This window comes from Protopterus annectens, chromosome 7.part0 (assembly GCF_019279795.1).
Source record: "Protopterus annectens isolate FY-2018-M chromosome 7.part0, PAN1.0, whole genome shotgun sequence".
Taxonomy (NCBI): domain Eukaryota; kingdom Metazoa; phylum Chordata; order Ceratodontiformes; family Protopteridae; genus Protopterus; species Protopterus annectens.
This window is the reverse complement of record NC_056739.1, coordinates 910,853,248-910,997,426: the sequence shown is the minus strand read 5'-3', so window position 1 is coordinate 910,997,426 and position 144,179 is coordinate 910,853,248.

Below are 144,179 nucleotides of genomic sequence, written 5' to 3'. Positions count from 1 at the left end.
CTTCACAAAATCCAAATCCTTTTCTAGTTGTTCTGGGGAATTTGCTTGAATGAATGAGAGAGTCATCCAGGTAAAGATAAATTTGAATGTTTCTCTGTCTGCAAAAAGCAATGGCTGGAGCCAGGCACTTTGGCTTATCTACTGCTCCCAGAGATTTTACTAAGGGCAATGCAGAGAATTGAAAAAGTTGCTCCCCAGCCCTGAAGCGAAGGAACTGCCTGCAACTCTCCCATATTGGGATGTGCAGATAAGCCTCCTTGAGATCCAAAGTTACCAGCCATGAATCCTTGCCCAGCATTGGTAGTAATTGTTGAAGGGTGAGCATCTTGAATTTGGGAGTGACCAGAAAAGTGTTTAGAATGGACAGATCCAGAATAGGGTGCCAGGTGCCCCCTTTCTTGGGTACCAGAAAAAGCCTTGAATAAAAACCTAGGCCTGCCTGATTTGCAGGAACTGGCTCTATAGCTGCCACAGTCAGTAGTGAAGAAATCTGAGCTCCTACCTCCGCCCTGTGAGTTCTGGGTATGTTGGAGTACCCTTGTAAAAGAGGGAAGGTGTGAAAGTAAAACTTGTAACCTTGGTTTACTATACTGAGCACCCATTTGTTGTCTGTGATGGTAGACCATACCTCTGCGAACCTGGCTAAACTTCCCCCCAAAGGAAACCCAGGGTCCGCAGAGGTAGGCACAAGAAGGCCGGAGTCATTGAGAATGTTTGCTCTGGGAAGCTGGCTTAGAACTCCCTGATTTAGCAGAAGAATGTTACTGTTTAGCCCTTTGAGGAGCAGAAGTCTGCCCTCTGAGAGGCCTGAAACCCCTAGGCCTAGAGCGACCCTGCTTACCAGGATCAGGGAAACACCAATTCTTGGAAGGATAATTTCTACTGAACAGAGGATGCTGAACCTGAAGGAAATCTTTTACAGCTTGCATAGATTTTTTCTTAACCTCCAACTTCTTCAGTATCCTCAGCCTCATTACCAAAAAGATTGTCCTTGTGAAAAGGAACATCCAGCAATTTAGATTTAACTGGTTCCGATAGAGGCTGCTCCCTGAGCCAAGCATGCCTTCTAATTACAGAACCAGTGGCTGCTGCTCTGCAGGAAGCTTCCAAAGTGTCAAAACCACAATGAGGTAAAAGCTTATTAACTAAAGTGGCAGAATTCAGTAAGTCTTGTAAATCTTTGTTCTCTGTCATGGAAGGAATATCTCCAAGTTTAGCCTTAATAGCCTCCAAAGTATGTTGCTGATACTTAAGCATGTAAAAAAGATAATTCATGGATCTAATGGCAAGAGTTGCAGAGGTATAGAATATTTTTACTACTCCTGTCCAAGGCCCTAGATTCCTTATCAGAAGGCACAGGGTTTTTAGCAATAGTAGCCTTAACACCCTTGGGGCCTTGAGAAATAATTTCTGGATCAGCGGTAGGGTTTTAAAAAGGAATTGATGAGAATCAGGAATCCTGTAGTACCTATCCAGTTTTCTGGGGGCAGGAGGAACAGAATTAGGAGTTAAAGAATTTTCCATGAAAACATCATCCACAACTTCCAAAACTGGAGGTATAGCTAGAGGCTTATGCTGCAGCAAATCTAAAAATTCCCCGATTCTTTTCTTAGACTGTGGAAAATCCTGACATTCCCATTTAAAATGCTCCCTAAGAGTATTCAAAGTATCCCCAAAAGAAAAATGTTCTGGAGGGGAGGCAGAAGGGATAAAGTCCTCAGCATCAGAATCCTCAAAGCCAGAAAAAAGTTGAGAATTTCCTTCTTCACCAGCAGACATACTGGAAATTTCAGAATGTAAGACGGACAAAACATCAGGAGATAATTCCCTAGCCCTCTATGAAGGGGGGGGGGTAAGAGCCCCTAATCAGGGAAAGAAGGTCACCAGCCATCTTTACCAACTGGGACGGAGTTACAGGAGGGGAGGCCGACGCCTGCTTGTGAGTAGGTTTGCGGTTGGAAGGTTTATTAGCAATCCGGAGAGACTCGGGAGGCCTAGCAACTGCAGAAGTCTGAACTAAGGTAGTCACAGTCTGGTTCTGGTCTCGTGTCATAAATAAGAGGCGTCAGAAGCCGGTGCCTGCAAAGCGGCTCCGGACCCATCTGAGGCGGTGACAGGCGGAGGGTCTGAAGACTAAATAACAGCCTGCGGCATGGAGGACTCCGTAAAGGTCTCAGCAAAGGCCTGCAGCTGAAAATCTGCGGACTGCAGGGGCTGCAAAAGTGCCTCACTGACTACCGCTGTGCTGACGACCAATTTCACCAGTGCGTCAACAGAAGATTTAACCCTAGGCCTGTCGCGGTCCTTGCCTTTGCGTTTCCTACGTATATCCGAAGTTGGGAGACCAGAAGACACCATACCAACGAACTCATGCCAGACTCTGTAATACTTATACATAATCTTAGCTCTACGGCATATGGTACGCGGGTTAAAGGAAGCACAGAGATCTCAGTTAGGGACGTCATGTTCAAGGCCCAAACAAGTTATACAATAGGAATGGAAATTAGGGTGCGGCATCTATTTTCCACAGGCAAGACAGTTATTAATTTTATATCTGACATTCATTAAAGCAAGAAAAGAGGAACCCCAACGGGGTACTTATCTGAAGGCGTCTTCAACTTGGCAAGTCGGAAAGCGAAACGAAGGTAAACGGCCGACCAGCACTAGTGCAAATTGCATCTGCTTCAGGCTCAGTGGCAAGAAAGACTGAGGAAATGGCACCGCTTGCCACCCTTTATACCTAACGTACTGACATCAGTTTTACAGCCGGCGGCAGCGGACGTCATATACCAAGGACTCTGGTATTCAGGCCGAGAGGGCTACCGAGAGCCGGATAACCCATATGTGAGGACTGCAACAGAGAAACAAGAAGAAAGTACAGTTTTGTACCTACCATAAATGTAGATGTCCGAACTGGATAGCATCTGCAGTCATAACAAACGGGTTGTCCTGTCGTCAGGCAGCCCTTCGGTCGGCCGGATTCCAAAGTCTGGGTCCGGCTTCGGCTGATGTCGCACTTCACCCGACGTCATCTCTGCTGGTCTTCGGGTATAAAGGCATCAGCCGACGCCATTTTCCTCAGTGTTTCTTGCCCCAGATGCCAGATGCCCTCTTGGAAGGCTAAATTTTGGATAAATGCCAATGTTTCCAAAAGGATAGAAGGCAAACACAAAAAATAAGCATGTATGTACATATATACAAACAAATACACCATAAGAGACTCCCAGCTAGCTATTAGGAGGGTAAATACCTAGGAGTACCACAGAGGGAAGGAGGGAGGGTAATCCTGACTGCAGATGCTATCCAGTTCGGACATCTACATTTATGGTAGGTACAAAACTGTACTATGTCCTTCATGGATGCATCTGCAGTCATAACAAATGGGTAGAATACCATAGCCAACTAGGGAGGAGGAAGAAAAAATTATGGTGTGGTTAGGATCCCTTGCAGTACAGCAGTGGCAAACCCTGCTCGGGATCTAGAATACAGAGGTAAATTATAATGCTTGGCAAATGTATGCACGGAGGTCCAAGTAGCCGCCTCAATAATGTCCTTGGTTGCCACTCCTCGTAAGAAAGCTGTGGTAGTGGCTGTAGCCCTTGTAGAATGAGGCCTTATGTTCTGTGGAATTGGTTTTCCATGGTAGGAGTAACAGAATCGTATGCAATTTCCTATCCATTTGGAGATTGTCTGTTTGGAAATTGCTTTTCCTTCCCTTCCTGTTGCATAGGCTACAAAAAGCTGGTCAGTTTTCTGTTACTTTTGGTTCTGTCCAGGTAGTAGCGTAGCTGTCTATGTACATCCAAGGTATGCAGCATTCTTTCCCTCTGTTTTGTGGATTGGGAAGAAGGTAGGTAGGTGGATTGCCTGGTTTAAAGACACTCTGGATACCACCTTAGGCATAAATGTAGGATTAGTTCTCATGGACACCCTATCTTGATGGAAGATTAGAAAGGGTTGTACTGCCATTAAGGCCTGAAGTTCAGAAACCCTCCTTGCTGAGGTAATTGCCAGTAGGAAAGCAGTTTTCCATGACAGGTGCTGTAGATCTGCTGTTGCTGCTGGTTCAAACGGAGGTAGTGTCAACTTTTCTAGCACAAAGTTCAAGTCCCATGCTGGTAATGGTGGTTTCCTAGGAGGTTTTACATTCTTGATCCCTCTGAGGAACTGCCTGAGTAGAGGATGTGAAAAGACAGGTGGATCAAAGCTGTATTCTGCCGAAATAGCTGATGCATGTATCTTGATGGAGGAATAGGACAGGCCTGCATGTAGAAGCTCTGCCAAATACTCCAGAATGTTAGCAATATCTATACTCGACACATCTTTTCCTCTTTCAGCACTCCAAATGACAAACCTTTTCCATTTTCCTGCATAGTTCCTTCTTGTTGAAGGTCTGCGGGCTTCAAGGATAATGTCTTTAACCCTTTGGGAAAGATCTGGATTAGTTGCAGCTATGTGATGTTCCAGGCAGTCAGTTGCAAAGTTTTTAGGTTTGGATGCATGATGCTGTAGTTGTTCTGAGTTAACATCAAAGGCATCAGGGGTATTGTCCACATTTTCTCCCGAGACATGCTCCTCAGCAATGGGTACCAGTGTTGTCTTGGCCAGTTCGGAGCTATCAGGATTATCCTTGGACGTTCCTCCTTGATTTTTAGTAATACTCTGTGTATCAAGGGAAGAGGTGGAAATGCATATGCTGTCAGACCTTTCCAGCTGAAGGAGAGCGAATCCACCTTCCATGCAAGTGGGTGGAATTGTCCTTGTGCAGAATTTTTTGAGCTGGTGATCGAGAGGGGAAGCGAATAGATCTATTTGTGGCATTCCCCATTTCTTTATGATGGTCTTGAAGATGTCCGGGTGTAGCATCCATTCGTGAGCATCCGAGGTGGTTCTGCTTAACATGTCTGCTAGAGTGTTCTCCTTTCCCGGTACAAATATTGCCTGTAGCTGGATGTTGTAGCTGAGTGCCAGATTCCAAAGGTCCAAAGTCATTCTGCATAGGGGGTATGAATGAGCGCCTCCCTGCTTGTTGATGTACCACATGACTGTGGTGTTGTCTGTCCTTATCATCAAATGTCCTTCTTTGAGGAATGGTCTGAATTTTTGGATTGCCAGTTTTACTGCCAGCATTTCTTTTTGGTTTATGTGCAGGTGCAGCTGGTCCTGAGTCCACAATCCTTGTACGCATTTGTCCAGCATGTGCGCCCCCCATCCTAAGTCTGAGGCGTCTGTTGTGATGGTTTGGCTTGTTCGAAAGTTGTGGAAGGGTAGGCCTGAGTTTGACTGGCATGCTTGAGCCCACCATAGGAACTCCTGTTTTAGGCATGGGATTAGTGGTATTTCTGCTTCTAGACTGTGCCTGTGTTGGGACCATAAATTCTTTAGGTACCACTGTAGTTTTCTCATATGCAGTCTGGCATGCGGGACCAAGATTATGCATGATGCCATGAAGCCCAAGGCCTGCAGAACTTTTCTTGCTGTTAGTTTGTTCTGTTTTGTTAATGCCAAGAAGTAAAGAGGAGTTCTTTTGTTTTCTGCAGTTAGGAATGCCATTTGTTTTACTGTGTCCAATTCCGCGCCCAAGAATGTTCTTGTTTGGGATGGTATCAGCCTTGACTTTTGTAAATTGACTGTGTATCCCAGGGCTTGTAGCAAGTAAATGACCCTTTGTAAATCTGTTGTCAGCTTGCTTTTGTTGTCCGCTTGTAGCAGGCAGTCGTCCAGGTATGGATAAATTTGGATTCCCTGTAGTCTGCAGTGGGCGATTACTGATGCCAGGCATTTTGTGAATACTCTGGGCGCAGTAGATAAGCCAAAGGGCAATGCTGAGAATTGATAATGCTCTGATCCTGCAAGAAATCTGAGGTATCTTCTGCAATTTGGTCGAATGGGGACGTGCAGGTATGCCTCCTTGAGATCTAGAGTTACCAGCCAACACTCCTTGCCCAGCATGGGAAGAAGTTGCTGTAGGATCAGCATTTTGAATTTTGGGACAATGATGTATGTGTTTAAGATGGACAGATCGAGAATAGGTCTCCAGCTTTTTTCTTTTCTTGGTACTAGGAAGAGTCTGGAGTAGAATCCTTTGCCCTGTTCTGTTATTGGTACTCTTTCCACAGCTCTCATCTTTGTTAATTGCCTTATCTGTTGTAGAGCTTCTATTTTTTGATTTGGAGGCAGGTTTGGCATTCCTCTTTTGACTGGTAAGGTGTGGAAGTGGAACCGGTAGCCTTGGTCTATGGTTTGCAAAATCCACTTGTCTTTTGTGATATAGTGCCAATTTCTCGAAAATAAGGCTAACTTTCCGCCTAATGGTGCTGCTATTTGCTCCCTGGTAGGCGGAGTTAGAGCCAAGTCACTGTGATTGTCCTGTTGCAGTGGCAGTGGTCGTGTCTGTGCCTCTGTTATTACCTTGCCACTGTCGTCCTCTGTAGGCACCTCCTCTGGATTGATTTCTGCCTCTGAAGCGTCTATTCCTGCCCCTTTGGGATCTTGTGGAGTCAGGAAAGGACCAATTTTTGGCAGGCCAGTTCCTGCTAAACCTTGGGGGCTGAACCTGTAAGAAATCTTTAACTGTTTGTACAGATTTTGCCTTTTCTTCCATTTTCTTCATTACCTCCTGGGCAGGTGTACCAAATAAACTGGCCTTATCCATAGGAGCATCTAATAGCTTAGCTTTAACATGATCCGGTAAGACCTGCTCTTTCAACCATGCATGTCTTCTTATCACTGTGCCAGTCATGGCTGATCTAAATGAAGCCTCCAGTGCATCATAGCCACATTTTAAGGAATGGTTACTAACCTGTTGTATGTTATTCACCATTTCTAATACATATTTCTTATCTATAGATTCATCAGAGGTTAGTTTTTAGTTAACTGATCAAGCATAAACTCTTGGTATTGGATCATGTGAAACTGACAGTTTAAAGCTCTAGCTGAGAGAGTAGCAGAAGTGTAAACTTTTTTACCCCATCTGTCTAAAGACCTGGCTTCCCTTTATGAAGGAATAGGGTTTTTTGCTGTGGTCGAGGCTACTGCCTTAGGCCCCTGGGAAATAGTTTCGGGGTCTGCCAGTGGGGCCTTGTATAGGTGGTGATGAGTGTCTGGTACCCTGTAAAATCTATCAGGTTTGGCAGGGGCTGGAGGTAAAGAATCAGGAGCAGTGCAGACATCATTAAATGCATCATCCACAACAGGCAAAACAGGAGGAATAGCTAAGGGCCTATGTTGTGGTAAGTGCAGAAAAGTCCTAAGCCTTTTTCTTGAATCTGAGAAATCTTGTCCCTGCCATTGGAATTGCTCTCTCATGGCATGTAAGGTTTCCCCAAAGGAAAATTCCTCTGGTGGAGAGGCAGCTGGAATGGATTCTTCCGCATCAGAGTCTTCATAAGTAGAGAAAGGATCCTCTGGCTGTTCTGTAATGTCGGAGTCATCCGCAGAATCATCAGAGGACACTGGCTCGGGGGGCTCTGTTCTAGGTCTCTTTTCTGGGGGCTGAGAGGCCCTGTCTGGGTGAGATTGGGATCCCCTAATTAAGGATATTAAATCTTCTGCCAGAGTAAGCATTTGTGAACTGGAAGTGGGCCTGTGTGAGGGAGGTTTAACAGGCACTGACTTAGCAGATTTGGCTGCTTTAGCCCTGGCAAAGGCCTTGATAGACATGGCTGCAGGGGGTCTAGCAGCACCACGTGCTGGGGTAGAGACATCCAAAGGGATGGTGTCTGATAACTCACTAGAAGCCACAGTTGAAGGCAAAATTTCTGAGGCCGATTCAGGTAAAGTAGCGGGAGCCTCAGTAGTAGTCATGGATTCGGCTGAAGATTGACCAGTTTTCTTGGTTTCGGCCGAAACCGAGACACTCGCGGCTTGCTTAACCGTGGTTTCGGCCGAAACCACGGACCGCGAGTGTCGGTCTTTTTCCTTGCGTTTTTTAACAATTTGGGTAGTCGGAGGATCCGACGGCATAATGTACGCAAAGTCTGGGCCGAAAAACTGTTCAGCAAACTCCGACCGACGCCTAAGCGTTCGTCGGTTGAAGGAAGCACAGGCCGAACAGGCTGCTACGTCGTGGTCTGGGCCTAAGCAAGGCAAACAGTAAGAGTGGAAATCTTTATGAGGTATTTGTTTCCCACAAGTTAAACAGTTATTGACTTTTTCTGACATCGGCTGAGGCAAGAAAGAGTCCCCAACGGGGTACTTAGCTTTTAGAAGTCTTGAAGTAGTATTCGGTAGTAGTAATCTCTGGATCTGACCGACCGGCACTTGCGAACAGCTTCTGCTTCGGGCGCCACGCGGCAAGAAAGACGGAGGAAAATGGCGTCGGCTGATGCCTTTATACCCGAAGACCAGCAGAGATGACGTCGGGTGAAGCGCGACATCAGCCGAAGCCGGACCCAGACTTTGGAATCCGGCCGACCGAAGGGCTGCCTGACGACAGGACAACCCGTTTGTTATGACTGCAGATGCATCCATGAAGGACATCATCCAAGACCAGTATACCTGTGAATAAATGTTAAATACTGCAAAGCAAAAACTATCAATCATAGAAATATTAATGACAGAGAATATTATATTAGAAGCAGAAATGTAGTCATGCAAGCTCTCCTTAATATTTTATCAGAAGACTACAAAGGTTAATCCATCTGTCCCCATAAAATAACAAGAGCATGCATAACATTCTTATAAAGAGAAAAGAAGGGGGAAACAGTTTCAGACGATTAAAAAACATTAAAGTACACATGAATCTAAACAGATGCCAGAAGTACGACATGTACATTAACCAAAGGAAAAATTAAATTGCAACAGTACAGTTTAGAGGAAAAAAATGTTCTAAAACAATTCTTTAAGAACTTCATGTGACAGTTAAAAATGAAAACAATGACACAGCATCTTAAACATCAATAAGCACAAAAAGTTACAAAAAAGAACACAAAATCCACCAAGAAAAGCACTGGAGAAAAAAACTTTTTTTTTGTACTGTGGACACCTTGGCCTGCTTGTGTGCTGCTTTTCTTGTTTTAAAAGCACAAAAAGTTAATTTTCTGTTACATATGTTTATGTCCCCCACTCAACTTGCTATGTATTTGTATTGAATTCCAAGACCGTACTATCATAAATCAAGGGGAACAGCTTCAAAGCTCTGTAGAAAACATTGACAGCTATATAGGGAAATGTTCCCCTCTGTCCCAAACAGTGCTCAAGGAAATGGATTTGATATAGTGAGAGGTACTCAATAAGGAGTCAACATGTACTGCAATAAAAAGACAGACCATACCCAATATTAACCATTACAATTAAGTTACATTATTAAGAGCTATGCTATGTAATGCTGCAAATGTAATGCATACAGCCTCTAGTTCAAGTCATTCTACCTTTTATATGGGTAACACTGAAAAAAAATTCACAATGAGAAATATACAGCATGGAAATTTTTAAAAAAGGAATAAATAATGCATTACATAGCACACGTTCTTTAAGATTCCAAACATTATAAACTGTGTGCTGATGACATATGAGATAACAACAGCAGAATAAAACATTTGGAGTGCCACTGTCAAACTATTACATGGTTTGTTAAATGAGTCTTACTTGTGTTAAAACAGCCTTTTAACACAATGATTCGTCACTTATGTTTAACTGACGGTGACTTACATTATGCTTCAATATGCATCAGAATTTTACTTGTATGTTGCATTTTTGCAACAACTTTGCCCTTTGGATTCAAGAGACTGGCATTTGAAAACAAAGAGTTACGTCTTAAGAGGAAGGGAGTAAGAAAAAAAGAATAAATAGCAATCCAATCTGGGCTGTGACAGCACAAACAAAATGCATCTTTAACAGCTTTGGAAATAAAAAAAAATAAGGATATACGACAAAAGTTTAGCAATTACTCTCAAAACCAAAATTATACATAAAGTAGATAATGCTTTAAGGTTACAAGCAATTAGAAGGGCAAAAGGACTAGGAAAGCTGTAGAAAACAGACCATTCTCTTCATATCAGGAAGAGGAACTTTAGGGGCTAATGCCACACACTGCAAGATTCCATTCTGCAAATTACAGAACCAAAAAGAGAGAGGAAGGTCCAACAGCTTTGGTTCTGGCCACTGCAGATGGCAATGGTGAAAACAATACCCACGGGTAAGGAGTTAAGAGTATCCATTATAAAGTGTTTATTATGAAAATAAATTACTAGTCTGAGCTGCAGTACAGTTGCAGATCTGAATAAAATAAGATACAAGGTGAGAGAGTGGTGATTGGAGCAGATTTCAATGGGCATGTTAGTGAAGGGAACAGTGGGGATGAAGAAGTGATGGGTAGGTATGGTGTTAAACAAAGGAATGCAGAAGGTCAGATGGTAGTGGATTTTCCGAAAAGGATGGACATGGCTGTGGTGAATACGTATTTTAACAAGAGGGAGGAGCATAAGGTGACATACAAGAGTGGAGGAAGATGCACACAGGTGGATTATATCTTATGTAGGAGGGCCAGTATGAAGGAGATTGGAGACTGTAAAGTGGTGACCGGGGAAAGTGTAGTTAGGCAGCATAGGATGGTGGTTTGTAGGATGACGTTGGTGATCAAGAAGAGGAGGAGGAGTGTGAAGGCAGCGCCAAGGATCAAATGGTGGAAATTGAAAAAGGGTAATTGTGAGGTGGAGTTCAGGGATGAGTTAAGACAGGCACTGTGTGGCAGTGAAGAGTTACCAAATAGCTAGGTAACTACAGCAGAGCTAGTAAGGGAGATGGCTAAAAAGGTGCTTGGTATGACATCTGGACAGAGGAAGGACGACAAGGAGACATGATGGTGGAATGAGGAAGTACAGGAGAGTATACAGAGAAAGAGGTTGGCAAAGAAGAAGTGGGATTGTCAGAGAGATGAAGAAAGTAGACAGGAGTATAAGGAAATGAGGTGCATGGCAAAGAGAGAGGTGGCAAAGGATAAGGCATATGAAGAGTTGTATGAAAGGTTGGACACTAAGGAGGGAGAAAAGGACCTGTACAGATTGGCTAGACAGAGGGACCGAGCTAGGAAAGATGTGCAGCAGGTAAAGGTGATAAAGCATAATGAGGGAAACATACTCACAAGCGAGGAGAGTGTGTTGAGGAGATGGAAAGAGTACTTTGAGGGGTTGATGAATGAAGAGAATGAGAGGGAGAGAAGGTTGGATGATGTAGGGATAGTGAATCATGAAGTACAATGGATTAGCAAGGAGGAAGTAAGGATAGCTATGAAGAGGATGAAGAATGGAAAGGCTGTTGGCCCAGATGACATACCTGTGGAAGCATGGAGGTGTTTAGGTGAAATGGCAGTGGAGTTTTTAACCAGGTTGCTTAATGAAATCTTGGAAAGTGAGTGGATGCCTGAGGAACGGAGAAAAAGTGTTTTGGTACCGATTTTTAAGAATAGGGGTGATGTGTAGAGCTGAGGGATTAAATTGATCAGTCACAGCATGAAGTTATGGGAAAGAGTAGTGGAAGCTAGGTTAAGAAGGGACGTGATTATTAGTGATCAGCAGTATGGTTTCATGCCGGGAAAGAGCACTACAGATGCGATGTTTGCTCTGAGAGTGTTGATGGAGAAGTACAGAGAATGTCAGGAGGAGTTGCATTGTGTTTTTGTAGACTTAAAGAAAGCATATGACAGGGTGCCTAGAGAGGAGTTGTGGGATTGTATGAGGAAGTCAGGAGTGTCAGGGAAGTATGTAAGAGTGGTACAGGATATGTACCAAGGTAGTATGACAGCGGTGAAGTCTGCTGTGGGAGTGACAGATGCGTTTAAGGTGGAGGTGGGGTTACATCAAGGATCAGCTCTGAGCCCTTTCTTATTTGCAATGGTGATGGACAGGTTGACAAACGAGATCAGACAGGAGTCCATGTGGACTATGATATTTGCAAATGACATTGCGATCTATAGTGAGAGTAGGGAACAGGTGGAGGAGACCCTGGAGAGATGGAAATATGCTCTAGAGAGAAGAGGAATGAAGGTCAGCAGGACTAAGACAGAATATATGTGTGTGAATGAGAGGGAGGATAGAGGAATGGTGAGGATGCAAGGAGTAGAGGTGGCGAAGGTGGATGAGTTTAAATACTTGAGGTCAGTAGTTCAGAGTAACAGTGAGTGTGGAAGAGAGGTGAAGAAGAGAGTACAGGCAGGATGGAGTGGGTGGAGAAGAGGGTCAGGAGTGATTTGTGACAGACGAGTACCTGTAAGAGTGAAAGGGAAGGTCTACAAGAGGGTAGTGAGACCAGCTATGTTATATGGGTTGGAGACAGTGGCATTGACAAAAAGGCAGGAGTTTTAGCTGGATGTGGCAGAGTTAAAGATGTTAAGATTTGCACTGGGTGTGATGAGGGTGGACAGGATTAGGAATAAGTATATTAGAGGGTCAGCCCAGGTTGGAAGGTTTGGAGACAAAGCCAGAGAGGCAAGATTACGTTGGTTTGGACATGTGCTGAGAAAGGATGCCGAGTATATTGGGAGAAAGATGCTAAGGATGAAGCTACCAGGTAACAGGAAAAGAGGAAGGCCTAAGATAAGGTCTATGGATGTGGTGAGAGAGGACATGCAGGTGGTTAGTGTGACAGAGCAAGATGCAGAGGACAGGAAGAAATGGAAACAGGTGATCCACTGTGGCGACCCCTAACGGGAACAGCCGAAAGATGATGATGATGATGATGATGACAGAAACAGTTAAAATCCTTGATCTGCATTTTGAAACTTTGTTACAGCACTAAAATTCTCTTGTTGTATGATGCATCTAAATATGACGGAATTCTTCTACATTGTAATTGAACTGATGCTTTTAAACTGATTGGAATTGAAGCATGTAAACAAAACAAGAGAAGGAAAAAATAAAATATTTGAAAAAAAAAAACAAGTAAATGCATTCTAAGTCCACACTGCTCTCATTAGTGAAAGCTACAACATTATTTAGGGTTCCTAGCCTGACTGAGCTTTTCTCAACACTTTCTGAAAAGTGGTAATAATGTGATGCCCTTTTAAACAGAAATGTAACGACATAACTTTCATGGCATATGAAAAAATGCATAGTTTTATACTGCTGCATTCTGCCCTTCCACTAGACTTGAAGGACTATTTCAACATGTACGATTTTTTAAAGTTTTCTTTACATGTACTGTTTTGACATCCTGAACAATAAAATACATAGGCATTTTTAACAGAATTCATTAGCAAAGTGAGTATACAGACTATGCTATTTGAAAGACCATTTTAGTTCAGAAATTCACAAGTTGTGTGTCATGTGCTTTTATTCACAAAAAATAACAAAGTAAACAAAATACTCCAACAGAAAGCAGGACTCTTCTCAAACATACCAAAGTTTGTACTCTAATTCTCCATAATAATAATCTGTACATGCTCACCTTAGATACCAATGATTCTTTGGTAGGCACTTGTAAGTAGTCCTTTGGTGGCCCTTCCCAAAATGTCTTTCCTGGCATCTACTTCAAGTTCACATAAAATGCCTTAACTCACACTACTGCTGCTGGAGAGAGAGAAGAGAGAGAATATCCAATTAGAAAAAAAAGTGTCTTCCATTTAGAAAGGTATACAACAATAGTAACCCAGTAATGATCAAAAAACATACAAAGGAAGACAAACACCTGTGTGGGCTCTGTGTGACTGACAGTACATCTACTCATTAACTTCACAATCAGACAGCTTGCAGAAATGCAGACAGACACACACAGCAACAGACACAAATCCTATCCAAGATATACATATAGCAAAGCTACACAAACAGAAATGGTAAACAGTATCAATGAATGTCAAACAGCCACACAACTGCTAGTCATTCTAGTTTCAAAAGAACTACGGTTTACAAAAAAATGAATAAAGATGGGAACAAGTCTATCAAATATTTATGGATGCTGCTTCCAAATGTATGAAGTAATGTCTGATAGCATCAACCAGAAACCCCCTAAGAATTTTCAAAATAATGACTAAGAAAGCCTGCTTTTAAGAACTCCAGTTAAGTGCACTTACAATGCATCTTCTATGGCGAGTGTAAGCAGTCTTGCATACTTTTGCAAGACTACCCCAATTCATAGACAGACCCCACCACTGCCTACAAAGCACAGCTGCGCACTTCCTGGCTGCAAAGATCACTGTGTTGCATGCAAATGTGGTGGCCCATGGATGGTCAGTCTAAATGGGCTTCCCAAAGTACTACCCTGGTAGGAAACTAGTGCACTACAGAATTCACATACATCTATGGTATGCAAGATCTGCGCAACATAGAGCTCCAAATGCACAAGAGTTCATGCCAATCTTATTGTGCACACCTAAGAATTTCTACTATAGGAATCTGCACAGAGTAAAGCAGAGCTACTTCACCCTGCTCAGACAGCAGATGTAAAGTAATGGTGTGTGTGACTGGGACTGAATACATGTGTGTCACTTGTGTCCATGAATACTGGAACACTGTGTGACTACATCAGTGGATGTCACTGCATGAATGCCTACTGTGTGTGTGTGCCTGTCTCTCTCTCTCTCTCTGCAGGGGAATGACACTGCTTGTGTATAGTCATTATTAGACAAAGTGTGCCACTCTGCAGCTGTTTCATCTGCTAACTGGGGCAATTCACAGTTATGCAAATTCCTGGGTAAGGAGATGCTGCCCTTGTGGGACCGAATACGACTATGAATCACACCAGCACAACAGAGCACACTGGTACAAGGTAAATTGCACAGTTGCATTGTTCTCTATAAATACAATCCTACAGCTTCTGATTCAAAAACTGAAATGTCTGTTTCAGTGTAATGAGGTAGACAGTGCCATAACTTTTTAGAAGTACAGCTCTGCGCTGTACAAAATCATGCTTACACAAATAAGAAGCTCGATGAAAATATGATAAAAGATTGCAAAGCACAGTATTCCCCATGTTGTTCGGATGAGCTTAGAAGAGTAAAATAAAAAATGATGTAGATACATTTCTTTTAATACTCTGACACGAATACATTGTATGCTAAAAAGTACCACAACTAAAATGTTTATAGAGTACAGTTGGGTAAATTGCAGAATATAACAGAGATCTTTGAGGAAAGGTTATCTTAACAATAAGGCAACCTGGATTTGCCCATTTTCTGTTTCAATGCACCAGATGGACTTCTTAAGCTGTCTATTTTTCCTGTGAGACAAGTGCTAGCCTTGTGCTAGTGGAGGTGCTGATGCAAGCCTCACAAGACTCCCATATAACCAGCGTTGTCCTGTGAATTCTCAGTTCTGAAAGTTCTGCAGGGAAAAGTTCTTATGGTTGATAAATTTCTGGTGCTAAACCAAACAATGAGTATAAAAAAACATTTAATGAACACAAATACCTTTTCTGAACAGAGTAACAAAACAGTAACCATGCATAAATACTATAATGTGGGAAGGAAGGATGTAAGCTTTACTATTAAACTGACCCCTCCTCAAAGATTTCCTATTACAATAAGTACTTTACACAACTGTGCTATCTTCAGGTTATGGTCATTCTAACAGTCAATCATGACATTTGGAAAGAATCTACTTCCAGCTTGCAATATTCGATGAAGGTACTCTACCTGGCAGCTTCTAGTATAATCTTTGCCCTGAAACATTTTTTTTTAAATAAGCAGCTGAATTTGCTGCTGCTCTAGTAAAACATGTCCCAACCGTGACCCTCCCTGCATGCAAAGAGTTTACTAAAAAAAAAAAAAACATAGAAAAGGGTAATTTGGTAAGATCAGCCACTTTAATAAGGTTTGTTTAGTTATAAGCAGCTCTTTCCCTTTCTTCACCAACAAAAAACTTGAATTTCATTGAAGATGTGGGCTCTCTCTTGTAGTTCTTCAACTGCCTACACACATGCAGCATCCATAGGAAACACTAGTCTTCATTTTAGCAGTTTTGACTGCAAAATGGGAATTGAATGGTCTGACTTAGAGACAATGATGAAACTGCATTAGAAAGCTATCAAATCTTCAGATGCACCCTTTCATTATGGAAGACTATTGTTGTTTGTCTTTCGGCTTTTCCCAGTAAGGGGTCGCCACAGCAGAACTTCGGCCCGCTAATGATTGGCAGTAGATTTTTATGAAACGCCGATGTGCCAGCTTGACGCCCAACCTTCAACGAAGGCACGCCCATTTACGCACTCTGTGTAAGGCAGTTTTGCACATGCTTGTAACTCAAATTCTTCTCCCTGAGGTTGCAGCAATTAGGAAACCATGTATTTTCCAAAATACACATTTAACACCCACATTGTCAGCTGGTTCACAATTTGGTAAAATTAACTTCTCCAAGTACAAAATTCAAATTCCACTAGGAGAGTAGCAACATTGACCAGTCTCCTCGAGCAATGCAAATTTGTTGCTAATGTGACATAAAAATCTTACCATTGTGTACCAGAAAATCAGCTACAGTGGCTAGAACTGCCTCACTTCCTTACTGTTACCTCTACTGCTAACCATACATTAACTTCATTCACAAACCTGAAAAATTCCCTAGCCTTACTCACAGCCTTCAATACTACTCACTAAGCAGGCCAGTAGATAAAAAAATTCTAACAACTAAACCAAACTAGTCTGCCTGTGTCTATTCTTCCTACATCTCTAAAATCAGGACCTTCATCTCCCTTGCCCTTAAACAAATACCTCAGGTAAAATCTTTCAAGTATCAATTACAACAAAACCTAATGAGTACATGGCTGTGTTCTTGCTCACTCCCTGGCTAGACTAAAACAAAATACTATTCAGCCAGTGTATTCTAACCTATGCTATCTCCAACCTTACCTAAGGACACAATACAGATTTCTACAAGTCTGTTTCTGTCATCCACTCACTCTCTAAACCACTTACTTTCCTCTTCCCTTTCCTTACGACTTCCTACACTTCTAACCCCCCCCCCCTTTTTTTACTACACCCTCCTATTCTCCAACATCTCTTGGCTCACTACCTTGATTTTTCGTTCCCCTCCTTTTTCATCGCATCCCTTACGTATGTCCCTCTCCCTAGGCACAAACTATACACATGCATCTTTTACAGCCTTTCTTCCCTACAACAATCCATCTTCTTACTCCACCTCCCCCAACTTTCCTGTCACTCAAAGACTAGTCATCTACTTCAACCTGTGCTACATCCAGTGCATGACCCATCCCACTTTCTGGGCTGGCACCTCTATTTCCTGGTGTTACCTCTCAGACTTACTACCGTGTAACTATTGCTTCCACCTCCTTTGTTTTGAATGACTGCTGTAATCATGTATTAGATTTTATTCATGACTTAGAAAAAAATGTTATCTATTGATATGTACTGCTGTCTTTTGTAAAACTCTTGTTAACTAAGTGCTTTATTTACATTTATTTTATTAAATTGCTTAAAGTCATTGCACTTTTTCTTATTTGCTTTTTGTACCTTTTTACATATATTTACACTATTAGCCTTTCACCCTGGGCATCCACTAAAAAGGGGCAACTTGCACCCACACCGATAATCCCAGTAAATACATTTCTGGGAGAAAGTTCTGAATGCAGGGCACTTTTCAGAAAGGCCTTAGCAGATGGGTTTACTATTACCTGCGAAATGACAGCATACAAGAAGAAACTGCAGGCACCCATACCTTGAGGTAGAATAAGACAGGCATAAAGTACAGTTTTGTATCTACCATAAATGTAGATGTCCGAGAGGAATGCATCTGCAGTCTTTACAAATGGGTTGCCCTGTCGTCAGGCAGCCCTTCGGTCGGCCGGATTCCAAAGTCTGGGTCTGGCTTCGGCTGGTGTCGCACTTCACCCGACGTCAATGCGGCAGTTATTCGGGTATAAAGGCATCAGCCGACGCCATTTTCCTCAGTGTTTCTTGCCCCAGATGCCAGGTGCCCTCTTGGATGGCTAAATTTGGATAAATGCCAAAGTTTCCAAATAGTAGAGAGCAAACACAAAAATAAGCATGTATGTACATATATACAAACAAATACACCATAATAGATCCCCCCAAGCTAGCTGAAGATTGGCAAATACCCTAGGAGTACCTCAGAGGGAAGGAGGGTGGGTAATCCTGACTGCAGATGCATTCCTCTCGGACATCTACATTTATGGTAGGTACAAAACTGTACTATGTCCTTCAAGGATGCATCTGCAGTCTTTACAAATGGGTAGAATACCATAGCTAAACTAGGGGAGGAGGAAATGAGAAGAGATTATAGTGTAGTTAGGATCCCTTGCAAAACAGCAGTGGCAAAACCAGCACGGGATCTAGAGTATAGAGGTAAGTTATAATGCTTGGCAAATGTATGCACGGAGGTCCAAGTAGCAGCCTCTATAATGTCCTTGGTAGCCACTCCTCATAAGAAAGCTGTGGTAGTGGCTGTAGCCCTTGTGGAGTGAGGCCTGATGTTCTCTGGAGTTTTCTTTCCATGGTAGGAGTAACAAAATCTAATGCAATTTCCTATCCATTTGGAGATTGTCCGTTTAGAAATTGGTTTTCCTTCCTTTCCTGCTGCATATGCTACCAGAAGCTGGTCAGTTTTTCTATTGTTTTTTGTCCTGTCCAGGTAGTAGCGTAATTGTCTGTGTACATCCAAGGTATGTAAGAGCCTTTCTCCCCTGTTCTGTGGGTTGGGGAAGAATGTAGGAAGGTGGATAGCCTGATTTAAAGATACTCTGGATACCACCTTAGGCATAAATGTAGGATTTGTTCTCATGGACACTATCTTGATGGAAGATTAGGAAGGGTTGCACTGCCATTAATGCCTGTAGCTCAGAGACCCTTCTTGCTGAAGTTATTGCCAGCAGGAAAGCAGTCTTCCAGGATAAGTAATGCAAATCTGCTGTTGCTGCTGGTTCGAAAGGAGGAAGAGTCAGTTTTTCTAGCACAAAGTTCAAGTCCCATGCTGGCAATGGAGGTTTCCTGGGAGGTTTTACATTTTTTTATTCCTCTCAGAAACTGTCTGAGCAGAGGATGCGAGAAGACAGGAGGATCCAAGCTGTACTCTGCTGAAATAGCTGATGCATGTATCTTGATGGAGGAATAGGACAGGCCTGTATGGAAGAGCTCAGCCAAGTACTCCAGGATGTTGGCTATGTTCACCAGTGTCACATCTTGCCCCTTTGCAGTACTCCAGATGAGATATCTTTTCCATTTTGTTGCATAATTCTTTCTTGTTGAAGGTCTGCGAGCCTCCAGGATTATGTCTTTAACCCTTTGGGATAAATTTGGGTTAATTGCTGTTATGTAATGTTCCAGGCAGTTAGCTGCAGAGTTTTTAGGTTTGGATGCAGAATGTTGTAGTTGTTCTGTGTCAGCAGTAATGGGATCAGGGGCAGTGTCCATATTTGTTCCCGGACATGCTCCTCAGCAGTGGATACCAATGTTGTCTTGGCCAGTCTGGGGCTATCAGAATGATCCTCGGACGTTCCTCTTTGATCTTGAGAAGCACCTTGTGCATCAAAGGTAGTGGTGGGAATCATTATGCTGACAGGCTTTTCCAACTGAAGGATAGGGAGTCCACCTTCCAAGCAAGTGGGTGGTAAGTCCTTGTGCAGAATTTCTTCAACTGGTGATTGGAAGGGGATGCAAACAAGTCTATTTGTGGTAATCCCCATTCTCTTGTGATGGTTTTGAAGATGTCCGGATGCAGCATCCATTCGTGGGCATCTGCTGTAGTTCTGCTTAATATGTCTGCTAGAATGTTTTCCTTCCCTGGTACATAAATTGCCTGTAACTGAATGTTGTAGCTCAGAGCCACATCCCATAGGTCCAGTGCCAACCGGCATAGAGGGTAATGAGTGTGTGCCTCCCTGTTTGTTGATGTACCACATAACGGTGGTGTTGTCTGTCCTTATCATCAACTGGCCTTCTTGGAGAAAAGTTCTGAATGCCTGGATTGCCAATTTTACTGCCATCATTTCTTTTAGATTTATGTGAAGATGCAGCTGGTCTTGAGTCCATAGGCCTTGAAAGCACTTGCCCATCATGTGTGCCCCCCAACCGAGGTCTGAGGCATCTGTCGTGATGGTTTGTCTTGGTTGACTTTTGCAGAAGGGCAGTCCTGTGTTTGATTGACAGGCCTGAGCCCACCACAAGAACTCTTGCTTCAGGCATGGGATCATTGGAATTTTGGTTTCTAGGCTGTGCTTGTGCTGAGACCACAAATTCTTTAGGTACCACTGTAGCTTTCTCATATGCAGCCTGGCATGAGGTACCAGTATTATGCAGGATGCCATGAAGCCTAGAGCTTGTAGCACTTTTCTTGCAGTTAGATGGCTCTGCTTTGCTAATGCCAAGAAGTAGAGAGGAAGTTGCTCTTTCTTTTCTGCAGTTAGGAATGCCATTTGTTTTGATGTGTCCAGTTCTGCACCCAGAAAGGTTATTCTTTGGGATGGAATCAGCCTTGACTTTTTTGTATTGACTGTATATCCCAGGGCTTGCAGCAGGTAGATGACTCTTTGTAAGTCTTCTGTGAGTCTGTTTTTGTTGTCCGCTTGTATCAGGCAGTCGTCCAGGTAGGGATAGATTTGAATTCCCTGAAGTCTGCAATGAGCGATTACTGATGCCAGGCATTTCGTGAACACTCTGGGCGCAGTAGATAAGCCAAAGGGCAATGCAGAGAATTGATAATGCTCTGATCCTGCAAGAAATCTGAGGTCTCTTCTGCAAATTGGTCTTATGGGGACGTGCAGGTATGCCTCCTTGAGATCTAGAGTTACCAGCCAAGACTCCTTGCCCAGCATGGGAAGAAGCTGCTGTAGGGTCAGCATTTTGAATTTTGGGACAATGAGGAATGTGTTTAAAGCGGACAGGTCTAGAATAGGTCTCCATTTGTTTTCTTTTCTTGGTACCAGGAAGAGCCTGGAGTAAAATCCTTCCTTGCTCCATAAATGGTACCTTTTCCACAGCTCTCATTCTTAATAATTGAGATATTTGTTTTAGAGCTTCTGTCCTTTGAGAAGGTGGTAGGTTTGGCATTCCTCTCTTTCCTGGTAGTGTATGGAAATGGAACCTGCAACCTTTGTCTATAGTCTGCAAAATCCATTTTTCTCTTGTAATGCAGTGCCAGTTTCTTGAAAATAATGTTAGCTTTCCGCCTAAGGGTGCTTCTAGATGTTCCCTGGTAGGCGGTGCCACCGCCAAGTCACTGTGATTGAGTTGTTGTAGTGGTGGTGGCTGTATCCGTGCCTCGTTGGTTGTTGCCCTGCCACTGGCGACCCCTGCAGGCACCCCTGGATTGGTTTCTGCCTCTAGAGCGCCTATTCCTGCCTCTTTGTGCCTTAGAGGAGTCCGGAAAGGACCAATTCTTGGAGGGCCAGTTCCTGCTAAACCTTGGAGGTTGAACTTGTAAGAAATCTTTCACTGTTTGCACAGATTTTGCTTTCTCTTCCATCTTTTTTAGTACCTGCTGTGCGGGTGTACCAAATAAATTGACCTTGTCCATAGGTGCATCCAAAAGCTTAGATTTGACATGGTCTGGTAATGCCTGTTCTTTTCAACCATGCATGCCTCCTGATAACTGTGCCAGTCATGGCTGATCTAAAGGAAGCCTCCAGTGCATCATAGCCACATTTTAAAGAATGGTTACTAACCTGCTGTAGGTTATGTAACATTTCTTGAACATACTTTTTATCTATAGATTCTTCTGAGGACAGCTTTTTAGTCAACTGGTCAAGCATAAACTCTTGATATTGAATCATATGAAATTGGCAGTTCAAAGCTCTAGCTGACAAAGTAGCAGAGGTGTAAACTTTTTTACCCCATCTCTCTAAGGATCTTGATTCCCTTTCAGAGGGGAGGGGGTTTTTAGAAGAAGTAGCTGCTACAGCTTTAGGGCCCTGGGAGATAGTCTCTGGATCTGCAAAAGGAGCCTTATATAAGTGGTGATGAGTGTCCGGGACCCTGTAGTACCTATCGGGCTTAGCAGGAGCCGGAGGTAAAGTATCAGGAGCAGTGCAAGCATCATTAAATGCATCATCAACAACAGATAAAACTGGAGGTATAGCTAAAGGCCTATGCTGTGGCAAGTGTAGAAAGGTCCTAAGCCTTTTTCTAGAGTCTGAGAAATCTTGGCCCTGCCACTGAAATTGTTCCCTCATAGCATGCAAGGTTTCCCCAAAGGAAAATTCCTCAGGAGGAGAGGCTGAAGGGATGGATTCCTCAGCATCCGAGTCTTCGTAAGGAGAATAAGAAGCCTCAGGAGGGTCTGTATGATCTGAGTCATCAGAGGAATCATCTGTGGCTACTGGCTCAGGGGGCTCTGCTCTAGGCCTCTTTTCTGGAGGAGGGAGAGGCCCTGTCTGGATGAGGCTGGGCTCCACGAATTAAAGAGATGAGATCCTCTGCCAAAGAAAGCATATGGGAGCTGGTGCTGGGCCTGTGAGAGGGGGGCTTGGAAGGCACAGGTTTTGATGCTTTGGCTGCTTTAGCCCTGGCAAAGGCCTTAATAGACATAGCTGGAGGAGGCCTAGCAGCTCCACGTGCAGGGGTAGTGATATCTAGGGGAATGGTGTCTGATAAATCCTGTGAAATCGCAACAGAAGGTTGGATTTCAGAAGCCGTTTCTACCAGGTTAGAAGAGGCCTCGGTAGAAGGCAAGTTATCGGCTGAAGAAAGAACCGCTAGCTCGGTTTCGGCCGAAACAGAGACACTCATGGTATGCTTAACTGCGGTTTCGGCCGAAACCGCGGACCGCGAGTGTCGGTCCTTTTCTTTGCGTTTTTGGGTTATTTGCGTAGTCGGAGGATCCGACGGCATAATGTAGGCAAAATCGGAGCCAAAAATCTGTTCAGCAAAGTCCGAGCGACGTCTAAGCGTCCGTTGGTTAAAAGAAGCACAGGCTAGACAAGCTGCTACGTCATAGTCTGGGCCTAAACAATGAATGCAATAGGAGTGGAAATCTTTATGAGGTATTTGTTTCCCACAAGATAAACAGTTATTAACTTTCTCTGACATCGGCTGAGGCAAGAAAGAGTCCCCAACGGGGTACTTAGCTTTATAGAAGTCTTCGAAGTAGTATTCGGTAGTAGTAATCTCTGGATCTGACCGACCGGCACTTGCGAACAGCTTCTGCTTCGGGCGCCACGCGGCAAGAAAGACTGAGGAAAATGGCATCGGCTGATGCCTTTATACCCGAATAACTGCCGCAATGACGTCGGGTGAAGTGCGACACCAGCCGAAGCCAGACCCAGACTTTGGAATCCGGCCGACCGAAGGGCTGCCTGACGACAGGACAACCCATTTGTAAAGACTGCAGATGCATCCTTGAAGGACATCACAGTGATATAACTGAGGTAACAACATTCCTGAAAAGAGAGAGTTCAGTGGGTGGGTGTAAGCCCTTCAAGGCAGTCAGAAAAACATTTGTATGGTAAGACTTTCATACACTTTGTTTTCTGGCTTCTTTTAGGATGTCTGGCACCTGGCTGGAGAAGAAACCGCTCTTTGGACTTCACATTCTATTCACTAACCTTACAGAGTCAAAGTTTTGAGATCAGGATGACAAACTCTGTAGTGTTGGAGAAGTTAGTAATGACCTCTGTAGAGGCAAGGGAGATGGAGGAAGAGTGCAAAACAACATCAAGAGAAACATCCTTAGCTGCCTGTGCCAAAAAGGTGCTGTATGAATAAAGTTGGCTCTAACTTTGCAATCTGTATTACTTTCGAAACTGGAGGAAATGGAAGGAAAGTACAGTTTTGTACCTACCATAAATGTAGATGTCCGATAGGAATGCATCTGCAGTCTTCACAAATGGGTTGTCCTGTCATCAGGCAGCCCTTCGGTCGGCCGGATTCCAAAGTCTGGGTCTGGCTTCAGCTGGTGTCGCACTTCACCCGACGTCATTGCGGCAGTTCTTCGGGAATAAAGGCATCAGCCGACGCCATTTTCCTCAGTGTTTCTTGCCCCAGATGCCAGGTGCCCTCTTGGATGGCTAAATTTGGATAAATGCCAAAGTTTCCAAATAGTAGAGAGCAAACACACAAAATAAGCATGTATGTACATATATACAAACAAATACACCATAATAGATCCCCCCCAAGCTAGCTGAAGGTTGGCAAATACCCTAGGAGTACCTCAGAGGGGAAGGAGGGAGGGTAATCCTGACTGCAGATGCATTCCTATCGGACATCTACATTTATGGTAGGTACAAAACTGTACTATGTCCTTCAAGGATGCATCTGCAGTCTTCTAAATGGGTAGAATACCATAGCTAAACTAGGGAGGAGGAATGAGTAGAGATTATGGTGTAGTTAGGATCCCTTGCAAAACAGCAGTGGCAAAACCAGCTCGGGATCTAGAGTATAAAGGTAAATTATAATGCTTGGCAAATGTATGCATGGAGGTCCAAGTAGCAGCCTCTATAATGTCCTTGGTAGCCACTCCTCGTAAGAAAGCTGTGGTAGTGGCTGTAGCCCTTGTGGAGTGAGGCCTGATGTTCTCTGGAGTTTTCTTTCCATGATAGGAGTAACAAAATCTAATGTAATTTCCTATCCATTTGGAGATTGTCTGTTTTGAAATTGGTTTTCCTTCCTTCCCTGTTGCATATGCTACCAGAAGCTGGTCAGTTTTTCTATTGTTTTTTGTCCTGTCCAGGTAGTAGCGTAATTGTCTATGCACATCCAAGGTATGTAGTAGCCTTTCTCCCCTGTTCTGTGGGTTGGGGAAGAATGTAGGAAGGTGGATAGCCTGATTTAAAGAGACTCTGGATACCACCTTAGGCATAAATGTAGGATTTGTTCTCATGGACACTATCTTGATGGAAGATCAGGAAGGGTTGCACTGCCATTAATGCCTGTAGTTCAGAGACCCTTCTTGCTGAAGTTATTGCCAGCAGGAATGCAGTCTTCCAGGATAAGAATTGTAATTCTGCTGTTGCTGCTGGTTCGAAAGGGGGAAGTGTCAATTTTTCTAGTACAAAGTTCAAGTCCCATGCTGGTAATGGAGGTTTCCGGAGGTTTCACATTTTTAATTCCTCTCAGAAACTGTCTGAGCAGAGGATGCGAGAAGACAGGAGGATCCAAGCTGTATTTTGCTGAAATAGCTGAGGCATGTATCTTGATGGAAGAGTAGGACAGGCCTGTATGGAAGAGCTCTGCCAAGTACTCCAGGATGTTGGCTATGTTCACCAGTGTCACTTCTTGCCCCTTTGCAGTACTCCAAGTGAGATATCTTTTCCATTTTGCTGCATAATTCTTTCTTGTTGAAGGTCTTCGAGCCTCCAGGATTATGTCCTTAACCCTTTGGGATAAATGTGGGTTAATTGTTGTCATGTAATGTTCCAGGCAGTTAGCTGCAGAGTTTCCAGGTTTGGATGCAGGATGTTGAAGTTGTTCTGTGTTAACAGTAATGGGATCAGGGGCAGTGTCCATATTTGTTCCCGGGACATGCTCCTCAGCAATGGATACCAATGTTGTCTTGGCCAGTCTGGAGCTATCAGAATGATCCTCGGATGTTCCTCTTTGATCTTCAGAAGCACCTTGTGCATCAAAGGAAGTGGTGGGAAAGAGTATGCTATCAGGTTTTTCCAACTGAAAGATAGGGAGTCCACCTTCCAAGCAAGTGGGTGGTACGTCCTTGTGCAGAATTTCTTTAGCTGGTGATTGAGTGGGGATGCAAACAAGTCTATTTGTGGTAATCCCCATTCTCTTGTGATGGCTTTGAAGATGTCCGGATGCAGCATCCATTCGTGGGCATCTGTGGTAGTTCTGCTTAATATGTCTGCTAGAATGTTTTCCTTCCCTGGTACATAAATTGCTTGTAACTGAATGTTGTAGCTCAGAGCCACATCCCATAGGTCCAGTGCCAGCCGGCATAGAGGATATGAGTGTGTGCCTCCCTGTTTGTTGATGTACCACATAACTGTGGTGTTGTCTGTCCTTATCATCAGCTGACCTTCTTGGAGAAAAGGTTTGAAGGCCTGGATTGCGAATTTTACTGCCATCATTTCCTTTAGATTTATGTGCAGGTGCAGCTGGTCTTGAGTCCATAGGCCTTGAATGCACCTGTCCAGAATGTGTGCCCCCCAACCGAGGTCTGAGGCATCTGTCGTGATGGTTTGTTTTGGTTGGCTTTTGCAGAAGGGCAATCCTGAGTTTGATTGGCAGGCCTGAGCCCACCATAGGAACTCTTTCTTCAGGCAGGGAATCATTGGAATTTTGGTTTCTAGGCTGTGCTTGTGTTGAGACCACAAATTCTTTAGGTACCATTGTAGCTTTCTCATATGCAGCCTGGCATGAGGGACCAGTATTATGCAGGATGCCATGAAGCCTAGAGCTTGCAGCACTTTTCTTGCAGTTAGATGGTTCTGCTTTGTTAATGCCAAGAAGTAGAGAGGAAGCTGCTCTTTCTTTTCTGCAGTTAGGGATGCCATTTGATTTGATGTGTCCAGTTCTGCACCCAGAAAGGTTATTCTTTGGGATGGAATCAGCCTTGACTTTTTATATTGACTGTATATCCCAGGGCTTGCAGCAGGTAAATGACTCTTTGTAGGTCTTCTGTTAGTTTTATTTTGTTGTCCGCTTGTATCAGGCAGTCGTCCAGGTAGGGATAGATTTGAAACCGCTGAAGTCTGCAATGAGCGATTACTGATGCCAGGCATTTAAGTGAACACTCTGGGCGCAGTAGATAAGCCAAAGGGCAATGCTGAGAATTGATAATGCTCTGATCCTGCAAGAAATCTGAGGTATCTTCTGCAAATTGGTCTTATGGGGACGTGCAGGTATGCCTCCTTGAGATCTAGAGTTACCAGCCAAGACTCCTTGCCCAGCATGGGAAGAAGCTGCTGTAGGGTCAGCATTTTGAATTTTGGAACAATGAGGAATGTGTTTAAAGCGGACAGGTCCAGAATAGGCCTCCATTGGTTTTCTTTTCTTGGTACCAGGAAGAGTCTGGAGTAAAATCCCTTTCCTTGCCCAAAGGTGGTACCTTTTCCACAGCTCTCATTCTTAGTAATTGAGATATTTGCTTTAGAGCTTCTGTCCTTTAAGTAGGTGGCAGGTTTGGCATTCCTCTTTTGCTTGGTAGAGTATGGAAATGGAACCTGTAACCTTGGTCTATAGTTTGCAAAATCCATTTTTCTCTTGTGATGCAATGCCAGTTCTTTGAAAATAAGGTTAGCTTTCCGCCTAAGGGTGCTTCTAGTTGTTCCCTGGTAGGCGGTGCCACCGCCAAGTCACTGTGAATGAGTTGCTGTAGTGGTGGTGGTTGCATCCGTGCCTCGCTGGTTGTTAACTTGCCACTGGCGTCCCCTGTAGGCACCCCTGGTTTGGTTTCTGCCTCTCGATCGCCTATTCCTGCCTCTTTGTGCCCTAGAGGAGTCTGGAAAGGACCAATTCTTGGAGGGCCAGTTCCTGCTAAACCTTGGAGGTTGAACTTGTAAGAAATCTTTCACTGTTTGTACAGATTTTGCTTTCTCTTCCATCTTTTTTAGTACCTGTTGCGCAGGGGAACCAAATAAACTGACCTTGTCCATAGGTGCATCCAAAAGCTTTGATTTGACATGGTCTGGTAATGCCTGTTCTTTCAGCCATGCATGCCTCCTGATAACTGTGTCAGTCATGGCTGATCTAAAGGAAGCCTCCAGTGCATCATAGCCACATTTTAAAGAATGGTTACTAACCTGCTGTATGTTATGTACCATTTCTTGAACATATTTCTTATCTAAAGATTCTTCAGAGGACAGCTTTTAGTCAACTGGTCAAGCATAAACTCTTGGTATTGAATCATATGAAATTGGCAGTTCAAAGCTCTAGCTGACAAAGTAGCAGAGGTGTAAACTTTTTTACCCCATCTCTCTAAGGACCTGGATTCCCTTTCAGAGGGGAGGGGGTTTTTAGTGGAAGTAGCTGCTACGGCTTTAGGACCCTGGGAGATAGTCTCTGGATCTGCAAAAGGAGCCTTATATAAATGGTGATGAGTGTCCGGGACCCTGTAGAACCTATCGGGCTTAGCAGGAGCCGGAGGTAATGAATCAGGAGCAGTGCAAGCATCATTAAATGCATCATCAACAACAGAAAGTACTGGAGGTATAGCTAAAGGCCTACGCTGTGGCAAATGTAGAAAGGTCCTAAGCCTTTTTCTGGAGTCTGAGAAATCTTGGCCCTGCCACTGAAATTGTTCCCTCATAGCATGCAAGGTTTCCCCAAAGGAAAATTCCTCAGAAGGAGAGGCTGAAGGGATGGACTCCTCAGCATCAGAGTCTTTGTAAGGAGAATAAGCAGCCTCAGGAGGGTCTGTATGTTCTGAGTCATCAGAGGAATCATCTGTGGATACTGGCTCAGGGGGCTCTGCTCTAGGCTTTTTTTTCTGGAGGAGGGAGAGAGGCCCTGTCTGGATGAGGCTGGGCTCCACGAATTAAAGAGATGAGATCCTCAGCGAAAGTAAGCATATGGGAGCTGGTGCTGGGCCTGAGAGAGGGGGGCTTGGCAGGCACCGTTTTTGATGCTTTGGCTGCTTTAGCCCTGGCAAAGGCCTTAATAGACATTGCTGCAGGAGGCCTAGCAGCTCCACGTGCAGGGGTAGAAATATCCAGGGGAATGGTATCTGATAAATCCTGTGAAACCGCAACAGAAGGTTGGATTTCAGAAGCCATTTCTACCAGGTTAGAAGAGGCCTCGGTTGAAGGCAAGATTTCGGCTGAAGAAAGAACCGCTTGCTCGGTTTCGGCCGAAACCGAGACACTCGTGGTTTGCTTAACCGCGGTTTCGGCCGAAACCGCGGACCGCGAGTGTCGGTCCTTTTCTTTGCGTTTTTTGGTACTTTGCGTAGTCGGAGGATCCGACGGCATAATATATGCAAAATCAGAGCCGAAAATCTGTTCAGCAAACTCCGACCGACGTCTAAGCGTCCGTCGGTTAAAAGAAGCACAGGCTAGACAAGCTGCTACGTCGTGGTCTGGGCCTAAACAATGTATGCAATAGGAGTGGAAATCTTTATGAGGTATTTGTTTCCCACAAGATAAACAGTTATTCACTTTCTCTGACATCGGCTGAGGCAAGAAAGAGTCCCCAAAGGGGTACTTAGCTTTTTAGAAGTCTTCGAAGTAATATTCGGTAGTAGTAATCTCTGGATCTGACCGACCGGCACTTGCGAACAGCTTCTGCTTCGGGCGCCACGCGGCAAGAAAGACTGAGGAAAATGGCGGCGGCTGACGCCTTTATACCCGAAGAACTGCCGCAATGACGTCGGGTGAAGTGCGACACCAGCCGAAGCCAGACCCAGACTTTGGAATCCGGCCGACCGAAGGGCTGCCTGACGACAGGACAATCCATTTGTGAAGACTGCAGATGCATCCTTGAAGGACATCAGCATAAAATAAGGTCCAAGTCCATCTGAGTGAAACAACTATCCTCCCAGTTGGTTGATGAGGAAACGATGAGCAGAAGTTTTACAGTTCATTGTTAGATGTGTGACAAACAGGTCCCCTTCTGGCATGACAAAATCTGCATTTGAATCAGAGGTGCTTGTGAAAGAAACTGCCTAGTTGATTCTACAGGCATGCTAGACAGGCTGATTAGAGCAGTAAATTGTGCTAAGTAGTCCACAACCATATCAAAGGTGCCTGATGTAAAGATCCGCTTCTCTTCTTGCTGATGTTTAATTATCTGTCCAGTAACTATGTTAGTGATCTAGAACATCTTTTTTAACCACGACTTAGTCTAACAATACAATAAAAATAAAGGTGACATACAGACATTGCGTACGTGCAGTGATATGAATACTAGCTGAGAAAATATCCATATATGTTAGTAGTAAATTGCGGTTTACAATGAATGCAGAGCATTTTACTGAAGTCTGATGCTTGTCTGAACTCATTTGCATGTGACCAAGAAAGAAGTTACCCTGAAAAGCCGTCAAGGCTATAAGCATTTCACCTCTGTCAGCCTAGCATGGAGAGAACTTTTTTGCTGACACCAGGTGCCCTGGTTTCAAGGGATTGCTGTCCTGAAGTGGGCATTCAAAGCACAAAATAGGAAGCAAGGGCATCCCTATGAATATGAAGAGATCCAGCCACCTAAATTGCCTTTTTTTTTTTTTGGGGGGGGGGGGTAAATAGTTTCTTTTTGACTGGTTTGATATCTTTTCGAAAGTCCACTGAGCATTTTTGTGCAGCCTTGCATAAGGAAAGTACAGTTTTGTACCTACCATAAATGTAGATGTCCGATAGACATGCAACTGCAGTCATAATGTACAGTTTTGTACCTACCATAAATGTAGATGTCCGATAGGTATGCATCTGCAGTCCTAACATATGGGTTGTCCTGCCTCAGGCAGCCCTTCGGTCGGCCGGATTCCAAAGTCTGGGTCTGGCTTCGGCTGATGTCGCACTTCACCCGACGTCATAGCTGCTGTTTATTGGGTATAAAGGCATCAGCCGACGCCATTTTCCTCAGTGTTTCTTGCCCCAGATGCCAGGTGCCCTCTAGTAAGGCTAAATTTGGATAAATGCAAATAATTCCAAACAGTAGAGAGCAAACAATATAAAAAAAATATATATATATATATATATATATATATATATATATATATATATATATATATATATATATATATATACAAACAAATACACCATAATAGATTCCCCCAGCTAGCTAAAAGAGGGGTAAATACCCTAGGAATACCACAGAGGGGAAGGAGGGTGGGTAATCCTGACTGCAGATGCATACCTATCGGACATCTACATTTATGGTAGGTACAAAACTGTACTATGTCCTTCAAGGATGCATCTGCAGTCCTAACATATGGGTAGAATACCATAGCCAAACTGGGGGAGGAGGCACTAAGATAAAGATGGTGTAGTTAAGATCCCTTGCAAAACAGCAGTTGCAAAACCTGCTCGGGATCTAGAGTATAAGGAAGATTGTAATGCTTGGCAAATGTATGCACGGAGCTCCAAGTAGCAGCTTCTAAAATGTCTTTGGTAGCCACTCCTCGAGGAAAGCTGTAGTGGTGGCTGTAGCTCTTGTGGAATGAGGTCTGATATTATCAGGAGTTGTCTTTCCATGAAAAGAGTAGCAAAATCGAATGCAATTTCCTATCCATTTTGAGATGGTCTGTTTTGAAATTGCTTTTCCTTGCATTCCTGTTGCATATGCTACCAGAAGCTGGTCAGTTTTTCTGCTGGTCTTAGTTCTGTCCAGATAGTAGCGTAATTGTCTGTGCACATCCAAGGTATGTAGCAGTCTTTCCCCCCTGTTCTGTGGGTTGGGGAAGTATGTAGGTAAATGAATCGCTTGGTTCAATGATACTCTGGAGACCACTTTTGGCATAAAGGTAGGGTTAGTTCTCAGAGAGACTCTGTCCTGATGGAAGATAAGGAAGGGTTGTACTGCCATTAATGCCTGTAACTCAGATACCCTTCTTGCTGAAGTAATTGCTAGCAGGAAAGCAGTTTTCCAAGACAAGAATTGTAATTCTGCTGTTGCTGCTGGTTCAAAAGGGGGTAGTGTTAACTTTTCCAGCACAAAGTTGAGATCCCATGTAGGTAAAGGTGGTTTCCTTGGAGGCTTTAGATTTTTGATTCCTCTCAAGAACTGCCTGAGTAGAGGATGAGAGAAGACAGGAGGATCCATGTTGTATTCTGCTGAAATTGCTGATGCATGAATCTTAATGGAGGACTAAGACAGGCCATTGTGGAACAGCTCTGCTAAATATTCCAGGATGTGTGCTATGTTTGCCAATGAGACATTTTCTCCCTTTGCTGCACTCCAAATGAGGTATCTTTTCCACTTGGCTGAATAAGTCTTCCTTGTGGAGGGTCTGCGTGCCTCCAGGATAATGTCCTTAACCCTCTGAGATAAACCTGGGTTATTTTGTTTTATGCAATATTTCAAGCAGCTAGCTGCAGTGTTTTCAAGTTTGGATGTAGGATCTTGTAGTTGTCCTGTGTTAGTAGTAAGGGACATAGAGGTAGATGCCATGCGTGTGTCCGAGACATGCTTCTCAGTAGCGGGTACCAATGTTGCCTCGGCCAGTCTGGAGCTATCAGAATTACCCTTGGCTGATCCTCTCTGATCTTCAGTAGAACTTTGTACATCAAGGGAAGAGGTGGAAATGCATATGCTGTCAGGTTTTTCCAGCTGAAGGAAAGAGAGTCCACCCTCCAAGCAAGTGGGTGGTATGCTCTTGTGCAGAATTTCTTCAATTGGTGATTGTGTGGGGAGGCAAACAGGTCTATCTGTGGTAGTCCCCATTTCTTTGTTATGGCTTTGAAGATATCTGGATGCAGCATCCATTCGTGAGCATCCGTGGTAGTTCTGCTTAAGGTGTCTGCTAGAGAATTTTCTTTTCCTGGTACAAATCTGGCCTGAAGTTGAATGGTGAGGTTCAGGGCCACATTCCACAGGTCCATTGCCATCCGGCATAGAGAATATGAATGTGTACCTCCCTGTTTGTTGATGTACCACATGACTGTGGTATTGTCCGTCCTTATCAGCAGATGACCCTGTTGAAGGAGTGGTCTGAATGCCTGGATCGCATGTTTCACTGCCAGCATCTCCTTTAGATTTATGTGTAGATTCAGCTGGTCTTGGGTCCATAGGCCTTGTATACACTTGTCCACCATGTGTGCCCCCATCCTAGGTCTGAGGCGTCCGTGGTGATGGTCTGGCTTGGCTGTGGTTTGTGGAAAGGCAAGCCTCTGTTCAACTGACAGGCCTGAGCCCACCACAGAAATTCTTGCTTCAGGCATGGAATTATTGGAATCTGGGCTTCTAGACTGTGCTTGTGTTGAGACCATACATTCCTTAGATACCATTGTAGCTTTCTCATATGCAGCCTGGCATGCGGAACCAATATTATGCAGGATGCCATGTAACCCAGGGCTTGCAGGACTTTCCTTGCAGTAAGCTGAGTTTGTGTTGTTAATGTCATGAAGTAGACTGGTAGTTGCTTTTGTTTTTCTTCTGTGAGAAAAGCCATCTGAGTTGATGTGTCTAATTCTGCACCCAAGAATGTTATCCTTTGGGATGGTACATATCTTGACTTTTGCATGTTGACTGTGTATCCCAAGGCTTGCAACAGTTGTATGACATTTTCCAAATCTTTTGTTAACTTTGCCTTGTTGTCCGCTTGTATTAGGCAGTCGTCCAGGTATGGGTAAATCTGAATTCCCTGAAGTCTGCAATGAGCAATTACTGATGCCAGGCATTTCGTGAATACTCTGGGTGCAGTAGATAAGCCAAAAGGCAATGCTGAGAATTGATAATGCTCTGATCCTGCAAGAAATCTGAGGTGTCTTCTGCAATCTGGTCGTATAGGGACGTGCAGGTATGCCTCCTTGAGATCTAGAGTCACCAGCGTCCTTGCCCAGCATGAGAAGAAGTTGCTGGAGGGTCAGCATTTTGAAATTTGGAACAATGAGGTATGTGTTCAGTGCGGACAAATCTAGAATAGGTCTCCATTGATTTTCTTTTCTTGGTACAAGGAAAAGCCTGGAGTAAAATCCTTGGCCTTGTTCCATAGGTCGCACCTCTTCTATAGCTCTCATCCTTAGTAAGTTGTTGATTTGTCTTAGAGCGTCTGTTTTTTGGCTTGGTGGTAGGTTTGGCATTCCTCTCTTTTTTGGTAGAGTATGGAAGTGAAACCTGTAGCCCTTGTCTATTGTTTGTAAAGTCCATTTGTCTCCTGTAATGTAATGCCAGTTGTCGGAGAATAAGGCTAGTTTTCCGCCCAAGGGTGCTTCCAGTTGTTCCCTGGTAGGCGGAACTAGAGCCAAGTCATTGTGTCTGCCCTGTAGAAGTGGTTGTAGTTGATTCTGTGGCAGTACTTCTCTGGTTGGCAGGTTGCCACCGACATCCCCTGTAGGCACCCCTAGATTGACCTCTGCCTCTTGGGCGTCTATTTCTGCCTCTCTGCGCTCTGGAGTTGTCTGGAAAGGACCAATTCTTCGAAGGCCAATTTCTGCTAAACCTTGGAGGTTGGACCTGTAAGAAATCCTTGACTGTTTGGACAGATTTTGCTTTTTCTTCCACCTTTTTTAGAATCTCCTGAGCAGGGGAGCCAAACAAACTTTGTTTCTCCATGGGAGCATCTAGGAGTTTTGACTTAACATGGTCTGGTAAAGATTGTTCTTTTAACCAGGCATGCCTTCGAATCACTGTTCCAGTTACCGCTGATCTAAAGGAAGCCTCCAGTGCATCATAGCCACATTTTAAGAAATGGTTACTGACCTGCTGAGAATTATGTACTAAATCCTGAAGGGACTTGTGGTCTAAAGGTTCAGGAGAAAACAGTTTTTTATTTAGCTGGTCTAACAAAAATTCCTGGTACTGAATCATATGGAATTGACAGTTCAAGGCCCTGGCCGAAAGAGTAGCAGAAGTATAAACCTTTTTACCCCATCTCTCTAATGCTCTAGATTCCCTTTCAGAGGGAAGAGGGTTTTTGGCAGAGGCAGCTGCCACACCTTTAGGGCCCTGTGAAATGGTTTCAGGGTCTGCAACAGGAGCATTATACAAATGGTAATGTGTGTCCGGGACCCTGTAATATCTGTCTGGCTTGGCAGGGGCCGGAGGAAGAGAATCAGGAGCAGTACAGGCATCATTATATGCATCATCAACAACTGTTAGTACTGGCGGAATGGCTAAAGGCCTATGCTGTGGTAAGTGTAAAAAAGTCCTTAGCCTTTTCCTTGAATCTGAAAAATCCTGGCCCTGCCATTGGAAGTGTTCCCTCATAGCATGCAAGGTTTCCCCAAAGGAAAATTCTTCAGGATGAGAAGTAGAAGGAATGGAGTCTTCTGCATCAGAATCCTCATAAGGAGAATATGGGCCTTCATGAGGGTCTGAAAGGTCTGAGTCATCCGAGGAATAATCTGTAGACACAGGTTCCGGGGGTTCAGTCCTAGGCCTCTTGTCTGGAGGGGGCTGAGAGGCCCTGTCTGGGTGAGGTTGGGATCCTCTGATCAAAGAAATGAGATCCTCAGCCAGGCTGAGCAATTGGGAACTAGAGGTAGGCCTATGTGAAGGTGTTTTGGCAGGCAAGGCCTTAGAAGATTTAGCTGCCTTAGCCCTGGCAAAAGCCTTGATAGACATGGAAGCAGGGGGTCTAGCAGCCCCACGTGCAGGGGTAGTTATGTCTAAAGGAATATTGTCTGATAAATCCTGGGTGGCTGCTTCTGTAGCAGTAAATTCAGTAGCAGATTCAGCCATGCTCTGTGAGGCCTCGGCTATCGGAAGCATGCTTTTGGCCGAAGGAAGAACCGGGGGCTCGGTTTCAGCCAAAACCGAGACATTCGCGGTTGGCCTAACCGTGGTTTCAGCTGAAACCGCGGGCCGCGAATGTCGGTCCTTTTCCTTGCGCTTTTTAGCTAATTGAGTAGTCGGGAGTCTCCGACGGCATTTTGTATGCAAAAGTGGGACCAAAAAACTCCTCTGCAAACTCCGACTGACGTCTAAGTGTCCGTCGGTTGTAGGAAGCACAGGCTAGACAAGCTGATACGTCGTGGTCTGGGCCTAAGCAAGGAAGGCAGTAAGAGTGGAAATCCTTATGAGGTATTTGTTTCCCACAAGTTAAACAATTATTTACTTTGTCTGACATCGGCTGAGGCAAGAAAGAGTCCCCAACGGGGTACTTAGCTTTTTAGAAGTCTTCGGTAGTAGAAATCTCTGGATCTGACCGACCGGCACTTGCAAACAGCTTCTGCTTCGGGCACCGCGCGGCAAGAAAGACTGAGGAAAATCGCGTCGGCTGATGCCTTTATACCCAATAAACAGCAGCTATGACGTCGGGTGAAGTGCGACATCAGCCGAGGCCAGACCCAGACTTTGGAATCCGGCCGACCGAAGGGCTGCCTGAGGCAGGACAACCCATATGTTAGGACTGCAGATGCATCCTTGAAGGACATCATGTGGGTTGTCCTGCCTCAGGCAGCCCTCGGTCGGCCGGATTCCAAAGTCTGGGTCCGACGTCGGCTGATGTCGCATTTCTCTCTGACGTCAGAGCGGCTGGAGTATATAAGCATCAGCCGACGCCATTTTCTTCAGTGTTTCTTGCCCCAGATGCCAGGTGCCCTCCAAGGAAGGCTGTAATCAAATTGGAAGACAAAAACAGGATTCCAAACAAATACATGAGCAATGAAACAAATACACCATAACAGATATCCCCAGCTAAGAGTAATAGGGATAGGAGTGGACCCTAGGCATAGAGGGGTATGGAGGGAGGGAAAACCCGACTGCAGTTGCATGTCTATCGGACATCTACATTTATGGTAGGTACAAAACTGTACTATGTCCTTCAAGAATGCAACTGCAGTCATAACATGTGGGTAGAATACCATAGCTTAGCTGGGGGAGGAGGTATGCTCTAGGAAAGAGATGGTGTGGCAATCAAACCCTGCAGGACTGCCGAAGCAAAGCCTGCTCTGGGATCTGGAATATAGGGGGAGATTGTAGTGTTTGGAGAATGTATGCACGGAGCTCCATGTAGCAGCTTCTAGAATGTCCTTTGTAGGCACCCCTCTTAAAAAAAGCTGTAGAGGTGGCTGTAGCTCTGGTGGAATGTGGTCTGACATGGGCTGGAACAGTCTTCCCATGAAAGGAATATCAGAATCTGATGCAATGTCCAATCAATTTAGAAATAGTCTGTTTTGAAATTGCTTTTCCTTGGACTGCAGGGGCGTAAGCTACCAAAAGCTGTTCAGACTTCCTACTGGCCTTGGTTCTGTCCAGGTAGTATCAAAGTCGTCTATGAATGTCCAAGGTATGCAAAAGTCTTTCCCCCTTATTCTCAGGATTGGGGAAGAAAGCAGGCAGATGAATGGCTTGATTTAGAGAAACCCTAGATACCACCTTTGGCATAAAAGTAGGGTTGGTCCTTAATGAAACCCTGTCTCTGTGGAAAATAATAAAGGGTGGTATTGCCATCAGGGCCTGTAGCTCGGAAACCCTTCTTGCTGAGGTAATTGCCAACAGGAAAGCTGTTTTCCATGAGAGAAATTGCAAGTCAACTGAAGCTGCTGGCTCAAAAGGAGGTAGAGTCAGTGTTTCTAAGACAAAATTGAGGTCCCAGGCTGGCACTGGGGCCTTTCTTGGTGGCTTAATGTTCTCGATTCCCCTGAGGAATTGTCTTAGCAAGGGGTGAGAGAAAACAGGAGGATCAGTGTTGTATCTAGCTGAAATAGCAGATGCATGTATCTTTATTGAAGAATATGAGAGGCCGCTCTGTAACATATCTGCCAAATATTCCAAGATGAGTGGGATGTTCAGTAATGATGCATCATGTCCCTTGCTGGTATTCCAATTGCTGAATCTTTTCCACTTTGCTAAGTAAACCTTTCTGGTGGATGGTCTTCGAGCCTCTGTTAGTATCCGCTGAACTTCCTTGGAGAGAGATAAGCTGAAGTTATTTATGGGATCTCCCAGGCTGTTAGCTGCAGTGTCTGAAGGTTTGGATGCAGTGTTTCGAAATTGTGTTGAGTCAAAAGTAGAGGCCACTGAGGGAGGGCCCACCTCCTGGTGTGACATATGCTCCGTAGTAGTGGGTACCAGTGTTGTCTTGGCCAATCCGGAGCTATTATGACTCCCTTGGGCTTCTCTGCTTTGATCTTTAGTAATACTGAGGTCATCAGTGGCAGAGGTGGGAATGCATAGATTGCTAGGGAGTTCCAGTTGAATGAAAGGGCATCTATTTTCCAAGCCTTTGGATGGTATGTCCTTGTGCAAAATGTTGGTAGTTTTGGTAGAAGATGATTGAGGTGAGAGGCAAATAGGTCCACTTCTGGCTTGCCCCATGTCGAAGTGAGTTGTCTGAAAGCCTTCGGATGTAACCTCCACTCGTGTGGATCTGTGAAATTCCTGCTTAGGCTGTCCGCCAACACATTGTCTTTTCCTGGAACAAACTGGGATTGTAACTGGATGTTTAGACTCAGTGATTTCTCCCAAAGCTGTATTGTCAGTCTGCAAAGGGGGTAAGAGTGGGTGTCCCCCTGCTTGTTTATGTACCACATCACAGTGGTGTTGTCTGTCCGTATCATTAAATGGCCTTGCTGGAGTTGGTGTTGAAAAGCCTCGATAGCATGCATTACTGCCAGCATTTCCTTTTGGTTTATATGCAGATGTGTTTCCTTTGGAGACCATTGTCCTTGTATACACCTGCCTTCCATGTGCGCCCCCCATCCAAGGTCTGAGGCGTCTGTAGTCATGGTCTGTGTTATCTGTGGCTTTTTGAATGACATACCTGTGTTTTCCTGGCTCACCGAGGCCCACCATAGGAATTCCTTTTGTAGGCATGGAATGAGTGGTATGATTGTCTCCAAGTTGTTGCTGTGTTGAGACCAAATGCTTTTTAGGTACCATTGAAGCTTTCTCATGTGTAGTTTTTCTAATGGAACCAGTAGAATGCAGGATGCCATGTAACCCAGGGCCTGTAGGAATCTCCTTGCAGTCATCTGGGTGAGTTTTGCTAAACCTTTGAAGTATTGAGTTAACTTCTCTTGCTTGTCTTCTGTCAGGTAATCCATCTGAGAGGCTGTGTCTAGTTTGGCTCCCAAGAAGATTATTTGCTGGGATGGCTGCAGTCTTGACTTTTGGAAGTTGACTGTGTATCCCAGAGCTTGAAGTAATCGTATGACATAATCCAGGTTTTTTGTCATCAATTTGTCGTCCGCTTGTATGAGGCAGTCGTCCAGGTACGGGTAAATTTGTATACCCTGGAGCCTGCAATGAGCAATTACTGAAGCCAGGCATTTTGTAACTACTCTGGGCGCAGTAGATAAGCCAAATGGCAATGCTGAGAATTGATAATGCTCTGGCCCTGCAAGAAATCTGAGATATCTTCTGCAGCTGTGTCTGATAGGGACATGCAGGTATGCCTCCTTGAGGTCCAGAGTAATCAGCCATGACTCCTTGCCCAGCATGGGAAGGAGTTGCTGTAGAGTCAGCATTTTGAACTTTGGTACTATGAGAAAGGTGTTTAATACGGACAAGTCCAGTATTGGTCTCCATTGAGATTCTTTTCTTGGAACAAGGAACAGTCTTGAGTAAAACCCCTGTTCTTGTTGTGGAACTCTTTCTATTGCTTTCATTCGAGTCAGCAGAGTGATTTGCTTGATAGCCTCTGCCCTTTGATGTTGTGGTAGATTTGGCATGCCTTGTTTTCTTGGTAAGGTATGAAAATTAAACCTGTACCCTCGGTCTATAATGTCCAAAATCCATTTGTCCTTTGTCAGTCTGTGCCAGTTTTCTACAAACAGAGATAATTTCCCGCCCGAGGGAGCTTCTAGTTGTTCCCTGGTAGGCGGTAGTAGAGGAAAGTCATTGAGTTTGTGGTTGTTGGGCAGGTGAAACCCCTGCGTCACTTCTTTGGTTTCCTGGCTGCCATTGTCGTCCCCTGTAAGGGCCTCTGTATTGGCTTCTTCCTCGGCCACATCTGTTCTTACCCCTTTGAAACTTTTCTGGATTAGGAAAGGACCAGTTTTTTGAAGGCCAATTCCTACTGAATCTGGGGGGTTGAACCTGGAGGAAATCTTTCACAGTCTGAACTGATTTTGCTTTTTCTTCGATGGTCTTTAACACATCCTTAGCATTTGCACCAAAAAGCTTGTTCTTTTCCAAAGGTACATCCAGAAGTTTTGCTTTTACATGATCTGGTAGAGGTTGATCTTTTAACCAAGCATGTCTACGCATCACTGCCCCTGTCACAGCTGCCCTACATGAAGCTTCCAGTGCATCATATCCACACTGCAGGAAGTGATTTCTTACTTGCTGAGTGTTATGTACAGCTTCCTGCAAAGTCTTCCTGTCTAAAGGATCAGGAGAAGCTAATGTTTTTTGTAAATCTTCTAAGAGATAATCCTGATATTGGAACATATGAAAAAGGCAGTTTAAAGCTCTCATAGATAAGGTAGTGGATGTGTAAACCTTTTTACCCCATCTCTCTAATGACCTTGCTTCCCTGTTGGAGGGCAAAGGATTTTTTGAGGTGGAGGCTGAAACTCCTTTAGGCCCCTGTGAAATAGTTTCCAAATCAGCAGTATGGGCCCTGAATAAATGGGAATGAGTTTCTGGGACCCTGTAATACCTGTCTGGCTTGGCTGGAGCAGGAGGAAGAGAATCAGGGGTAGCACTAGAATCAGAATACAAATCATCCAGAACATCAAGTACAGGAGGAATAGCTAAGGGCCTGTGCTGAGGCTTCTTAAGGAAAGTCCTAAGGCGTTTCCTAGAATCAGAGTATTCCTGACCCTGCCACTTGAAATGCTCCCTCATGGTGTGCAGAACTTCCCCAAAAGAAATATCCTCAGGAGGGGAGGCCGAAGGTATGGAATCTTCTGCATCCGAGTCCTCATAGGTCTGGAAGAGCTCTTCCTGGCTATCAGAGTGGACAGAGCCCTCAGAGTCTTCATCTGAAGGAGAAGGGTCAGAGGGTTCAACCCGGGGCCTTTTATCAGGAGGAGGCTGGGATGCTCTCTCAGGATGGGCCTGTGAACCTCTGATCATGGAAATTAAATCAGCAGCCATGGACATAATTTGCGTCTCCGGAGTCGGCTGAGGTAAGGATTTGGAAGCAATATGCTTTGTTTTGCTGGCTGCCTTAGCCCTAGTGTAGGCCTTAATAGACATGGCCATAGGAGGCCTGGCAGCTCCACGTGCAGGAGTGACCTTTTCTACAGCAATGGTCTCGGGCATTTCCTCAGTTTCGGTATCCGGAGGAAAGTCTATAACTGGCGTCAGAGTAATATCTGGAATCGGAGTCGTCGGTAATGCGGTGTCTTCGGTTCAGAGCGGTGGAGAGACCGTCTCAGAGGGAACCGGAGCACTCGCGCTAAGTTTTGGTGTGGAGTCGGTGGTAGACGCGGGCCGAGGATGTCGGTCCAGGTCTTTTCGCTTTTTGGGAGTTTGCGATGTCGGAAGATCCGACAGCATGGTGTAAGCAAATTTATCGCCGAAAAAATCTTAAGCGAACTCCGCCCGGTGCATGAGAGTGCGCTTGGTGAAGCGAGCACAGGCTACACAGGCCGAGACGTCGTGGTCTGGGCCCAGGCAAGGGAGGCAGTAAGAGTGGAAATCCTTATGAGGTATTTGTTTACCACAAAAAAGACAATTGTTAACTTTTTCAGTAATTTCTGACATCGGCTGAGGCAAGAAAAGGTCCCCAATGAGGTACTTAGCTTTTTTGATGACTTCAGTATCGTAGAATACAGGAGCTGACCGACCGGCACTTGCGAACTGCTTCTGCTTCGGGCACCGCGCGGCAAGAAAGACCAAAGAAAATGGCGTCGGCTGATGCTTATATACTCAAGCCGCTCTGACGTCGGAGAGAAATGCGACATCAGCCGACGTCGGACCCAGACTTTGGAATCCGGCCGACCGAGGGCTGCCTGAGGCAGGACAACCCACGTTATGACTGCAGTTGCATTCTTGAAGGACATACAAGAAATGCAAGAAGTAGAATCTATCAAAGAAGGCTGCAACAGAAGCATTATCGTACAATGCTCCTCTATCATCACTAACTCGAACATGAAAGTTTAGTTTCTTTTCAAGAAATCTTTTCAAAAATGGAATAGACAAATGAAGCCCAGACTAAGACCCAAAATAACAATACAGGCAATGGAGGGGATGAGTGGGAGAGGAATCATGTGTCTGATGGCAGCTCTTCCATTCTGGAGGGTGGGGGCATGGCACACTGCATTAATTACTGCCTAGCAGAGAATAGATGATCACTTGCAGTACGAAATCTAGCAGGACCATGATGCATTGCCTGACTTGGAAGAAGTGTGGTAGCACAGCATGCCTCTCCATACATCGCAGTGATTGCAAAGTCAATATACTGCCCACGTGGAGGGCTGCTAGGTACAGTTATGTGCAGAATGACCCACTCGTTCTCACCCTGTAATCTCACTTCTGAAGGGTTCAACAGATGAAGCTGCTGTCCCAGCTAGAGAGTGAACAGGCCACAGAGCTCTCACCCTGACTGTGGAAAGAATGGGACTGACTCATCTCAACTAGAGAGCCAAATGTTGATCGACAGAGGAGCCACTGGGGCAGGATGTGTGGATGGGGGGGCTGACTATTTGGCCAGTATTACTGGAAACTTACAGATGTTTGCAATTATGGAGGCTTTCTGCCTTTCTTTTATGCACATTACTAGTAAGCAGTTACCTCAGGAGTTTCTTGAAAACTTCTTCAGTCTCATTCTTTAACCAAGGATAACAAGCAAGCCACAGCCTCACTTCAACAACTAATTTGCAAAGTAGATTTAATACATAACATTTACAACTACATTATCAAAAATTAGCATCCAGAGAAGTTTCAATAAAAAGTGCAGAATGTAGACTAAAAACAAATGAACATTGAGTTTTGATATAAACAGAATAATAAACTATTAGACAATCTGGAAGACGTGTAAAATGACGTAGGAGAAATAACTTGAGAATCTTTGGAATGCTGAGAAAATGCAGGGAGAAGACTTTGCTTATTTCTAAGTACACAGACTACCACACTTTTGAAATCTACACGAAGGCTCGTCATATGGAAAGGATAAATTTTATAGACTTCTAAACAAACCTCCTTCCAAGATCAACTCCCCACCTATATCTATTATAGATAAATTAATGTATTTTCCTGATAAATATTTGTTTCTTAAAACTACCAGGAGAAATGCAACTATTAAAGAAGGCACCAACATTTATAACAAGGGCTAGTGACTACTGCATTAAAACTACTGAAAAAAATGATTGACTGCTGAACTTTAATTAAAATCCTAGAATAGAAAACATTTCTGAAGTCACATTTACTTTATCCTTCTGCACTGAAATGTATTTAATACTTTTTAAGAGACAGACTATTCTTCATCAAAAACATCATTCCTGACGCTGAAATCTATGGGCTGGACTTCATACTTTTTAAAAAGATAACCAGAAAACATAACCAGAAAACAAAGTCTGAATAAACACTGTTTCTCTGAAGAAACACAAAGTCTGAATAAAAACGGTGTCTCTGAAGAAACAAAGTCAAGAATAATTCCTGCCAAGAAGATATAGTAAATGTGTTAGAAACCTTTTTTATTCTCTTTTTCAGTCCTCTTGATAAATAAATAGTATGCATCCTAATGTATTCCAGGGTTTAGTTAATTGATTTGTATAAGCAACCTTTCATTTTATGTACGGCTATCAAAGACAGAGACAGTTGACATTTGAACACAGTGGGGAAAAGTTTAGTGTACTATTTTTAGAATGCAATTTAAAATAAAACAGACTTGGCAAGTATTATTTATTATGTATCGGTTTGTTACTAAAATTACTGTTCAGTAAGTGACTTTTATTATACATTTCAACATTTAACAGTAATAGTTACTGCATAACATTTAATTGAACACTTACAATCAATATGCAGTAGTTTTGACATTTTCTTTTAACTATTACTTACTGATTCTGAAATGTTTAATGGGTCTTTTTTCAAACTTCAGTTAGTACACTGGGATACTCAAGCATCTCACCACTCCACAATTTCACTAAGTTTCTTTGTTTTTGAGCATTCTTCCTGGTTGCCATGTGAGACAAGATAGCATTACATGTGTTGAGACGTCTTGACACCATCTTTATGTTCATTAAGATTAAGGTTTTAGTGTGTGCCCTTCCAACTGCGTGACTCCCAATTACATTAAATGCTTCATTTTGAAGGGAGAGCTCTGTGTGCAGCATTTGCCTTCTACTCTCATACATTTAAGATCCCAGTGCATATGACAAAGTTACTTAGTGAAAGAAAAACCTCAAGAGTTAGTCACTTCAGGTATACTGCTTTTGCACTAGTGGCTTTCCACACTCTGTACTGACAGAGGACAATAGAACACTTTTCTTTATTTGGCTGTGGCAGGAGATGTCTACATATTTTTTTAAGTGTGATCTGGAGGTGTTTGAGGCTTTATGAGGATCGTGGTACATGGTAATAAATCAGCCTTTGTCTTTATGGACTGCGTGGCTATACATATGTTCATGCCTTTGTGGTGGGGTGCAGGCAGGGGAATATGACAGTCATTTCTTTTTGTGACTCTAGTCAATGTCATTGGCACACTATGGCACTCTGGTATGTACATTTCATATGTAGTCCTTAAGCTTTCAGTTCCTGTCTACATTTGATGCTGGAGGCATTTGCAGCACCAGATTTTGCTCCAACCAACTGTCTCTCGCACTGCATCTGCATGCATGCATGTCACAAGAGGCTTCCAAGTCTGGTGGTTGGTTTAGTCTTCTGCAATGACAGAATGAAATGGGTGCAAACTGGTGATGTCTCATGCAGTTTGGTAATCTAACTGTGTGATAGGTCACAGAGCTGTGGCAGGGTATGAGAACTGAAGACTATGACATAAGCCTATGTGTGGGTCCACCTACATGGAGATAAGGGGCCCCTCTGTTGACTGAATGGGATTCAGCTGGCTGACATGTATCTGACTGGATTAATGGATTGGATTTATGTAAGTGACTGTGTCCCCTTGTTTTATAATCTATTTCCAGCTTTGCCGAAAACATTTATGACTCAGTTTGAGAAAAGGAATGCATACAAACAGATAACTGGACTTTACCAAGATAATGTTTTTAAAGAACGTTTGTAGCATTTCTATCAAATCAGTCAGTGCTTGAAACTACAAAATTCAAAAATCACAAATCTACTCAGGCAAAGTGGAGAATTTTTATAAATCACTGGATGACTTGTTTGCCCGTTCTTCTGCAAATACATTTCAAGACAGCTTACCTGAAACATATGGAATCCTCCCAATAATGCGTACTTCCCATTTCCATAATTCTATAACTGCAAATAATAAGCACTACTATTAGTTACAGATCCATTCTTGCCTTAAATATTATCATCCCATAGTATATGGCATTACTAACAAAAGGCCTAGCTAAAAACTTGCCTTTATTAACACACTGCAGAAATCTTTTCGGACTATTAGGTATGTACTAATCCCGTACTTAAGCCATGCATTAAGAAAATATCAAGTATGTAGTTCTTTACATACAGAAATAAAACACAAATGCCCTCCTTAATAGTTTTACATACGGTACAGTGGACTCCAGATATCCTGGGTTGGGCTAAACGCAGAAGTGATGCTGGCATGACTGTCAAACTGGTTCTTGCTATCACATGCAGTGGCCTTGTCTGAGATCATCATTATTGTGAAAAAATATTTCTTGTCAATCAGTTAACCAACAGAAAAAAATATTTCTTGTCAATCAGTTAACCAACAGAAAGTTTTCTAACAAGTGGTTATTGGGTATCTGTACTTCTTACACTTTCTATTTCTAGGACTGTTGCCATTAGCAGCATGGTCTCTAAGAGAATCAGTACATACCAGAGCAAAGCATCAAGGGAAATTCGAAAACAAACCATCTTGATGGCCCGCCACAAACTACGCATGCCTAGAGACTCAAATATGGACTAGAGAGGCATTTCTGAACTCATAAAACAGTTGACAGTATAAGCTGCTGGCTAGACACCTGTCAAATGTACACAAGTTTTAGTTGCATCCCTAAAATTCTGTCTCAAAAAGATGCTTCACTTCTCTAAAAAGTGGACTTTTTTCCTGGAATGGTAATGGGTTAACGGGCCAGTATTTACAACTTGTGCAACAGCTGGGGCTTTTTACCGCAATTCATAAATTCTGGAGGAAAAAAAACACAACTTAAAAAAATTCAAGGCATGGAGCTGTTTCCTTATTTTGACAGTGGCCACTGCCAATCATTGAAGCCGCACACTCAAAACACACCCAAACCTGCGCAAAAAGGCCAGGGTGGTGCCTCTTTGATAAACAACCAACACCTTGTATTCTGAGCTAATAGACTTTGCCAATATCCTTGCAAACAAATTTAGTGCTTACTTCATTCCTCAGAACTTGCATCTAAAGCCCCAATACATCTGTCTCCCTTACTCCTCTAATTATCACTAAAGATAACTTACTGAAAGTGCTGATCAAAACCAAAAATACTTCTTCCATGGGACATTACAATATACCCGGTTCCTTCATCACACTCCTCAAACTGTTTAACTTAAGTTCTTCTACAGGTTTGTTCCTGATGAGTAGAACACAGCAGTGCCAATGCCCCTACATAAGGGCGGCCTTAAAACAGACAGAGAATTACAGACCTATTAGCCCCTACAAGTATTACCTGAAAAGACAATGAACTTACTACAACTGACCTCATCAAGACTCTTGTTACATTTGACTATCACAGTTTGGCTTTGTGAAGGCCTGATTTTGTCAATTTAATCTGGTAAACTTCTTTGAAAGGGGTTACACTGTAGGGTGGCCATACAGTGCATGTTAAGTACCTTGACCTGGCAAAGGCCACTGACACCATTCTCAATGCTGGCATCACATAAGCGCTAAATGCTTTAAAAATCAATCCATATGTGGTAAAATGAGCAAACTCATGTGGGAACATTAAAATAAAGGTATAACGATAATCTATATTCATTAATATTATATCCCAAAAAGACATGAAACAGTCTCAAAATGTTCAACAACTATGAAATGTACTTTCATGGAACTTTCTAATATAAATTATCATTTGTAAATAAAACCTACTTTCCTTGATTATCATACCAATTACATCTTTTAATTTGCGAGTTTCTTATTTTCTTTACCAATGTATCTAAGAATAAAGCAAATAATAGGGAAAGAGGTCTCCGTATCAGTTCCTCAGAGGGGCCAAAAACTTAAGACCACCCATGAGAGCCCCAACTCCAGCCTGGGACCTTAATTTTGTATTGGAAAAACTCAGTCTACCTCCTTTTGAGCCTGCTGCAAGTGCAGAGTTAAAATTTCTTTCTTGGAAAACAGCCTTCCTTTTAGCAATTACTTCAGCAAGAAGGGTATCTGAACTACAGGCCCTTATGGCAGTGGATCCTTTCATCATCTTTAATGCGGACAGGGTGACCCTCAGGACCAATCCCTCCTCCATGCCCAAGGTGGTATCCAGTGTGGCTCAATCAGTCCATTCATTTGCCAACCTTCTTTTCTAATCCACAGAACAAAGGGGAAAGGATACTGCACTCCTTAGATGTGCACAGACAGCTTAGATTTTAGACAATAAATGTTTCATTCCTTTTTTTTTTTTTTTTTTTTTTTTTACTTGTGTTAACAAGTGGGAGCCAGACAACACTTACTCATGAACATTTCAATAGGCAAACATTTTTTCATTGCAATCTGTCAGTGTAGCTGTGGACAAGTGCATTTAACTGCTGCCACTTTCATAAACAGTGTGGCCTTGAAAAAATTAATTTTGTGCTTAAGCTTACTGTTTTCTGATATATACACACACACAATTTCCTCAGACTAATCTATACATAACTTCCTTGTTCTAGCTTAATATTTTACATATTTTCTGTAGATTAGCATGTGGCAGTGTATAATGTACCTGTTCACTACTAACTGCGCAAATTATAATAAAAGATTATATTGACATGTGGCATTTTTTAGCCATATTGGTTACTGTTACTGCTGTTTTAATATACTTGTTGAGATGGAGATAAACCCGTTTATAGTACAGCACAGTGTTTTTTCATAACTGTGTTTCTTTTCTTAAAGTAGGAGGCTAACCTTTATTGGACCTAGATCATTAGAAAAGAAAAACTTTCTCTGCAGGAAATGCGTGCAGATTCTAAGTACAGGAGATCAATCACTTTACAGTGAACTTAAAATGTTAACAGAAAAGAAGATCAAGAAGGTTGTGCTCTGTGCTTTGGAAACCCAAGGAGCTGTGCTTAATTTGTTGGCCATTTTGTCCTTCTGAACCCTAGGGCCCTCTTATTAGAAAGACGCGATGGATCACCATTAAAGATAACAGCATTATCAGAGTACAATCAGAAAATGACGTGGCTTTAATAACTAACAGCTACTAATACAGCAGATGGTATAAGGAGCATAGCTATACATAGTGCATAATGTTATGTACAGCTGTCTGCATAGATTGTTCATATGGTAAGTACTGACATACAAATCAAGTTCTTACATTATGAGATAACATACTTGAAAGACGTTCTCAGACTCTCTTCAGCCACGAACTAGCCCACATGGCAAGAATTGTAGTAATGGTGGAAAACAAATCAGTGTAACAAAATAGCAAGATTTTCAAATATTCAAGGACTTAAGATGATAAACACCATTTAAAACAAGTCATAAATGTATACCAATAGAAATAAGTTACAAAACATGCACAGATGTAGAGATACTAACATTCTCAAAATGTTGTGTATAAGATGACAGTTGCAGCTCAGATTATACAAAAGAGAACATGAAACCATTTTGGGTGTGATATTTACAGTATGCACATGTAGGAAGCTGTTTTGCATCATACGGTAGCAGATGGAAAAAAAATGGTATTTTTTATTTACACATTCTACCATGAGGTGAATAGAGATGTAGGAGATGCTGTATATAGCTGCTACCATTTGGTTTAGATTCCTACCTGCTCGATGTGATAGATGCTTAGACTACCTTTGTCTTTGTAACACGAGCAATAAGGTGCTTCTTTAAACAAACCCTCTTTCAGCATTTTTTGAAACTGTCTAGTATGTCTTTTTATCTGGTTTTGTATGACAGATGATTCCATACTGCTCTGGCAGTTTAGAGAAGAACATTTCACCAGTAGTGGTTTTTAATTGGGTTTCAAACCACTACATCATCAATTCTTAGGGAGTAACATATCTGATTTTCTAGTTTAACCTCAGTGGTGGGCAGTGGTCTTGATTGAGAATTTTGAAAATTAGACGAGAAAAAGCAAGGGTTGCCCTTTCACTGACTGGTAGCCATTTGCAGTGTTCCAGCAGGTGGCATTGGTGGGTTCTTTGGTCAGTGAGGAGAATAAATAACTGTGTTAAGAGTAGAGCGTTACTAAAGGAATGTTGTATTCCAGTTTGGTTATTAATACATTTTTGTCTAAGGCTTTATGTGTTGGAGTTAGCAGATTGGAGACTTTACAGCAAAGTTTGAGCTAGGTACAAGTTTTGGTAATGGTGTTTTTAAATGAATTTGCTGAAGGAAAGTGAAATGTTCAGGGTACGTCATAGATACTTTTGTTCCAAGGCAAGTGGGGATTTTTTGGAAGCTTTTTTTAATATTCCAAATATCCTAGCACTAGATTTTACAGCATTCTTGAGTAGCCTATTTTCATGGGTCCATGTGCACAATTTTGTGAAAGTGGTTAGAAGTTTATTCTCTGAGGGAGTATACATTATGACTGACTCTAGGGTGAGAATGTTGTCAGTGTACATAAGACTAAGGTGTCTGAGGTCTGTAGTGGTAATATTAGAGAGAACAGCAATGGACCAAGAATGGAACCTTGGGGTAGGGGGACCACATTAAGGTTCATAAATTAATACTAGGGTAACTGTCCTTGTGGGCCAATTTAAGCCTAGCCAGTTACCCCATGTGAGAATCAAACCCTGCACCTTGTGTCTGTAAGGTAAATACCTTAACCATTATGCCAACCTCGCTAGCATAGTGTATCTGAGGTAGTTTGTGACAGAAGAAAGCCAAAAAAGCTAAAAAGTAAGGTGTACAAAGTAGTGGTGCAACCAGTACTACTCAGTCATGGAATACATTATCCACTTTGTGAATGGTAGTAAGGATCCCAACCCCACGTCTACTTGACAACCAACAAACACAGCTCAAAGGGAAAATTAATTCAGAGGCAGTACACAAGTACCAGACAAATCACTCAGCTAAGGAAAGTTTGTAGAAGTTAAGAATATATAAAGTGCATACAAAAAGAGAACATTAAAGAGCATAGAAGATGCACTACTCAAACATTTCTAACTCTGAGGAAGCCCATGCAATCTGCCAAAAGCACTCATTTTGTGCCCACTTACATGTTTTTTCTGTTGGAATACACCTTTTCATGTATCAAAACGGAATCAGCCTGTGGAAATCATTTTGAATAAAGGTAGTGAATTGCATCAATTTCTACAAACTGTTCTCAAGTCAGTACTGCTGTATGGTGCAAGAACCTGGGCATTGTAGACAGAGCAGAAATGAGAACAACAGAGCAGAGGTCAAAGTAGCTCCATTCGTACAGAATAATCTTAGATTACGGCGGTTTAAGCATGTGGAGGTCAGCAGAAGACTATTTGGTGAAGAAGATGTGGGAGAGATGCAAAGAAGGCAAGAGGAGACCAGGACAAAGATGGATGAATTGTGTAAGTAAAGACCTGCAACAGTCGAGCATGACTGTTAAAGTTGGAGATGGGCATTGATCGATAGAGATGGCGACAGTTGACACAACGCATCAACCCCATGGGAAAAGGGGATGGTGGTGGTGGCGATGATGATGATGTAGGAAGGGTGGGATCTGTTAAATTCAGTAACCTTTTCAAAAGCACACCAGGGTGGGGGTGTGGTGGTTTACCTACGGGGGAGGGGGGGTGAATGATTTAATATTCCTGTCCCCCAGCATTTATTAAAAGATGTTGTTGATATATTTTTGGGTGGTTCATTAGTGTATCTCAGAAAAATGGCTCTATCAAGGCCAGTTTATTGGAAGGAAGGGAATCCTACCACTTGCATCCTTTTCTTAATAAACATCTGTATCAGCATATGTCCTTCCTCTGTGTTTACACATATTAGACTCCCTGCATGGTAGCTGAAGCAAATCTTGACCAAAAATTACCAGTCATTATAGGACATAAGAAAATTACTATTATGGTAAGCTTCTTTCGGCTTTTCCCAGTTAGGGGTCGCCACAGCAGATCACCTGTCCGCTCATGATTGGCAGTGGAGTTTTACAATGTCGAGTTGCCAGCCCGGCACCCAACCTTCCACAGAAGGCACACACACGCACTCGCACCTAGAGCCAATTTAGTGTGTCCAATCTACCTGCAGCATATCTTTGGGATGTGGGAGGAAACCCACGTGATCACAGGGAGTTCATGCAGACTCCACACAGAAGGCACCACAGCCGAGGATCGAACCGGAGAACCTCTTGCTGTGAGGAGACGATGCTAACCACTATATATATATATATATATATATATATATATATATATATATATATATATATATATATATTTATTTTACAGGTTCATAGGTAGGTACTATGCTTACAAATATAATTTATTATATATATATATATATATACATATATATATATACATATATATATACATATATATATATATATATATATATATATATATATATTATACATACACACACACACACACACACACACATATATATATATATATATATATATATATATATAATAAAAATGTCATAATAATATATATGTATATATGTAGAAACTGGAGGGAACAGAGCATTAATTTTATGAAAGTGCAAACAAACAACTGGACTGATGTTCCACAGCTGGATTGTTAACTGAAAGGGCACATTGTGTGTATACTCCAAACCTGTCCACAAGAAAGCAGCCAAGACCTGTATTAGTAAAGATCTTATGGACAAAATTGTGGGATAATGGAAGATTATTAAAAATTAGAGACAAGAGTATTTATAGAAAATGATTATTCACAATACACTAGGCACAATACACTAGGCAGAAGAGAAGTAAGCCTATCCCAGCAATCAGGGAATGTCGAGAGTCAGATGTCAGACTCAAGATGCTGTATTCTGCTGCCTTCCGAATATTTTTTCTGGAGGATCAAAGGCATTTTCTGATGCTGACCAGGCTAAGGGGGGAAAGAAAGTTCACCTTACACAGAGGGAGCCAGCAAGCAGCAGGGGACTGTGCTTTTCATTCTTCTGATAACAAAGCCCATAGAGATTCTTCACCAGGAGCTAGCTAGAAAAACCTTGATAGGTGTTGTGACATGAAGAGGATCAATAATAAACCCAGCAATACTGAAATTAGTGAATGCATGGGAGGGTATAATGCATAAATCCTACTAAATATAGAATTAGGAATGTAAAATGTGGCTAAAAAATGTCTGGAATTTTGCTGAGTTTATTAAACTGGCGGGTGGAGTTTAAAGCATATACCCCATTTTATGTCATCGTTTAACAATGACATTGAAGGTAAACGAAGCAACTGTAAGTAAAGCATTTGTGTTCTTATTAATATTTGTACAGAAAATGTTATGATGTAAATTGCATGTTATACTGTAAACCAGGTTGATATAATGTGCAGTCAGGGACATTTTAAATGTGTGTGTGTGGGGGGGGGCTTTTTACATACACATCTTTTTTCTGCCAGGATGGATATATTTCTAGCATAACTTCTGCACCAGTACTCCCATACAATTACAAGAGTGTAATCTTACATTTGTCAGAATAAGTGTTCATTATGAACAAACATTTAACTTTTTACTCTCAGCAATTGTTGCAAATCCCGTCAGAGATTACAGACTCCTTTGGGGTTTTACTTTATCTGAATATTCCTGGACTATGACAGAATTCTTAGGTCTAATGTCTACGCCTATTTTTGGTGCTCGTGTGGTGGTTCACTATGTTATATGCACTATCTTAGATTAGTGGCAAGGGCCAGACAATGGCCTTTGACTATTTTCAGTTTGTGCTATTACTAAGAAAGCTAAAACCAAGAAATGGAAGTTAAAGACCTCGCCAATCATTAGGGAGGTGTTAAATATGCTAGATCAACTCCACTACAATGAAGGAAAGGGGGCTTAGAGACCGCAGATATAGTAGGCATATAGAGATTTGGAAAGAGTGACCTGTGGGTAAAGAAAAACCTTGGTGAGGGGACTCCTTTTGAGTAGGGAAAACACAAACCAAAGGTGTGGGGGAGTCATATCTCTGGGGTAGACAGACATAGGTTAGTACAATATTGCAGTCTTGGTCTGCTGGAGTGCAGGGGTATAAAAGTGTACTGATCACATTGTATGCAGAATTAAGATAATGTCTTATTTTTACACAGGTGGACGTCTAGACTAATATCCATAGTTTAAGGTATACAAAAGTTTTTTTTTTTATTTTATTTATTTTGAGCAAACAGGTTTGAAACATAACGCACAATGATGAAAGGCATATAAAATAATAAGTAGAAAATATAAAAATTCCAACTGTGACCAGGTACCTCAGAAAAGAAGTAAAACTTGTAGAAACAGCAAAAAGGCACTGAGGTAAGGCTCCAGGCTTTAAAAATTTATTGTCCAAGAAACACAGAACACAAGCGCTTTTACCAGGTAGGCTTCTTCAGGTGTACTAAATTAAAAAACTGACATCTCTATTTATACCAATTGCCATACATTTGTTTTTAAGTGTTTTTAAAAATATTTATATAGGTTATGTTTTCATGGTATAAGTCTTGGTTCCACGTATAAAGTATTTGAATATAATATGCCTTTAAGAATGACATGGCGATTCATATGGCAATTAGTATAAACAGATACGTCAGTTTTTTAATATAAAATAAAAAGTTTATTGCATCAACAAAGTTATTAGCCTTCTTTCCCATTAGCAAATGATCTCAGTGGGAAACTAACAGTCTGCATGTAAAGGCAGTTGGCCAAGAGAAGTCTGTACACTGTATTCAGAGTAAAACTGCAAAGATCTTTCATGCATATGTGTCTTACTGCTGACTGCTTTTACTTGGAGATTAACTACCTACAGATGCAATTATCTTGAGAGTTCTGAGCAATCTTTGATGAAAGAACTATAATATTTAAAGGTCCAATGGCAATCATTTCAGTGAAAAATAAAGTTTGGTACATGAATGAGAAGTAGTAGGCTCCTCAGTAGCCTTAATATTTTAATGCATTTAACAGAACACTACAAGTTAGTTAGTTAGCTTGTTTACTTAAAAGTAGCCAGTGCATTTTTTTCTCAAGGTTGAAAGTTAGCATTTACTGGAAGCATGCATACTGTTTTTCACATCTGGGAGGGGAATAGGGATAAAAAAAATACAAATAGCAATTAGTATAAGTGGAAACCCAAACTTTAACATGTGCTTTAGCATGGGTAATATTAATTTTAGATTAAGAAATGCATGTGGGTGCAAGCAATGATTTGGGCAACTGTTCCTATCTGGTGAGGTAAACTTTATTAGTTAAAGAACGTACATAGATCTGTGTGTTTACTCAAAATTAAAAGAGGTAGGGATGTGAAAATGTATTTTTTTTTGCCACCACCAAAGCATCCACAGGAAGACCTTTGGACCAATGGGGGATCCGAAGCAGGAGGGAACAAGATCTTATCTGGCCTCCAGGGAAGAGCTTCGATGGTATCAGGGGCCTTCCAAGCACGCTGCACGATGAACCTAACAAGTTCATCGGCAAGTGGAGTAACCCAGGATGGTAGGGGGCCGGGCGCGAAAGGCCTGCAAGAACACAGATTCCTCAGGGGTCGGATTAGAGGACTGCCAGTCACCTCTCCGTTTCAGGATTTCGAGGATAACGCCAAAGGATACCTCAGAGGGTGACTGAGGGGATCCTTCCCCCTCATCGAAATCTGTGTCTTCGGTAAGGGACTCCTCTGTGGAGTCCATGTGCTTCCTCTTACACAAACTTTTCCAATGGACCTCCTCAGTGGGAGAAACTGGGGAAGACAACAGAAAAGGGGATTGCTGAGGGAATATGTCCTGCGGCCCTTGCACCTGGTGTCCGCTAGATGCGACTTGTGAGACCAGTGTACCAGAGGAGGGTGGAGGAATAGACAGTCGGGTATCGCCAGCAGCAGCAAAAGCCTTCTCCATCAGTTGGAAGGCTGGTCCACCCAAAGAGAAGTGTACGTCTAGGACAGGGGGCACTCCTCCCCTAAGTGGCTCAGTCTGCTGACCCGGAGTCCCTGGATGGCTGTGGAGCTGCAAGCTATGCGTGTCACAGCTGTCATCCAGGGTCGTAGCAAAACTTTCCTGCCAGGAAGGCAACTGCGGTTCCTTAGTGAGATCCATAAAGGGAACCGCAGAAGGGGAAGACTGTGCTATATCCATAGACTTCAAAGGCAATGAAGGAGGAGAATAAGAAGGTGTCTTTGGAGATGGGTGATCACCTCCCAAGGAAGGATAGTTCCTGAGGGGTGGAATACCTCTGGCCAAGAATGCCTGGTCCACAATTGCAACACATCATGTTCGGAAAGGCTTCTAGTGGACCTCACAGAGACTGAGGGAGAAACAGGCCTGTCCACAAAAAAGGCAGACTCGGTGCCCATCTCATCTGACCGCACAGAGGACAACGGTGCCGAGAAAGACTGGACTACTGTTGTCTGCACCGAAGAAGTAATCTGTGACGAGGTCATTGTCTGCACTGACACAGGGATCGGTGCCAAAGTGGTTGTCGGTACCGAAGTGGTGCAAGTCTGTGCAGAAGCTGGAATCGACAAAACTGGAGTAAATAAATGCCTCAGTTCTGAGGAAGATCTCAGAGCCGATGCGGTCAAGGTCTGCACCGACTCAACGGTCGGTGTCGATACAGTGGTAATGGTCTGAAACGAGGAGCCCCTTGGTGCCAATATGTAGAAGGCTGTAGGAGAGGACGGAGCCAAAATCACTAATGGAGCTGAAGGCCTCTGTGCCGAAGGTCTAGGCACAGAGAGCACTGGGGCTGACTGCTGACTGAAAGAGCTCCAGAGCCGAAAATTTAGCCTTTTTAGGATTTGGTTGGCGAGGGTTCCCAGCCGGGGACAAAAGCAAGGATTTAGCCTTAGTAGAAACATCCATTTTCTTATGGGCTTTAGGAGGGGTTGAGACCTCAGACCCAGAAATAGCTTCTGAAAACGTAGATTTTAGAAGTCCCTTCATTATCAGCTTGTTTTTCCTTTCTAACAAAGTTCTATTAGAAAAGTTCTCACAAATAGTACAGGGTGGTTCAACAGATAAATGGGAAGCTCCCAAATAATAATCACGCAAAGAGTGTGCATCAGAAGCAGGCAGTTTGTGTCCACAATCAGAACATCGCTTAAACCCTGGACTACCTTTTTATCTGCCATATTAATTAATAGAAAAGTTACCAACAATGGTACAAGAGAGTACCCGAAGGTATGAAAGAGAAAAAGGGGAAAAAGATTACCAACGATGGTAAAGAGAAATTACCTCGAGGTAAAAGTAGTAAGTAAAAGACAGAAAACCGGAGGAATTTATAAACGCTAGATGCGATAGGGTAAAAGACAATAAAATATCAACTTTTCTGACAGAAAAGTAATTTGTAAAGCAATTAAACAACAATTGACTGTACTTAGCTCAAGAGAAGTAGCTTGACACGACCGGATGGCAACACGGCAAACGAAATCTGAGGTAACAAGGAGAGGGGGATTGTGATTTAGCTTGAGAGTTTGAAGCCGATACCCATGCATAAGGAATGAACGAGGATTAACAATATCAGATCAAGGTTTACCATGACAAATACTTGAGGTCGCAAGAAGAGGCTGGTTTGAAAGGTGACACTGTCAGAGCTTGTAGAACTAATGATAAATCCCATGGTTGAATAGGTTCTCTAAAAGGTGGCTTCAGATGATTCACACCTTTTATGAAGGTCTTGCACAATGTATGAGACATAACAGAGGAATCTTGGACACCCTCATGAAAATTAGAAATTGCAGCAAATGAACTCTAATGGTAGAGGCAGACAGACCCGACTTGAAATAGGTCGGCCAGACAGTCTAGTATCAACACTGGTGCAGAAAAGGGGTCTACTTGTTTATCTTTCAGCCAACAGGTAAATCTTTTCCACTTGCTCAGATAAGTAATTCTAGTGGAAGACTTATGAGAAGCAATGAGAATATCACATACTAGTAAAGAAAGATCATTCTGCCTGGCAATCAAGGGAATTGGAGTAGCCAAGCCGTGAGCTTCAGACTGTTCAAGCTGGGATGAATCAGGTTCTGTGAGTGTGAGATCAACTCCGGGGATGGATGGGAACCAAATCTGTCGAGGCCAATATGGTGCTATGAGGATCACCTTGCTCTTCAACCAACGGGCTTTCTTCAGAAAGTGGGGAATGAGGGCAAAGGGTGGAAATGCGTAAAGAAGACCCGAGGACCAATCATGGACTACAGCGTCCCTCGGTGACTGTCCCGGAGGGGAAATCAGGGCGAAGTAGTTGCATTTGTAGTTGGTCGGGGATGCAAAGAGGTCGCAGCAAGGACGGCCCCAGCGATGGAAGATCTCCGCCGCTATAAAGGGATTCAGGGACCATTTGTGAGGTTGAAGAATGCACCTGCTGAGTCTGTCTGCTATCACACTGGAACTCCCAGGAATGTGCGTTGCTAGAAGAAAACGATTGGTAACCATTGCCCATTGCCACATCCTCATGGCCTCTCGACAAAGGGGGTAAGATTTGGTTCTACCTTGCTTGTTGATGTACCAGACCACCGCCATGTTGTCTGATTGAATCGCAATTGTCCCAGATGGCAGCAGGGGATGGAATGCTTGCAAAGCCAGAAGTGTTGCTCTCAGCTCTAGAACATTTATATGCAGATGGGCCTCCAGTTTGGACCAAGTGCCTTGGACTGTCTGTCCCTGACATAGACCCCCCACCCCATCAGGGAGGCGTCTGTGGTCACTGTGGCCTTGGGTTGCTGGGGGGAGAAGGGGCGAGACCACTGTAACAGACTGTGCGTCATCCACCAATTTAAGTTCTGTTTGCACCTGTGGGTTACTCAAATCATGGCTGAAAGAGGATGCTGAAAAGGATAACATTGGGTGAGCAGTAGCCATTGCAGAAGCCTCATGTGAAACCTGGTCAGGGGAACAATGGTGATGGAGGCTGCCATGGAACCCAACAGCTGTAGAACCGAGTGAGCCATTGATTTTTCCTTTGAAAGGATTGGCATTAGTTGTTGCTTTATCTTATAATTCTGTGCTCTGGAATAGCAGCTCTGCAGTTTTTTGTGTCCAAGATAACCCCTATGAATTCTGTCGACTGAGATGGAGTGAGATTGGATTTCTGCCAGTTTATGGTTATGCCCAGCCTTTCAGCAGTGAGGAGAGCATATGCCAGGGCGTTTTCCAGTAGATGTCTGGTGGGGCGGAAATGAGCTAGTCGTCTAGGTATGGAAACACCTGGAATCCTTGAAGTCGCAAGTGAGCTGTGACATTTGCCATGCACTTTGTGAAAACTCTGGGGGATGTAGAGAGTCCGAAGGGCAGTACTCTGAACTGGTAGTGACTGGCTCCTGCACGGAAGCGCAGAAATCTTCTTGATGGCCTGTCCACCTTTATGTGGTAGTACGCATCTTGAAGATCTATACAGCACATCCAATCATCTTTTTCCAAAAGCGGAAGGATAGACTGTATTATGACCATCCGGAATTTTTGTACTCTCACAAACTTGTTCAATACACTGAGATCCAAAATTGGTCTCCAGTCCCCGGTTTTCTTTGGCACCAAAAATAGTCTTGAGTAGAATCCGGATCCTATCTGGTCTGGAGGGACTATTTGGATGACTCTCTTTCTTAGCAGCTTTTCTATCTCTAGTACTGCTTCTTCCCTTTGACTGGGTGGAATGTCGGGAAGATTTTCTGAAGGGACGGGACAAAGATTGAAGGGGATATGATAACCTCTGGTTATAATCCTTTGTACCCAGGAATCGGTGGTGATGGTTAGCCAGGCAGAAGGGTACAAGGAGAATGTCCCCCAACCACCTCCAGAGGAAAGGAGATGGGCCGCTCTTCAGGAGCGCTGGTAGGATTGACCAGGGAAAGAATCCCTGGAACTATGGTTACGCAGACCCCCTCTGCCCCGAAAAGAGAGTCTTCCCTGTGAGTTTCTCCCTCTGCCTCTGGGGGAGAACTCTGCCTGTGTGTCACGGAAAGGACCCTGAGATTTCTTGAACCATACCTTCCCCACTCTTTTGGTTTCGGGAGAAAGCACATTGAGGGGAAGAATAATGGACACCTACGGCAGAAAGGGTCTTGCCATCCTGTTCACATCTGGCCAGTGTGCTTTTAACTTTGGGCCCAAACAACAAGGAGGCCTCAATGGGGCATTAAGAAAAGAAGACTTAAAGGGTTCCGTGAAGTTGCACAAGCGCATCCAGGCGTGTTGTCTCAAGACCGCAGCTGAATCCGCTGCTCTAGCTGCTCCTTCTCATGTGTAAGATATCAGTTGCATAGAGGAGTTAGATATATATTCAATGGTGGCCAGCTGAGAGGCCACTTTGTCACGGACCTCATCAGACACAGCACCAATCAAGGTTTCAGAGAACTCAGAAACTAGATCCCTTTGAAGCCTGGTAAAATGTGCCATATAATTCAGGGACCTGATAGCAAAGGCGGCGGAAGCAAAGGTGCGCTTCCCTATCCTGTCCAGGGCCCGGGACTCTGTTAGGCGGATGGACAGTCTGGCTTTCTTCTTCTGCAAGGTCCTTTTTTTGCGGCTGCCACCACCAAAGCATCCACAGGAAAACCTTTGCACCAATGGGGATCCAAAGCAAGAGGGGACAAGATCTTATCTGGCCTGCGGGGAATAGCTTTGACAATATAAGGAGCCTTCCAAGCACGCTGCACGATGAGCAGGAAAAGTTCATCGGTAGGTGAAGTAACCCAGGAGGTAGGGGGCTGGGCGTGAAAAGCCTGCAGGAACACAGATTCCTCAGAGGTCGGACTAGAGGACTGCCAGTCACCTCTCTGTTTCAGGATTTCGAGGATATCACCAAAGGATACCTCAGAGGGTGACCAAGGGGAACCTTCCCCCTCATCAAAATCTGTGTCTTCGGTGAGGGACACCTCTGTGGAGTCCATGTGCTTCCTCTTACAAGAACTTTTCCGGTGGACCTCCTCAGCGGGAGAAGCTGGAGAAGACAGCGGAAAAGGGGATTCCTGAGGGAATATGTCCTGCGGCCTTTGCACCCGGTGTCCGCTAGATGCGACTTGTGAAACCAGTGTACATGAGGAGGGCAGAGGTATAGACAGTCCGGTATCGCCAGCAGCAGCAAAAGCCTTCTCCATCAGTTGGAAGGCTGGTCCACCCGAAGAGGAGTGTATGTCTAGGACAGGGGTCACTCCTCCCCTAAGTGGCTCAGCCTGACAACCCAGAGTCCCTGGATAGCTGTAGAGCAGCAAGCTATGCATGTCACAGCTGACATCCAGGGTCGCAGCAAAACTTTCCTGCCACAAAGGCAACTGCGGTTCCTTAGTGAGATCCATAAAGGGAACCGCAGAAGGGGAAGACTGTGCTACATCCATAGACTTCAAAGGCAATGAAGGAGGAGAATAAGAAGGGGTCTTTGGAGATGGGTGATCACCTCCCAAGGAAGGATAGTTCCTGAGGGGTGGGATACCTCTGGCCAAGAATACCTGGTCCACAAGACACAACACATCATGTTCGAAAAGGCTTCTAATGGACCTCACGGAGTCTGAGGGAAAAACAGGCCTGTCCACAGAAGAGGCAGACTCGGTGCCCATCTCATCTGACCGCACTGAGGACAACGGAGCCGAGAGAGACTGGACTACTGTTGTCTGCACTGAAGAAGTCATCGGTGCCGAGGTCATTGTCTGCACCGACACAGGGATTGGTGCCGAAGTAGTTGTCGGTGCCGAAGCTGGAACCGACAAAACTGGAGTCAACAATAAAGGCGTCGGTTCAGAGGAAGATCTCAGTCAAGGTCTGCGCCGACTGAACGGTCGGTGCCGATACAGTGGTAATGGTCTGAACCAAGGAGCCCCATCGGTGCCAATATATAAAAGGCTGCAGGAGAAGACGGAGCCAAAATCACTAATGGAGCCGAAGGCCTCAGTGGCGAAGGTCTAGGCACCAAAAGCACTGGGGCTGACAGAGCTCCGGAGACGAAACTTTAGCCTTTTTAGGTTTTGGTTGGCGGGAGTCCCCAGCCAGGGACGAAGGCAAAGATTTAGCCTTAGCAGGAACATCCAACGTTTTCTTATGGGCTCTAGGAGGGGTTGAGACCTCTGACCCAGAAATAGCATCTGAAAAGGGAGATTTTAGAAGTCCCTTCAGTATCAGCTTGTTTTTTTCTTTCCAACAAGGTTCTATTAGAAAAGTTCTCACAAATAGTACAGGGTGGGTCAACAGACAAATGGGAAGCTCCCAAACAATAAACACACAAAGAGTGTGCATCAGAAGTAGGCAGTTTGTGTCCACAATCAGAACATCGCTTAAACCCCGGACTACCTTTCTCATCTGCCATGACAGCAAATTAATTAATAGAAAAGGTACCAACAATGGTACAAGACAGTACCCGAAGGTATGAGAGAAAAAGGGAAAAGGATTTCCAACGATGGTAAAGAGAGAATACCTCGCAGTAAAAGTGGTAAAGAAAAAGCAGAAAAAACTGAAGAAATTATGAACGCTAGATGCGATAGGGTAAGAGACAATAAAATAGGAACTTTTCTGACAGAAAAGTAATCTGTAAATCTATTAAACAATTGACTATACTTCGCTCAAGAGAAGTAGCTTGACACGACTGAATGGCAACGAGGCAAATGAAATTTGTAACAGGGAGAGGGGGGTTGTGGGTAAGAGATTAGCTCGAGAGTTTGAAGCTGACGCAAGCTTGGAAAATGGCCGGCTCGGTTCAGAGCTCGGAACAGATACCCATGCGTAAGGAATGAACGAGGATTAACATCAGATTGTCTTTTCTGGGTACCAGGAAAAGTCTTGAGTAGAAACCTTGTCCCCATTCTTCTTCTGGGACAGGTTGAATAGCCCTGATGCTTAAAAGAGAGAGAACTTGCTCTTGAACCGCTGCCCACAGATTTGGGGGTAGGTCTGGCCAACCATTTGGGGTTGGTAAGGAATGAAGTGGAATCTGTATCCTTGTGAAACTATATTTAAAACCCATTTGTCCTGGGTAATGAGTTCCCAATTTTTTGCATGCAGGGCAATCTTTCCCCCTAAAGGAACAGTCAGTTGTGTAGGGCTTGGAAGGTTTAAAGTTAAGTCATTGAGACAGTTTACCATAGGGGAGTCTTACTACTCCCTGCTTTGGAAGTGGGAGCCCCCCACAGCTTAGGCCTGTGAGTACCTTGGGACTGAAGCCTGGGTGCTCTGCTGGTTCTGGGTTTGGACTGAAGGTCTGGAAGAAGCAGGAAAGTACCAATTCTTAGAGGGCCAATGCCTACTAAATCGGGGAGGCTGTACTTGCAGGAAATCTTTAACAGTTTGCATAGATTTAGCTTTTTCCTCCATCTTTTTAAGTACTTCTTCTGCTTTGTTGCCAAAGAGGCGGTCTTGATTTAAGGGAGCATCCAGTAATTTAGCTTTAACATGATCTGGCAAAGATTGCTCCTTAAGCCAAGCATGCCTTCTAAGTACAGACCCAGTGACAGGAGCCCTGCAAGATGCCTCTAATGAATCAAAACCACACTGCAAAGTATGTTTTCCAACTTGTTCAGCAGAATGCATTAAATCCTGTAAATCTTTATTTTCAGCACAGTCAGGAATCAAAATGATTTTCTGTTTAAGCAATCCAATGATATGCTTCTGATACTTAACATATGAAACTGGCAGTTTAAGGCCCTAATGGCCAAGGTTGCAGAAGTGTATACCTTCTTACCCCATCTCTCTATCAGAGAGGCTAGGATTTTTGGCGGTAGTAGCCTTAATGCCCTTGGGTCCCTGTGAAATGGTCTCAGGATCTGCAATAGAATTTTTAAAGAGGTACTTGTGAGAGTCAAGAACCCAGAAATACCTATCAGGTTTTCTGGGAGCAGGAGGTAGAGAGTCACGAGACAGGCTAGAGTCCGAGAAGGCATCATCAACAATGTCCACTACAGGAGGGATAGCTAAACGCCTGTGATGAGGCAGGAGTAAGAAATCCCTAAAACTCTTTTTGGACTCAGAGTAATCCTGGCTTTCCCAGCGAAAATGCTCCCTAAGAGTATGAAAGGTTTCACCAAAAGAGAAATCCTCTGGAGGGGAAGCAGAGGGAATGGAGTCCTCTTCATCAGAATCCTCATAGGTAGATAAGGGTAAATCCTGGTCATCAGAGGAAACAGAAATTTCAGAGTCTTGATCAGAAGAATGAGAAGAAAAATCAGTCCTAGGTCTCTCAGAGGAGGAAGGGTGGCTTCCCCTGATTAGAGTAATAAGGTCTTCAGCCATTCTTATCGTTTGTTTTTTAGGCATAGGGGCTTGACCATGCGGTCTGGGCATTTGTTTTCTAGGCATGGATCGAGTTTTAGGCCTTGAACAAGATGGTGTTGGTTTAATATGCAAGTCAGTAGGCCTGAATACACCCTCAGACGCTGGTGCCTGCACAGCAGCTCCGGACCCATCCAAGGTAGAGACATGCTCAGGTTCCACAGTCGAAGAAGCATCTCACAGCATACCGGACTCCGAATGGGTCTCAGTAGAGGCCTGCGTATCTGAAGTAGCGGGTGTCAGGGGCTGTGAAAGCACCTCACTAAGTACCGGCGAACTGGCGACTAGCTTAGGAGAAGCGTTGACGGCAGCTTTGGACCTATGTGGTCTGTCTCTGTCTTTATCTTTGCGTTTTTTCGGAATGTCGGTAGTCAGGTGGCAAAATATTTAGAAGTGTAAATAAACCAACGACAAACAGTTTGGGGTTTAAATAAGGCACAAAACCGACAGCGAGGTACGTCGTGGTCTGGGCCTAAGCAAGGAATGCAGTATGAATGAAAATCTTTATGAGGTATTTGCTTTCCACAAGAAATACAATTGTTAACTTTTACTGACATCTGTTTAGAGCAAGAAAAAGGTTCCACAATGGGGTACTTAACTTAGTTGAAGACTTCGGTTCTGAAACTTGAAAATGAAAATTTCAGGTGTCGGCCGACCAGCACTTGTGAACTGCTTCTGCTTCAGGCACCGCACAGCAAGAAAGACTGATGTAATGGTGTCGGCTGCATGCTTTATACCCCTGACTACCTGACGTCATGGAAGATGAGACAGCAACCGGCGCAGGACCCAAGACTTTGATAATCAGGCCAACTGAGGGCTACTGCAAGCAGATAACCCAAATGTGATGACTGCAACAGTGAAACACAAAGAACATCTGGCCCCTTTGAATTGGCTCCAGAAGCAGAATCTCTTCCATTTCCCTGCATACGATTTTTTTGGTGCTGGGCCTTCTGGCCTCTGTGATAATGTCTAGGACCTGTTTGGTTAACATGGGCCCCTTGTTTGCTTTTACAGTATTAGCCATGCTGACAGTATGAGAGTCTGCAAGTCTGGGTGCAACATATTCCCTCCCCACCAGAGTCAAGAGGTCTGAGATCAGGGGAAGCTGCCTGGAAGGCTGTGATGTCACGCTGTGCAGTAAGGGGTACCAATGCTGTCTGGGTTAATCTGGAGCAATGAGGATGGCCTTTGGTCTCTCCTCCCTTGTCTTGATCAGTACCTTGGTAATAAGAGGCAGAGGAGGGAATGCGTACACAAAGAGGGAGTTCCAGAGGAAGGTCAAGGCATCCACCTTCCATTCTATGTGGTGGTACTCCCTGGTACAGAATTTTTTCAGCTGGTGGTTGAGGTACGAAGCAAAGAGATCCACATCCAGAGTTCCCCACTCCTAAGTGACTTGCAAAAATATTTTTCTGTGGAGCTGCCATTCATGGGGGGTCCAGTAAGTTTCTGCTAAAGTGGTCTGCCAGGGTGTTGTTGATCCCTGGTAGGTATTGGGCTATTAGGTGTAATCCCATGGAGGAGGATGGTCAGCCAGAGGTGCATGGCTAGCCTGCACAGAGGTTAAGATTGGGTCCCTCCCTCTTTGTTGGTGTACATTACTGTGGTGTTGTCTGTTCTGATAAGGAGAACCTCTGGCCTGAGATGGGGTTTGAAGGAAGTCAGAGCCTTTTGTAATGCCATCATTTCCTTCTGGTTGATGTGTAAGGGAAGGTGCTGGGCATCCCAAAGACCTTGGGTGCACCTGCCTGCTAGGTAAGCACCCCAAGCAATGTCTAAGGCGTCGGTAGTGATGGTCTGCCCAGTAGGGCGGAGAATGAAGGGAAGACTCTTGTTCTTGGCACAGGCCCCTGCCTACAAGAGAACCTTGGCCCTTATACAAGGGATCAGAGGGAGAGAGGTCTCTACAGGTTGTGAGTGCGGACACCAAAGGTTCTTTAAATACCACTGAAGTTTTCTCATGTGAAGCCTGGCCAGAGGAATTAGAAGGATGCAAGATGCCATGTACCCCAAGGCTTGCAGGAACTTCCTCGCTGTGAGGTGACTTCTGGAAGCCAGCTGGGTAAAGTAGAGAGGCAGGAAGCTCTGCTTTTCTGGGGATAGGAAGACCATTTGTGATGCTGTGTCCAGCAGTGTTCCCAAGAAAATGATCTTCCTGGTGGGTGTTTGCTTTGATTTCTTCTCGTTGATGGTGAACCCTAGGGAAGTTAGGAGGGTTTTGACAAAGAGGAAGTCCTGCAGCAGCTTTTCTTTGCACTCTGCCTGAATGAGACAGTCTTTCAGATAAGAGTAAATCTGTACATTTCTTTGTCTGCAAAATGCTATGGCCGGGTCTAAGCATTTGGTGAATATCCTGGCAGCAGTAGATAAGCCAAAGGGTAGCGCAGAGAATTGAAAGTGTTGTGAGCCTGCTTTGACGTGCTGGAATTTCCTTCAGGATTCCCTTATGGGGATGTAGAGGTAGGCATCTTTTAAGTCTAGAGTCACTAACCAGGCATTTTTTGTCGGCATAGGCAGCAGCTACTGTAAAGTTAGCATTTGGAAATTGGGGACCACCAGGGAGGTGTTCAGAATGGATAGATCCAAGATGGGGCGCCAAGTGCCCTCTTCGCTGGGAACAAGGAATAATCTGGAATAAAATCCTTTGCCCGTTTGACCTGCAGAAACAGGTTCCACTGCCCCCTAGGATACGAGAGATAAGAAGTTATGTACCTACCATAACGTTCCATGTTAGTTGTCTTCTTCTCGCCTTCTTTCTTGCTGGATGGGTTCGGAGTCCTCGGCTCCAACTCAGCCAATATTAAAGCTCGAGAGCTAATTCCACCGGCTCGAGGCTCCCCTATATCCCACAATGCTAGGTGGTAACTACTCAGATCTCGTTTGATAGCTATACCAAGCAATCCTAGTCTCCATAGAATGGAGTAGGGAAACCCACCTAAAAACAATCTGCGTAAAAAGTATCGCAGACCTCAGTAAGGATAAAAGAGGTGGAAGAACGTGTGGGAACGACAACTTCCAGAGGAAGAACACAAACTGAATTCCTGTCGGTCTGTCCAGGCTTGGGGGAAGGAGGGTGGGACGCAAGAAAGAAGGCGAGAAGACAACTAACATGGAACGTTATGGTAGGTACATAACTTCTTAATGTTAAGTTGTCAATTTCGCCTTCATTCTTGCTGGATGGGACCGCGTGTCCCTAGCACCTTATCCCAGGTGGCCTATCGGAACAGACTCTTGAGAACAGTGGAACCAAAATTGGCACGGCTTCTGGAAACCATGTCCAATTTGTAATGTGAAATGAATGTATGAGGAGAAGCCCAGGTGGCTGCTGCACAAATGGAATCTATTGGCAGCCTATCCTGAAAACCTACGGATGTAGCTAATGCCCTAGTTGAATGAGCTCTAGGTCTTGAGGGTAGTTTTTGATGTCTGATCTCATAGATGAAGGTAATTGTAGAGGTGAGCCATCTAGAGAGGGATACTTTAGTAACTGGAAGGCCCAATTTCCCTTCCGCATATGACAGAAACAATTGATTAGATTTCCTGAATTGTTTAGTCCTGTCTAAGTAATATCTAAGTTGGCAATGAACATCCAAAAAATGTAGCTTTTGTTCCGACCTGTTTGAATAGTTAGGGAAAAAGACGGGGAGATCAATAATTTGGTTTAGGTTTATTTGAGAGGAAACTTTAGGCAAAAAGGATGGATTAGTACAGAGGGATACCCTGTCTTTGTGAAACACTAAGTAAGGAGGACGACTGCACAGAGCATGGAGTTCAGATACCCTTCTCGCTGAAGTTATAGCTACCAGAAAAAGTGTCTTCCAAGAAAGCAACTTCAGAGAACACGAAGCCTTGGTTCGAAGGGGGGAAGAATTAAAGATGCCAGAACTAAATTCAAATCCCATTGAGGCGGGGGATCTTTGATTGGAGGTTTGAGAAAAAATACGCCCCTTAAAAAGGCTTTACAGAGTTTGTGAGCCATGATGCTAGACTCCGAGACACCAACATGAAAATTAGATATGGCAGCCAATTGAACTCTAATGGTAGATGCAGATGATCCTAAATGAAAGAGTTCTGCTAAAAAATCTAGAATAGACTGGATAGGTGCTGTAAAGGGATCTATGTTTTTTGACGTTGCTCAAAAGGAGAAGCGTTTCCATTTGCTACTATAAATCTTCCGGGTAGAAGATTTATGAGAGGCTATCAAGATATCTCGGACCGGCGAGATATTGAGGGAAGCCTGGCTAAGGTTGGAATCGGAGAAACCACGCTGTGAGGTTTAGAGAGGGCAGAGATTGGTTCAGCTGACCCGATTGGTGGGTTATCAGATCTGGTACTGGGTCCAGATGCCAAGACTGCTCCAAAAGGTAACGATGAAGAAAGGGGAACCATATCTGTCGAGGCCAGTAAGGGGCAATGAGGATCATTGTCACTCTCAAGGCGATGGCTTTCTGAATTAGTTGAGATATCAGTGGAAAGGGGGGAAAGGCATATAGAAGTCCCCGGGGCCAATCGTGGAATAGAGCGTCTCTGGTGGGATGGCCTGGTAACGGGAAGAGAGTGAAGAAGTCGTGACACTTGCTGTTTTGGGGAGTAGCAAAAAGATCGCAGCAAGGTTGGCCCCATTTTAGGAATACTTCTTCTAGAACTGATTTCTTTAGAGACCACTCGTGGGGCATGAGAATTGCCCTGCTCAATTTGTCTGCAATAACGTTGGATTTCCTGGGAATGTGCGTTGCTATCAGAAAACGCTGAGAAGAGATCGCCCATTGCCAAAGTCTGAGTGCCTCTCGACATAAAGGGTATGATCTGGTTCTGCCTTGTTTGTTGATGTACCACACTATGGACATGTTGTCCATTTGAATTGCAATAGTCCCAGTGGGAAGAGAGCTGTGAAGGGCTTGCAACGCTAAAAGCACTGCTCTCATCTCTAAGACGTTTATGTGCAAGTGGCACTCGAAAGGTTGCCACGTGCCTTGGACTGTCCTGCCCTGATAATGCCCCCCCCACCCGATCAGGGAGGCATCTGTTATCAACGTGGCGACTGGGAGGGAAAGAGTGAAGGGTCTTCCTCGGAGAAATTGATGTGATGTGATCCACCAAGACAGCTGATTCTTGCATGATTGAGTTATCAATATGGTATGGGACATCGGGAGCTGTTGAAAGGACCACTGAGTAAACAGCATCCATTGGAGGATCCTCATGTGAAAGCGAGCTACGGGAAGAAGGGGAAGAGCTGCTGCCATGAGTCCTAACACCTTCAAAACTAGTCTGGCTTTGACTTTATTGCATCGTAAGAGAAGGGAAACTTGGTTTCGAATGTCTGACACTCTCTGCTCTGTGAGTCTGGCTGAAAGACTGAGTGTGTCTAAGGTGGTGCCTATAAAGGTAATAGATTGACAAGGCGACAAGGCAGATTTTTCGAAATTTATCGAAATGCCTAGAGCTTGGCAAGATTGGATGGTGAAGTCCCTGGATAGAAGAAGCTGATGTCTGGTGGTGGCGGTAAGGAGCCAGTCGTCCAAATATGGAAACACCTGGAATCCTTGACGTCTCAAGTGAGCCGCGACCACTGCCATGCATTTGGTGAACACACGGGGCTGTAGTGAGACCAAAGGGCAGGGCCCTGAACTGGTAGTGACTGGCTCCCAGCCTGAAGCGGAGATATCTCCTGGAGCGTCTGTTCATTTTGATGTGGTAATGCAGCGTCCTGAAGATCTATCGAGCACATCCAATTGTCCTGACCCAAGAAGGGTAGAATGGACTGTAGCGTGACCATCCGGAATTTTGTTTTCCTGACATACTTGTTTAAGTAGCTGAGATCCAGTATGGGTCTCCAGTCCCCTGTTTTCTTTGGTACCAAAAAGAATTTGGAGTAGATTCGGATCCTTGCTGGTCTGCCCGGACTGATTGGATAGCTCTTTTTGATAGCAGCTTTGAAATTTCTAATGCTGCTTGTTCCCTTAGACCGGGTGGAACATCTGGAAGGGATCTTTTGGGTTGGGTTGGGATGTGAATAAAGGGAATTTTGTAACCCTCAGATATGATCGACTGTACCCATTTGTCTTGAGTAAGGGAAAGCCAGGCTTTTGGGTACAGGGATAACCTTCCCCCGACTGCCTCCGAAGGTGGACAGCCGGGCAGCCCCTCAGTGATGCTGAAAGGGTTTGTCAGAGAACATTTCTCTGCTACCCTGGTTTTGCGGACCTCCTCTGCCTCTAGGGCAGCGTCTATTATTATTCCCCCCTCTGCCTCTAGAGGGGAATCGGCCTTGTGCGTCAGATGAGACTCCCTGGGATTGTTTGCGGAACCACATCTTTCCTCCTCTCTGACCTTTGGGATAGGGTCTAGAAGGGGTAGAAAAACGGACTCCTACAGCAGAGAGAGTCTTACCTTCTACCTCGCACCTGGTCAATGTATCCTTCACCTGTGGGCCAAACAAGGATGAGCCATCAAAGGGAGAATTGGTGAAGGGCGCCTTGAAAGGGTCCGCAAAGTTGCATAGCCGCATCCAGGCAGGACGTCGTAAGGCAACACCTGTGCCTGTGGCTCTACTCGCCCCATCTGCTGCATATGAAGCCAGCCACATGGAGGAGTTAACGATGGAATTCAGGGTTGCCAACTGGGAGTTCATTGCGTCTTTGAACTCCTCAGCTGTAGGATCCTTTATCAGTTCACCCATATCCTTGAGTAAATCTCTCTGGAGACAAGTGAAGTGGCATAAGTAGTTCAGCGACCGCATTGAAAAGGTCGCTGATGAGAACATCCGCTTGCCGTACCTGTCCATGGTCCTAGATTCCTTATTAGGAGGATGGACAGGAACCGAAGGATCAGCTAACTCCTCCTTAGTGGCCGCAGCCACCACCATGGCATCAACAGGGACACCTTTGGATAAAAAATCTTTATCTCTAAGGGCAGTAATAAATTTAGATGGTCTCCTCGGGGTGGGTTCCACTGAGTCAGGAGCCATCCAAGCCTTCCTTGCCACCACTTCCATAAGGGGGTCAAAGGGAGGGGACACCCAGGAGGTAGAAGGGTGAGAGCCAAACGCCTCAAGATACACTGACTCATCCTCCGAAGGGTTAAGGGCTGGCCAGTTCCCCCTCTGTTTCAGGATCTCAAGGATGTCAGCAAAGGAGACATCCTCAGAGGGGGATCGAGGGGAACCTTCGGATTCCTCTAAGTCAGTGTCAGAGATGATAGACTCAGGGGAGTCAATGTAATTCCTCTAGCACTGCCTCTTCCTTGGGGGATCTCCTGCCAGGTCAGGAGAGGCCTCGGAAGGAGGAAATTCCCAATGGGGAAACTTGAGGAGTTGGCTCTCTGCGGTCTAAGACAATGGGGTGAGTAGAAATCACCGCAGGCACTGTAGATGGAGGGGCTGAAGGAGCCGACTGTGGGGCAGAACCTGGTTCTAGCACGCTCCTCATGACCTCGGAGGCGCCCCTGTCAGGCAAGGCCAGAGGCCCCCGCTCCGAAGAGACAAGGACCTCCCCCGGCACCGACAGGGACGGCTCCAAAGCCGATGTCGTTGCAGAACTCACCAACGCCGAAGCCCCGAGAGGGAGAGCGAGGTCGGACAAGGGTCCGATGCCACTCGCCCCCTCGGAGCCGACGAGGGAAGCCTGGCGCCGAGATCCCTCCAAGGAGGAGATCGGAGCAGATGACGGAGCCGAAAGGGAAGGTATCGGATCCGACGCACCGACAGTCATGGCTCCGACAAGCCCTGGCTCCGAACTCAAAGGAGTCGGAGGAGGAATGTATTGGGGAACGGAAATAGCCACTGACTGGTGAGTCCGGCTATGCAGCATTTGGGCCAGTGCCTCGGACTTGAGAAGTCTACTCACTACCCTTTGCAAATCATGGTCAGATAACCTGGAAGACCGTGAGGAATGAGTTTTATGGCTCCGTTCAGAAAGAAGAGGGGATCCTGGCGCCGAATGCACGGAGCCGATAGAGGGGGATCTGGACCTCTTCCTAGACTGTGGCTCCGATAAAAGTATCGGAGCCAACGGAGTTTTATCAGCCTCGGCTCCAGCCGGAGCCGAGGTAACAGTATGAGGCTTGGAAACATCGGCTCCAGCCGGAGCCGATGTTGAAGCCGACTTAGTCTTTCCAGCAGTCGACTCTGGAACCGGAGCTGACTGTTTGGAAGTTTTGGAAGGCTTCCCCGACACAGACTGAGTCGGGGGGGCCTTCATGCTTTAATAAGCCCCGCAAGATTAGTTTATTCTTCCATTCCTGCAGGACTCTAGGGCTAAACCCATGACAAACAGCACAAGAGTCCTGCAGGTGCAAAGGCCCCAGGCAATACACACAAGAAGTGTGACCGTCTGTCAGAGACATTTTCTGACAGCACGAGTCACACTTCTTGAAGCCTGAGACCTTGTCTTTTGACATAGTAAAAAGGAGTGCCTGACACAACACAAACACACTACAGACACACCCTTTACAGAAAAAATTATTAAATTATTAAATTAAATTATTAAGGCTAAAGCAAGCCACAAACACACACACACAAGCCCTTAACAGAAAAAAGGACAACTAATTTAGTCACTAATGGACTGGGGGAAGGGTAGGGGCCGAAGGCCCCCAAGATAAGGGAAGAAAGAGAAAAAAGACTCGACAAACAGGGGTCGATTTATCTAAATACTTAAACTAAAAAGTTATGGTATGACAACAAAAAAGCGGGTTTAAGAAGTACCTAATAAGGTAAAACTCTAACTCACCTGCCTGAGCCGGTAGAAAAGCACCTCATCAACTATAGCGGCAACCAAGATCTGAGTAGTTACCGCCTAGCATTGTGGGATATAGGGGAGCCTCGAGCCGGTGGAATTAGCTCTCGAGCTTTAATATTGGCCGAGTCGGAGCCGAGGATCGGCTCCGAACCCATCCAGCAAGAATGAAGGCGAGATTGACAACTTAACATTACTTGTTTCAATGCCTCTGCTCCCTGATTTGGAGGTAAGTATGGGTACCTTCTTGGAATTGGGAGTTTGTTGAAAGAGAATTTGTATCCCTGAAAAATTATCTTCAAGACCCACTGGTCCTTTGTTACAGAAAGTCAATTTTTCTTTGCAGAGGGAGAGCCTTCCTCCTAGCTTAAGGTGAGTGAAAGAAGGGCAGAGGGGAGAGAGGGAGTCATTGAGAGTTTTTTGCCATAGAAGGATGGCTTAAAACTCCCTGCCTTTGGGGCAGAAGTGGTCCATTGTTTGGTTCTCTGCTGTCCCTGGGATAGGGGGCTGGGTGGTCTGTCTCTGCAGGGCGCACCTTGCCCCTGTCTGCTAGGTGCAGGAAAGGACCAGTGCTTAGAGGGAAAATTCCTGATGAACCTAGGAGGTTGAACGTGAAAGAAATATTTTACTGTTTGCATAGATATGCTTTGTCTTCCATCTTTTTAAGCACTTCTGCTTTTAGTCCAAACAAGAGGTCCTTATCAAAGGGTGCATCAATTAATTTAGATTTGACATGATCAGGGAGAGGCTGTTCCTTCAAACATGCATGTCTCCATGACAGATCGTGACACTGCTGCCCTGCTTGAGGCTTCTAGGGTGTCATATCCACAGTGTGATGAGTATATGGCCATTTGACAAGTAGAGTGCAGCAAATCTGCTAACTCTTTCGAAGTGGCACAGTCAGGAAAAGTAGAAATCTTTTGCTTCAATAGTTCCAAAGTGTGTTGTTGATATTTTAACATATGGAAGTGACAGTTGAGTGCTCTAATAGCTAAGGTTGCAGAGGTGTACACATTTTTACGCCATATGTCCAGAGCTCTGGAATCCTTGTCAGAAGTTAAAGGATTTGTTGCAGAACTAGCCTTAGCTCCTTTAGGTCCCTGAGTAATGACCTCCGGGTCTACAGCAGGATTTATGTACAGGTATTTGTGAGAATCCGGTACTCTGTAATACAGGTCAGGTTTACTGGGGGCAGGTGGGAGGGTGCAGGGGCTAAGCTGGATTCATGGAATACATCCACCACTTCTAAGAAGCTGCATATTTCTATTGTTCTTTAACAAATGTAAGACCGTATTTGTTATAGCATTTAAGTGAAATGTGTCTGCTCCTGGTGTACTCCTCGTGCTGACTAGGGGCTTTGCTTTAATTGTAGAACTACCTAATTGTACTACTGGTCTGCCTCCATTTTCTTCTATTTCTGTGCTGCACAGGTCTCTCCCCCCTTCCTGCACTCTTTTCTTCCTTTTTGTCTCTACATCCTCTTCCCACAGTACACGCTTGTACTACCTCTCCCACTCTGAACTCTCCTTTTCATGCCTTATCCTCCTATTTCCTCTTAATTACAGTTTTTTTCTCTTCTCTCTTTACAGCTTGCTCCCTCGGGTGCTCCCTCTACCAAGTTTTACAAGAATCCCTCCTAAGTGAAGATGTCCTTGCATAACCTGCTCCCAGGCTCAAACAATGCCACCCAAACAAAAGGGCTTAATTTCCCTCCTACAAAGGAACCTCAGTGTATGTAGCTATAATGAATATTGTTGCAGGCAATATATAATCTTGTCCAGCATTCTACCACGGTGTGCACTATAGCAGCCTGCCGCAGTCCTCTGGTCCCCCCTTCCGGGTTTACATACTACTCCATGACTGCTGCCATGTAAACTTCTTAAGAGTAATTTGAAATAGTTGTGAAGAACCTTTTACATGAGGGTACCACCTTCCATCTTCACCACTAGGTGGCAGCATACACCCTGAAAAGTCCTGCAAAACACCTTTACACAGCCCTACTAAGTATTCACTATCCAATTTCTCTCTGCCCCCTCACTTGAGAGTCCATGGAATAACCTTCACTTTCTTAAGGCTTGCTCTGGAGAACTAAAGTATCTTTAACAATTTTTCCTAGTAAATATTAAAAAGGCATAACCCTCTCCCTGGCTTTACCTGTATTCCAGCTTCAGTTCACTGATTTGTTTATTCTGGGCCATCTCGCCTCTTGGCTAGGCTCTACCCACTCTGTTCACCCTGCGGGCTCACTCCACCTCCCTACCCTGTCCCCAAATCTCACCCACCCGCATCTTTACTCAAACATCCTTTAACCCCGTCCCCTCACTCCACTCCTATCACAATTTGCCTCAGCTAAACTTCCCCGTCCTATTTAATCCCTAACTCTCCATTTGCTCTCCAATTCCCTTCTCATAAGGGTATATTCATCTAATCTCTCAATTACCCGACTAACCCTTCTAATCTCTCTCTACTGTCTAACCTATCTCACACACTTTCCCCTACCCTTATCACACCTCACTCACACACTCCACTGCATCATACAATCATCCTCAACTCCCCCCTTTCTCATCAATCTCACATGAACTCTTCAGCTACAACACTACATACCTACTCATACCTAAACTATTCCTCTCACTTCCCCACCTATAAACTCCTTTAAAGTTTCTTTCCAAAAAGTCTCTACTCACACATAAACCTTACGACCTTTCACCACCGCAGTATCTCACTCTGTTCCTCCACCAAATCTCTCTCGCTGATGACATCCACCCCAACCCCGGACCCACCACTAACCATAATGTCTCCAAACTCTCCTCACAGCCCACAAATCCCAAGTCCATACATCTGACTGCACTCAATGCTCAAAGCCTTAGAAACAAAATCCCCAACCTCCATGCATGGCTCACCCATAACCACCCAGACATTACCGCCATCTGTGAAACTTGGCTTAAACCCCTCATAAAAGATCATGAAATCCTTCCACCAGGTTGCCAAATGATTTGCAAAGACCGTAACCGCAAAAAAGGAGGTGGAGTAGCTATAATCTACTCTTCCTCCCTTACCATTACCCCCTACACCAATAATATTCCAACCTTTGCAAACGCAGAAATAGCAATAGGTTTATTAAAAATAAACAACCACAAATCAATATGTATTGCTGCCCTTTATATCCTCCCTGGGGATAACATTAAAACTCTTGAGAACATCCTATTCTGGTTCTCCTCTAACATAAAAAATGAAACCTACATCCTTGGTGACACCAACATAAACTGGACCTCTATTGCCTCTAAGGCCCCTTCCCACACTATCAATCTATACAAATTCTCCCAACTAATTCATTCACCTACAAGACCCAATAAAAATGGTAACACAGGAACGATCATAGACTGGATCCTAACAACACATCCAAATATAAATCACCAAATCCGGAATATTACCTGATCCTCTAAGTGACCACTTACCAGCCTTCGCCGACTGACTACCATCCCCTCTACAAAAACAACACCACTACATTCAAACCTGAAAGCTTTCATCCTTCAATCCCCAAACTTTCTCTAAATGCCTTAAGTGCACTGTCTGGTCCCCTCTAGATGATGTCTCCTATTTCAACCAATCATTTCTTACACTCCTCAACCAACTGCACCCCCCCCCCCCAAAGAGCCAAATGCATCAAAACCAATCCCTGCCCATGGCTATCCAAAGAAACTAAACTTGCCATGCAACAAAGGGACAAAAAATGGAAATGGTATATAAAAAAAAAAAACATGTTCCCTCCTAGAATTCAAGCAACTCCGAAACTCCACAAAAAAAGCTAATTAAAGATTGTAAAGCCCATTACTCCAAGCTCCAGTCTCTGCACTCAACAAACCCAAAAAAAGTCTGGGACTCCATCTCATCAATACTGCACCCTGATAATAAATAAAAACCCCTGTCCTAATCCCACCCTCTCCAACCTAGACACTGCCTCCCAATTCAACGTATTCTTCATAGACTGCATAGCTAAGCTATCCAGCTCTTTCCCTCCTCCCTGCTCCAACCCCAACCCCTCCTTCCACAACCCTCCCCCCAATCAGCTTTCCCCTTCAAAATCTTTCTGCCTAACTCCCATTCCCCATAAGCACTATAAAAACACTCCTCTCCTCAAACTTAAGCCCTGTCGTTATGCAACTGACAATCTTCCTCCTCTTTTCTTAAACTTTCCACAGACAGCATCGTCTACCCTATCTCTATACTAATACATAGATCCTTACTAGAATCATATGTCCCTTCCATCTGGTGCCATGCCTACATCATCCCCCTCCACAACAGTGGTAATAACACAGACACCACCAATTTCTGGCCTACTGCCATTCTTTCCCCTCTGTCTAAAAATCCTACAAAAAACCATCCAAGTACAACAAATGAAGAACCTTACCCAAAATAATCTCATCTCCCCTTCCCAACACAGCTTCCGCCCTGGCCACTCCACCATGACTGCTCTCCTACCTTTTCTAGAAACCATCAACACTGAACGAGACACAGGCAAATTTGTATCTACACTATTCCTTGATTTGTCAAAAACCTTTGACACCATCTCCCACACCCTACTCATATCCCAACTCTCCTCTCTACACCTCTCTCCCTCCACCATAACCTGGTTGTCCAGCTAACTGTTCAACCGCCAACAAGCTGTACAATCGAAAACTTCAACCTCCCCCTTCCTACCTACACCCACAGGCATACCTCAAGGCTCCGTTCTCAGCCCTCTCCTCTTCAACCTGTTTATTAACAACTTTCACCACACCATCCCAGAGTCATCTATCATTCCATAAGCTGATGACTCAACTATCATCTGCTCAGGCTTCTCACCTTCCGGGCTCCTAGCAAAAACTCAACTAGCCTTCTCCAAAAACGGAATCCTGGATGAGGTCCAACCACTTAGCCCTGAATGCAAATAAAACCAAACTAATGATCTTCTCTACTTCCAAAAACTCAGTATTAATAAAACCACATTCACCATACACAGCCAAACCCCCCCCCCCTTGAAATCACTCCCACCACCAAGCTTCTTGGCATCATCATTGATGATGAACTAAAATTTGACACCCATATTCTCCGCTATCAAAAAAAACACCAAAAGTTATGTCTGCTTTACAGACACAACCGCTTCCTTAGCCCCTCTACTCGCCAAACCCTAGCATCCACTTTCTTGCTTATGTATGGTGCCCCTCTTTTCTCAAACCTCCACATCGGCTTACGAACCAAACTGGAATCCTGCTACCACAAAATCTGCAAATTGGCAACCAATTCTAAAAACTCATCCCACCACTGCCACTCCCCTCCTCACCCTCAACTGGCTTAAACTCCCCAACTACCTCAGCTACCTACAACTCACCATTGCCCACAAGCTTATCTTTAAACCAGCTAACTTACCATCTCTCGCCACATCCTTAAAGCCCTATACACCCAACCGCCAACTCATATCCACAAACCAAAACCTCCTTATTGTCCACAAACCCTCTCGTCCTCCTGGCCAGCTACTTCTCTTCTACTCTATAGCCAAAAAATGGAACCCCCCCCCCCCCCCAACACACACACATACCTTCACAACCTTCCTAACCATATCAGTTTCAAATCCCAGCTACTATCTCATCTATCAGCCAGATGAAAATGCCCTTGCCATGCTCCTACATAAGCCCCTCTCCTCCCTCTCTGTCTACCTAGCTCTTTAAAAAAAAAAAAAAAAAACGTTATTGCAGCGTTCCATACTTTTGGCAGTTGTCATCCTTCCTATATTTTTTAGGATAGAAATATCTTCACTTACAGTGCTCATCTGACTTAAATGACTTTTGCATATGATCCGTTTTTTTTTTCTTTTTGTAAATATGGGCTAGTTACTTTGCATTCAGTTGTTACATCACCAGATCCTATTACATATATATTTACACATTTCTGAAATATTTAAATTGTTTCTGTACAAATCTTGGTTTTTATACTTTGCAACATGTAATCTGAAATTTACAGTTTGTAATAATCTGCAACTTACTGGAGTTTTTCTCCCCGGGCATCCACTGAAAATGGGCTCTTTATGGCCCAGTGGACTTCCGCGGTCATCAAACTTAAATAAATAGGAGAGATGGCCAGGGGTCTGTGCTGGGACAGGTCTAGAAATTCTCTTAGTCTTTTCTTAGACTGAGGGAAGTCCTGAGATTCCCAGTGGAAATGTTCCCTGAGGGCGTGAAGGGTTTCCCCAAAGGAAAGGTTTTCTAGTGGGGAGGCAGAAGGAATGGATTCCTCTGCATCTGAATCCTCATAAGCAGTCAGAGGTTGTTGTTCCTCTTCAAAGTCTGTATAATCAGATGCTCTGTCATTAGTTCAGGAGAAGGGTGTCTTTTCCTTTTAGAAGTTGTGGCCTGACTACTCCCGACAGGGAAGATAAGCTCCTCTGCCATCTTATGCATTTGGGCTTGGGGTGGTGGTAAGATGGTGGCTAGAGGTAGATTTTCTAGGAGTGGCCTGGCTTCTAGTCTAAGGGAAACGGTAGTCGGATGAGAAGACGTTGTTTTTTGTCTAGAATTTGTAGTGTGAAAGGCCTCCTCGGAAGCCGGTGCCTGCGTTGCAGCTCCGGACACAACCGTGGCAGAGACAACCAAAGGCTCGGAAGACGAAGACGACTTCTGCGGCATACCAGACTCAGAAAGGGTCTCGGTAGAAATCTGCGTAGATGTCGTATACGGCAACAGAGGCTGAGAAAGCGCCTGACTGAATTCCGGAGAACTGATGACCTGCTTAGCGGTAGCATCGTTGGAAGGCTTAGCCTTGTGTGGTCTGTCTCCATCTTTATCTCTACGTTTTTTCAAAATGTCTAGGGAATGTTGGTTGATGGACGCCATTTCAGAATGCAAAGACGGAAGACAAAAATACCGGTCTACAAAAAGAGCACTATGACGAATGGTTCTCGGGTTCAAGAGGGCACAGAACCAGCAATGGGGGACGCCATGGTCTGGGCCTAAACAAGTGACGCAGTATGAATGGAAGTCTCTGTGTGGGATCTGCTTTCCACGTGCGAGACAACTGTTAACTTTTTCAGACATCGGTTAGTGCAAGAAAAAAGGATCCCCAATGGGGTACTTAGCTTTAGATGTTTTCAGCTGTAATTTGAGCTCTGGTAGTGACTGACCAGCACACTTGCGAACTGCTTCTGCTACGACAATGGCAAGAAAGACTGACGTAATGGCGTCGGCTGGCTTGCTTTATAGCACTGATGACCCGACGCAAAAAACATTGACTCTGGTATTCGGGCTGGCCGAGAGCTACCACAACAGGGATAACCCACAGGTGATGACTGCAACAGTGAAACAAGAAGAACAGCAGCAAAAACATTTGGAATATCCTCTTCAACAGGATCAAAGTCTGTCAGTCTCTGGCATAGTTCCAGATTGTTTCCTGTCAAACGCATCTCAAAACCCAGCTAGCATTTATGCAAAGGTAGACAGTTGCTTCGGTTTTTAAACGTGAGCACCTTCCAAAGAATCACACTGGACAGAGTGTTCACTACTGTCTACATCAGAACTCTCATCAAAATCTAAGACAACAGATTGATCTGTAGAGATGGCAACTCCATAGTCATTCTGAATAAGAGCAGAGCCTGCAAAATTAGCTGACTGTAAAACACACTTAGCTAAGTAAACCACATCAACCCTATACATGGTAATAACCTGATTGTCAGCACTGTGAAATCTGTTTCTTTCTACTGTGAGCTACACTACTCAATAAAATATCTGGGGAGAGAGTATTATGTCCAACAAGAGGTCTCCTACCCTGGATCTCCCCTCTACCTAATGGGTTTGGTTCCCCCATATTTGAACCTGGTACTGAACAGTCCAGGAAGATGCTTCTGATCCCAGAACTATACAGGGCTACAGGCTCACACTGCAAACTGACAGAGAAAAAGATGAGAGGTCTGCGGATCAGCTTAAAGCAACAACACATTCACAAATCATAGGCTGAGGCTTTTGTTTTTTTTCTTTTTAGGTACAACTGAATTTGATGGGGGGGCAGCCATATCTGGATCCATCAAGTTTGGGAAAAAACACCATCCAGTATAGTATAGTACACTAACACTACTAAGGGCAGCAATAACAGAAAAGATAAACTGTGGCCCCACATATAGCAAATAAGGCTAAACTGCATAAAAACATATCAGAAACAGTTTAAAACTTGCTAAGCCTTGAACTTTCCAAGATGACGGCACACTGATTAGCAGCTTAACTTCCACTCTCCCAGTGTGAAAAAAGAAACGAAGAAAAGGGCTGGGAGCACTCGTCACTTTTAGTAAACTCAGTTACTGGCTAGTAAGTACACTGCCAGGATGCCAGCAAAGAAGAAACTAAAACTCAACCAGAAACGGTGAAGAGAATACAATGACTCAGAAGAATCCAGCAGCTGTTCAGCAAAAAACAGTTTAAATGCAAGATATACCTTCCATAGTCTAGAGGAAAAAAAATAAGACAGATGTGCTCAGAGCTGATTTAAATCAACAAAACGCTGAAGAAGTATATCAACTCTAATAACAAAAGACCGAAAAAAACGAAAGGTGCTTTAAATAGATATACAGATGAGCTGATAAAATTGAAAAAAATCAGAGGTAGAAATGAAAAAAAGGCTGACTGAGTATGAGACTGTTCAAGTAGGAATGTTTAAAAAAAATGGTGGAGTTACAGGACCCAGCACGTAAGGAAAATATGATCTCTCTGGTACAGAACAGACTATTAAATTTATGAAGGCACAAATAAGCAAATTAACTGGTATTCCACAATAGAAACATAAATGAAAGGGCAAACATAGCTGGAAAAGCAGACAAGGCCTGTATTAGTCAACATGCAAAATTACCAGCAGAAAAAGAGTTGATCCTGACAAAACTGTGGTAAAAGGGCTATGCTGGAAAAAGTAGAGTGCTTGTGGAAAATGATTATTCACTGTACAGCAAGCAGATGACAAACAAATTTATTCCAGCAATCGGAGAATGTCGAGAAGACAAACAGGGTGGTCAGCAAGAGAAAGTGTGCATTTCTGTTAAACTGACCTAGAACGGAGTTTACAACATATTTATGGTATCACATGAAAACTAACACAATGCTGGAAAAATTGCCAGTGCCACCTGATGTCTAACTACCAGTGCTCTGCAGACATACATGCCTGTTTAATAAAATATGTATACATGCATGAATATCATAATTGAGTAAATATCTGCAGCATTACCCATATGGATGCAGTGTAAAATATCATTTCACATGCCCAGTTACAAGACAGGTAAGAAATGGCTCCTCAGATAAATGGGTGTACTTAGTATCTTAGAGAATGTGAGTTGTTTCCATGAAATATTTTGATTATTGGCTATATATTAATTAGAGTAATAACTTTAACCAGAAGGTGTTTATATGGCACGTCATGGTATCAAAAGAAACCATACCCAGTGCTGGAACACTTTGCACACAAATCATAATTATACAAAAAACTCAAAACTAGAGTGACGCCAACAAAAACGCTTTGCACCAAACTGAAGATTAAATTTGCATGAATAAAGATGCACTAATAGTTGGGGTCTATCCGATAAGGTTATATAGATATTAACAGTTGGTATATATGTTTTACCTCTTTACTTGTTCACTATAAAATTATCATCTTGTCTGGCTAACATACAAATGTCAGCACTATGTAGAGGAATGTCTGCTGAACAACCTACATATTTAACTTTTTTGTAACTTTTACAGTTCTGAAAAAATATACATTTGTTTAAAGGTCAATTCCAAAACTGAATTCTCAGGAATTTAGCTTGGGCAAAAGCTGTCCAGACATGAAATCTACAGATGTCAGGGAGTATGAAATTCTACTCAAGCTACGTGTTTATTGAATTAAATTACATTTTCTGAAAAACTATGACAGAAAAATGACCTTGTCCTTATCTCACTCAAGCCTAAAACACCTTTTTTTTGTTGTCTTCCAGATCACACCCATACCACTTACAGCATTCAGAACTCTTTTAGGGTTTGACTTCTTTAACTAAGTGACTTGTCAGCTAAAAATAGGCAGTATTAGAAACAGCAAGGAGCTATTAACAAAATGACACTAAGCTTGTTACTCTAGGATGTCCTGCAGTGCAGAAATTAATCTTTGCTTGCCATTTACTATTCATATTTTCAAATTTATGTTCATATTTTTAAACCAAGAGATTTCCATGTTACTGAAGTATACGATGTGAAACACCAATGTGAGAAACAGACAATTTACCATCATTGCTGGTTTATATCGCACTATGCTGGAAATATTGTTAGTTTGGTTGTTATTGGTCTTTCGGCTTTTCCCAGTTAGGGGTCGCCACAGCGTAACTCCGGTCCGCAAATTATTGGCAGAAAAGTACAGTTTTGTACCTACCATAAATGTAGATGTTCGAGGATACACATTGCTGCAGTCCTTACTATTGGGTAGTCCGCTGTCCAGTCGGCCCGAATACCAGAGTATATGGCTGACGTCGGTCAGGGCGCATTAGACTGACGTCAGTACGTCAGGGTACTAATGCGCATGACCGACGTCATATCCTCAGTCTTTTCTTGCCCCAGATGTCAGAAGACCCTAAAAAGACAAGGCCCAAAATACCTGCACCAAAAATATGTACAATATATACAAAAATATATACAAAAATAGCAGCAGATAACCTCACCTACACAACCACCCCTAAACACAGAGGGGAAGGAGGGAGGGTAAATTGGACTGCAGCAATGTGTATCCTCGAACATCTACATTTATGGTAGGTACAAAACTGTACTATGTTCTTCGTACCACATTGCTGCAGTCCTTACTATTGGGTAGAATCCCAAAGCAGAGGTAAGGGAGGCTGGCAAATCATAAAGAAGTAGGAGCTGACAACATGCCTTGCAAAACAGCTGTGGCAAAACCAGCCCTAGACTTAGAGTAGATAGGAAGGTGATAATGCTTAGAGAAAGTATGCACTGAACTCCAAGTAGCTGCCTCCAAAATATCCTTAGTTGCCACCCCCCTTAGAAATGCTGTTGAAGTGGCAGTAGCCCTAGTGGAATGAGGCCTAATCCCAGCTGGAATCTCCTTGCCATGATGGGAATAACAAAATGCAATGCAAAACCCAATCCACCTAGAAATAGTTTGTTTTGACACAGGCTTGCCCTGTGAACTCAAAGCAAAAGAAACAAACAACTGCTGAGACTGCCTAAAATCCTTAGTCCTGCTTAAATAATAACGCAATTGCCTGTGTACATCTAAAGTGTGCAAAATCTTTTCCCCTTTATTTTGGGGTCTGCATAAAAAGTAGGCAAATGAATGGTTTGGTTTAAAGCCACACTAGAAACCACCTTAGGCATAAAGGAAGGATTAGTACGTAATGATACCCTATCCTTATGGAAAATCAAAAAGGCTCTACTGCCATAAGGGCCTGCAACTCAGACACCCTTCTTGCAGAAGTAATAGCCAACAGAAAAGCAGTCTTCCATGACAAGTATTTCAATTCAGCAGTAGCCGCAGGCTCAAAAGGTTGTAGAGTAAGTTTTTCCAACACAAAATTGAGATCCCAAGCAGGAGTAGGAGCTCTACGTGGGGGTCTTATATTCTTTGCCCCTCTAAGAAACTGCTTGAACAAAGGATGCGAAAACAATGGTGGGTCACAATCATAGTGAGCTGAAATTGCTGCAGCATGAATCTTAATGGAAGAGAAGGACAAACCTTTGTCCAATAACTCAGTAAGATATTGAAGAGCCACACTCAAATTAGGCTCAGAAATCTCCAAATTCTTTGCTGTACTCCAAAATAAAAATCTCTTCCATTTTTCTGCGTACACTTTCCGCGTACTAGGTCTTCTAGCTTCCATAATCACATTTAAAACTTGTTGAGGAAGTTGAGACCTGCTGTGTTTCAACACAGAATATGCCAGGCTGTTAGATGAAGAGAGTGAAGCTTGACATTGAGCAGATGACCGTCCTTCTGAGATAACAGATGAGGAATCAAAGGTAAAGGCCATGGAGGCTTCCTTACCAGACTCCTTAGTAGTGGGTACCAATGTTGCCGAGGCCAATCTGGAGCTATCAAAATCATCCTTGGCTTGTCTTGTCTGACTTTTAATAGCACCTTTGGAAGAAGAGGCAGAGGTGGAAAGGCATACACATGAAGGTTTTTCCAACTGAAAGACAGAGCATCCACTTTCCAAGCTGTGTGATGAAACCCCTTTGTGCAAAACTTTGGCAGCTGGTGGTTTAGTGGAGAAGCGAACAGATCTATGTCTGGAGTTCCCCATGACACTGTCAATTTCTGAAATACATGAAGATCCAGTTTCCACTCGTGGGGATCCATGATTTGCCTGCTTAACACATCTGCTAAGGAGTTCTGTGCTCCCGGCAGAAACTTTGCCTGAAGAGTTAGTTGCAAGCTTAGCGCAGTCTCCCATAAAATCATTGCTTGCCTGCATAGAGGATAAGAATGTGTTCCCCCTTGCTTGTTGATGTACCACATGACAGTTGTGTTGTCTGTTAGAATCAACACCTGCCCTGGAAGAAGTAACTCCTTGAAAGCCATTAATGCAAACTGGACTGCTAACATCTCCTTCATGTTGATATGTAGATGCTGTAGTCTGGCAGGCCACTTGTCTTGTATCCACTTTCCATTTAGATGAGCTCCCCAAGCAATGTCCGAGGCATCTGTCGTTAAAATCTGACTCGCCTCTGGCGGGTCACAGAGAGTCCCTTGTTTAGGTGACATTCCTGAGCCCACCACAAAAATTCTTTTGAAGGCAAGGTATTATTTGAATGACAGTGTCCAAATCCTGGCAGTGCTGTGTCCATACATTTTGAGATACCATTGTAGCTTCCTCATATGCAGTTTGGCATTGGGAAGCACCAGAATACAAGATGCCATGAACCCTAATGCTTGAAGGACTGTCCTTGCAGTCAGCACGGACTGATGAGATAGTTGATGGAAGTAAAGTGATAGACTCTTTTGTTTGTCCGGGGTTAAAAAGGCCATCTGGGCTGCTGTATTCAGTCTCACACCCAGAAAGCACATGTCTTGAGAGGGTACTAGACTGGACTTTATTTCGTTCACAGAATACCCTAGGCATCTTAGCACTGCTATAACATATTCCAGATGTTGTAGGAGGTCTTCCTTTTCTTGAGCCAGAATCAGGCAGTCGTCCAAATAAGGATAGATTTGAATCCCTTTTAGCCTGAAGTAAGCTATCACTGGAGCCAGAACCTTTGTGAATACTCTGGGCAGTAGATAAGCCAAAGGGCAATGCAGAGAACTGATAATGAGAATGTCCAGCTCGAAAACGCAGATACTTCCTGCAACTTAGTCTTATAGGCACATGAAGGTAAGCTTCCTTGAGATCTAAAGTTACCATCCAGTGATCTTTGCCCAGCAGAGGTAAAAGCTGTTGTAACGTCAACATCTTGAACTTGGGAATGTCCAGATAAGTGTTGAGGATAGATAAATCCAAAATTGGTCTCCACGTGTTCCCCTTCTTTGGTACTAGGAACAGGCGAGAATAAAATCCTAGGCCCCTTTCTGATACAGGGACTGGCTGAATGGCCCCTATTTGGAGTAACAGAGAAATTTGCTTGTGAGCCTCTTTCCTTTGTGGAGGAGGAACATCTGGCATGCCTTTGAAAGGGGCAATGTATGGAAATAAAACCGGTAACCGTGGTGAATGATATCCAACACCCATCTGTCTTGAGTAATTAAATCCCAATTTCCTTTGAAAAGAGACAGTCTTCCTCCTAAAGGAGCTGCCAGACGAGAACCTACTGGCAGCTGAAAAGGCAGGTCATTGGGTCTGTTTACGAAAGGACTGACCCCTGCCCTCACCAGAAGTCTGAGCAGGTGAACTCCCTGTTCTAGGCCTAAAAGAACCTTGAGCTCTGCCCCTACCACGTCTAGACCTACCCCTAGACTGGAAATCATAAGCAGGATATGTCCATCCCTTAGTAGGCCAATTTCTACTAAACTTCGGTGGCTGCACCTGCAAAAATCTTTAACAGTTTGCATAGACTTAGCTTTGTCCTCCATTTTCTTTAAAACTGCTTCCACAGGCGAACCAAACAACACATCAGACTGTAAAGGAGCATCCAAAATCCTTGTCTTAACATGCTCAGCTAAATTCTGATCCCTCAACCAGGCATGCCTGCGAAGAACAGAACTAGTGGCAGCCACCCTCGAGGAGGACTGTACAGCATCAAAACCACATTGCAAAGAATGCTTACCCACTTGTTCAGACACATGAACTAAATCCAGCAACTCTTTACACTCAATACCTTCCGCCAAAGCATCCACCTTAGATTTTAGTTGTGAAAGGAGATAATTTTGATATTTAAGCATGTGAAACTGACAATTCAACGCCCTCATGGCTAAAGTGGAAGAAGTATACACTTTCTTTCCCCATCTATCCAAAGCCCTTGCCTCTTTATCAGTGGGAACAGGGTTTTTAACCACAGAGGCCTTAACACCTTTAGGTCCCTGAGAAACAGTTTCCGGGTCCGCCCTAGGACTCTTAAAAAGATACTTATGAGCTTCAGGCACCCTATAGTACCTATCAGGTTTAACAGGAGCAGGAGGCAAAGAATCAGGGTTCAGGGAAGCCTCTGCAAAAACATCTTCCACCACATTCAACACAGGAGGTATAGCTAAGGGCCTATGCTGGGGCAAAAACAAGAATTCCCTAAGCCTTTTCCTGGAATCAGAGTAATCCTGGCCTTCCCATTTAAAGTGCTCCCTCATGGAATGCAGAGTCTCTGAAAATGAGAAATCCTCAGGAGGAGAAGCTGTAGGAGTGGAGTCATCCACATCAGAATCAGAATAAGGAGGATACTCCTGCAAATCCTCCGCAGAAGACTCAGAAGCCTCTGAACACTGTTCAAAACTATCAAACTCCTGTTCCACCCTAGGCCTCTTATCAGGAGGGGGCATAGAACCTCTAATCATAGTAATCAAATCTTCTGCCATTTTAAGCATATGTTTCTTAGGCACAGAACCTGAAATGCTAGGAGAAGCCCCCACTGAAGCTGAACTTGGCCTACCTCTCAAAGAAGTTTTGGCAACAGAAGGAGAGGCTCTAACTACCTTGGGAAGAGAGGGAAGAACAGTTACCTGAGAAGCCCCCTCAGCCTGGCCTACCTCCTGAGAAGGCACATCCTGTAACAGTAAAGTCTCTGCCTGAGACTCCATAGAAACTCCTGGCAAAACCTCTGGCTCCACTGAGCCTTCTAAAGAACCAACGTCTGGGACTGCCGGTTCATCAACCCTAGGCTTCACTGTTTTGTCCTTGCGCCTCTTGGACGAAGCGGGCGTCGGAGCATCCGACGGCATTTTATAATTGCAACGCTTCCCAAACACTAACCTAGCACAGTCTAACCGTCTCTTAATAGTGCGTTTGTTAAACCTAGCACAAGAGCGGCATCCAACAACGTCGTGCTCAGGCCCTAAACAAGGTATACACAAGGTATGGTAATCCCTATGAGGTATCTGTTTCCCACAAGAAATACAGTTATTCACTTTTTCTGACATCCGGTTAAATACTGAGGCAAGAAAAAACCAAAATGTTCCCCAACGGGGTACTTAGCCAACTCTGATTCGGTCTGAAACTCCGGTTTCGGAAATATTTCAGAACGCCAACCTGCACTCGCAAAACTGCTTCTGCATCGGACCATGCGGCAAAAAAGACTGAGGACATGATGTCGGTCATGCGCATTAGTACCCTGACGTACTGACGTCAGTCTAATGCGCCCTGACCGACGTCAGCCATATACTCTGGTATTCGGGCCGACTGGACAGCGGACTACCCAATAGTAAGGACTGCAGCAATGTGGAACGAAGAACATGCATTGTTTTTCTGGTAAGAGGAAGGCTGTGTCCAGGAGTGCGCCCAAGAAGGTGATTGGCCTGGAGGGGTATGGTTTGATAGTTTTCCTGTTGATAGTGAACCCTAAAGAGGTTAGGGTTGCATGTACAAAGAGCGGGTCCTGTAGTAACTTCTCTTTGTTGTCTGCTGGGATTAGGCAATCATCCAGATAATGTTAAATCTGGATGTTTTGCTGTCTGCAGAAGGCAACCACTGGGGCCAGGCATTTTGTGAAGACCCTGGGAGCCGTAGGTAAGCCAAAGGGTAGCACGGAGAACTGAACGTGTCGTGACCCTGCTCTGAAGCGTAGGTATTTTCTGCAAGACTCTCTTATGGGTATATGAAGGTAGGCATCCTTTAAGTCTAGGCTGGCTAGCCATGCATTTTTGCCCAGCACTGGTAAAAGTTTTTGAAGAGTTAAAATTTTGGGACCTCTAGGAAGGTGTTTAGAGTGGACAGGTTGAGGATGGGTCGCCAAGTAACTTTTCTTGGCACTAGGAAAAGTCTGGAGTAAAAACCTTTACCTGCTTGCTCCTGTGGCACAGACTCCACTGCCTCTTCAGCATGGAGTATGTGCACTTGTTTTAATGCTTCTGCCACTGATTTGGAGGTAGACTTTGGTATCCTGTTAAGGTTGGGACTTGTTGGAAGGTAAATTTGTAGCCCTGAAAAAAGATTTTTAATACCCATTGGTCCTTTGCTATAGACAGGCAATTTTGTTTGTAAAGGGATAGCCTTCCTCCTAACCTCTGACGGGAGGGGTGATTGGGACTCATTGCATGTTCTTAGAGTAGTGAGTGGACTTAGAACTCCCTGCTGTGGGAGTGGTGGAGGGCCACTGTTTAGTTCTTCGCTGGCCTTGGCTTTGTGGTCTAATTGGTCTGTCCCTGCGAGGTCTCCCTTGAGCCTGTCTATTGGAGGCTGGGAAAGACCAGTGCTTAGGGGGGAAGTTTCAGCTGAATCTGGGAGGTTGAACTTGGAGGAAGTCCTTTACTGTTTGCATAGATTTAGCTTTATCCTCCATCTTTTTGATGACCTCCTCTGCTTTTGATCCAAACAAGCGGTCTTTATCCAGGGGGGCATAAAGTAGTTTTGATTTTATTTTACATGATCAGGTAGTGGCTGTTCTTTTAGCCTTGCATGCCTCCTAATGACTGAACCGGTCACAGAGGGCCTACTTGAGGCTTCTAGGGCATCGAATCCGCAGTGCAGGGAGTGTTTTATCTATTTGAGAAGTAGAGTGCAGGTGGTCTGCTAACTCTTTTACACAATTAAGGGATAGGATGATGAAGCATTTCCCAGCGGCATACCGGACTCCGAAAGGGTCTCGGTAAAGGCCTGTGAAGGAAACTAGTCAAGCATCAGGGGCTGCGAATGCACCTCATTGAATGGAAGGCTTTTCCACATGGCCCACCTCATAAATAAGGGTATTTCATCCAGGAATAAGGAAGTCATAACATCACTGTACTCCTCCCCTTATCAGACTCATTATCGAATACAATGCCCCCTTTGGCATGCACCTTGCCAAGCACATGCAGCAGTTGGAGAGACCACAGAGGTTCCTGACCAGGAAAATCCAGGGTCTCAAATGCCTATGCTACACAGACAGGCTAAAAGCCCTGTCCCTCTAATTAGTCTCATACAGACTGCTCAGAGGTGACCTGTGTCTGGCATACAAGGCCACTTCAGACAGAGTTGCTGCATATCCGCAAGACAAACTCCACTCACGCAACCCGCACACAAGGCCTTAACCTGGTCTGTGACATTACTAGAACTTGTTGGTGGGATAGATTTGTGTCCCAAAGACCCCCCCCCCCCGTCTGGCAAAAAAGACTCCTTCTCCATGTCAGGCAGAGTACCTCTCTAGCCCACTAAGAGGAACCTGGACAACTGGATGGGAAACAGAAAATATATCCCTGGGATCCCACCTGTGCCCCTGCTGGACAGAGGAAACAGGTGCTGACTTTGAGGAAACATGAGTAAAATTCTTGGCTAGGCTTATAAGGGCCAACAGCCTAGTATCATCCTATGAACCTAATATTACTAATAGTTCAGGACTGGTATTTGATTTGCAACAATGAGGATGTACCTGGGGGACCTAGAAGAGAGCACAAGACAAAAGAGGGTAGACTTCTACAGACATTCATGAAAAGATATGGCATGAAAGACAAATTCAGTAGTAGGAACTCAAAGATAATTTACATATTACTCACTAAATTACAAAAACCCAGCTAGACTAAATAAAAATTATATTCAACAGGAACATGTACATTTAATTGAAAGCTCTGACACATATCCGATAACTAATTCAGATCCAGCATCAATAAAAAAATCAGACACTGGCGCTTTCAGACCTACCTGTCAAAAAGTGAGTGGTTAGTAGAGATTATTTTAGGGAAGATAACTTCTTCAGAAATAAGTGAGTGGAATAAAATGAAAATTTAGTTTAAAATAGGAGTAGAAATGAAAGAAAAATATATGGTTGATAAGCTATAAGAATTATTTACAGGGGCTGACAAAGGTTAAAGTATTGCAGAATAAATAGAATCTCACAGAACAAAAAGAGGAACAAAGTACAGTTTTGTACCTACCATAAATGTAGATGTCCGAACTGGATAGCATCTGCAGTCATAACAAGTGGGTTGTCCTGTCGTCAGGCAGCCCTGCAGTCGGCCGGATTCCAAAGTCCGGGTCCGGCTTCGGCTGATGTCGCACTCCACCCGACGTCATCTCTGTTGGTCTTCGGGTATAAAAGCATCAGCCGACGCCATTTTCCTCAGTGTTTCTTGCCCCAGATGCCAGTAGCCCTCTTGCAGGGTAAAATTTGGATAGATGCCAATGTTTCCAAATAGATAGAGGTAAACACAACAATAAGCATATATGTACATATATACAAACAAATACACCATAAAGACTCCCCAACAGCTAGCTATTAGGAGGGTAAACACCCTAGGAGTACCACAGAGGGAAGGAGGGAGGATAATCCTGACTGCAGATGCTATCCAGTTCGGACATCTACATTTATGGTAGGTACAAAACTGTACTATGTCCTTCATGGATGCATCTGCAGTCATAACAAGTGGGTAGAATACCATAGCCAACTAGGGAGGAGGATAAAGGTAGATTATGGTGTGTTTAAGATCCCTTGCAGTACAGCAGTGGCAAACCCTGCTCGGGATCTGGAATAAAGAGGCAAATTATAATGCTTGGCAAATGTATGCACGGAGGTCCAAGTAGCCGCCTCAATAATGTCTTTGGTTGCCACTCCTCGTAAGAAGGCTGTGGTAGTGGCTGTTGCCCTTGTAGAATGAGGTCTTATGTTCTGTGGAATTGGTTTTCCATGGAAGGAGTAACAGTATCGTATGCAATTTCCTATCCATTTGGAGATTGTCTGTTTGGAAATAGCTTTTCCTTCCCTTCCTGTTGCATAGGCTACAAAACGTTGGTCAGTCTTTCTGCTATTTTTGTTCTGTCCAAGTAGTAGCGTAGCTGTCTATGTACATCCAAGGTATGCAGTATTCTTTCCCTCTGTTTTGTGGGTTGGGAAAGAAGGTAGGTAGGTGGATTGCCTGGTTTAAAGATACTCTGGATACCACCTTAGGCATAAATGTAGGATTAGTCCTCAAGGACACTCTATCTTGGTGGAAGATTAGGAAGGGTTGCACTGCCATTAAGGCCTGTAGTTCTGAAACCCTCCTTGCTGAAGTAATTGCCAGTAGGAAAGCAGTTTTCCATGACAGGTGTTGTAGGTCTGCTGTTGCTGCTGGTTCAAAGGGTGCTAGTGTCAACTTTTCTAGCACAAAGTTTAAGTCCCAAGCTGGTAATGGTGGTTTCCTTGGAGGTTTTACATTCTTGATTCCTCTGAGGAACTGCCTGAGCAAAGGTGCGAAAAACAGGAGGATCAAAGCTGTATTCTGCTGAAATAGCTGATGCATGTATCTTGATGGAGGAGTAGGACAGGCCTGAATGAAGAAGTTCGGCCAGATACTCCAGAATGTTAGGCATATCTATGTTTGACACCTCTTTTCCTCTTTCGGTACTCCAAATGACAAATCTTTTCCATTTTCCAGCATAGTTCTTTCTTGTTGAAGGTCTGCGTGCTTCAAGAATAATGTCTTTAACTCTTTGGGAAAGTTCTGGATTAGCTGCTGCTATGTGATGTTCCATGCAGTCAGTTGCAGCGTTTTTAGGTTTGGATGTATGATGCTGTAGTTGTTCTGAGTTAACATCAAAGGCATCAGGGGTATTGGCCACATGTTGTTCCGAGACATGCTCTTCAGTAGTGGGTACCAGTGTTGTCTTGGCCAGTTTGGGGCTATCAGGATTATCCGTGGACGTTCTTCCTTGATTTTTAGTAGAACCTTGTGTATCAAAGGAAGAGGTGGGAATGCATATGCTGTTAGGCCTTTCCAGTTGAAGGAGAGTGAGTCCACTTTCCATGCTAGTGGGTGGAATGTCCTTGTGCAGAATTTTTTGAGCTGGTGATTGAGAGGTGATGCGAATAGGTCTATCTGTGGCATTCCCCATTTCTTTGAGATGGTCTTGAAGATGTCCGGGTGCAGCTTCCATTCATGGGCATCCGAAGTGGTTCTGCTTAGTATGTCTGCTAGAGTATTGTCTTTCCCCGGTACAAATATTGCCTGTAACTGAATGTTGTAGCTGAGTGCCAGGGTCCACAGCTCCAAGGTCATTCTGCATAGGGGGTATGAATGAGTGCCTCCCTGTTTGTTGATGTACCACATGACTGTGGTGTTGTCTGTCCTTACCATCAACTGGCCCTCTTTGAGGAATGGTTTGAACTTTTGGATTGCCAGTTTTACTGCCAGCATTTCTTTTAGAATGATGTGCAGGTGAAGTTGATCCTGTGTCCACAATCCTTGCACGCATTTGTCCAGCATGTGGGCCCCCCATCCTAGGTCTGAAGCGTCTGTTGTGATGGTCTGGCTTGGTTGACATCTGCGGAAGGGCAGGCCTGGGTTTGACTGGCATGCCTGAGCCCACCATAGGAACTCCTGTTTTAAGCATGGAATTAGTGGGATTTCTGTTTCTAGACTGTGTCTGTGTTGGGACCATAAATTCTTTAGGTACCACTGTAGTTTCCTCATATGTAGTCTGGCAAATGGGACCAAGATTATGCATGATGCCATGAAGCCCAAGGCCTGTAGAAATTTTCTTGCTGTTAACTTGTTCAGTTTTGTTAGTGCCAAGAAGTAAAGAGGAAGTTCTTTTTGCTTTTCTGTAGTCAGGAATGCCATTTGTTGTACTGTGTTCAATTCAGCCCAAGAATGTCCTTGTTTGGGATGGTATCAGCCTTGACTTTTGTAAATTGACTGTGTATCCCAGTCCTTGTAGCAAGTAAATGACCCTTTGTAAATCTGTTGTCAGCTTGCTTTTGTTGTCCCCTTGTAGCAGGCAGTCGTCCAGGTATGGGTAAATTTGAATTCCTGTAGTCTGCAATGGGCGATTACTGATGCCAGGCATTTTGTGAATACTCTGGGCAGTAGATAAGCCAAAGGGCAATGCTGAGAATTGATAGTGCTCTGATCCTGCAAGAAATCTGAGGTATCTTCTGCAGATTGGTCGAATGGGGACGTGCAGGTATGCCTCCTTGAGATCTAGAGTTACCAGCCAAGACTCCTTGCCCAGCATGGGAAGAAGTTGCTGGAGGGTCAGCATTTTGAATTTTGGGACAATGATGTATGTATTTAAGGTGGACAGGTCGAGAATTGGTCTCCAACTTTTTCCTTTCTTGGAACTAGGAATAGTCTGGAGTAGAACCCTTTCCTTGTTCTGCTGTTGGCACTCTTTCCACAGCTCTCATGTTTGCTAACTCCATTATCTGGCGTAGAGCCTCTGTTTTTGATTTGGAGGTAGATTTGGCATTCCTCTTTGACTGGTAAAGTGTGGAAGTGAAACCGGTAACCTTGATCTATGGTTTGTAAAATCCACTTGTCTTTTGTTATGTAGTGCCAGTTCTTTGAAAATAAGGTTAACTTTCCGCCTAGAGGAGCTGCTATTTGTTCCCTGGTAGGCGGATTTAGGATTAAGTCACTGTGGTTGTGCTGATGTAGTGGCAGTGGCTGTGTCTGTGCCTCTGTTGTTACCTTGCCACTGTCGTCCTCTGTAGGCACCTCCTCTGGATTGGTTTCTGCCTCTGGAACGTCTATTCCTTCCCTTTGAAATTTTGTGGAGTCAGGAAAGGACCAATTTTGGCAGGCCAGTTCCTGCTAAACCTTGGGGTTGAACCTGCAAGAAATCTTTAACAGTTTGAACAGATTTTGCCTTTTCTTCCATTTTCTTCATAACCTGCTGGGCAGGTGTACCAAACAAACTTGTCTTGTCCATAGGAGCATCTAGCAACTTAGCTTTAACATGATCCGGTAAAGCTTGTTCCTTTAGCCATGCATGCCTTCTTATCACTGTGCCTGTCATGGCTGATCTAAATGAAGCCTCCAGTGCATCATAGCCACATTTTAAGGAATGGTTGCTAACCTGTTGTATGCTATTTACCATCTCTAATACATATTTCTTATCAAAAGATTCATCAGTAGTTAGTTTTTTAGTTAACTGATCAAGCATAAACTCTTGGTATTGTATCATGTGAAACTGACAGTTTAAAGCTCTAGCTGAGAGAGTAGCTGAAGTGTAGACCTTTTTACCCCATCTGTCTAGTGACCTTGCTTCCCTTTCGGAAGGAATAGGGTTTTTAGCTGTGGTCGCGGCTACTGCCTTGGGACCCTGGGATATAGTTTCTGGGTCTGCAAGTGGGGCCTTGTAAAGGTGGTGATGAGTATCTGGCACCCTGTAAAATCTGTCTGGTTTGGCAGGGGCTGGGGTAAAGAATCTGGAGCGGAGCAAACATCATTGAAAGCATCATCCACCACAGAGAGAACAGGAGGTATAGCTAAGGGCCTGTGCTGTGGGAGGTGCAGAAAGGTCCTAAGTCTGTTTCTGGAGTCTGAAAAATCCTGTTGCTGCCATTGGAACTGTTCTCGCATGGCATGCAAGGTTTCCCCAAAGGAGAATTCTTCTGGTGGGGAAGCAGCTGGAATGGATTCTTCAGCATCAGAATCCTCAAAATTGGAGAAGGGAGCCTCAGGCTGGTCAGTTATGTCTGATTCATCAGCAGAATCATCAGAAGACACTGGCTCAGGGGGCTCTGCCCTAGGTCTCTTCTCTGGGGGCTGAGAGGCCCTGTCTGGGTGAGATTGAGATCCTCTAATTAAAGAAATTAAATCTTCTGCCAAAGAAAGCATTTGAGAACTAGAAGAGGGCCTGGATGAGGGGGGTTTAACAGGCACTGATTTAGTAGTCTTGGCTGCTTTAGCCCTGGCGAAGGCCTTAATGGACATGGCTGCTGGAGGCCTAGCAGCACCACGTGCTGGGGTAGAGACATCCAAGGGATGGTGTCTGATAAGTCAACCACCGTAGTGGGTAAAATTTCTGAGGTCGATTCAAGAATTGTAGCAGGGGCCTCAGTTGTAAGAATAGGTTCAGCTGTACTTTGAGCAGTTTTCGGTTTCGCGAAACCGAGACACTCATGTTTGCTTTGCCGTGGTTTCGGCGAAACCGCGGACATGAGTGTCGGTCTTTATCTTTGCTTTTTGGAAGATTGGGTAGTCGGAGGATCCGGCGGCATAATGTACGCAAAATCAGTACCGAAAAACTGTTCTGCAAACTCCGACCGACGCCTAAGCGTTCGCCGGTTGAAAGAGGCACAGGCGAACAGGCTGCTACGTCGTGGGCTGGGCCTAAACAAGGCAGACAGTAAGAGTGGAAATCTTTATGAGGTATTTGTTTCCCACAGGTTAAACAATTGTTAACTTTTTCTGACATCGGCTGAGGCAAGAAAGAGTCCCCAACGGGTACTTAGCTTTAGAAGTCTTGAAGTAGTATTCGGTAGAAGTAATCTCTGGATCCGACCGACCGGCACTTGCGAACAGCTTCTGCTTGGCGCCACGGCAAGAAAGACTGGGGAAAATGGCGTCGGCTGATGCTTTTATACCCGAAGACCAACAGAGATGACGTCGGGTGGAGTGCGACATCAGCCGAAGCCGGACCCGGACTTTGGAATCCGGCCGACTGCAGGGCTGCCTGACGACAGGACAACCCACTTGTTATGACTGCAGATGCATCCATGAAGGACATCTGCAGAGAGAGAAAATAAGGGAGAATCTGGATAATATGCATGTGTTTAGAAAGACTGCTATTAAGAAACTGTTTTTTTTTTCCTACAACTCCAGAGCACAAAAACTTAACACAACGACTTATGCGACAGAAAGCAAAAAGGATTGTTACCAAACCTTGGGATTATGGGAGTATATAACAAGAAAAATAACCAGAGATCCTGTAGAAGTTATGAGAGATATTTTGTGAATTTTATGAAAATTTGCAAAAAGCAGAAAGATATGACATCAAGAAAGAGCATAAATGGAAATATTTACAGAAGACTTAAGTATGCCAAGGTTAGATGTAGATGAGATTCAACAATTAAGTTAAGATAAGAGAAACTAAGATAAAAAAGGTGATGTATAATCAATCTACAGGACACATCTCCCAACCGTACCAAATTACTCATTTTTTACCGAGTTTCAGGGTCCAAATAATGGGGTTACCCTATAGAAGTAGATTGTTATACATTTGCATGTAGTTTATAGTAGTTTTCATTAGTGTTTAGAAGCAGTATATTAGTTATATATAGCGAGCCATTTTATTCAGCATCATGAGTGTTTATAAGTGTTTACTTTGTCAGTGGTAACACTGAAATATCAGACAGAAAACAAGGGATTAAGCTTAAATGCATTTACAAACATATTTAAAACTAACCATATAATATACATAGTCCATGTATTTTGTACATTGAATGTAATTCTATTATTTTTATTTTGTTATCACACAAGGCTTTTATGCATTAATTATTTAATAATTATTTTTGGCGCCAAAGGAGTGTATTTAAACGAAATGCGGAAGTGTAAAAATGGTTCTGAGGAAGTCTGGAGAGGAACAGATGAAAGCGCTTAACCTTCTGTGTTGATCTATTTTATGTAGTCAGTGTTCCGTATTTTGTTGATCGCATCTATTGTGGAAGCACTTTATGGAATAAATTTGTTATTGCACTACCACCTTCGTTAACGAACCTTTTGTGTTGGGGAAGCTGTGCTACTTAAGGAAAGTACAGTTTTGTACCTACCATAAATGTAGATGTCCGTCCGATAGGAATGCATCTGCAGTCCTTAGAAATGGGTTGTCCTGTCGTCAGGCAGCCCTTCGGTCGGCCAGATTCCAAAGTCTGGATCTGGCCTCGGCTGGTGTCGCACTTCACCCGACGTCATAGCTGCAGTTCTTCGGGTATAAAGGCATCAGCCGACGCCATTTTCCTCAGTGTTTCTTGCCCCAGATGCCAGGTGCCCTCTAGGAAGGCTAAATTTGGATAAATGCAAATGGTTCCAAATAGTAGAGAGCAAACAAAAATAAGCATGTATGTACATATATACAAACAAATACACCATAATAGATTCCCCAGCTAGCTACAAGATGGGCAAATACCCTAGGAGTACCACAGAGGGAAGGAGGGTGGGTAATCCTGACTGCAGATGCATTCCTATCGGACATCTACATTTATGGTAGGTACAAAACTGTACTATGTCCTTCAAGGATGCATCTGCAGTCCTTACAAATGGGTAGAATACCATAGCCAAACTGGGGGAGGAGGAGAAATGAAATTATGGTGTAGTTAAGATCCCTTGCAAAACAGCAGTGGCAAAACCTGCTCGGGATCTAGAGTATAAAGGTAAATTATAATGCTTGGCAAATGTATGCACGGAGCTCCAAGTAGCAGCCTCTAAAATGTCTTTGGTAGCCACTCCTCAAAGAAAAGCTGTGGTAGTGGCTGTAGCCCTTGTAGAGTGAGGCCTGATGTTTTCTGGAGTTTTTTTCCCATGGTAGGAGTAACAAAATTTAATGCAATTTCCTATCCACTTCGAGATTGTCTGTTTTGAAATTGCTTTTCCTTCCATTCCTGCTGCATATGCTACCAGTAGCTGGTCAGTTTTTCTATTACCCTTGGTCCTGTCCAGGTAGTAGCGTAATTGTCTATACACATCCAAGGTATGCAACAATCTTTCTCCCCTGTTCTGTGGGTTGGGGAAGAATGTAGGTAGGTGGATAGCCTGATTCAAAGATACTCTGGAGACCACCTTAGGCATAAAAGTAGGATTTGTTCTCATGGACACTCTATCTTGATGGAAGATCAGGAAGGGCTGTGCTGCCATTAATGCCTGTAGCTCAGATACCCTTCTTGCTGAAGTAATTGCCAGCAGGAAAGCAGTTTTCCATAAGTATTGTAATTCTGCTGTTGCTGCTGGTTCAAACGGAGGGAGTGTCAACTTTTCTAGCACAAAGTTCAAGTCCCATGCTGGCAATGGTGGCTTCCTGGGTGGTTTTACATTTTTGATTCCTCTTAGAAACTGCCTGAGCAGAGGATGCGAGAAGACTGGAGGATCCAAGTCATATTCTGCTGAAATAGCTGATGCATGAATCTTGATGGAAGAATAGGACAGGCCTTTGTGGAAGAGCTCTGCTAAGTATTCCAGGATGTTGGCTATGTTTACCAGTGACACATTTTCTCCTTTTGCAATACTCCAAATGGAATATCTTTTCCACTTTGCTGAATAATTTCTCCTTGTTGAGGGTCTGCGAGACTCCAAGATAATGGCTTTAACCCTTTGGGATAAATTTGGGTTATTTGTTCTTATGCAATGTTCCAGGCAGTCAGCTGCAGAGTTTTCAGGTTTGGATGCAGGGTGTTGTAGTTGTTCTGTGTTAGCAGTAAGGGAACAAGGGGAAGGGGCCATATTTGTTCCCGAGACATGCTCCTCAGTAATGGGTACCAATGTTGTCTTGGCCAGTCTGGAGCTATCAGAATGATCCTTGGACGGTCCTCTTTGATCTTCAATAGCACCTTGTGCATCAAAGGAAGTGGTGGAAATGCATATGCTATCAGGTTTTTCCAACTGAAAGATAGGGAGTCCACCTTCCAAGCAAGTGGGTGGTACGTCCTTGTGCAGAATTTCTTTAGTTGGTGATTGCGTGGGGATGCAAATAAGTCTATTTGTGGGAGTCCCCATTTTCTTGCAATGGTTATGAAGATGTCCGGATGCAGCATCCATTTGTGGGCATCCGTGGTAGTCCTGCTTAGTATATCTGCTAGAATGTTTTCTTTTCCTGGTACAAAAATTGCTTGTAGCTGAATGTTGTAACTCAGGGCCACATTCCAGAGGTCCATTGCCATCCGGCATAGAGGGTACGAATGTGTGCCTCCCTGCTTGTTGATGTACCACATAACTGTGGTGTTGTCTGTCCTTATCAACAGGTGACCTTGTTGAAGGAATGGTCTGAAAGTCTGAATTGCCAGTTTTACTGCCAGCATTTCCTTTTGATTTATGTGTAGGTGCATCTGGTCTGGAGTCCATAAACCTTGTATGCACTTGTCCAGCATGTGCGCCCCCCAACCGAGGTCTGAGGCGTCCGTTGTGATGGTTTGGCTTGGTTGAGTGTTGTGGAAGGGCAATCCTTTGTTTGATTGACAGGCCTGAGCCCACCATTGGAATTCTTGCTTCAGGCATGGAATTATTGGAATTTGGGTTTCTAGGCTGTGCTTGTGCTGAGACCATAAATTCCTTAGGTACCACTGTAACTTTCTCATATGCAGTCTGGCATGTGGAACCAGTATTATGCAGGATGCCATGAAACCCAAGGCTTGCAGCACTTTTCTTGCTGTTAGATGGTTCTGCTTTGTTAATGCCAAGAAGTAGAGAGGGAGTTGCTCCTGTTTTTCTACTGTTAGGAATGCCATTTGTTTCGATGTGTCCAGCTCTGCACCCAAGAAGGTTATCCTTTGGGATGGTATCAGCCTTGACTTTTTTATATTGACTGTGTATCCCAGGGCTTGCAGTAGGTAAATGACTCTTTTCAAGTCTTCTGCTAACTTGTCTTTGCTGTCCGCTTGTATCAGGCAGTCGTCCAGGTAAGGGTAGATTTGGATTCCCTGAAGTCTGCAATGAGCAATTGCTGATGCCAGGCATTTCGTGAACACTCTGGGCGCAGTAGATAACCCAAAGGGCAATGCTGAGAATTGATAATGCTCTGATCCTGCAAGAAATCTGAGGTATCTTCTGCAATTTGGTCGTATGGGGACGTGCAGGTATGCCTCCTTGAGATCTAGAGTTACCAGCCAAGACTCCTTGCCCAGCATGGGAAGAAGCTGCTGTAGGGTCAGCATTTTGAATTTTGGAACAATGAGGTATGTGTTTAAAGCGGACAGGTCGAGAATAGGTCTCCATTTGTTTTCTTTTCTTGGTACCAGGAAGAGTCTGGAGTAAAATCCCTGTCCTTGCTCCATATATGGTACCTTTTCCACAGCTCTCATCCTTAATAATTGAGCTATCTGTTTTAGAGCTTCTGCCTTTTGATTTGGAGGTAGGTTTGGCATTCCTCTCTTCCCTGGTAGAGTATGGAAGTGAAACCTGTAACCTTGGTCTATTGTCTGCAAAACCCACTTGTCTCTTGTGATGTAATGCCAGTTTACTGAAAATAAATTTAGCTTCCCGCCCAAGGGTGCTTCTAGTTGTTCCCTGGTAGGCGGTGCTAGAGCCAAGTCACTGTGATTGTCCTGTAGTAGTGGTGGTGGCTGTGTCTGAGGCTGCACCTCTCTGGTTGTTACCCTGCCACTGGCGTCCCCTGTAGGCACCCCTGGATTGACTTCTGCCTCTTGAACGCCTATTCCTGCCTCTCTGAGCTCTGGAGGAGTCTGGAAAGGACCAATTCTTGGAGGGCCAATTCCTGCTAAACCTTGGAGGTTGGACCTGTAAGAAATCTTTCACTGTTTGGACAGATTTTGCCTTCTCTTCCATCTTCTTCAGCACCTGTTGTGCAGGAGAGCCAAACAAACTGATCTTGTCCATAGGAGCATCAAGTAGTTTAGATTTAACATGGTCTGGTAAGGCCTGCTCTTTTAACCATGCATGCCTTCTGATAACAGTGCCAGTCATGGCTGATCTAAAGGAAGCCTCCAGTGCATCATAGCCGCATTTTAAGGAATGGTTACTGACTTGCTGAATGTTATGTACCATTTCCTGAACAGATTTTTTTGTCTAATGGTTCATCCGAGGACAGTTTTTTGGTTAACTGGTCTAGCATAAATTCTTGATACTGGATCATGTGGAATTGACAATTCAATGCCCTAGCTGAAAGAGTAGCAGAAGTGTAAACTTTTTTACCCCATCTCTCTAAGGACCTGGATTCCCTTTCAGAGGGAAGGGGGTTTTTGGCAGAGGTAGCTGCTACAGCCTTAGGACCCTGGGAGATAGTCTCTGGATCTGCAAAAGGAGCCTTATACAAATGGTAATGCGTGTCCGGGACCCTGTAGTACCTATCGGGCTTAGCAGGGGCCGGAGGTAGTGAATCAGGAGCAGTACAAGCATCATTAAATGCATCATCTACAACAGAGAGAACTGGAGGTATGGCTAAAGGCCTATGTTGTGGTAAATGCAGAAAAGTTCTAAGCCTTTTTCTAGAGTCTGAAAAATCCTGGCCCTGCCACTGAAATTGTTCCCTCATAGCATGCAAGGTTTCCCCAAAAGAAAATTCCTCAGGCGGAGAGGCAGAAGGAATGGACTCTTCAGCATCAGAGTCTTCATAAGGGGAGAAAGACGCCTCTGGAGGGTTAGTATTATCTGAATCATCAGAGGAGTCATCTGTGGAAACTGGCTCAGGGGGCTCTGCTCTAGGCCTCTTCTCTGGAGGTGGGTGAGAGGCCCTGTCTGGGTGAGATTGGGATCCCCGGATTAAAGAAATTAGATCCTCTGCTAGACTGAGCATTTGTGAACTAGAAAAATAAGAGCAAAACTGATAACACCAAGAAGAGTAGTTCCAGAACCGCAAAGTGAAGACAATAGTTCGTAAAAAAGGTAAGTCCTTTATTAGTTGCCAAGTGGTAAAAATCCAAAGACAGTTGGTACAAAGCAGCAAAATCAGACCAAATGGTAAAATCCAAAGTCAGTAGGTACAGAACAGCAAAATCAGCCAAGCTTTTTCAAGTCAAAAACAAAATTTGTGAACTAGAGCTAGGCCTGAGAGTGGGGGTCTTAGCAGGCACAGATTTAGTAGTTTTAGCTGCTTTAGCCCTGGCAAAGGCCTTAATGGACATGGATGCTGGAGGCCTAGCAGCTCCACGTGCAGGGGTAGAGATATCCAAAGGGATAGTGTCAGATAATTTCTGAGAAACTGCAAGAGCAGGAGGGATTTCAGAAGCCGATTCCACCAGGTTGGAAGAGGCCTCGGTAGGAGGTAAGTTTTCGGCTGAAGGAAGAACCGCTTGCTCGGTTTCAGCCGAAACCGAGACACTCGCGGTTGGCCTAACCGCAGTTTCGGCCGAAACCGCAGACCGCGAGTGCCGGTCCTTTTCCTTGCGCTTTTTAGAAATTTGCGTAGTCGGAGGATCCGACGGCATAATGTAAGCAAAATCGGAGCCAAAAAACTCCTCAGCAAATTCAGACCGACGTCTAAGCGTCCGCCGGTTAAAAGAAGCACAGGCTAGACAAGCTGCTACGTCGTGGTCTGGGCCTAAACAAGGAAAGCAGTAAGAGTGGAAATCTTTATGAGGTATTTGTTTCCCACAAGTTAAACAGTTATTCACTTTTTCTGACATCGGCTGAGGCAAGAAAGAGTCCCCAACGGGGTACTTAGCTTTTTAGAAGTCTTCGGTAGTAGTAGAAGAATTCGGTAGTAGTAATCTCTGGTTCTGACCGACCGGCACTTGCGAACAGCTTCTGCTTGGCGCGCGGCAAGAAAGACTGAGGAAAATGGCGTCGGCTGATGCCTTTATACCCAAAGAACTGCAGCTATGACGTCGGGTGAAGTGCGACACCAGCCGAGGCCAGACCCAGACTTTGGAATCCGGCCGACCAAAAGGCTGCCTGACGACAGGACAACCCATTTCTAAGGACTGCAGATGCATCCTTGAAGGACATCACGGTCAAGCTTTTGGTTCCTGTTCTGGTCGAGCCTCCGTGCTGGGTTCGGTAATTGGATTCTTGTGGGTTCGTGTATTTTTACTTTACCAGTCCAAATAATGGAGTGCCACGATTCCAGAGTGGCACCCCTTAACTTCCGAATTTCCCAGCATTATTATTTTAATTGTTTTCCGGCTTTTTGGGCTGACATCATCACATGCGCAATTACGTCAGCTCCGTGAAATGGCCTGCCAGTCTGTCGGAATTGAGCTAGCACCTAGCTCAATAACGTGCATGCATATCCGGTAGTGAGGGAATCACTAATGTTTGTGTTGCTAAAAGTCTCCTACAGCATACAATCTAATATGGGCAAGCATGCTGCTGGAATTATCTGAGCATAAATTATCCACTAAATTGCAGTCTCTGCTTTGCGATTATGAATCAGTCACCTTAATTAGTATAGGAAGGAGCATTCTGAAAGTTCTAAGTAAAGGATATTTCTTTCATCTCAAGCAGAATTCGTGGCCCAAGATTCAAATTTACGTCTATCAGCATAGTATGGTAGTGATGAAAATTTTAAGCTTAATGTTAAAGGGAGGTGGATAAAGATTATGCTGATCTTGTACCACAATTTCCTACTGAAACATCATTATTTCTGAAGTACTTTGAGGAACTTAACTTAAACGGTAAGTCCCGAAAGTTTTCTACACATGGTAAAGTACAGTTTTGTACCTACCATAAATGTAGATGTCCAATAGATATGCAACTGCAGTCATAACATATGGGTTGTCCTGCCTCAGGCAGCCCTCAGTCAGCCGAATTCCAAAGTCTGGGTCCGGCGTCGGCTGGTGTCGCCTCCTCTCCGACGTCATAACGGCTGGAGTATAAAGGCATCGGCCGACGCCTTCTTCAGTGTTTCTTGCCCCAGATGCCAGGTGCCCTCCTAGGAAGGCTAAAATTGGTGAATGGATAAACAATTCCAGACATGCACAACAGTAATAAACAGATACACCATAGGAGATACCCCCAGCTAAAAGGAACAGGGGGAATGGACCCATAAAGAAAGAAAAGAGGGGAAGGAGGGAGGGAAAATCCGACTGCAGTTGCATATCTATCGGACACCTACATTTATGGTAGGTACAAAACTGTACTATGTCCTTCAAGAATGCAACTGCAGTCATAACATATGGGTTGAATACCATAGCCAAGCTGGGGGTGGATGGAGCTAAGAAAGATGGTGTAGCTAAAATGCCCTGCAGGACTGCGAAGCAAAGCCTGCTCGGGATCTGGAGTATAAAGGCAGGTTGTAGTGTTTGGTAAATGTATGCACGGAGCTCCATGTAGCAGCCTCTAGAATGTCCTTTGTAGCCACTCCTCTTAGGAAAGCTGTGGATGTGGCTATAGCTCTGGTGGAATGTGGCCTAATATTGGCTGGCACACTTTTTCCATGGTAAGAATAGCAGAATCTGATGCAGTGTCCAATCCATTTTGAAATTGTTTGCTTGGAGATTGCTTTTCCTTGTCTGCCAGCAGCATAGGCTACAAACAGCTGGTCAGACTTTCTGGTGGCCTTAGTTCTGTCCAAGTAGTAGCGTAGTTGCCTGTGTATGTCCAAGGTATGTAGCAGTCTTTCCCCTCTATTTTGAGGACTGGGGAAGAAGGTAGGAAGGTGAATAGCTTGATTTAGAGACACCCTGGAAATTACCTTTGGCATGAAAGAAGGATTTGTTCTTAGAGAGACTCTGTCCTGATGAAAAATGAGGAAAGGAGGAACTGCCATGAGTGCCTGTATCTCCGAGACTCTTCTTGCTGATGTGACTGCCAATAGAAAAAAAGTTTTCCATGATAGAAATTGCATCTCTGAGGTTGCTGCTGGCTCAAAGGGAGGAAGAGATAATTTTTCCAATACAAAATTGAGGTCCCATGCAGGTACTGGTTGTTTTCTGGGAGGCTTCATATTCTTTATCCCTCTAAGGAACTGTCTTAACAAAGGATGTGAAAACACTGGCGGATCACAATTGTATCTTGCTGAGATTGTTGAGGCATGAATCTTTATGGAAGAATATGAGAGTCCAGAGTGTAACATTTCTGCCAAGTATTCCAATATCTGAGGTATACTCAGTACTGTTGTATCCTGACCCCTGTTGGCAGCCCAGATGCTGAATCTCTTCCACTTGGCTGAATAGGTTTTTCTGGTGGAAGGTCTGCGTGCTTCCAATAAGATGTCCTGAACTGCCTTGGAAAGAGTGGAAGCGGAAGGAGTTAAGGTAACCTCCAGGCTGTCAGATGTAATGTTTTCAGGTTTTGGTGAACAGTCCTGTAGTTGTGTTGTGTTAGGAGCAGGGGCCATAGGGGCACAGGCCACGGTTTGGTCCGAGTTATGCTCAACAGCAATGGGTACCAGTGTTGCTTTGGCCAGTCTGGGGCTATCAAAATGTCTGTTGGTTGTTCTGCTTTGATCTTCAGGATCACCTTGGTCAACAGCGGCAGAGGAGGAAAAGCATAAATTTTCAGGGAATTCCAGCTGAAGGAGAGAGCATCCGTTGTCCAGGCTAAAGGATGGTGAGTCCTGATGCAGAACTTTTCCAGGTGATGGTTCGTGTGAGATGCAAAGAGATCTATGTCCAGTCTTCCCCATGTCTTTGTTATTTGTGAGAAAATGTGGGGATGCAGCATCATTCGTGTGGATCCAAGAAATTTCTGCTCAGCTTGTCTGCCAGTACATTGTCCTTGCCTGGCACAAACAGGGATTGCAGGTGTATCTTCAGACTCAGTGCTTTTTCCCAGAGAATCATTGTTAGTCTGCAGAGGGGGTATGAATGGGTCCCTCCCTGCTTGTTTATATACCACATGACCGTGGTGTTGTCTGTCCTTATTAGTAAATGCCCTTGTTGCAGTGATTTTTCGAAACTCTCGATTGCATGCATCACTGCCAACATCTCTTTTTGGCTTATGTGCAGATGTCTTTCCTTTGGTGTCCATTGACCTTGAACGCATCTGCCCTCCATGTGCGCCCCCCCATCCATGATCTGAGGCGTCTGTTGTAATTATTTGACCTGCTTGAGGTCTGTTGAAAGACATGCCTTTGTTTAATTGACTTGCTTGAGCCCACCACAAGAATTCTTTTTGCAGACATGGAATAAGTGGGATTACGTCCTCTAGGCTTTGGCTGTGTTGGGGCCATAAGCTTTTCAAATACCATTGCAGCTTTCTCATATGAAGTCTTGCCAAAGGTATCAGAAGAATGCATGATGCCATGAACCCCAGGGCCTGCAGGAGTTTCCTTGCAGTAAGCTGGGAGAGCTGTGCTAGGCCTTTGAAGTACTCTGGTAACTGTTGTTGTTTTTCCTCTGTGAGGTAGGCCATTTGTGTTTGTGTCTCCAGTTTGGCGCCTAGGAAAATAATCTGCTGGGATGGCAGTAGTCTTGATTTCTGAATGTTGACTGTGTATCCCAAGGCCTGTAGTAATTGCATGACATAGTCCAAGTTTTTTATTAAGGTTTGTTTGTTGTCTGCTTGTATGAGGCAGTCGTCCAGGTAGGGATATATGTGAATTCCCTGGAGTCTGCAGTGTGCCACTACTGATGCCAGGCATTTCGTGAACACTCTGGGTGCAGTAGATAAGCCAAACGGCAATGCTGAGAATTGATAATGCTCTGTCCCTGCAAGAAATCTGAGGTATCTTCTGCAGCTTTGTCTGATTGGGACATGCAGGTATGCCTCCTTGAGGTCCAGAGTGACCAGCCAAGACCCCTTGCCCAGCATGGGAAGGAGTTGCTGCAATGTCAGCATTTTGAACTTTGGCACAATGAGAAAGGTATTTAGAGTAGACAAGTCCAGTATAGGTCTCCATTTGTTTTCCTTTCTTGGAACAAGGAACAATCTTGAATAAAATCCCTGGCCTTGTTCCTGAGGAGGTACTTTTTTTATTGCTTTTATACTTAATAGCTTTGAAACTTGAATGAGTGCCTCTGCCCTTTGATGGTGTGTCAGGTTTGGCATGCCTTGTCTTATAGGTAAAGTATGGAAGTGGAATCTGTAACCCTTGTCTATTAAATCCAGAATCCAATTGTCCTTGGTTAAGATATGCCAGTTTTTTGAGAATAAGGATAATTTTCCGCCCAAGGGAGCTTTTCCCTGAGCCCTTGTAGGCGGTATGAAAGTCAAGTCATTGTGATTGTCCTTGTGGTGCAGCGGGACTGGCTGCAGCACTTCTTTGATTTGTAGGTTGCCATTGGCGGCCCCTGTAGGAGCCTCGGTATTGCCCTCGGCCACGCCTGTTCTTTCCCCTTTGAAACTTGTCCGAGTCTGGGAAGGACCAATTCTTTGAAGGCCAGTTTTGACTGAATCTGGGTGGCTGAACCTGGAGGAAATCCTTGACTGTCTGCACTGACTTGGCTTTTTCCACAATGGACTTCAACACATCTTGTGCATTAGCACCAAAAAGCTTCTGTTTATCCAGAGGTGCATCAAGCAACTTTACTTTGACATGGTCTGGCAGTGGCTGATCTTTTAACCATGCATGTCTACGTATCACAGCCCCAGTCATAGCTGCCCTACATGAAGCCTCCAATGCATCATAACCACAATGAAGAAAATGATTGTTAACCTGTTGGGTGTTATGTATGTGATCCTGCAATGCCTTTCTATCAATAGGCTCAGGAGAGGCTAACTTTTTCTGTAAATCATCCAGTAAAAAATCCTGGTACTGAAACATATGAAAAAGGCAGTTAAGTGACCTCATGGCTAGGGTGGTAGAGGTATAAACTTTTTTACCCCATCTCTCCACAGACCTAGCTTCCCTATCCGCTGGCAAAGGATTCTTGGCAGAGGAGGTAGCCACTCCCTTGGGACCCTGTGAAATAGTTTCTAAATCCACGGAGTGGGCCTTAAAGAGGTGCTTGTGAGTGTCAGGGACTCTAATATCTGTCCGGCTTGACAGGAGCAGGGGGGAGAGAATCAGGGTTAGCACTGGAGTCGGAGAAAACATCATCCAAAACATCCATCACAGGAGGAATAGCTAAAGGTCTGTGCTGGGGAAGCTTTAGGAAGGTACGTAGCCTTTTCCTGGAATCAGAGAATTCCTGACCCTGCCATTGGAAATGTTCCCTCAGAGTGAAGGACTTCACCGGACGAGAAATCCTCTGGAGGAGAGGCAGAGGGAATTGATTCCTCAGCATCAGAGTCCTCATAGGCCTGGAAAGATTCTTCTTGAATGTCTGAATGCTCAGAATCCCCAGAGGCCTCATCTGAAGAGAGGTTTTCAGTCTGCTCAGTTCTAGGCCTTTTCTCTGCAGGAGGCAGAGAACCTCTGTCTGGGTGAGGCTGAGACCCCCTGATAGGGGAAATAAGGTCTGCAGCAAGAGACATTATCTGTTTAGCAGAGGAGGGGGCCTGGACAGCAGGTTTAGGATGGGCCTTGGCCTGGCTGGCGGCCTTAGCACGTGCAAAGGCCTTGATGGACATAGATACAGGAGGCCTAGCTGCCCCACATGCAGGAGTGACCTTGTCCACTGGAATGGTGTCGGGTAAATCAAGAACTTCGGTTTCCGGGGGAAAATCAACAACCGGCACCGGAGAGGTCTCCGGGACCTAAGGACGAGTTAACGCTGTGTCGTCGGCCTGGAGCAGTTGAATTACCGCTTACGCAGGTACCAAAGCACAAGCGGAGGGTCTAGGAGTAGTATCGGAAGAGGACGTGGGCCGAGGATGCCGGTCCCGGTCCTTCCGTTTTTTGGAAGATTGAGCTGTCGGTAGATCCGACGGCATGATATACGCAAAGGATTTGCCGAAAAAATCTTCAGCAAATTCTGCCCGGCGCCTGAGAGTGCGCTTATTAAAGCAAGCACAGGCAGCACAGGCCGAGACGTCGTGGTCTGGGCCCAGGCAAGGAAGACAGTAAGAATGGAAGTCCTTATGAGGTATTTGTTTACCACAAGACAAACAATTATTAACTTTCTCAATTTGTTCTGACATCGGCTGAGGCAAGAATAAATGTTCCCAGTACTTAGCTTTTAGATGACTTCGGTACTGAAAACACAGGAGCTGACCGACCGGCACTTGCGAACTGCTTCTGCTTCGGGCACCGCGTGGCAAGAAAGACTGAAGAAGATGGCGTCGGCCGATGCCTTTATACTCCAGCCGTTGTGACGTCGGAGAGGAGGCGACACCAGCCGACGCCAGACCCAGACTTTGGAATTCGGCCGACCGAGGGCTGCCTGAGGCAGGACAACCCATATGTTATGACTGCAGTTGCATTCTTGAAGGACATCCAGGTGTCTAAACTTTCTTCCGGTATTACTTCCAATACAACTTTGAAATGTGTTTGTGAACTTAATCACCTGTGTCAATGCAAAATGCTGTTGAGGCATGGCACAGGTGAGTTAGGTGTTTGTTAGGGAAGCATTTTTTTTTGGATCTTGCAGCAGTAATGGATGTTCTCGTTTGAGAATAGAATAGTCTGGATGAACTGAGACAGACACTTCTGTAAGGAAAACGTCTCTCTCAAACACAGGATAGATGCCATCAGTACAAGTTAAAGAAGGGTAATGTTTAATAAAAATAAGTATACTGTTGAGTGAGGATGGCTACCTTATTACTGAGAACATGAGACTGTGATAGGTTATCCATCTTTTATATCTTCCTATAGATATGGGACCATTAGGTACACTTTCATTCTTATATCCTTTAATGATTTTTTGAACAGGGACATTTTAAGGTGTATAAGATCATTGCTCATACAATGCTTTTTGGGTTCAGACATTGTTTGCATACCTACTTTACACGTTACTCATCACCATTTATCTGTACAATGATATTTCTTCCTGTGGCTATTGAATACTTCTGAGTGTAGATAAACTATTTATATTTTGTTTGACACAACAATGATTAGAACAAAGCAGGTGTCATGATATTGTTTGCACAGCCAATTTTTGTTAATTTTCAATAAATGTTGGGCAAGATGCCCATGGCTTACACTACTGTCATTCTATGTATGTATGTATGTATGTATGTATGTATATATATATATATATATATATATATATATATATATATATACACATATAGATATATATATATATATATATATATATATATATATATTTATATTTATTTATTATGTGTGTGAGAGTGTGTGTGCGCGGAAGTAGACTTATGATGGAAATGTTCTGAATTGGACAGTTTTGTCATTAATGGCTTATGCATTTTGTTTTATTGCCTACTGGAAAAAATTAAAAATGCGCTCTAAGTCTAACAAGCGTGCTGCATTGTACAAGAAATATAATTTAATAAAGTCAGGAAGGTGTATCAAAGAACACATGTACTTTCTTGTTTTGTGTGCAAGGGGCCTATGATGTGAAAACAGCCCAAAGGTAACCTTTATCCACCAATGGCCAGATGCATTTTCTTTGGATGTGGCGTGGCGAAATAGCCATGTAACAGGACATTGGAATGGCTGCAGGGGGGACTCTGGTGCCATATTTTGATTGTCTGTTCTTCAGTTTGCATTTGAAAGTTGGTATCCCACAATTTCATTGGAGTGGACGGGGTTATGTAATTATGTATGCAAATTTTACATTAATCACCGTACAGATTTGTAGCTATTTTTCATGGGCCTTTGTCCAGATTTTTGATGTTTCCAGGTTGAGAGTTATGCTACAGGAAAGTCTCCAGGACCAGATGGCATTCTTGTGGAAGTATGAAAGTTAGAAGGGAAGAAATTGATACAAGAACAGGAAGATTTTTTTTTTTTAGTATTTTAAAAGGAGGGGAACCCCCAGCATCTTGGAAGAAAGCTGTGGTGGCTGTAATACTTAAAGATGGTAAATACCCATTAGACAGTGTTTCATATATACCCTTATCAATTTCAAACCATTATTACACAGTGTTTACATCTACACTAGCTAAAAGACCGGCAACAGTACTGCCAAAATTGATACAGATATAGTTAAGTGTGGTTTTACAGAAGACAGGCATACATCGGACATTAAAAGAACAATGACGATCCAGAGAGAAGCAGAATACAAGAAAATACTGTAGTCGTCAGTAGGTCTTGATGCAGAGAAAGCATTTGACAGAGTAAGGTGGGATTTTACGAGTAGGGCAAATGATGTATTTGCATTCCCTGATAGAATAATAAGGTTAATTAAGAGAGAATACAAGGAATTGGAGGCTAAAATTAAAGTGGGAGGGCTCCTCTCTAACAAGTTCCGGCTGAACAGAGGAACCAGGCATGGGTATCCTCTTTCCCTTGTTATTTGTATTATACATAGAACCATTAGCAAAGAAAATAAGAGCTCAGAAATTCAAGGATATAATTGGTAATTGATACAGTAATCAAGAAAAGTGGTTATCTGCAGAAGGTTTTATTTTGTACCCGATAAATCTAGAAAAGGACATTTCAGTGCTGGGAACACTTTGAGACAATTTCAAGATATAATAAAGGTAAAACAATGGCTACAGTTGTAAATTATGTACCCACACATGAATTGGTCCAGCAATACCATATAGGGATCCGATGAGACCAAGTATTTTGGGGTACGGAATAAAAAGGCTTCTGTTAAGGCAGCTAGGAGTATGTGGGAAGAGACTAAAGAAAAGGTAATACAAAAACAGAAACTGGAAGCTCTTGTTAATAGATATGGATAGTTACATACAAGTAATTGGGAACATATTTTCTGGGAGTGCGGTGAGCTAGACGACTTTAAGGATTCCCCGTGTAATACACCGTCGGAGATGCTGGGTGGGCAGACTGATTACAATATTACATTCAAAGAACTAAGCAGCCAACATGAGAAAGGAGAAAGGAGATTTTGCCTATAGCGATGACTGTAAGTAGGGATACAAAGAACAGCAAAAGGGAGTTGGATTTACTGAAGAAAACTGGCAATTTAACCACGGTATTAGGAACAAATAACTAGAAAGGGAAAGGTAATGGAATGGGGGAGGCCAAAAAGACTTCTGAACTGTAGGCTAGAAATTGCCTTCCCTACCATGGATTGCTATCAGAGTATAGACAAACAAAAAGGAACAGGGGAATATTAAATGAAAGACATGCTCTAAGAGTTTTTAGTTGAATCTAGAGCAGAAGCTGCTGTTACAAAAGAGCAAATTAGTAGAGCATATAAAATATTGCACAATAAACTACATCTGTATAAATTCTTACCATAACAGCAGATGTCCTTCGCTTCACCGTTGTAGTACTAATAACCTAAGGGATCTCCTGTGAAGGATAATCCAATGTCTGGCTAGTATACCAAAGCCTTTAATACTTATAGGCATCATACATCACACATGCACTCCCTGCACAAGGAGTAAAAGCATAAAGGTGACGTACAGACACACACAATCAAAACTGAAAAAGCACCAGGAGGAACAAACTGCCCATAGGAACAAGGAAAAAATATGTACATTCAGAAGAAAAAGGAGAAGAGACCCTCGGCCAGCAGGGCAAGAAAGAACAGGCTAGAACAGAAGGAGCAGGAGGGAGGGCATGAATACTGTACCAGAGAAGAGAAGGACATCTACTGTTACAGTACAATTTTACACAACTGTACAAGGTCCTTCCATATCACTTTTGCAGTATTCATAACCTAAGGGAGCGTACAAAAGCTAAAAAGGAAGCCTAGGAGGAGGATGGTATATAAGAACCCTCCAGAAACCCATGCAGGATAGCCCTGGCAATGCCAGCTCTGGCCCTGTGAATAACATCCAACTTGTAATACTTCGTGAAAATATGAACATAGGATCAAGAAACAGCCTCAGGGATGGAATTGTTATCCAGCCCCTTGGAAAAAAAAAAAAAAAAAAGTACCAGAGGAAGCAACAGCGCTGGTAGAATGAGCCTTTACTGATGAGGAAAGACATTCACTATGAAAAAAATACAAAAAAAATGGTCTTAGAAATCCAGGAAGAGATGATCTGCTTAGAAACAGAAAAACCAAAAGACCCAGAATGAAAGGAAACAAAAAGCTGCCCAGATTTGTGAACAACTTTAGTTTTATCCATAGATTCATAGATAAGTTCATAGAATAGTACTAGGCTATCTCCCCTTGTGGGCCATTTTACTCCTAGACAACTACCCAATGCAAGAATCAAACCCTGCACCTTGTGTCTGTAAGGTAAACACTTTAACCATTATGCCAATCTCCCACCCCATATCCAAAGAGTATCCGAGCTGTCGCTGCAAATCCAAGGTGTGAAGAACCTTCTCACTTGCAGACTGTGGAAACAGAAAATGTAAGGAGGATGAACAGACTGATTAAAGGGAAAACTCACTGACCACCTTGGGCATAAAGAAGCGTTAGTACAAAGAGACACCCTGAAACTAAAAAAGAGGAACAGCTACAAGAGCCTGAAGTTCAGACTTTCAAGTACAATGTACTAAGGAAGCTGAAGAAGCACGCCCAAAAGGAGCCTGTGTCAATTTTTCAAGTACAAAAAGTACAGCTGTGTACCTACCATAAATGTAGATGTTCGAGTGTATTTACTTTTGCAATCATTACAATTGGGTTATCCTGCTGGCAGGTTACCCGCAGTCGGCCAGAGTACCAGTCTAGGTCCAGCGTCGGTTGCTGTCGCCTCCTCCCTGACGTCAGTGCGCCAGGGGTATAAAAGATGCAGCCGATGCCATTTTCTTCAGTTTTTCTTGCCCCAGATGTCAGGTGCCCCTAAAATGGTAGGCTACATTATGCCAATAAGCATGCATAAACAAAAATCAACTTTTCCTTCATCTACAAGCAACTACACCACATAGGTTGTATAGAATATTGAAGTACAGATAAGTCTCAGCTAGGTAAAAAGGGGGATGGTGGGAGGGTAACCTGGACTGCAACACTGAATACACTCGAACATCTACATTTATGGTAGGTACACAAAGTACAGTTTTGTACCTACCATAAATGTAGATGTCCGATAGGTATGCATCTGCAGTCATAAAGTACAGTTTTGTACCTACCATAAATGTAGATGTCCGAACTGGATAGCATCTGCAGTCATAACAGCTGGGTTGTCCTGTCGTCAGGCAGCCCTTCAGTCGGCCGGATTCCAAAGTCCGGGTCCGGCTTCGGCTGATGTCGCACTTCACCCGACGTCATCTCTGTGGGTCTTCGGGTATAAAGGCATCAGCCGACGCCATTTTCCTCAGTGTTTCTTGCCCCAGATGCCAGAAGCCCTCTTGAAGGCTGAAATTTTGGATAGATGCCAATGTTTCCAAAAGGAAAGTGGTAAACACAAAAACAAGCATATATGTACATATATACAAACAAATACACCATAGAAGACTCCCCCCCATTAGCTAGCTATTAGGAGGGTAAACACCCTAGGAGTACCTCAGAGGGGAAGGAGGGAGGGTAATCCTGACTGCAGATGCTATCCAGTTCGGACATCTACATTTATGGTAGGTACAAAACTGTACTATGTCCTTCATGGATGCATCTGCAGTCATAACAGCTGGGTAGAGTACCATAGCCAACTAGGGGAGGAGGAAAAGGTAGATTATGGTGTGTTTAGGATCCCTTGCAGTACAGCAGTGGCAAACCCTGCTCGGGATCTTGAATATAGAGGCAAATTATAATGCTTGGCAAATGTATGCACGGAGGTCCAAGTAGCCGCCTCAATAATGTCTTTGGTAGCCACTCCTCGTAAGAAGGCTGTGGTAGTGGCTGTAGCCCTTGTAGAATGAGGTCTTATGTTCTGTGGAATTGGTTTTCCATGGAAGGAGTAACAGAATCGTATGCAATTTCCTATCCATTTGGAGATCGTCTGTTTTGAGATAGCTTTTCCTTCCCTTCCTGTTGCATAGGCCACAAAGAGTTGGTCAGACTTTCTGCTGCTTTTTGTCCTGTCCAGGTAGTAGCGTAGCTGTCTATGCACATCCAAGGTGTGCAGAATTCTTTCCCCTCTGTTTTGTGGGTTGGGGAAGAAGGTAGGTAAGTGGATTGCCTGGTTTAAAGACACTCTGGATACCACCTTAGGCATAAAGGTTGGATTAGTCCTCATGGACACCCTATCTTGATGGAAGATTAGGAAGGGTTGCACTGCCATTAAGGCCTGTAGTTCTGAAACCCTCCTTGCTGAAGTGATTGCCAGTAGGAAAGCAGTTTTCCATGACAGATGTTGTAGTTCTGCTGTTGCTGCTGGTTCAAAGGGTGAAAGTGTCAGCTTTTCTAGTACGAAATTTAAGTCCCAAGCTGGTAATGGTGGTCTCCTCGGAGGTTTTACATTCTTGATTCCCCTGAGGAACTGCCTGAGCAACGGGTGTGAGAAGACAGGTTGTTCAAAGCTGTATTCTGCTGAAATAGCTGATGCATGTATCTTGATGGAGGAGTAGGACAGGCCTGAATGGAGAAGTTCGGCCAGATACTCCAGAATGTTAGGCATGTCTATGTTTGACACATCTTTTCCTCTTTCAGAACTCCAAATGACAAACCTTTTCCATTTTCCAGCATAGTTCCTTCTCGTTGAAGGTCTGCGTGCTTCAAGAATAATGTCTTTAACTCTTTGGGAAAGTTCTTGATTAGCTGCTGCTATGTGATGTTCCATGCAGTCAGTTGTAAGGTTTTCAGGTTTGGATGCATGGTGCTGTAGTTGTTCTGAGTTAGCATCAAAGGCATCAGGGGTATTGGCCACATATTGTTCCGAGACAAGCTCCTCAGTAGTGGGTACCAGTGTTGTCTTGGCCAGTTTGGAGCTATCAGTATTATCCTTGGATGTTCTTCCTTGATTTTTAGAAGTACTTTGTGTATCAAGGGGAGAGGTGGGAATGCATATGCTGTTAGGCCTTTCCAGCTGAAGGAGAGCGAATCCACTTTCCATGCTAGTGGATGGAATGTCCTTGTGCAGAATTTTTTGAGTTGGTGATTGTGAGGAGATGCAAATAGATCTATCTGAGGCATTCCCCACTTCTTTGAGATGGTTTTGAAGATGTCCGGGTGCAGGTGCCATTCGTGAGCATCTGATGTGGTCCTGCTTAATATGTCCGCTAGAGTATTTTCTTTTCCTGGTACAAATCTTGCCTGTAGCTGGATGTTGTAGCTGAGTGCCAGGGTCCACAGTTCCAAAGTCATTCTGCATAGGGGGTATGAATGAGTGCCTCCCTGTTTGTTGATGTACCACATGACTGTGGTGTTGTCTGTCCTTATTAACAGCTGGCCCTCTTTGAGAAATGGTTTGAACTTTTGGATTGCCAGTTTTACAGCCAGCATTTCTTTTAGGTTGATGTGCAGGTGAAGTTGATCCTGAGTCCACAATCCTTGTACGCATTTGTCCAGCATATGGGCCCCCCATCCTAGGTCCGAAGCGTCTGTTGTAATGCTCTGGCTTGCTTGACCTTTGTGAAAGGGAAGGCCTGTGTTGGACCGGCATGCCTGGGCCCACCATAGGAACTCCTGTTTTAAGCATGGAATCAGTGGGATTTCTGTTTCTAGGCTGTGCCTGTGTTGGGACCATAAATTTCGTAGGTACCACTGTAGTTTTCTCATATGTAGTCTGGCAAATGGGACCAAAATTATGCATGATGCCATGAAGCCCAAGGCCTGCAGAACCTTTCTTGCTGTTAATTTGTTCAGCTTTGTTAGTGACAAAAAGTAAAGAGGAAGTTCTTTTTGTTTTTCTGTAGTTAGGAATGCCATTTGTCTCACTGTGTCCAATTCCGCTCCCAGGAATGTCCTTGTTTGGGATGGTATCAGCCTTGACTTTTGTAGATTGACTGTGAATCCCAGTGCTTGTAGCAAGTAAATGACCCTTTGTAAATCTGTTGTCAACTTGCTTTTGTTGTCCCCTTGTAGCAGGCAGTCGTCCAGGTATGGGTAAATATGAATTCCCTGTAGTCTGCAGTATGCGATTACTGATGCCAGGCATTTTGTGAATACTCTGGGCAGTAGATAAGCCAAAGGCAATGCTGAGAATTGATAGTGCTCTGATCCTGCAAGAAATCTGAGGTATCTTCTGCAGATTGGTCGAATAGGGACGTGCAGGTATGCCTCCTTGAGATCTAGAGTTACCAGCCAACACTCCTTGCCCAGCATGGGAAGAAGTTGCTGTAGGGTCAGCATTTTGAATTTTGGGACAATGATGTATGTATTCAAGGTGGACAGGTCGAGAATTGGTCTCCAACTGTTTTCCTTTTTTGGAACTAGGAATAGTCTGGAGTAGAACCCCTTTCCTTGCTCTGTTGTAGGCACTTTTTCCACAGCTCTCATGTTTGCTAACTCCATTATCTGTTGTAAAGCTTCTGATTTTTGATTTGGAGGTAAATTTGGCATTCCTCTTTTGACTGGTATAGTGTGGAAGTGGAATCGGTAACCTTGATGTATAATTTGTAGAATCCACTTGTCTTTTGTTATGTGGTGCCAGTTCTTTGCAAATAAGGTTAACCTTCCGCCTAGTGGAGCTGCTATTTGTTCCCTGGTAGGCGGATTTAGGAGTAAGTCACTGTGGCTGTGTTGATGTAGTGGCAGTGGCTGTGTCTGTGCCTCTGTTGTTACCTTGCCACTGTCGTCCTCTGTAGGCACCTCCTCTGGGTTGGTTTCTGCCTCTGGAACGTCTATTCCTGCCCCTTTGAAATCTTGTTGAGTCAGGAAAGGACCAATTCTTGGCAGGCCAGTTCCTGCTAAACCTTGGGGGTTGAACCTGCAGGAAATCTTTAACAGTTTGAACTGATTTTGCCTTTTCTTCCATTTTCTTCATAACCTGCTGGGCAGGTGCACCAAACAAACTTGTCTTATCCATAGGAGCATCTAACAATTTAGCTTTAACATGATCCGGTAGAGCTTGCTCCTTTAGCCATGCATGCCTTCTTATCACTGTGCCAGTCATGGCTGATCTAAATGAAGCCTCCAGTGCATCATAGCCACATTTTAAAGAATGGTTACTAACCTGTTGTATGTTATTTACCATTTCTAAGACATATTTCTTGTCAAGAGATTCATCAGTGGTTAGTTTTTTAGTTAACTGATCAAGCATAAACTCTTGGTATTGTATCATGTGAAACTGGCAGTTTAAAGCTCTAGCTGAGAGAGTAGCTGAAGTGTATACTTTTTTACCCCATCTGTCTAATGACCTTGCTTCCCTTTCAGAGGGAGTAGGGTTTTTAGCTATGGTCGCGGCTACTGCCTTGGGACCCTGGGATATAGTTTCTGGGTCTGCAAGGGGGGCCTTGTAAAGGTGGTGATGAGTATCTGGCACCCTGTAAAATCTGTCTGGTTTGGCAGGGGCTGGGGGTAATGAATCTGGAGCAGAGCAGACATCATTAAAAGCATCATCTACCACAGAGAGAACAGGAGGTATAGCTAAGGGCCTGTGCTGTGGAAGGTGCAGAAAGGTTCTAAGTCTTTTTCGGGAATCTGAAAAATCTTGCTGCTGCCATTGGAACTGTTCTCGCATGGCATGTAAGGTTTCCCCAAAGGAGAATTCTTCTGGAGGGGAAGCAGCTGGAATGGATTCTTCAGCATCAGAATCTTCAAAATTGGAGAAAGGAGCCTCTGGCTGGTCAGTAATGTCTGATTCATCAGCAGAACCATCAGAGGACACTGGCTCAGGGGGCTCTGCCCTAGGTCTCTTATCTGGGGGCTGAGAGGCCCTGTCTGGGTGAGATTGAGATCCTCTAATTAAAGAAATTAAATCTTCTGCCAAGGTAAGCATTTGAGAACTAGAGGAGGGCCTGGTTGAGGGTGGTTTAGCAGGCACTGATTTGGTAGTCTTGGCTGCTTTAGCCCTGGCGAAGGCCTTAATGGACATGGCTGCTGGAGGCCTAGCAGCACCACGTGCTGGGGTAGAGACATCCAGGGGAATGGTGTCTGATAAGTCAGTGGGTAAAGTTTCAGAAGCCGATTCAAGAGATGTAGCAGGGGCCTCAACTGTAGAGATAGATGCGGCTGTACCTAGATCAGTTTTCTCGGTTTCGGCCGAAACCGAGACACTCGCGGTTTGCTTAAGCGTAGTTTCAGCCGAAACCGCGGACCGCGAGTGTCGGTCTTTTTCTTTGCGTTTTTTGGCAGAAAGTGTAGTCGGAGGTTCCGACGACATAATGTAAGCAAAGTCAGAACCGAAAAACTGTTCTGCAAACTCCGACCGACGCCTAAGCGTTCGTCGGTTGAAAGAAGCACAGGCCGAACAGGCTGCTACGTCGTGGGCTGGGCCTAAACAAGGCAGACAGTAAGAATGGAAATCTTTATGAGGTATTTGTTTCCCACAGGTTAAACAATTATTAACTTTTTCTGACATCGGCTGAGGCAAGAAAAAGTCCCCAACGGGGTACTTAGCTTTAGAAGTCTTGAGTAGTATTCGGTAGAAATAATCTCTGGATCCGACCGACCGGCACTTGCGAACAGCTTCTGCTTGGCGCCACGGCAAGAAAGACTGAGGAAAATGGCGTCGGCTGATGCCTTTATACCGACCCACAGAGATGACGTCGGGTGAAGTGCGACATCAGCGAAGCGGACCGGACTTTGGAATCCGGCCGACTGAAGGGCTGCCTGACGACAGGACAACCCAGCTGTTATGACTGCAGATGCATCCATGAAGGACATCATATGGGTTGTCCTGCCTCAGGCAGCCCTTCGGTCGGCCGGATTCCAAAGTCTGGGTCTGGCCTCGGCTGATGTCGCACTTTCCCCAACGTCAGAGCGTCTGGGGTATAAAAGCATCAGCCGATGCCATTTTCCTCAGTTTTTCTTCCCCAGATGCCAGGTGCCCTCTAGAAAGGCTAAATTTGGATAAATGCTGAAAGGTTCCAAACATTTACAAATTATATACATGAATAAACAAACAAATACACCATAACAGATTCCCCCAGCTAGCTAAAAGAGGGGTAAGAACCCTAGGAATACCACAGAGGGGAAGGAGGGAGGGTAATCCTGACTGCAGATGCATACCTATCGGACATCTACATTTATGATAGGTACAAAATTGTACTATGTCCTTCAAGGATGCATCTGCAGTCATAACATATGGGTAGAATACCATAGCCAATCTGGGGGAGGAGGTACTAAGAGAAGGATGGTGTAGTTAAGATCCCCTGCAAGACTGCAGTTGCAAACCCTGCTCTGGATCTAGAGTATAAAGGTAGATTGCAATGCTTGGCAAATGTATGCACAGAGCTCCAAGTAGCAGCTTCTAAAATGTCCTTGGTAGCCACCCCCCGTAGGAAAGCTGTAGTGGTGGCCGTGGCCCTTGTGGAGTGAGGCCTGATACTTTCAGGAACTGTCTTTCCATGAAAGGAGTAGCAAAAGCGAATGCAATTTCCTATCCATTTTGAAATTGTCTGTTTGGAAATTGCTCTTCCTTGCACCCCAGTTGCATATGCTACAAAAAGTTGGTCAGTTTTTCTGCTAGTTTTTGTTCTGTCCAAATAGTAGCGTAGCTGTCTGTGTACATCCAGGGTGTGCAAATGTTTTTCCCCTTTATTCTGTGGATTAGGGAAGAACGTAGGCAAGTGAATAGCTTGGTTCAAGGATACCCTAGATACCACCTTTGGCATGAAAGTAGGATTGGTTCTTAGTGACACTCTATCCTGGTGAAAAATAATAAAAGGCTGCACTGCCATTAACGCTTGTAACTCAGATACTCTTCTTGCTGAAGTGATTGCCAGAAGGAATGCAGTTTTCCAAGATAGAAACTGTAGATCCGCTGATGCTGCTGGTTCAAAAGGGGGTAGTGTCAGTTTTTCCAGCACAAAATTGAGATCCCAGGCAGGTAGAGGAGGTGTTATTGGAGGTTTAACATTTTTGATTCCTCTCAGAAATTGTCTGAGGAGAGGGTGTGAGAAGATGGGTGGATCCACATTGTATTCTGCTGAAATTGCTGAAGCATGAATCTTAATGGAAGAATAATACAGGCCATTGTGGAACAAGTATTCTAGGATATGTGCTAGGTTTGCCACTGTGACATCTGTGCCCTTTGATGTGCTCCAAATGAGAAATCTCTTCCATTTAGCTGAGTATGTCTTCCGTGTGGAAGGCCTGCGAGCCTCCAGGATAATGTCCTTCACCCTCTGAGATAAAACAGTTTGATTGGAATTTAAGGAATTTTCCAGGCAGTTAGCTGCAATGTTTTCAAGTTGGGATGCAGGGTCTTGAAATTGTTCTGCGTTAGAAGAAGAGGCCATAGGGGGAGAGGCCATGAATTTGCCTGAGACATGCTTCTCAATAGTGGGTACCAGTGTTGTCTTGGCCAGTCTGGAGCTATTAGTATCACTTCTGGCTGTTCCTCCCTGGTCTTCAGTAGAACCCTGTACATCAATGGGAGAGGTGGGAAGGCATATACTGTTAGGGCATTCCAGCTGAAAGAGAGAGTCCACCCTCCAAGCTTGTGGGTGGTATGTCCTTGAGCAGAATGTCTTCAGTTGGTGGTTGAGTGGGGAGGCAAACAGATCTATCTCCGGCATTCCCCATGTGTTTGTTATGAGTTTGAAGATGGGTGCAGCATCCATTCGTGTGCATCCATGGTAGTTCTGCTTAAGCTGTCCGTTAGTGCATTTTCTTTTCCTGGCACGAATTGGGCCTGCAGATGGATATTGAGATTCAGGCATAGATCCCACAGATTCATAGCCATCCGGCATAGAGGGTAGGAATGTGTGCCTCCCGGTTTGTTTATGTACCACATGACTGTGGTGTTGTCTGTCCTTATTAACAGATGTCCTTGTTGGAGGAAGGGCTTGAATGCCTCGATTGCATGCCTCACTGCCAGCATTTCCTTTTGGTTTATGTGCATTCTTAGCTGCCCTTGAGGCCATAGGCCTTGGATGCATTTGTCCTCCATGTGTGCTCCCCATCCTCGGTCTGAGGCGTCCGTGGTGATGGTCTGCCTTGTTTTTGGTTTGTTGAAAGGCAACCCTCTGTTGGACTGGCAGGCCTGAGCCCACCACAGGAATTCCTTTTGAAGGCATGGAATGATTGGTATAATGGTTTCTAAATTGTGACTGTGTTAAGACCATACACTCCTTAGGTACCATTGTAATTTCCTCATATGTAGCCTGGCATGTGGGATTAAAATTATGCAGGATGCCATGTAACCCAGGGCCTGCAGGATCTTCCTTGCAGTAAGCTGAGTTTGTCTTGTCAGAGTCATGAAGTAATCTGGAAGTTGTTTTTGTTTTTCTTCTGTGAGAAAAGCCATCTGGGTGCTTGTGTCCAGATCTGCACCCAAAAAGGTTATCCTTTGGGATGGTACTGTCTTGACTTTTGGATGTTGACTGTGTATCCCAAGGCCTGTAGCAGGTGTATGGCATAGGCCAAGTCCTTTAACAATTTTTTCTTGTTGTCCGCTTGTATTAGGCAGTCGTCCAGGTATGGATAAATTTGAATTCCCTGTAGTCTGCAATGTGCAATTACTGATGCCAGGCATTTCGTGAATACTCTGGGCACAGTAGGTAAGCCAAAGGGCAATGCTGAGAATTGATAATGCTCTGATCCTGCAAGAAATCCGAGGTGTCTTCTGCAATTTGGTCGTATAGGGACGTGCAGGTATGCCTCCTTGAGATCTAGAGTCACCAGCCAAGACTCCTTGCCCAACATGGGAAGAAGTTGCTGTAGGGTCAGCATTTTGAATTTTGGCACAATGAGAAGTGTTCAGTGCGGACAGGTTGAGAATAGGCCTCCATTGGTTTTCTTTTCTTGGTACAAGGAATAGTCTGGAGTAAAATCCTTGGCCTTGTTCTGAACATGGTACCTTTTCTATAGCTTTCATCTGAAGTAAATTGCTGATTTGTCTTAAAGCCTCTGCCTTTTGATTTGGTGGAAGGTTTGGTATTCCGCTTCTTTTTGGCAAAGTGTGGAAGTGAAACCTGTATCCTTTGTCTATTATTTGCAATGTCCATGTATCCTTTGTAATGCAATGCCAGTTTTTTGAGAATAAAGCTAGCTTTCCGCCCAAGGGTGCTTCCAGTTGATCCCTGGTAGGCGGAATCAGTCAAGTCATTGGGTCTGTCCTGTAGTAGTGGTTGTAGTTGTAGCTGTTGCACTACTCCTCTGGTTGGCAGGCTGCCACTGACATCCTCTGTAGGAGCCCTTCGATTCACCTCTGCCTCTAGGGCGTCTGTTCCTGCCTCTCTGGCCTCTGTTAGAGTCTGGAAAGGACCAATTCTTTGTAGGCCAGTTTCTGCTGAATCTCGGTGGTTGAACTTGCAGTAAATCTTTAACCGTTTGCACAGATTTTGCTTTTTCTTCAACCTTTTTTAGAATCTCATGTGCAGGGGAGCCAAATAAATTTTATTTCTCCATTGGAGCATCGAGGAGTTTAGCTTTGACATGGTCCGGCAAAGATTGCTCCTTCAGCCAGGCATACCTACGAATAACTGCCCCAGTCATAGCTGATCTAAATGAAGCCTCCAGTGCATCATAGCCACATTTTAAGAAATGATTACTAACCTGTTGTGAGTTATGTACCAAATCCTGAAGGGATTTACGGTCTAAGGGTTCAGGAGAAGAAAGTTTCTTATTCAGTTCATCTAACAAATACTCTTGGTACTGTATCATATGGAATTGACAGTTTAATGCCCTGGCAGAAAGAGTTGCAGATGTATACACCTTCTTTCCCCATCTCTCTAAAGCTCTAGACTCTCTTTCAGAGGGTAGGGGATTTTTGGCAGTAGCGGCTGCGACCCCTTTAGGGCCCTGAGAAATAGTTTCTGGGTCTGCAGCATGGGCTTTATACAGATGGAAATGAGAATCCGGGACCCTGTAATATGTCAGGTTTGGCAGGGGCCAGAGGAAGAGTATCAGGGGCTGTACTGACATCATTGTACACATCATCAATTACATTTAGAACTGGAGGTACAGCTAAGGGCCTATGCTGAGGCAAATGCAAAAAGGTCCTTAATCTTTTTCTAGAATCAGAGAAATCCTGACCTTGCCATTGAAAGTGCTCTCTCATGGAGTGTAAGGTCTCCCCAAAGGAAAACTCTTCAGGAGGGGAGGCCGAAGGGATAGATTCCTCTGCATCTGAATCCTCATAAGGCGAGTAAGTCCCTTCCTGGTGGTCTGACAAGTCAGATCTATCTGTGGAATCATCTGAGGAGTGTGGTTCAGAGGGGTCAGTCCTGGGCCTTTTGTCTGGAGGAGGTTGAGAGGCCCTGACTGGGTGAGGTTGTGAAACCCTAATTAAGGAGATAAGGTCCTCAGCAAGGCTGAGGATCTGAGAACTAGAGGAAGGCCTCTGGGATGTAGATTTGGCAGGCAAAGCTTTTGAAAGTTTGGCAGCTTTAGCCCTAGAAAAGGCCTTAATTGACATAGAAGCTGGGGGCCTAGCTGCCCCACGTGCAGGGGTAGAAATGTCCAAAGGTATGGTGTTGGACAATTCCTGAACACTAGCTTCGGTAAGTAGTTCTGAAGCCGACTCAGCCGGGGCCTCTCGGGCCTCGGTGGTCGGAAGTATGGTTTCGGAAGAAGGAATCGCCGAGGACTCTGTTTCGGCCGAAACCGAGACACTCGCGGTAGGCCTAGCCGTGGTTTCAGACGAAACCGCAGGCAGTGTCAGTCCTTTCCTTGCGTTTTGACCATATGCGGTCGAGTCTCCGCGGCATTTTATAAGCAAAAGCGGCTCCAAAAATTCCTCTGCAAACTCCGACCGGCGTCTGAGAGTTGTCGGTTGAAGGAGGCACAGGCTAAACAGGCCGATCGTGCGTGGTCTGGGCCTAAGCAAGGAAGGCAGTAAGAATGGAAATCCTTATGAGGTATTTGTTTCCCACAAGTTAAACAATTATTTACTTTGTCTGACATCGGCTGAGGCAAGAAAGAGTCCCCAACGGGGTACTTAGCTTTTTTCGAAGTCTTCGGTAGCTGAAATCACTGGATCTGACCGACCGGCACTTGCGAACAGCTTCTGCTTCGGGCACCGCGCGGCAAGAAAGACTGAGGAAAATGGCGTCGGCTGATGCTTTTATACCCCAGATGCTCTGACGTCGGGGAAAGTGCGACATCAGCCGAGGCCAGACCCAGACTTTGGAATCCGGCCGACCTAAGGGCTGCCTGAGGCAGGACAACCCATATGTTATGACTGCAGATGCATCCTTGAAGGACATCTGTACTATGTTCATCGTGTTTCACTGTTGCAGTCATTACAATTGGGTCGAATCCCAAAGCTAAGGTTTGGAGGCTGGTGCTAAATAGGATTAGGAGAGGCTATCAGGCCCTGCAGAACTGCAGTGGCAAAGCCTGCCCTGGACTTAGAGTAGAGAGGTAAGTGATAGTGCTTTGTAAAAGTATGCACTGAACTCCAAGTTGCAGCCTCTAAGATCTCTTTGGTTGGTACTCCTCTGAGGAAGGCTACTGAAGTGGCTGCTGCTCTGGTTGAATGTGGCCTAATGCCCTTAGGCACTGATTTGCCATGCTGTGAATAGCAGAAACGAATGCAGTGGCCTATCCACTTTGAAATAGTCTACTTTGAGATAGGCTTTCCTTGTGATCCTGCATCATATGCCACTAGAAGTTGTTCCATCTTTCTGAAAGCTTTAGTTCTGTCCAAGTAGAAGTGTAACTGCCTGTGAATGTCCAAAGAATGCAGAAGTCTCTCACCCTTATTCTGTGGGTTTGGATAAAGAGTAGGCAAATGAATTGTTTGGTTAATGGCTACACTGGACACTACCTTAGGCATAAATGTAGGGTTTGTCCTTAGAGAAACCCTGTCAGGATGGAAAATGATAAAAAGGTTCCACAGCCATGAGTGCTTGTAACTCTGAGACTCTAGTGGAGGTAATTACTAGGAGCAGAGCTGTTTTCCAGGATAAGAATTTTATATCAGCTGCAGAGGTTGGCTCAAACGAGGCAGTGTGAGTTTTTCCAAGACATAGTTGAGGTCCCATGCAGGTATTGGTGCTCTCCTTGGAGGTCTTATGTTTTTGGCCCCTCTGAGGTAATGCCTTAGTAATGGATGAGAAAAAATAGGTGGTCCTGTATTGTAATGAGCTGAAATGGCAGAAGAATTAATTTTAATTGATGAAAAGGAAAGGCCTTTATCCAGCATCTCAGTCAAATATTGTAAAATCTGAGGAAAGTTGGAACAGTCGTGTCAATACCTTGTGCCTGGTTCAAAGCACAGAATCTCTTCCATTTTTCTGCATAAGGTTTTCTGGTGCTAGGCCTCCGGGCCTCCAAAATAACATCCATCACTGCTTTAGAGAGAGGTGGGTCTTGAATGGCTACATTACTCGCCATGCTGCCAGGTTTAAGATCCTGAGTTGGCTGTGCAGTATCATACTGTCTTGCTGGGTCAATAAGTGAGGAATCTGAGGTAATGTCCAAGCTGGGCATTGAGACAAACTCTTTAGGATTGGGTACCAGTGCTGGCGGGGCCAGTCTGGGGCAATCAGTATCATTTTTGGCTTCTCTTGTCTGACCTTGAGGAGTACCTTGGGGAGGAGAGGCAGAGGAGAAAAGGCATATACTGTTAGGTTTTTCACACTGAAAGATAGAGAATCCACTTTCCATGCTTGCTTGTGATAAGTCCTTGTGCAGAATCTCTGTAGATGGCAGTTGTGAGGGGAGGCAAACAGGTCTATGTCCGGGCACCACCAGTTCCTTGTTATCATGCTGAAGACTTGTGGATCCAATTTCCACTAGTGGGGATCCATTAGGTTTCTGCTTAGTTCATCTGCCAGAGTATTTATCTTTCCTGGCAGGAATTGTGCTTACAGATGTACTTGGTAAGTCAGTGCTGTGTCCCACAAGTTCATGGCTAGTCTGCAGAGGGGGTAGGAATGCGTGCCCCCCCCCTGCTTGTTTATGTACCACATGACTGTAGTATTGTCAGTCTTTATCAGTTGTCCTGGATGAAGTATATCCTTGAAGACTGTCAGGGCATTCTGAACAGCTAGCATCTCTTTTTGATTGATATGTAGATGCATTTGACTTGCGGACCATGTGCCCTGAATACATCTTCCTGCCATATGGGCCTCCCAGGCATAATCTGATGCATCTGTTGTCAATGTTTGCTTGGCTGTGGGTAAGGTGAATGGCTGTCCCATGTTGAGGTGACAGGCTTTTGCCCACCATCGAAACTCCTGTTGCAGGCAGGGAATGAGGGTAATTATTGTTTCCAAGCTGTGGCAATGCTGAGTCCAAACACTTTTTAAATACCATTGAAGTTTCCTCATATGCAGTCTTGCATATGGAATTAGTAGTATGCAGGATGCCATGAAGCCCAAAGCCTCCAGAATTTTTCTTGCATCTAACTGGGTCTTTGTTGCCAACATCTTGAAATAAGTAGTCAGTTGTCTGCGTTTGCCTGGCGTGAGATAAGCCATCTGGGCAGTTGTATTTAAGCTTGCACCCAGAAATATTATCTGTTGAGAGGGTACGAGATTTGATTTCTTTTCGTTAACTGTGTACCCTAGACCTGTTAGTAATCTTTTTACAAACGACAGATGCTGTAGTAGGATGTCCCTGTTCTCTGCTTGAATAAGGCAGTCATCCAAGTAAGGATATATTTGTATTCCTCTGTCTGCAAAATGCAATTACTGGTGCCAGGCATTTTGTGAAAACCCTGGACACAGTAGATAAGCCAAAGGGCAGTGCAGAGAATTGGTAGTGCATTGAGCCAGCTATAAATCTGAGGTATCTTCTGCACGATTGTCTTATTGGGACATGCAGGTATGCCTCTTTTAGGTCTAAAGTCACAAGCCAAACTTTCTTGCCCAGCATGGGTAGAAGCTGCTGCAGAGTTAACATTTTGAATTTTGGAATATCCAGGTATGTGTTTAGGATAGACAGGTCCAGTATTGGTCTCCAAGCTTTGTCCTTTCTGGGTACTAAGAATAGTCTTGAGTAAAATCCTTGTCCCTGCTCTTGCTGTGGTACTTGCTGAATGGCTCTCATGTCCATGAGAGATGAAACTTGTTTCTGTGCCTCTGCCCATTGATTGCGTGGCAGGTCTGGCATACCGTTTGGCCTTGGTAGGGTGTGAAAGTGGAACCTGTAGCCTTAAGATACAATATTTAAGACCCATTTGTCCTGGGTGATCATGTGGCAATTTTGTGAAAAAAGGGCTAGTTTTCTCCCCAAAGGAGCTGCCAGAAGAGAAGTGCTTGCTGCTGTCAGGGGGAAGTCATTGAGACTGTTTCCTGTATGGCTGTGATTTTTCTTCTCCACTTTTGGAGGTGGAAGCACCCCATTGTTTAGGCCTGTATGAGCCTTGGGGCTGTGATCCGCCTCTGAGGAGTCAGTATCTGCCTCTTTGTGGCCTGTCTGACACTGGAAAGTACCAATTCTTTGTAGGCCAGTTCCTACTAAATCTGGGAGGCTGTACCTGTAAGAAATCCTTCACTGTTTGCATAGATTTAGCTTTGTCCTTCATTTTCTTCAACACCTCTTCTGCTTTAACACCAAACATGGTATCATGTTGTAAGGGAGCATCTAATAGTTTTGCTTTAATATGATCGGGCAGATTCTGTTCTTTTAACCAAGCATGCCTCCTAATGATAGAACCTGTAACTGCGGCCCTGCAGGAGGCCTCTAGAGAATCAAAACCACATTGCAAAGTATGCTTTCCCACTTGTTCAGCTGCATGCAATAAATCCTGCATTTCTTTGTTTTCTGCACATTCTGAATTTGCCAACATTTTCTGTTTAAGCAGTGACATAAGATATTGCTGATATTTAAGCACATGAAACTGACCATTTAAAGCTCTTACAGCCAAGGTAGCAGAAGTATAAATCTTTTTCCCCCATCTGTCCAGGGCCCTTGAATCCCTATCAGACGGGATAGGGTTTTTTTGCAGTGGAAGCCTTGACCCCCTTGGGACCCTGAGAAATAGTTTTTGGGTCAGCAGCAGGGTTTTTGTAAAGAAAATTATGTGAATCAGGAACCCTGTAGTATCTATCTGGCTTAACAGGAGCTGGTGGTAGAGAGTCAGGAGACAGACCGGACTCTGAAAATACATCTACAATGTCTAAAACAAGAGGAATAGCAAGGGGCCTGTGCTGAGGTAATAAAAGGAAGTCTCTGAGCCTTTTCTTGGATTCTGAGTAATCTTGGCTCTCCCAGTGGAAATGCTCCCTCATAGTATGCAGGGTCTCCCCAAAAGAATAATCCTCAGAAGGAGAGGCTGAAGGGATAGATTCTTCCGCATCAGAATCCTCATAGGGAGGAAGGGAGTATTCCTGTTCAGAAGCAGAATCAGAGGAAATGGAAACCTGATCTGAAGATTCATATTCTATCTCTTGCCTAGGCCTCTTATCAGGAGGGGGATGGGAACCCCTGATCAAAGTAATTAGGTCTTCAGCCATTTTAAGCATCTGTTTTTTAGGCATGGAGGCCTGTCCAGGAGAATGCTGTACTTGTTTCCTTGTCTTTAGAGCTGCTTTAGTCTTTGCCTTTGAAGCTGAAGATGGTTTTACATATAACTGTGTAGGTCTGAAAACACCCTCAGAAGCAGATGCCTGCTCAGCAGCTCAGGACCCATCTGAGGGAATAGTTTCAGAGTGTCCAATACCTTGAGTTTCCAGTGGCCTAGTCGGCTCCACGTGGGAGTCAGAAGCGGCCTGTGGCTCTGAGGTAGCGGGCATCAGGGGCTGCAAAAGCGCCTCACTTAGAACCGGCAAAAGGCCCAACAGAAGCCTCATTGGTTTTGGACCTCGGATGCCTGTCTTTTTCTCTTTCTTTGCGCTTTTTATAAACTCCGGTAGTCGGCTGTTCCAACGGTATTATATAATTGAATCTTCTGCCAAAGTAATGAAATGCAAAATTGTACCGACGCTTAATAATGCGTTGGTTAAATCTAACACAAAACCGACAACTAGCAACGTCGTGGTCAGGGCCTAGGCAAGGAATACTGTAAGAATGAAAATCCTTATGAGGTATTTGCTTTCCACAAGAAATACAATTATTAACTTTTTCTGACATCTGTCTGGAGCAAGAAAAAAAGTTTCCCCAACGGGGTACTTAGCTTTAATGAAGACTTTGGATCTGAAATTCGAATTTGAAAATCTCAGGAGTCAGCCGACCGGCACTTGCGAACTGCTTTTGCTTCAGGCAGCACGTGGCAAGAAAGACTGAAGAAAATGGTGTCGGCTGCATCTTTTATACCCCTGGCGCACTGACGTCAGGGAGGAGGCGACAGCAACAGAAGCCGGACCTAGACTTTGGAACTCGGGCCGACTACGGGTAGCCTGCCAGCAGGATAACCCAATTGTAATGACTGCAACAGTGAAACACGATGAACATCTGAGGTTCCAGGAAGGCAGAATAGACTTCTTGGGAAGCCTGAAATGAAGGACCCTTTTAAGAAATTGCTTGAGTTCAAATCTATTGGCCAGAGGAGGTGTCAAGGGCAGACAAGCAGAGATTGTTGATATGTGAGCTTTTACTTAAGAATATGCAAAACCAGAATGCAGCAGATCCCACAAATAAGAGAACCAGAGAAACTTCTACAGATAGAAGATACTGATGGTGAGAAAGGCACCAGACTGAAAAATCCTTTCCATTTGGACACACATGATTTCCTGGCCTACTACAGAACCCAAAACATTTCCTCAGAAAAGAGGTACCTGAAAGGCATTAACACCCTATCAACCACAGCATCACTTGAAGCATGAACAAGTGAGGATGGATAAGAGACTACCTGTCTTTTGGAAAAGATCCATCTGGTGAGCTAACCTGTAGTGACTGCCCCTGCCAAGTGAGAAAGAAGGGGGAAATCAATCCTGTCTGGGCCAAAAAGGAGTAACAGGCAAGGTTTTGGGAGACTCCAACCTGATCTTGTGCAAGAGTCATTATAACAGAGGAAGGGGAGGAAAGTCATACAGAAACATCCTCTTCCAATGAAAAGATTGGGCATCCACTTTCCAAATTAGAAGACCCGAGGCCCTGGAGCAGAACAGATGAATTTCTCTGTTCAGACAGAATGTAAAAAGATCCGAGGAATGTCCCACAGATGGACAATGCCCAGGAGCACATCTCTGTAACGCGTCCATTTGTGAACTTGTATGCTGGACCTGCTCAAAAAATCTGCCACTAGATTATGCTCAGAGGTTATGTGAGTTGCCTAGAGACTCACTTGATACTGGACAACCAGATCAAAGACTTGAAGAGCAAGTCTGCAAAGAAGATAGAATGTTGTATCCCCTTGCTTGCTGATACCACATCACTGTGGTATCGTCTGTGATCATTTTGAGGGGCCCAGCATGAAAGAGGGAATGAAAAGCCTGAAGAGCTAGAAGCAGAGCCCTCATCTCCTTTATATTATGTGGTCTGGCCTCTGATGAACATCCTGTAAAAGGCAATGACAGGAGTGAGGCATCTAGTGATAACCCTTGGGCCAGTACAAAGACCAAAAGGGAGAAGCAGAGAAAGTACAGTTGTGTACACTTGCCACAAATTTAGATGTTAGAGTGTATTCACTGCTGCAGTCATCACACTTTGGTTATCCTGCCAGGGGTAGCCCTCAGTCGACGCGAATACCAGAGGTTTAGTATTTCTGCGTTGGTTGCTGTCGCTCCAGGACTGATGTCAGGTCGTAAGTGGTATAAAATCAGGCAGCTGACACCATCACATCAGTTTTTCTTGCCCCAAACGTCAGGAGCCCCCAAAAAGGGATTTAGGTTATGGTGGAAGTCCACCTCCAGTAGAAAGTAAATACCAAAAATTCCCTGTAAGGAGAGAGGAAGAGAGAGAGACAAAGGGGATAGAGGGTGGGAAACCAGGACTGCAACAGTGAATACACTCGAACATCTACATTTATGGTAAGTGTACACAACTGTACTATGTTCTTAGTGTTTCACTGTTGCAGTCATCAAACTTGGGTTGATTCCCAAAGCTGAAGAAAAGGGTGAAGGCAGTCAAGAAGACGGAGGGCTGGCTAGGATGCCATGCAAAAATGAGGTGGCAAAGCCTGCCCTGGATTTGGAGAAGATAGGTAGGTGGTAATGCTCGGTGAAGGTATGAACAGAAGTGCATGTTGCAGCCTCCAGGATGTCTCTGGTGGGGACCCCTCTGAGAAAAGCTGCAGAGGTGGAGGTTGCCCTGGTGGAATGCGTCCTGATTCCCCTTTGGGGGGCAGTTTCCCATGCTGTTTGTAGCAGAAATGGATGCAGTGTGCTATCCATTTGGAGATTGTTTGGATATGGCCTTGCCCTCTGCCCCTGCTGCGAAGCTGACTGCAATTGGTCAGTTTTTCCAAAAGACTTAATCCTATCCAAATAGAGTCTGAGCTGTCTGTGCACATCTAGAGAAAGGAGCTGTCTGTGCACATCTAGAGAGAGTGCAGAATCCTTTCTCCCTTGTTTTGTGGGTTAGGGAAAAAGGTGGGCAAATGAATGGATTTGGTTGAGAGCCACACTGGACACCACTTTAGGCATGAATGATGGGTTAGTCATGAGGGAGACCCTGTCAGCATGGAAAATGATGAACGGCTCTACAGCCATGAGTGCTTGTAGCTCTGAAACTCCTCTAGCTGAAGTGATGGCCAGAAGCAAGGCTATTTTCAAAGAGAGGAATTTTAACTCTGCAGAAGCTGCAGGCGCAAAAGGAGGTAGGGTGATCTTTTCTAACACAAAATTAAGGTCCCAAGCTGGGCTAGGAGCTCTTCTGGATGGCCTTAAGTTGTTAGCCCCTCTTAGGAACGGTTTGATGAGAGGGTGTGAGAAGAGAGGTGGTTCTGTACTGTAATGAGCACAGATAGCAGAGGCATGAATTTAATAGAAGACAAGGACAGACCCCTGTGTAGTAGGTCTGCCAGGTAATCCAGGATGAGAGGAAGGGAGGGCTGTGCCGTTTCGGCTCCCTTAGCCTGGATCCAGGTGCAAAACCTTTTCCACTTGTCAGCATAGGATTTTCTAGTGCTGGGGCTTCTGGCCTCACGTATAATGTCCAGGACTTGTTTGCTTAGGCTGGCAGCTTGAGGAAAGGTCAGGGAATAAGCCAGGTTCAGAGTCTGCAATTGTGGATGCATGAATTCTCCATTCTTCTGGGTCAAGAGTGTTGGGATCTGAGGTAGGTGCCATGGTCAGGGGTAACAGGCTGCGCAGCAGTGGGTACCAGTGCTAGCATAGCCAGTGTGCAGCAATCAAGATTGCCCTTGGTTATTCCTACCTTACTTTGAGCAGTAGAGGGGGAAATGCACAGATAGAGAGGTTTACCCATTGGAAGGATACAGCATCCACTTTCCAGGCCTTGCAGTGAGGTTCCCTGGTGCAGAATTTGCTGAGCTAATGATTGGAGTGTGAGGCAAAGAGGTCCACCTTCGGGGTGCCCCATTTCTGGGTTACAAGGTTGAAGGTTCTGTGGTCTAGCAGGTTCCTGCTTAACTTGTCTGCCAGAGAGTTTAGGGAACCTGGCAGGAACTGTGCTAGCAGGTGTATCTGCATGGCTGAGGCCGTGTGCCAAAGGGTCATGGCGAGCCTGCAGAGAGGATAAGAGTGAGCCCCTCCCTGCTTGTTGATATACCACATCACTGTGGTGTCTGTTTTGATCACTAGAGGGGAGAGTAGGGGTCTGAAAGCTGTCAGGGCGTGCTGAACAGCTAGCATCTCTTTTTGGTTGACGTGAAAATGTATTTGATTTGGGCTCCAATGGCCCTGAATGCACCTGCCGTCCAGGTGTTCACCTCAGGCATAGTATGATGCGTCTGTGGTGAGGGTCTGGGTGGCGTGGGGTTGTGAGAAGGGAAGTCCCTTGTTGTGGTTGCATGCTGCTGCCCACCAAAGAAAATCTTTCCTTAGACAGGGTATCACAGGTATGATGGTTTCCAGGTCTTGAGAGTGTTGACACCAAAGGGTTTTTAGGTACGACTGTAGTTTCCTCATATGCAGTCTGGCCTATCGAATGAGTAGAATGTAGGAGGCCATGAACTCTAGAGCTTGCAGGATTTTCCTTGCGGATAACTGGGTTCTGGTGGCTAGTTGAGAAAGTAGCCTGTCAGATAGGCTTGTTTTTCTGGAGTAAGGGATGCCATCTGGGATGCTGTGCCCAGGCTTGCTCCCAGGAAGACATTTTTTTGTGTGGGGACTAGCTTTGATTTCTTCTCGTTGATGGTATATCCCAGGGAGGGGAGTAGGTCCTTTACAAACATCAGGTGCGGTAAAGTACAGTTGTGTACACTTACCATAAATGTAGACGTTCGAGTGTACACCCTGCTGCAGTCATCACACTTTGGAATTCTGGCCGACTGCGGGACCGCCTGACGACAGGATAACCCAAGTCTTGGTCCGGCGTCGGTTGCTGTCGCTTCTTCCCCGACGTCAGTGCACCAGGGGTATATATAATGCATCAGACGCCATTTTCTTCAGTTTTTCTTGCCCAAATGTCAGGTGCCCCCCAAAAGGTGGTCAGCAATTAGTACCAAATTAAGTAATTTTTGCACAAACACAAAATCCCTCCAGCTATAAGCAAATACATCAGGAAGGTATTGTAGAGATTTAGCCAGTTAGATCAGAGGGGATGGAGGGAGGGTAACCTGGACTGCAGCAGGGTGTACACTCGAACATCTACATTTATGGTAGGTACAAAACTGTACTATGTTCATCATGTTACCCTGCTGCAGTCATCACACTTGGGTAGAATCCCAAAGCTAAGGATAGGTGGAGGAGTTCTAGAGGGTTAGAGGAGGCTAGAAGGCCCTGCAGAACTGCAGTGGCGAAGCCAGCCCTAGTCTTAGAGTAAAGAGGTAAGTGATAGTGTTTGGTAAAGGTGTGTACTGAACTCCAAGTTGCAGCTTCCAAAATCTCCTTGGTTGGAACCCCCCTGAGGAAGGCTGTAGATGTAGCTGCTGTCCTGGTAGAGTGGGGCCTAATGGTAGCAGGAACTGGTTTATCATGATTGGTATAGCAAAAACGAATGCAATGTCCTATCCATTTGGAAATGGATTGTTTTGATATAGCTTCCCTTGTGAAGCTGTAGCACAGGATACAAAGAGCTGGTGAGATTTTCTGAAAGCCTTAGTTTTATCCAAGTAGTAACGAAGTGTCCAAGGAATGCAGGAGTCTTTCTCCTTTGTTCTGTGGATTTGGGAAGAAGGAGGGTAAGTGGATGGTTTGATTTAAAGCCACACTGGAAACCACCTTAGGCATGAAGGAAGGATTAGTTCGTAGAGAAACTCTGTCTTGATGGAAAATGAGGAAAGGTTCCACTGACATTAGCGCCTGCAGCTCTGAGACTCTTCTAGCTGAAGTTATTGCTAGCAGCAGGGCAGTCTTCCATGACAGAAACTGTAGATCTGCACAGAAAGCTGGTTCAAAGGGAGGTAGTGTAAGTTTTTCCAGAACAAAATTGAGGTCCCATGTTGGTGTGGGTGGTCTCCTGGGGGGCCTAATGTTTTTTGCCCCTCTGAGAAACTGCCTTAGAAGTGGATGCGAAAATAAGGGTGGATCCGTGTTGTAGTGGGCTGAAATAGCTGATGCATGGATTTTAATGGAAGAAAAAGAGAGTCCTTCCTTTGTGCAATATCTCAGTTAAATACTGTAGAATCTGAGGCATGTGAGGCTGAAGTGTGTTTTGGCCTTTAGCTTGGTTCCAGGCGCAAAACCTTTTCCATTTATCCGAATAGGCCTTCCTGGTGCTGGGCCTCCTAGCTTCCAGAATGACATCCATAAAGTACAGTTTTGTACCTACCATAAATGTAGATGTTCGAGTGCTAATACAGCTGCAGTCATAACAGATGGGTTCTCCTGCCGTCAGGCGGGTCCTCGGTCGGCCAAATTCCAAAGTCTAGGTCCGGCGTCGGTTGTCGTCGCTTCTTCCCTGACGTCATCTGTTATGACTGCAGCTGTATGCACGATGAACATCTGCTTGGGAAAGAGGAGTTGGCTGGATGCTTAGGTGATTTGCCATGCAGTCAGATTTAAGGTTTTGAGCTGGCTGTGAAGAATCTGATTGTTTTGCTGTGTGAGCAAATGGGCAATTTGTGGTAAAATCCAAGGTGGGCCCTGGGCCATATTCCTCAATAGTGGGTACCAGTGCTGGCGTGGCCAGTCTGGGGCTATGAGCATCAGTCGTGGTCTCTCCTTTCTGACTTTCAGAAGCACCTTTATGAGGGAGGCAATGGAGGGAAGGCATATACTGTCAGGTTTTTCCAAATGAATGAGAGTGCGTCCACTTTCCAAGCTTGATGGTGCAGTGTCCTTGTACAAAATGTTGTTAGTTGATAGTTTTGAGGACTGGCAAACAGGTCTATGTCTGGAAGGCCCCATTTTTGAGTTATCGTTGCAAATACTTGTGGATTCAGTTTCCACTCGTGCGGATCCATGATGTTTCTGCTGAGATGGTCTGCCAATGAGCTTGTAACTGAACTTGGTAAGCCAGGGCTGTGTTCCACAAGGTCATTGCTTGCCTGCATAGAGGGTTGGAGTGTGTACCCCCTTGTTTATGTACCACATTACTGTGGTGTTGTCCATCCTTATTGTAAGTTGTCCTGGATGTAATAGATTCTTGAAGGCTGTCAGAGCATTCTGTACAGCTAGCATCTCTTTTTGATTGATGTGCAGATTCCTTTGATCTGCAGTCCATATGCCTTGAACGCACTGTCCTGCCATGTGTGCCCCCCAGGCGTAGTCCAATGCATCTGTTGTCACAGTTTGCCTGGCTGGGGGCAAGGTGAAAGGCTGACCCTTGTTGAGGTGACATGCCTGTGACCACCAGAGAAACTCCTGTTGTAGGCAGGGAATGAGAGATATCATTGTGTCCAAGCTGTGGCTGTGTTGAGACCATACGCTTTTTAGGTACCACTGTAATTTCCTTATATGCAGCTTTGCAAATGGTATTAGTAGTATGCAAGAAGCCATGACGCCCAAGGCCTGCAGAATTTTTCTTGCAGGTAGTTGGGTCTTTGTTGCCATTGTTTTGAAATATTGAGTCAGTTTTGGTTGTTTGTCTGGCGTTCGGTAAGCCTTCTGGGCCGTTGTATTCAAGCTGGCACCCAGGAATGTCATATTTTGTGAGGGTACTAGTTTTGATTTCTTTTCGTTTACTGTGTACCCTAGGCAACTTAGAAGATGTTTTACAAAAGCCAGATGTTTTAAGAGGATGTCCTTGCTTTCTGCTTGGATGAGGCAGTTGTCCAGGTATGGGTATATTTGAATTCCTCTTTGTCTACAGTATGCAATTACTGGTGCCAGGCATTTTGTGAAGACCCTGGGTGCAGTAGATAAGCCAAAGGGCAGTGTAGAGAATTGGTAATGGGTTGAACCTGCAATGAAACAGAGGTATCTTCTGCAACTTTGTCTGATAGGGACATGCAGGTATGCCTCCTTGAGGTCCAACGTTACTAGCCATGCTTTCTTGCCTAACATGGGAAGAAGCTGCTGTAGTGTTAGCATCTTGAATTTGGGTACTTGTAAGAAGGTGTTTAGAACTGAAAGGTCCAGAATTGGTCTCCAGGCATTGTCCTTTCTGGGAACTAGAAAGAGTCTTGAGTAAAATCCTTGGCCTTGCTCTCGAGTAGGTACCAGTTGAATGGCTCTCATGTCCATGAGAGCTGTAATTTGTTTTTGTGCCTCTGCCCATTGATTTTGTGGCAGGTTTGGCATTCCTCTTTTCATTGGCAAGGTATGAAAATGGAATCTGTATCCTCGTGAAATTATGTCTAGGACCCATTTGTCATTTGTGACAATGTGCCAGTTGTCTAAAAAAAGTGCGAGTTTTCCTCCCAAGGGAGCTGTCAAGAGAGTGTTGCTTGGCCAGATTAGGTGCAAGTCACCGAGTTTGCCTTCTGGTAGTCTGGGACCTGTCTTCTACTCCCTTCTGTGTTGCAGTGCCCCATTGTCGAGGTTTGTACTGGGCTTGTGGTTGTCCTCTGCCTCTTGGACGTCTGTATTTACCCCTCTGTGGTCTGTCAGTAGCTGGAAAGGACCAATTTTTGTTGGCCAATTTCTGCTGAAGCGAGGGGGCTGTACCTGTAGAAAATCTTTGACTGTCTGCATAGATTTTGCCTTATCCTCCATTTTCTTTAAGACTTCTTCTGCTTTAACTCCAAAAAGAACATCCTGTTGTAAAGGAGCATCTAGAAGCTTTGCTTTAACATGATCAGGCAGAGTTTGTTCCTTTAACCAAGCATGCCTACGTATAACAGACCCAGTGACAGCTGCTCTGCAGGAAGCCTCCAAAGAATCAAACCCACATTGTAAAGTATGTTTGCCCACCTGTTCAGTTGCATGCAAGAGATCCTGCATATCTTTCAATTCAGACTGTTGAGGGAGTGTGCTCATTTTTTGTTTTAACTGAGACATTAGAAATTGCTAATATTTTAGCATGTGAAATTGGCAATTTAGTGCCCTCATACCTAGAGTGGCTGAGGTGTAAACCTTTTTCCCCCACCTGTCTAGTGCTCTGGAGTCCCTTTCAGAGGGTACAGGATTTTTTGCCATAGAAGCCTTAGCCCCTTTGGAACCCTGGGAGATGGTCTCTGGATCAGCAACAGGGCTTTTATAATGGAATTTGTGGGAATCAGGCACTCTATAGTATCTGTCAGGTTTGGCTGGAGCAGGAGGCAGAGAATCTAGGTTCAAACTGGATTCTAAGTAAACATCATCCACAATGTCTAAAACTGGGGGGGTGGCAAGTGGTCTGTGCTGGGGGAGTAAAAGAAACTCTCTGAGCCTTTTCTTTGAGTCAGAGTAGTCCTGACCTTCCCAGTGAAAATGTTCCCTCATAGTGTGTAAAGTTTCCCCAAAGGAGTAGTTTCCAGGAGGAGAAGCTGAGGGAATAGAATCTTCAGCATCAGAATCTTCATAAGGGGAGAAGGAGTAATCGTGGTCCTCAGAGGAGCCTGAGGAAATAGACACTTGTTCAGAGGAGGCATAATCTTCCTCTTGTCTAGGCCTTTTGTCGGGTGGGGGTTGGGAACCCCTGATTAAAGACATCAAATCTTCAGCCATTTTGTGCATCTGTTTCTTAGGCATGGGGCCTTGAACTGGAGACTGAAGTGCAGTCTTTTTAGGTTTAATAGGAGTCTTAGTCTTAGGATACGTTTTTATGGTGAGCATCGTCGGTCTGGTGACGCCTTCAGAAACCGAAGGTGTTTCTGCAGTACCGATATCTTTATCAGCAGTGTCGTCGGTAGGGGCTAAACAAAATGGCTGCGTCGGCCTAGTACTCTCCGCCAAAAGCTCCAAAGCAGTCTCGGGTTCCAGATCTGCGGTAGTCAGGGGCTGCGTCGGAGCCTCACGGAAGACCGGTGAACCGGAGACCAGACCAGCCGAGGCCTCTGAGTCTGGCTTGGGTCTAGGCTGCCTGTCCTTATCCTTGTGTTTATTGTGCACGCCGGTAGTCGGTTGCTCCTACGCCATAGTGTAGTTAAATTTTCTACCGAAGTAGTGTCGTGCAAAATCAAAGCATCTTTTAATAGTACGCTTATTAAACCCAGCACAAAAATGACAACCAGTGACGTCATGGTCTGGGCCTAGGCAAGGTATGCAGTAAGAATGAAAATCCTTATGAGGTATTTGCTTCCCACAAGAAATACAATTGTTAACTTTTTCTGACATCGGTCTGAGGCAAGAAAAGTTTCCCCAATGGGGTACTTAGCTTTATTGAAGACTCTGGATCTGAAATTCGACTTTGAAAATCTCAGGAGTCGGCTGACCGGCACTTGTGAACTGCTTCTGCTTCGGGCACCGCAGGGCAAGAAAGACTGAAGAAAATGGCGTTGGATGCATTATATATACCCCTGGCACACTGAAGTCGGGGAAGAAGCGACAGCAACCGACGCCGGACCAAGACTTTGGAATTCCGGCCGACTGCGGGACCACCTGATGAAAGGATAACCAAGTGTGATGACTGCAGCAGGGTAACACGATGAACATCATATGGGTTATCCGGCTCCCGGTAGCCCTCAGCCGGCCTGAATATCAAAGTCCTTGGTATATGACGTTGGCTGTCGTCAGTTGTAAAACTGATGCCATTTCCTCAGTTTTTCTTGCCTTAACTGTCAGAAGCCCCCAAAAGAAGGCTAACCCAGGAAGGAAACACCCTGCAAACATGCCATCCAAAAAATAAAAATAAGTAGTCTGTGCCTTAGGAAAAGAAGGGGGAATGGAGGGTGGAAAACAAGGACTGCAACAGTGAATACACACGAACACCTACATTTATGGTAAGTGTCCACAGCTGTACTATGTTCTTTGTGTTTCACTGCTGCAGTCCTAACATATGGGTTGATTCCCAAAGCCCAGGAAAAGGACAAAGGGGGGGGATGAATCACAGACTAAGGGTTGGTAAGAAGGCCCTGCAAAAAGTACAGTTTTGTACCTACCATAAATGTAGATGTTCGAAGATCCACATTGCTGCAGTCCTAACACTTGGGTAGTCCGCTGTCCACGGTCGGCCCGAATATCAAAGTATAAGGCTGACGTCGGTCAGGGCGCATTTAACTGACGTCAGGACGTCAGGGTACAAATGCGCATGACCGGCGTCATAACCTCAGTCTTTTCTTGCCCCAGATGTCAGAAGACCTTAAAAAGAAAGGTCAAAACCAAAAGACAGCAAACAAATAACCAACCACCCTTGCACTAACTATATGTACAATAGATATAATACACACAATATGTACAACCCAACCCACACAACCACCTCCAAGTACAGAGGGGAAGGAGGGAGGCAAATTGGACTGCAGCAATGTGGATCTTGAACATCTACATTTATGGTAGGTACAAAACTGTACTATGTTCTTCATCTCACATTGCTGCAGTCCTAACACTTGGGTAGAATCCCAAAGCAGAGATAAGGGAGGATGGCTAACTATAAGGAAGCAGGAGCTGCCAAAATGCCCTGCAAAACCGCAGTGGCAAAACCAGCCCTGGACTTAGAGTAAAGTGGCAGGTGATAATGCCTAGAGAAGGTATGCACAGAACTCCAAGTAGCTGCCTCTAAAATATCCTTGGTTGCCACTCCCCTCAAAAAGCTGTGGAAGTGGCAGTAGCCCTAGTGGAATGAGGCCTAATCCCAGCTGGAACCTCCTTGCCATGATGGGAATAACAGAAAGCAATGCAAAACCCAATCCACTTAGAAATAGTTTGTTTTGACACAGGCTTGCCCTGAGAACTCAAAGCAAAAGAAACAAACAACTGCTGAGACTGCCTGAACCCTTTAGTTCTGTCCAAATAATAACGCAACTGCCTGTGTACATCCAAAGTGTGCAAAATCTGTTCCCCTTTATTTTGGGGATTTGCATAAAAAGTAGGCAAATGAATAGTCTGGTTTAAAGCCACACTAGAAACCACCTTAGGCATAAAGGAAGGATTAGTACGTAATGATACCCTATCCTTATGGAAAATCAAGAAAGGCTCAACTGCCATAAGGGCCTGCAATTCAGAAACCCTTCTTGCAGAGGTAATGGCCAATAAAAAAGCAGTCTTCCATGATAAATATTTCAACTCAGCAGTAGCTGCAGGCTCAAAAGGTTGTAGAGTGAGTTTCTCCAACACAAAATTGAGATCCCAAGCAGGAGTAGGAGCTCTTCGTGGGGGTCTGATATTCTTTGCCCCTCTGAGAAATTGCTTGAACAAAGGATGAGAAAACAATGGTGGGTCGCAATCATAGTGAGCCGAAATTGCTGCAGCATGAACTTTAATAGAAGAGAAGGACAAACCTTTGTCCAGTAACTCAGTAAGATATTGAAGAGCCACACTTAAATTAGGCTCAGAAACATCAAAATCCTTTGCTGCACTCCAAAATAAAAATCTCTTCCATTTATCTGCGTACACTTTCCTTGTACTAGGCCTTCTAGCTTCCAAAATCACATTCAAAACTTGTCGTGGAAGTTGAGACCTTTTATGATTCAAAACAGAATATGCCAGGCTGTGAGGTGAAGAGAGTGAAGTTTGACAATGAGCAAATGGCTGTCTTCCTGTGACAACAGGTGTGGAATCGAAGGCAAAGGCCATGGAGGCTTCCGTACTAGACTTCTCAGTAATGGGTACCAGTGCTGTCGAGGCCAATCTGGAGCTATTAAAATCATCCTTGGCTTGTCCTGTCTGGCCTTCAGAAGTACCTTTGGGAGGAGAGGCAGAGGTGGAAAGGCATACACATGAAGATTGCTCCAATTGAAAGAAAGAGCATCCACTTTCCAAGCTGTGGGATGAAACCTTTTTGTGCAAAACTTTGGCAGCTGATGGTTTAGTGGAGAAGCGAACAGATCTATGTCTGGAGTTCCCCATGACACTGTCAATTTCTGAAATACATGAGGATCCAATTTCCACTCGTGGGGATCCATAATTGTCTGCTCAACACATCTGCTAAGGAGTTCTGTGCTCCTGGCAGAAACCTTGCCTGAAGATTGAGCTGTAAACTGAGAGCAGTCTCCCACAAAATCATTGTTTGCCTGCATAGAGGATAAGAATCGTTCCCCTTGCTTGTTGATGTACCACATGACAGTTGTGTTGTCTGTTAGAATCAACACCTGTCCTGGAAGAAGGAATTCCTTGAAAGCTATTAATGCAAACTGGACTGCTAACATCTCCTTCATGTTGATATGTAGATGTTGTAGTCTGACAGGCCACTTGTTTTGTATCCATTTTCCATTCAGATGAGCTCCCCAAGCTTTGTCTGAGGCATCTGTCGTTAAAATCTGACTTGCCTCTGGCGGGTCACAGAGAGTCCCTTGTTTAGGTGACATTCCTGAGCCCACCACAAAAATTCCTTCTGAATGCAAGGTATTATTGGAATGACAGTGTCCAGATCCTGGCAGTGCTGTGTCCATACATTTTGAGATACCATTGTAGCTTCCTCATATGCAGTTTGGCATTGGGAAGCACCAGAATACAAGATGCCATGAACCCTAAGGCTTGAAGGACTGTCCTTGCAGTCAGCCCGGACTGATGAGATAGGTGATGGAAGTAAAGGGATAGACTCTTTTGTTTGTCCGGGGTTAAAAAGGCCATCTGGGCTGCTGTATTCAGTCTCACACCCAGAAAGCACATGTCTTGAGAGGGTACTAGACTGGACTTTATTTCGTTCACAGAATACCCTAGGCATCTTAGCACTGCTATCACATACTCCAAATGACGAAGAAGCTCTTCCTTTCCATGAGCCAGAATCAGGCAGTCGTCCAAATAAGGATAGATCTGTATTCCTTTTAGTCTGAAGAAAGCTACCACTGGAGCCAGAACTTTCGTGAACACTCTGGGCGCAGTAGATAAGCCAAAGGGCAATGCAGAGAACTGATAGTGAGAAGTCCCAGCTCGAAAACGCAGATACTTTCTGCAACTGAGTCTGATAGGAACATGAAGGTAAGCCTCCTTGAGATCCAAAGTTACCATCCAATGATCTTTGCCCAGCAGAGGTAAAAGCTGCTGCAACGTCAACATTTTGAACTTGGGAATGTCCAGATAAGTGTTGAGGATAGATAAATCCAAAATTGGTCTCCACGTGTTCCCCTTCTTCGGTACTAGGAACAGGCGAGAATAAAATCCTAGGCCCACTTCTGGCAGAGGGACCGGCTGTATGGCCCCTAGTTGGAGCAACAGAGAAACCTGTCTGTGAGCCTCTATTCTTTGTTGAGGAGGAGCGTCTGGCATGCCTTTGAAAGGAGGCAAGGTATGGAAATAAAACCTGTAGCCGTGGTGTATGATATCCAATACCCATCTGTCCTGGGTAATTAAACTCCAATTTTCTTTGAAGAGTGCCAACCTTCCTCCCAAAGGTGCTGCCAGGCAGGCAGGCTCTGGCAGCTGAAAAGGTAGGTCATTGGGTCTGTTTACGAAAGGACTGACCCCTGCCCTCACCGAAGCCTGTGCAGGAGAACTCCCTGTTCTAGGCCGGAAAGAGCCCTGAGCTCTGCCCTTACCACGTCTAGATCTACCCCTAGACTGGGAATCATAAGAAGGATCGTCCACCCCTTAGTAGGCCAATTTCTACTAAACTTTGGAGGCTGGACTTGCAAAAATCTTTAACAGTCTGCATAGACTTAGCCTTGTCTTCCATTTTCTTTAAGACTGTCTCAACAGGAGGCCCAAACAACACGTCAGATTGTAAAGGAGCAGCTAAAATCCTTGTTTTAACATGTTCAGACAAATTCTGATCCCTCAGCCAGGCGTGCCTGCGAAGAACAGTCCCAGTGGCAGCCACCCTAGACGAGGCCTGTACAGCATCAAAACCACATTGCAAAGAATGCTTACCCACCTGTTCAGAAACATGGACTAAATCTTGCAACTCTTTACAATCAATACCAACTGCCAGAGCATCAACCTTAGACTTCAATTGTGAAAGGAGATAGTTTTGGTATTTCAACATGTGAAACTGGCAATTCAGAGCCCTTATAGCAAGAGTGGAAGAAGTATAAACTTTCTTTCCCCATCTATCCAAGGCCCTAGCCTCCTTATCTGTAGGAACCGGATTCTTAACAACAGAAGCCTTAACACCCTTAGGCCCCTGGCTAACAGTTTCTGGGTCTGCCCTAGGACTTTTAAACAGATACTTGTGAACGTCAGGCACCCTGTAATACCTATCCGGTTTAACAGGAGCAGGAGGTAAAGAATCAGGATTAAGAGAAGCCTCTGTAAAAACATCTTCCACTATATTCAAAACAGGAGGTATAGCCAAAGGCCTATGCTGGGGTAAAAACAGAAATTCCCTAAGCCTTTTCCTGGAATCAGAGAAGTCCTGACCTTCCCACTTAAAATGCTCCCTCATGGAATGAAGAGTTTCAGAAAAAGAAAAATGCTCAGGAGGAGTAGCAGAAGGAGTAGAATCATCCACATCAGAATCAGAATAAGGAGAGTAC